The following is a 144,179-nucleotide window of genomic DNA, read 5'->3' as shown; positions in this document are numbered from 1 at the left end:
TGCTCAACCATTTGTCCAATAGAAACAAGATTCTTTGTAATATTTGGGACATGAAGTACATCTGCTAAGTACTTTGATTTTCCACTCTTTGTATTTAGGGGTATGTCCCCTACATGAGCAATGGGGTGAGCTGTGTCATCTCATGTCTGCACATAGCCTGACACATCTGGTTTGCGCATATCTCTAAACCACTCTCCACGAGACGTCATGTGATTAGAGGCACCTGAATCCACATACCAAACATCATCTTGGGTGGAATTCTCTGCAGTCATTGTATTCATTACATGCTGCATAACAAACATGCGCTTGCTTTTGCTGTCATCTGCATCTCTGCTAGTAGATGCATAGTTTCCCTGTTCTCTCTTTCCACTTGCTTTTCCCTTTGGACAGTCACGTGACATGTGACCTCTTTCACCACAAGTCTAACATTCTCTGCTATCCACAGTATGTTGCTGCCTGCTTGATCCTGCACCACGACCTCTTTGACTCCCCCTGCCTTGAGACTGGTTTCCCCTGCCACCTGTATTGTTTTGATTTGATTGACCTTCTCGAAATTGGCCCCTGCAACCACTTGGGCCTCGACCACGACCTCTACCTCTACCTCTGTTGGAGTTAGAATAGAAGGCATGATCAGAATTATTTCTGCCATGAGAAGAAGATGTGTCAAAGTTCTTCTCCTCAAGAATAAGCATAGAAATCAAATCTTGGAACACGGGGATGTCGTCTCTTGTATTCATGGAAGACCTGAAATGTACATACTCATCTCCTAGGCCATCCAAGCATGCATGGACAATGTCATCGTCTTCCATTGTGACTTTAATAGATCCAAGAGCCTCAATGATACTCTTGATCTTCAAGGCATAATCATTGATGGAGAGGTTGTTCCTCTTAACCTGATTTAACTCCGACTTTAGTTGAAGCTTCCTGGACTTGGTGTTTACCTCGAACACTCTGCCTAAGTTTTTTCATGTAATGGCGGGGGTTTCAGCATCCTGTAGATAGCCCATCATGCCATCTGTGATGCTTATAGAAATCCAATACATCACTTTGCTTTGGCCTTGTTGCCAGTCCCTCAAGGCTTTTCTTTGTTCTGCTGTAGCATTTGCCTCGGGAATCTCTTGTTCCTTTTCATTGTCTCCTTCTACATAGTCCCAATAACCTTTTCCTTTTAGGAAATTAGTTATTCTGAACTTCCATGCAGGGTAGTTATTTTTCTCAAGCTTCTCAGTAACAATCTGATTGAAACCGTCAGACATCTTGAAGCACTAAGACCAAATAGCTGCAACCTGCAAAAACCTGCAAATCTGCTATCATGGTACCTGTAACGCTTTCTACACTCAACGAGTGTCCACAATCAAGCGTACATACAACCACTGTACTTGTACAATAAATCTCTATGTACTGCACTTTGGAGACCTGTTCAAAAACTTGTACGAAATAAATCTGGTCGTGGATTGCGAACGAAGAGATTGTGATGCTCTTGCTCTCTTATCCTCTCTTGCCTGCACCAGGCTCTAATACCATGTAAAGAATGAGGATGCAAGAGAGATACACAACACAAGCACAAAGCACACAGAGATGGAAAGCTTCTTCTTCTTCTCACAGAAAAGAGAGTACAAAATGACTAAGTACTAAAGCTGAAAAGTAGCACATATGTACATGCGGTCACTAAGTGTGAACTCGCTAGAAGCATACTAGGCTGGCACTATAAGTGTAGTCCACATGTAGAATCACTGGCAGAGATCCTCCATGTCGTTCACCTAACGCGCCATTGAGTAAATGCCGTAAGCGGCCAAGACCCGTAGTGGATGCCAGCTCAAGATGTAGAGCTCGACATCTCAACAACCCTAAGTAATCTCTTGTTAACTAACAATTTGTCTATTGCAGACCCTTTCTCTTTCGCAACACTTGGAATTAACTTTTGAACCTCTCTCTATGGAAACCTCCCTTGTTCTCATATGTATTTGCAGTCTAGATGCTTCTTAAATAATCTATGATTCGGCCTTAGCTACGGATAAAATGTCTTCTATCTTGCACATGCTTTGTTTTAATGATTGGGTCAAGATATTGGCTACCTTGGACAAGGAAGAGATGGAGCACGAAATCGAGACACGTATGGCTAAGAAAGGATTGGAAGATTTTGTATTAATTGTGAAAGCTAACAAGTACAAACATTATGTATGACTGAAAATTATGACACCAAAAAGAGCACCTATTTTTGTAGCCGATTGCTACATTCCTCACCATGATTCCCCCTTTTGTGATTGCATGGATAGAGATCAACCATTTTTTGATTTAGAAGAGAAAATTTCTTATTTCAAAGGCGAAGGTGATGTTATTGTCTTTGGGGATATGAATGCTCGCACAAAAACATTGCAACATGATACTCAACAATTTGATATGCCATATATTTCAGGAGAGTTGGAGGAAGTTCACTCGTATGATCCTACTTTAGTGGCTGAGAAAGAGCCGGATTACTGTAGAAAGTTACTTTTACACATGTGTAATAGCATGGGTATGCTGATTGCCAATGGTGTATCTTTATGGAGTGGAACCAATGGATTTACATGTAGAAAATGTAATGGGGATAGTGTGATTGACTATATGCTACTATCAGAAGCCATCATGTATCACATAAAGAGTTTTATGTTTGGCCAATGGACCCCGAGATTAGAAAATATAATGGGGATAGTGTGATTGAGTATATGCTACTCTCCGAAGCCATCATGTATCACATAAAGAGTTTTATGTTTGGCCAATGGACCCCGGAATTAGACCATCGGACCTTATTTATTGACCTTGCATGTGGAAAAGCAACTAAGCATGATAATCTCAGCCAAAGGAAAGAGAAGTTATCACTATGTATGAATTCCAAACGGGCACCGATGTACATTGAAATAGTTGAGCAAAAGTTATGGATGACAAAGATTCAATATGACGCACCATTGGAAACTAAATGGAAAGCTTTGAAAAAAGTTCTTTGTTCTTGTGCCAAAGAATGCTTTTCCATAAAGCATGTCCATGGTATCAACAAAGATAGATAACAAAAAAGGTGGCTTGATAAAGAATGTCAAGATGCTCGAAAGTCCTTGATAAAGCTTGATGCAACTATGGACAAAGACAACTATCAAAGTCATTTGCATACATACAATGCATTGATTCAAAAGAAGAGAAGGAGATGGGAAGTAAAACAACAAATTTTTCAATTCCAAGAAAAGACACGTACATGTGGAAGATTTTGGAGAAACTTGAGGGGCACTTGACTTTATGCAAGAAGAAGGCATTGAAGAGGTCATCATTTGCAATGTGGTAATCATGCTTTTGTTGTATGCGGATGATGTAGTGATTCTAGCACACACTTTAGAAGATGCACAAAATCTTATGCTTGTCCTTGAAAACTTTTGCTTCCATAGTGGGCTCATTGTGATAGAATTCATAACAAAGGTTATGCTTGTGAAAATCAACCATAAGGAGAAGCCATGCATTGTGTACAACAATGAGACACTTGAAGTTGTTGAGAGCTTTAAGTACCTTGGCCTTGAGGTTCCGGCCAATCACAAATGGCATGAATGTGCTATGTGTCATTTGGACGTGGGAAAGAGAGCATACTATGCATTTGAAAACATGTGTAATGCGGGAAACATCAAGTGTTGGGTTCTCAAGAAATACCTTTTTGACACATTGGTGACACCGTTTCTTCTTTATGGACTTGAAGTGTGGGTGGGAGCATCTCAAAGTCTATTTGGAAAGAGTTTGAGAAAGTCCAAAAGAGTTTCCTTACAAGCTTTCTCCAAATTAAGACACAAACACCATATATGCTCCTACTTCTTGAGTCGGATCTCTTTCAATTGAGGTTATGGGCATGGAAAGGGTTGTGGAGTACATGATAAAGATGCGTTAAAACCCCTCACATCGACTTTCTACAATTGCATGGGAAGCAAGCAAAAAAGGTTCAAAAGACGCATAAAAGCAAGATCTTGAGCACAAGATGGATGAAAGACATAAAGAAGTGGTTTGGGAGATGGGATGCATTACACTTGCTACATGATGGCTCAATTGACTTGCAAGTGAATGAAGCTTTTGTACAACACCAATGTATTACGACTTGGGAGGAATCTAGTGGGTCACGCTTCATACATTACACCACCCATATTGCCCCCAACTACAAAACCATGTTCTTCACAGAAAGGAAAAACCGTACTCGCACTTACATGCTTGAGCCTATCCCCTTGTCAGTGATATGCACTATCGCAGCCATTCAGCTTAGCTCCCACTGCCTTCGATGTGAGACAGGGCGTTGGGGCAATAGAGAAGAGTCAAATCAACTGTGCACTTTATGATCACTACAAGTTCAAGAGTCTAAGTACCACACACTACTAGGGTGCTCAGATTTTGGTCACATCTGGACTTGCTTCCCTCACATTTTTAGCCATGACTTAGGCCTACACACTTTCCTCTCTCAACCACAATATGTGCTTTCCATTGTGACTCTCATCACCACAATTTTGGAGCATCGAGAGCCACTCATCAGCCACACACATATTACATCACATGTAACTGGTCCCGTAGGTCATATTTGACCTTTGAGGATGATAATAAATTCTCTCTCTCTCTCTCTCTCTCTCTCTCTCTCTCTCTCTCACACACACACACACACACACACACACACACACACACACACACACACAGGTCTTGAGTTCAAGACTTGTCAAATGAATCTTTGAAGTCTCTCAAGATTGCTCTTACAACATTAAAACTCTCTTCACATGTGTGTGTGCATGTGAGTAGAAAGAGATAACTTAACTAACCTTTCGAGCATCCAAGTGTAGTAGATTGGTAATCTTGTTTCCCTTTTGAGTGCTAGGTCATGAGTTCAAAACTCGTAGGATAGATCTTTGGGGTCTCTTGAACCCGTTCCCACAACATTATAAATTATCTTCTTCTTCTTCTCCCTCCTCTCTCTCTCTCTCTCTCTCTCTCTCTCTCTCTCTCTCCTCAAAATCTCAATTTTGTCTTGTTTGAGGTCTCTTGGGGTTGTTCCCACAAAATTAAAAATTATCTTCTTCTTTTTCTTCTTCTTCTTCTTCTTCTTCTCTCTCTCTCTCTCTCTCTCTCTCTCTCTCTCTCTCTCTCTCTCCCCCCCCCCTATTAGGTAAAGGCGGTGTGCCTCACCGTGCTTTGCCCGTGGCCGCCGGCCAGTGTCCGGCTGCTCACATTTATCTCCTTATTCTTTATACATACAAAGAATAAGGAGCTCTCACTCACATTCTCACATGGTGCTCACACAATGAGATTTGGGAGCTTCACCCCACATCCTGTGTCTTGCTCTCTGTCTCCATCTCTCTCCTTCTCACTCTCCGCACACGCACCGCATCCGCGCACTCACAATTGGTATCAGAGCTATGGTGACCACGGAGAGCATGACAGCTTTGAGAGCTTCAAGGCGATAGCTCGCTTGCTCTCGACGGTGGAGAGATTAAGAAAGCTTGGAAGCTTTGTGAGAATGCAATGGGAGCTTGTGAGCTCAGTTGAGAGTGATGTATGCTCTTGTGGAATCTCAGAAAGGAGTGTGGAAGATTGTGTGTAAGTGAAGGTGCTGCCCTAAAAACTGTGTGCGCAGCAACACTGTTTTCAGATTCGTTTTTCTCCTTGTAGAATGCAGATCTGAGAATTTTGTTCACGATGCCCATCTGTTTCGACGTGGTCTACAACTTTGCAGAAGAAATCTTTTGCAAGTTCCTCGCCGTTTTTCTGATATTCAGCTCAGACTGACTGTATACAGAAATTGCACGTTTTTGTTTTCGCATACTGTGCGAGTTTGATGCACTTTTGGAAGCACGGCAGGTGCTCGAAGTTAAGTGCATAAATTCTGAGCTGAAGATGCAATTTGAGCTTGTGCAAAGCTTGTGGTTTGAGGGGTTTTTGGTAGATTTGGGCAACGAAGTACGAAGGCGTTTACACACCACCGAAGCGGTCTCTTGAGAGACACGGTTTTTGGAGCACGCAGGTGGAGCTTCTTTCACTGGTTTTCAAAGGATACTTTGGCAGTGATTTTGTGCTTGGATTCATGGTCTTTGCGGATGGTTTGCATATGGTTATGGCGCATGGTTGATGCCCATTATATATGCATTTTGGCGAGCACTTTCAAGTGTCGGTGAGCTCTCTTGAGAGCATTGTTTTCGCATTGATCAAGTTTCCGGATTGCAAATCTTTTGGCACTTGTTTATGCGCGGTCACTCCGTTGATGTACGTTGAGTGCGGATTGCCATTGTATGTGAAAATGTGGAGCCATTTTGGCATTTCTACTCATTGGCATTGAGTAGTGTTATGGTTTATGGTAGAGATTGTACTTGATTTTTTGCTCAGTTTTTAGGGGAAACTCTGCCGAATTCTTCCGAGATTCTCGCCATAGTTTGTGATCGAGTGTTTACTCTCATTTTGACAGGTTTTGTCAGTTTGGACACAGTTTTGTGTTTTTGTATCCACTCTCGCAAGAGTGAGGAGTTGTGTATCCTTCTTTGCTTGAGACAGTGGTTTGCTCTCGGGTGGGAGAGTCTTGTGATCTCGAGCATTGTTTGCCATAGTTTTGGTGTGGAGACGCTTTAGGTTAGAGGCGGTTCTCGTTCACGATCGCGACTGACATGTTGGCACTGCGGCCATGATGGGCATATTAGGCGTCGTTGCTTCACGCGTATGAGGCAACGGAATAGGCAGATGCATGGTGCTACTATGCGGACAGATGCTAGAGAGTATGCATGTGACGGGCATGTCACTTTTGAGTCTAGCTTGCCTTCAGACTATTTTGTGTCTTGGGATAGCACATTGTCTATGTGTTTTCTACTAGACGAGCATGCAGTTTTTCACGTGACGCCACGTCGTGATTTGTTTTGCTCTTTCTCTAGTGGGAGACTTGGTTGTGTGCAGTTTGTTGATGGTTCAACATATGACATAGAGGGTGCTGGAGATGTATGCATGTCCTTGCCTAGCGGTGCATTGCTTACGCTACGAGATGTACGTTATGTACCAGGACTCAGTCAGAGTCTCATTTCAGTGCGTCAGTTATTGCAGAGTAGTGGACATTGTGTACTTCTTGGAGAGCGGTCATTTCAGATGCGTAGGGGATCACTGGTGATAGCCAGAGGTGCTAGGAGTGGACTGGTAAACCCTTTGCATATTTTTGACACACGAGGTGGTGTAGTCTCTGTGTATTTGCAGCCATGTTTGGAGCGAGAGACGAGGCGTGTCTCTTTTGTCATGGAGAGCAGGTTGTGCATTTGTCTTGTGGTGATATTCACACAGACAGTGGTATCTGTGGGAATGCACAGCTTTGTCAGTCATCACTTGAGGTGACATTAGTTGAGCAAGAGACCGATGCATTGTTCTATGATACGTCTGGTACGTTTGAGGGCGACAATGTCCTTCAGACAACTGTGTGTGATTGCAGTGGTGCTGATTTTTCGATTTTGCAGTCATTCTCAACAGACATGCCTTTGCCAGATGATGCTGACATGGTGATCCATAGTCAGGTGGTTCCTGATGAGGATGCATATGGCACTGAGGTTGCTGATAGGGATAGGTTGGCACACATAGTGCATGTTTCGTCAGTTTTCGGGTCTCTCATGTCTGACCTTTTGGTCTCGAGACCTGATCTTGCTTATGCGGTTGGTGCATTTGTAGTGGGAGTTGTCAGTCATGCGATGACTGACACTGGCATTGTGCATTGTGGAGCCATGCAGATTGTCACTCAATACCTGCATCAGGAGTGTCATCGTAGCTCTAGCCGTAGTGGTATGCATGTTGCATCTACACTAGAGCGGTTACAGAGTGAGCCAGTGGGCATAGGTTGAGAGTCGTCTTCTCTCACCTCTTGTATATACTAGTTGTAGGCTAGTCTTCTCGCCACTATCGGCACACAGCCTTTAGTGGGAGAATGTTAGGTAAAGGCGGTGTGCCTCACCGTGCTTTTCCCGTGCCCGTCGGCCAATGTCCGGCTGCCCACATTTATCTCCTTATTCTTTATATATACAAAGAATAAGGAGCTCTCACTCACATTCTCACATGGTGCTCACACAGTGAGATTTGGGAGCTCCACCCCACATCCTGTGTCCTGCTCTCTGTCTCCCTCTCTCTCCTTCTCACTCTCCGCACTCACACCCCCCCCCCCCGAACTCATCAATGCAAGGTTTTCTAGAAGTTTCTTTGAAGTGAAAGGCAATTTTGAAAATCCCTTTTAAATAGGTAGCACCTAAGGGACACCTTTCTACCTTCATATATTTGTGGTAAAAAATGAAGCTTTCCTTCACCAACAAGTACCCCCTAAAATAGTATGCGGGGAGGGTTAGGCTAGTCGGTGCTTGCAAAAAGGAGGAAGAGGGTGCAATGATCCACACAATGGAGTAACAATGTTGAAGATTGATCAAGAGTGTTGCTAAATCCTAGGGGCAAGGTAGCCCTTCCTCCAGCTGTTTCATATTGCGCAAAATGCCACTGCAAGGATTGTGTGATTGATCAAGCTTCAAGTTGATAAGGTACTTCAAGAGAACGCACACCCTTCAAAACCAATGTCTACTCTCACACTAGTTGGTGACTCCTTCAAGTTCAAGGCAACTACCATCTTGTGCACTCTCATTCTTTTCCTAGTTTTGCTGCAATCTCAGATCCAGCTAATTTTAGATGCTAACTCTGCCTTGTAGGCAATGAGAAGGTTGGATGGTTAGGGTATTTCTATTGATTTTGCATTATATCACAATCTTAGCATTAGAAATATAGTTAATTGATCCTCCTTATCCCATGTGACAACTGCCTATAGCCATCCACGTTGGTGTGGATGGCTATAGGTAGTTGCCACGGGGGAGGGGAAGAAGTGCACTTAAGATAACCTGCTCAAACCATCCAAGCAACTTGTGCTCTTAAGGAGTTGAATGAGCACCTGGAGTGTTTCCTCCTACATTTTTGAAGATTGTTCCAAACACTGGTAGGTGTGTGTGTGTGTGTGTTGGAGAGAGAGAGAGAGAGAGAGAGAGAGAGAGAGAGAGAGAGAGAGAGAGAGAGAGAGAGAGAGAGAGAGAGAAATCGGACCAATATTTTCATCGCCTTTACCACTAGTTGTAGCCATCCATGCCGGCATAGATGGCTACATGTAACATTATAAAGTAACTCAGAGTCTCGTTACTATTCAATCACATTAGTGGGATATGGTTTTAAAGGTAATGCACGTGGTCTCAAAAGGGTTGAGATAGATCTTGAGTAGACAATTAAGCATATGAAAAGCTTAATCACGTAGCGCGTTGTTGCTATGGATTAGTGACCTATCCAATTAGACAAGGAAGCGCTAACCACCTCACCTATGCATGATGCTTGATCACATGCCATACTTAAACATTTATATATTAAAACAAAAACAAAATGTGTGTGGGCATATGTGTGACTGATTGAGCCAATCATTGACATTGCCATGTACGTATGTAGTCCGAGTTGTAGCCGTGTCAAAATAAGGTCTCAAGACATGGAAGGATAATTTTAAGTTCTTGAACATACTAAAAAATATGGAGGAAGTCATCATACAATTCAAACACAAAAAGGGGAAGATTCCTCATTCATTTTGGCCTTTGGGAGCCTCTAGATACAAACCAATTCATTTATAGTAGTAACATTATGATTTTATTGGAATCTTGTCTCCACTAAAATCACAAATTCGTTGGGTGAACACTTTTTTGAATAGTTGAACTAATCTCACTAATACCACTCATGCACAGCCATGCTCGGCTCTAAGTATTATTATCAATGCTTATTTCAGTTGTGATGCCAAAAAAGAACTGCTTTTTGGTTTGAAGTGAGTATGTCTGTCAAATGATTTTTTGGTTTGAATTCTTATTGCTTTTAAGTTCATAAGCCTATATACAATGTATTTCATTTTTGTTAAGCAAGGGTGCATGTAATTTCATCCTCTCCATGTCTCTCTCATCATTCTGTGTTCTTTCAAACTATTCTTCCTCTCTCTTGCTCTTTCCTCTCTCTTTAGTCATAACAAATCAACACTAGTGAAGCATGTAGTGAGCTCTCTTGTTCAATGTCCTATCTAGCAGCATTGATCTCTCTCTCTCTCTCTCTCTCTCTCTCTCTCTCTCTCTCTCTCTCTCTCTCTCTCTCTCTCTCTCTCTCTCTCTCTCTCTCTCTCTCTCTGTGTGTGTGTGTGTGTGTGTGTGTGTGTGTGTGTGTGTGTGTGTGAGTCACTCAATTTTTACCTCTCTCAAAAAGATTCGCTCGCCACGTGGTAAAACTCGATTCTGCTAAGCCTAGTTCTTTTTAGCACTGCACATTAGTAATTTTCCTGTATGAAAGCATTTATGATCATGGTATTAGACAAGGTTCTTCATTTTGGACAAAAGTATCCTTGTCGGCCCAATGATACACCACAATGGAGGTATCATCAGATCTTGACCCATTTCATGAGATCTACATTAGCCAAGACATATCCTTTCATGTTTATTTTATTTTCAAAACTCACAAAAGTGAGTGGTGCTATATCAAAGATATAAAAGATTTACAAGACTAGTATGCTCACAATCTAGGCTAGGGCATCCACAAGACCATAGAGATACATGAGACATCACATGGTTCAAAGCACAACCAAAAAACAAAGCTAGACTCAGGTTAGCTCTAACCTATAAGAACAACGTTGATGGCCCAATATCGTTCATCTAGGTCCTTTCTTTTACCAATTGGTACAATCAATTCCCTTCTTTCTTGCACGATCTCCAAGAAACTGACACAAGAGAGACAATTCTCAAAGACACGACAATTCCTAACCTTCTGTACTTGCTTGAAGTAGCAAAATCTAACAATTTGCATGAAAATCACTAACACTTGGCTTTTCATCCCCATCCCTCCAAAGATCAGGTCATTCTTGAAGAACCCTATCTTCTAGGTCTTCTGTACCCATTTGCATGTCTTCCCTGTCAACCCACTTATAGCTTGGCACTCCTTGAACAGGTGAGCGAGGTGCTCACTAGCCATTTTGCAGCCCAAACATCTATGACATCCATTCCCTCTAGCAACGATCTTCACTCCTATCGACAAGCCCCCCCATAGTACTTTCCAAAGAAAGATCTTCATCATGAAATGCCATTGTATCTTCCAAAGATTATTTGTTACCACCACTCACCTAGCCTCCTTCCATTGCTTTCCCTAGAGCTTGTTTAGGGGACATAACCAATCAAGCAAGACCATAAGACAGAGGTATATGTCTTTGGTCTTTGGTTTGCAAATATGCCTATCCTTGGACCACCGCTAGACCTTCCACATATCCTTTGATTTCTATGGTCAGTGGACTTTTTTGGCACATTTATACATTTTCCTTTGTCTTTCACAACATTGTCCCTTTTTTCCACTACAAAGGGATTGTCAACCTTGAGGTATTGAGTCCTCCCTCAATCCATATATCATTTTTCTCGCTAGTCTACTCTTAATATGTCCTACTCTATATCCCATGAAGAAACCATGAATGTTAAAAAATATTTACTATTGGTTCAACCCTTGCAACATGTGGGTGTGGGTGTGTGGATGCAACCCCATAAAACTAGCTGATGCAAAGCATTAAATTGCCAAAAAAAGAAGGATTCACTATGTTGTGTGTTAGACTCATTACGTTCACCTTCTAAATGCTTTCACTCCTGCATATGGATTTTCTCATGTGCACTTTGGCCCTTGGTTGTGGGTTGGCCACTCTTTCACCCTTCTCGTAAGGATTTTAGGCACATCTAGGGTTTGCCCCATATATTTTGCCCATTTTATTATTTATTATCAATTTTGTGGATTTTCTATGCTGGGTATTCTTAGCAGTTTTGCCCGATCTAGAGTTGGCTCACTATATAAGTCTAAGGCCTAGAGAGAGTTGGGAACTCTATGCTCCACGCATCCTACCCCGACCCCCCTTCATAGGGTCGAGCCCCCATGCTTAGTTCCCATAGGGCCTCTGCCCTTGCTACCCTTGGCCTTATATTACTCTCCCCTTCGAGGTGTTTTCGTTGTCAAAAACAAAAGTGTGATATTTTTTCATAAGAAGACTAATATTTTCCCAAGTGGCACCTCCATTAGGTCGACCTTTCCGCTTAACTAATGCTTGGCAACGCACATGATGACGAGTTTGTAAATCATGATAGTATAGGATGCACTCAAGTTCATGCAGTTGGGTTAGAGGTTCAATAAAATCAACCAAAACCTAATGGTCAATTACACTGTCGTCCCTATGCAAGCATTTACATAAATGATTTACATGAAAATTTTGATGAATATGAGAATGCATAGGTAAAGAAAGTTTGTAGACCATATCATCAACTGGCTTGAGTATCTTGAATGGACCACAATACCTATGTGATACCTTAGGTGTAGGCCTAGTTTCAGCCTTTTTGAATGCTCTCAAACACGTAAGAATACATCTTCTCCTTCCATGAAGGTTATTTGTGCCAACATTTCTCATTAGCATATTTCTTGTATCGATCTTGTGCTTGTCAAACATTTTGACGACCAATTTTCAGCACGTCCAAATTGTCTTGAATAAAGTCTTTGACTTGCTAAATTTTCTCCGTAGCCAAGCCCACCAAAACTGGTGATCTAAGTTGAAAATCATACATAAGCATGAAAGGACTAAATCGAGTCGTAACATGCTTGACATGGTTATAATTAAACTCCAAAATAGGGAGATAATCTTCCCAATCGGATTGCTTATTGTTAATGTATGCTCATAGCATATCCTCTAGCACTTGATTAGCTCATTCAGTCTGCCCATCCTTCTCTGGATGATTTGCATTGCAGATATTGAGTTGTGCCCAATCGCTGAAAATAGCCCTCCATAAGTGACTGTTAAACTTGGGAACATGATCAGTCACAATGTTGTTGGGCAATCCATATAATCCATACAAACCTTCCATGAAGAGCTTGGTGAGCTCTAGAGTCTTAATAGTGGAATTGATCGGAATAAACTTACAAAGTTTAGTCAATCGGTCTATAATCACACATATTGACTCATTTTTGGATATGGTAGTTGGTAGACCCATGATGAAATCCAGTAAGATACTCTTACATTTCCATTAGGAATATCCAAAGGAGGATGCGATGGACCTCTTACCTTCAAGCACTCTGGGTTTTTGACTTGAAATTTTTGGCAATGCAAGATATAGTCTTGAACATACGTATGTAAACATGGCCAATGAAACTATCATTTTTGAACTCCCATAGTTCAGTGATGTTTCTTGGTCTACTTGGGGATGATCGTGCACACTAACATCCCTCTTTTGCATTTCTCAGTGCACAAACTCTCCCCTTGTCGAGTAGGTACCCATCGTCTATGGAAAAATTCTTCCATCTATGCAGCTCATCACTTGAAACAGGAGGATTGGGTGTGGAGGAAGTAGACACACTACCAAAATTGGAGTGAGAAGGTTCCCTCTTTTTGAAGTGTCTCCACACCTTGGAGTATGCATCAACATGCTCACATATACCCTTTAGAGATTCCAAATACTCACTTCTAAGTTTTGTGAAGAGAAGAGAGTTGATCTCGGGCATTCGACTAAGAGCATCAACTTACCACATTGTATCGGCCCTTATGATATCAGAGCTTTGTATCATACTCCTAAAGAATCTTAGCCCAACTTGACTTTCAACACTTCAAGTCAGACTATTGTGTAAACTACTTCATACTTTCATGGTGAAACATTATGTCAAATTGAGAACCATACAAATATTGTCACCACATTTCAGAGCGGACACTATTGCATAGAGTTCTTGTTCATAAGCATAATAATTCTGCTATGTAAAATTGATTTTCTTGCTTTCAAAGGCAATTGGTCCATGTTCTTAGAGAAGAACTACCTCAATAGCTTGATTGCTAGTATCTGTTTCGAGTACAAAAAGGTTTCATAGGATCTATAATAGCTAAGATGGGTGTAGTAGCTAAAGCAACCTTAAGTGCATCAAAACTTTGCAATTGAGCTTTGTCCCACTGAAATGCTTTGCACTTGGCTTTCAAATTGTCGGTCATAGGAACAACAATTTGGGCATAGTTTTTAACAAACCTTCAATAAAAACCTCCAAATCCCAATAAAATTTAGAGCTCTTCCAATTTTTTGGACAAGGACAAGTTCGGATGGCATCCAATTTGAAATGATCTATATGTAGTCCAATAGCAAAGATTACATGCCCTAAATAGTGAATTCTTCTTTCAAAAAATCACACTTGATTTCCCTAGCATAGAATTTATGTTGATGTAGCATATCAAATACCTGCTTCAAATGTTTCAAGTGCTCTTCTTCAAATTCATTATACAGGTATGTTACCATATACATGTGGTAGTGATGTGTGTGAACACACTAGGACCGCCGGGGCATTTTTTTCCTCTTTAGGAGGTTTTTTCCCCCGTGGATTGTATATACGTCCATCACTCTACGGCTATCAATCTTTCCATTGCACACTAAGTAATACACCCTCTATTGTGTGCCTTGATCTTCCTTCATCTTCTCCAAGCTCTGTGTGTTTTCTTGCAACCCTAATTCTAACAATTGGTGTCAGAGCAGGTCACGTCCTCCCGAGCTTAGTCGCCAGCGTCGCCAGAACACCCCTGATTGTTTTCTCAGATATCAACGAGCTTTGGCGAGCGTCAGCAAGTCGTCAAAAATTTTGGGCTCAGATTTTTGATTCGGGCTCATTTCGGCCTCCATTTCCACTACAGGCAGGACTGCACATGCTATTTCATCATTTTGTGTAGAATTTTTGTCAATGCCATTTTCTGCATAACAGGTCCCTTATAGTCTTCTACGGTCTGTGCTATATAGCACGTGTTGATCTCGCTTGGTTTCTCCTCTTTTTGGGTAGTTTCCACATCAGGTGCAACATTTACCATGGCTAACAACAACACAGATGTGTTCAAGAGGTTTGCTGCTGAGGAAAGATTGGATGGGGACAATTATCCTATGTGAGCTTACATGATGCAACATGTTCTTGTGTCAAAGGGCGTCTAGAATATTGTGGAGGGCATTGATGTACGTCCTGGTTCTGAGGATGTAGGCGATCTTGAGGATGTTGTAGGTCTTGCTGCAAGGATTGCTACTGTTAGAGTTGTTTTTCCTACAATAGAACAAGCTCGTTGAGATGTAAAGGATGGGTAGGCTCATGCGTTGATTGTGTTATCAATGAAGCACACCATTACTCCTCACATTCATTCAGTGAAATGTGCAAAACAGGATTGGGATATTCTCGTTGGTCCTTATACAATCCGCAATGAGGCAAAAATTGCATTGCTGCGTAAAGAGCTGTAGTCGAAGATTATGCATGAGGAAAATGATGTGGACACTTTCCTTGCTGGTGTCAAGGATATCAATGAGCAATTTATTTTTGTAGGTGAAGTCATTTTAGACAGTTCCCTTGTGTAGATTGTTCTTGATGCCTTGCCAGACTCTTACTAGACTTTTGCTAGCACTTGGAGACTCATGACCCAAGGAAATCCTGAAGTTGTCAAGTTTGATGCATTGTGCACATTGCTGTTGCAAGATTCACTTTCAAAAAAAAACAAGACTAGACAGCGTGCAATTGAACAGGCTTTTATTGCTGCTCAAAGAAAGGGTGGTAACAACAATGCAGCCACTTCTTATGGTTCTTCTACGAGTGGAAAATCACATGTTCCTAATGCTTCGACTGGCAGCAATTTATATGGAAATTCTGGTGATAAGGGCAAAAAGAAGATGCCTTGCCATTATTGTAAAGCTAATGATCACTTGATCAAGCAGTGTCCTAAGTTGAAGGCCAAAGAGTCTAAGAAGAAAGAGGGTGGTTCCACTGCAATGCTGGTTCCACTACAACTGTAGCCATTGTTGAGTCTTCAGTGAAAGGAGACTATGATGCTGATGTTGATGCATAGTGGGCTTTTAGTGCAGAGTGCACTTACAATCCTGCTGTCCATGATGCATGCATATGAGTTGCTGCAGATTCACATGTGTGGTATTTCAACAGGTGGTGCTACAAAGCACATTACCTCACATCATGAATTGTTCACCTCTCTCGAGTCTGTCCCTCATGGGAATTCAGTCACTTGTGCCAACAATGCCTCTTATCTAGTTCAGAGAGTTGGAAAGATTGTGCTTATTGCTGCAAATGGCAGTTCTTTCACACTTGTTGATGCACTTTATGTACATGGGATCAAGAAGAATCTTTTGTTTGTATCTGCACTTGCCACTCTTGGGCTTGTAGCCAAGTTTGTGGATGATAGATGTATAGTCCATGATTTCAGTTTTGGTGATGAAATTGTTGCATCTGGCATATTAAGTCGTGGGTTGTATAAGATCACTTTGTATGACAAGTGTGGGTAGAATTTTGCAAATGCAATTGTGGATTCTAAGGCTATTCCAGATGCAAAACTTTGGCATGCACGTTTTGGTCATCTGAATTTTGCGAGTTTGCTGCGTTTACAGAAATTTGATATCGTTGCTTCTTTGCCGACTCTTGAAGCACCTGTCAAACATGTTTGTGAAGGTTGTATTTTGGGTAAAATGCTGCGTTCTAAATTTCCAAAGGATAATTCAGTTAGACCACATGCAGGTTGCAGCTTGTGCATAGTGATGTTTGTGGGTCCATGCAAACTTTATCCTTCAGAAATTAATTTTACTTCGTGACTTTCATTGATGATTACTCCAGGCATGCATGGGTATTTTCGCTTAAAGCAAAGTCCGAAGTTGTAATGTGCTTCAAACAATTTATGGTTATAACTGAAAATGTCTCAAAATGTACTATGGGCACCCTCCGTTCTGATCGAGGGGGGGAGTATATGTCTCATGAATTTAATGCATTTTTGGCTCGTCGTGGGATAAAATACCAATGTACATTGCCTTACACGCCTCAACAAAATGGTTTTGTTGAGAGGAAAAACGTGTCACTTACAGAAAAGGCACACTGTATGGTCAAAAGTCAAGCTTTTCCACATTCTTTTTGGCTTGAGGCCATCATGTCTACCACTTATGTACTAAACAGGTGTCCTACAAAAGCCTTGTAGTCTATTACTCCATATCACGCATGGCATGATAGAAAGCCTTCTATTGAACACATGCGTGTTTTTGGCTGTTTTGCATATGCTTTGGTGCCACAAACATAGTGCAAAAAATTGGATGATAAGGTTGTCAAATGTATTTTTGGTTGTTATAGTGCTGAAAGCAGAGATTAGTTGTATCATCCCCAAACAAGCGTATCTTGGTCTCACGGGATGTGTTTGTGGAAGATTTTGTTCAGCCCTTGATGTCATGTACTAGAGACAGTAATGTCAGCTCAGAGGACATTTATGACACTTTGTTGCCTCTTTTCAGTGATACACAGTTCGCATGTAAATTTCAATGAGGAAAATGTACAGCCTATGGGGGTTTTCTGGAAATGTTAGAGATCCGCCTATTACTGATGCAGATCTACATGATGTACTTGATGAGGAAAGGGCTAAAAATGAGCAGGCTAGAGGTATAGCTAAATGGCTGGTGCATACTTTGCATGACAATAAATTGAATGCACCTTTGTCTAGTCACACTCGTTCAGTCTCTTGCCATGCATCTTATGCATTAGATTGTTATGCTTTTGTTGTGTCTAGCTTACATGATGTTGAGGAACCCTGTCTTTTGATGAAGCACAAAATTCAAAAAATTGGATGGCTGCCATGCAATCAGAATATGATGCACTTATAGAAAATGACACATGGACTTTATGTGATTTTCCTCCTGTCAAAAAGGTCATTGGTACAAAGTGGATTTACAAGTTGAAATGCAAGCCCAATAGTGAGATTGATCGCTATAAGGCTCAACTTCTTGCAAAGAGTTATGCACAACAAAAAGGCATAGATTATGAAGAGACTTTTGCTCCCACTTGTCGTATGACTACTGTGCGTTTTCTATGTGCATTGGTAGCTCATTTTGGTTGGGATGTACATCAATCAAACATTGTTACTGCTTTCTTGAATGGTGATAGATTTGAGGAAGTTTATGTAACGCAGCCTCGCGGTTTTGTCAAGAAAGGACAAGGGGATAAGGTGTGCAAATGTAACAAAGCTTTGTATGCGTTGAAGAACCTCGTGCTTGGTATGAGAAGGCTGACACTCATTTGGTCAAACGAGTCTTAGTCCAACAGAAAGCACATTGTATGTACAGTGTGAGGGTGATGTACTTATCATTATGGTTCTTTATGTAGATGATTTGCTGATCAGTAGACCAAATGAGAGACATATTGTTGAATTTAAGGTTGATTTGAATGCTACTTTCAAGATGAAAGATTTGGGGATGTTGCATCGTTACATGGGTATACAATTTAAGCAGTGTGATGGTGGTATTGCCTTTTGTCAGAAAAGTTACATAGAAACATTGCTATGTAAGTTTGGACTTGAGGATTGCAAACCTATTGCCACTCCCATGGAAACAGGTTTGAAATTGAGTCTTCATGATGCTGGTGATCCTGCAGATGTCACTCTTTACCAAACTACTGTTGGATGCCTCATTTATTTATGCAACACAAGGCCGGATATTAAGTTTGTAGTCTCACGGGTTAGCAGATTTATGCATAGCCCAGGGTCTAAGCATTGGCAGGCTATCAAGAGGATTTTTTGCTACTTGAGTGGCACTTTACATCTTGGCTTGGTTTATCCCAAGGGGGGATCATTTCCGCCAGACTTTCATGCTTTTTTGGACTCAAATTGGGCTGGTTGTTTTGACACGCGAATGTCCACAAGTGGTTTTTGTTTCATGCTTGGCAAATCATGTATATCATGGTTGAACAAGAAGCAACCTACTGTGGCCACTTTGAGTTGTGAGGCTGAGTACAGGGCTGCCTTCACAGCACTACCAACACTATCTACACTAACAGCCTGAGCGCATTGGTAGTTGCGAGGAACCTAGTTTTTCATGCTCGCAAAAAGCACATTGAGGTGCATTACCACTATGTCAGGGAGAGGCTCTCAGCAGGAGAGATCAACTTGGCTTATGTGCCAACACAGGACAACCTTGTAGATCTTTTCACAAAGGCATTGTCTCGTGAGAAGTTTGAAGCTTTCTGCAAAGCTTTGGGCTTACTCCCCTTTGTCGACTGATCATCTTCTCAGGGCATGTCACTTCCCTTTACTCATGCCAGCTCTCATTCACCGCACCACTCCAGGGGGGATTTGTTACCATATACATGTGGTAGTGATGTGTGTGAACACACTAGGACCGCCGGGGCATTTTCCCCTCTTTAGGAGCTTTTTCCCCCCGTGAATTGTATATACGCCCATCACTATAGGGCTATCAATCTTTCCATCACACACTAAGTAATACACTCTCTATTGTGTGCCTTGAGCTTCCTTCGTCTTCTTCAAGCTGTGTGCATTTCCATGCAACCCTAATTCAAACAAGTTAAATTTCATCAAGAAAAACGATGACAAACTTGCTCATGTATGGTTTCAAAACATTGTCCATTAGTGTCATGAAATTATGGTTTCAAAACATTGTCCATTAGTGTCATGAAATTATCTAGCACATTGGGTGAGCCAAAAGGTATAACCAAAAACTCATAATGTCCAAATGTTTTTTGAAAAGAAGGTTTAAGTACATCAACAATCCAAATTTTTACTTGGTGATACCCTAATGAAAAATCTATTTGGGTAAAAATAAGGGCATGGGTGATCTTGTCAAACAACTCATCCACTTGTGGTAACAAATACTTATTTTTAATGGTAACCGTGTTCAACCCATGGTAATCAATGCACATACACAAACTACCATCCTTTTTCTTCACTAGCAAATTAGGAGATGCCCATGGTGAAGAACTATGCTAAATAAACCCTCTCCTTAGTTAGTCAACAAGCCGATGTTCCACCTCAATAGCCTAAAAATGACTCATTCTATAGGGAAATTTACAGATGGACTTACTATCTGCAACCACATCTATATTGTGTTGCACATAACACGTCAGTGGTAACCCAATAGGTAAATCTTTAGGTAATACGTATTTGTATTCCATTAAAAGTTACTCTAATTGATTAGCAACATTTTCTTGTTGTGGTGATGGAGAAGTAACAAGAGAAGAGAAGAAGAAGCATGCAATTTTAAGATTGAGACCAGGGGCCATTTATCATAGCTACCTTGTAGCGGTGGGAACCAGGGGAGTGTGCCAGATTGAGACATTTCACCAACTTGTAGTTAATGAAATTGTGAGAGGCACCGTCATCTACCCGAATTCTCACCTTGTGAACTTTGATAGACCCATGCATTCTCACAAGCTCATGTGGTCCAAAAGTAGGGTTCCATGTAAAGGCTATAATACAACAATCGTGCACCATTTTGGTATGTGTTACTTCCACCTTGGAATAGCAAAAAGAGGATTTGAGGGGAAGCAATTGCACCATGTGCACTACTTTCTCCTTGCCTAGTCGATAGATTTCCCCTTGGGACAATTCTTTTGCCATGTTCACTTCTCAAGATATTAAAACATAATTTATCCTTCTTTATTTTTCAAAATTCTCACTTGACAGATGGTCCCAAGGCCCCTTGGGCTTTTTGCACGATGTTACCATATACATGTGGTAGTGATATGTGTGAACACACTTAGGACCGTCGGGGCATTTTTTCCCTCACTAGGAGGTTTTCCCCCCCTGTGCATTGTATATACGCCCATCATTCTAGGGCTATCTATCTTTCCATTGCATGCTTAGTTATACACTCTCTATTGTGTGCCTTGAGCTTCCTTTGTCTTCTCCAAGGTGTGTGTGTTTTCTAGCAACCCTAATTCCAACAATTGGTATTAGAGCAGGTTGCATCCTCCTGGGCTTAGTCGCCAGCAGCTCCAGCACACGCCAGCTCACTTTCTTCGATTTTTATGAGATTTTGCGAGCGTTCATCGGTCAAAAAAATTTCAGGGGAACTCATACAGCTCAGTCTGCTCAAATTTTTTATTCGGGCTCATTTCGGCCTCCATTTCCACTACAGGCATTACTACGCAAGCTATTTCGTCATTTTGTGCATAATTTTTGTTAGTGCGATTTTTTGCAGGTCCCTTCTAGTCTTCTACGGTTTGTGCTATATAGCACGTGTTGTTCTCGCTTCATTTCTCCTCTTTCTGGACAGTTTTCACATCAGGTGCAGCATTTACCATGGCTGACAACAACACAATGTGTTCAAAATGTTTGCTGCTAAGGACAGATTGGATGGGGACAATTACCCTATGTATGCTTATATGATGCAACATGTTCATGTGTCAAAGGGCATCTGGAATATTGTGTAGGGCATTGATGTAAGTCCTGGTTCTAAGGATGCACATGATCTTGAGGATGTTGCAGTTCTTGCTGCAAGGATTGCTGCCGTTAGAGTTGTTTTTCCTATAGCTGAGCAAGCTCGTTGGGATGGAAAAGATGTGCCGGATCATGTATTGATTTTTTTGTCTATGAAGCACAATATTACTCCCCACATCCACTCAACAAAATTTGCAAAACAAGCTTCGGATATTCTAGCTAGTCTTTATGCAAGTCGCAATGAGGCTAAAATTGCATTGCTACATAAAGAGCTGGAATCGAAGATTATGCATGAGGAAGATGACATGGACACTTTCCTTGTTGGTGTCAAGGATATCAATGAGAAACGTATTTTTGTAGGTGAAGTCATTTTATATAGTTCCCTTGTGCAGACTGTTCTTGATGCCTTGCCAGACTCTTACCAAACTTTTGCTAGTACTTGGAGACTCATGACCCAAGGAGATCCTGAAGTTGTCAAGTTTGATGCATTGTGCACATTGTTGTTGCAAGATTCACTTTCCAAGAAAACAAGACTAGAAAGTGTGCAGTTGAACATGCTTTTATTGTTGCAAGGTAACAACAATGCAACCACTTCCTATGGTTCTTTTGCAACAAGTGGAAACTCAGGTGTTCCTAATGCTGCGGCTGGCAGCAATTCGTATGCAAATTTTGGTGACAAGGGAAAAAAGAAGATGCGTTTCCATTATTGTAAAGCTAATGATCACTTTATCAAGAAATGTCCTAAGTTGAAGGCCAAAGAGACTAAGAAGAAAGAGGGTGATTCCACTGTAAATGCTGGTTCCACTACATATGCAGCCATTGTTGAGTCTTTTGTGAAAGGAGACTATGATGCTGACGTTGATGTATAATGGGCTTTTAGTGCAGAGTGCACTTACAATCTTGTTGTCCATGATGCATGCATATGAGTTACTGCAGATTCACATGTGTGGTATTTCAACAGTGGTGCTACAAAGCACATTACCTCACATCATGAATTGTTCACCTCTCTCGAGTCTGTCCCTCATGGGAATTCAGTCATTGTGCCAACAATTCCTCTTATTCGGTTCAGGGAGTTGGAAAGATTGTGCTTTTTGCTGCAAATGGCAGTTCTTTCACACTTGTTAATGCACTTTGTGTACCTGGGATCAAGAAGAATCTTTTTGTCTGTATCTGCACTTGCTAGACTTGGACTTGCTAGACTTGGACTTGTAGTCAAATTTGTGGATGATGGATGTATAGTACACGATCTAAATTTCGGTGATGAGATTGTTGCATCTGGCATTTCATGCCGTGGGCTCTATAAGCTCACTTTGTATGACAAGTGTGGGCAAATGCAGTTGTGAATTCACAGGCTATTTCAGATGCAAAACTATGGCATGCACGTTTTGGTCATCTGAATTTGTGTGAGTTTGCTACGTTTGTAAAAATTTGATATGGTTACTTCTTTTCCGCCTCTTGAAGCACCTGTCAAACATGTTTGTGAAGACTGTATTTTGGGTAAGATGCACCATTCTAAGTTTCCAAAGGATGGTTTAGTTAGAGCCACATGCATGTTGCAGCTTGTGCAGAGTGATGTTTGTGGGCCCATGCAAACTCCGTCCTTGGGCAATTACCTTTACTTTGTGACTTTATTGTTGATTACTCAAGGCATGCATGGGTGTATCCGCTTAAGGCAAAGTCCAAAGTGTTTATGTGCTTCAAACAATTTCTAGCTATGGCTGAAAATGTCTCAAAATGTATTACGGGCACCCTTCGTTCCCATCGAGAGGGGGAGTATATGTCTCATGAATTTAATGCATTTCTGGCTGGTCATGGGATAAAACACCAATGTATAGTGCCTTATACGCCTCAGCAAAATGGTGTTACTGAGAGGAAAAACAGGTCACTTACGAAAATGGCACGATGTATGGTCAAAATTCAAGCTTTGCTGCATTAGTTTTGGCTTGAGGCCATCATGTGTGCCACTTATGTACTTAACAGGTGTCCTATGAAAACTTTGCAATTTATTACTCCATATGAAGCATGGCATGATAGAAAGCCTTCTATTGAGCACATGCATGTTTTTGGTTGTTTGGCATATGCTTTGATGCCACAAACACAATCCAAAAAATTGGATAATAAGGCTATCAAATGTATTTTTGTTGGTTGTAGTGCTGAAAGCAAAGGTAACAGGTTGTATCATCCGCATATTCTAGTTTCACAGGATGTAGTGTTTGTGGAAGATTCTGTTCAGCCCTTGCTGTCATGTACTAGAGACAGTAATGTAAGCTCACAAGACATTTATGACACTTTGTTGCCTCTTTTCAGTGGTGGAAGTTTGATTGCAAATTCCAATGAGGCAAATGTACAGCCTATGGGGGTTTCTAAAAATATTACAGATCAGCCTATAATTGATGCAGATGTACATGATGTACTTGATGAGAAAAGGGCTGAAAATGAGCAGGCTAGAGGTATGCCAAAATGGCTGGTGCATACATTGCATGACAGTAAATTGAATGCACCTTTGTCTAGTCGCACTCGTTGAGGCTCTCACCATGCATCTTATGCAGCAACTTGTTATGCTTTGGCTGTGTCTAGCTTACATGATGTTGAGGAACCTCTGTCTTTTGATTAAGGACAGAATTCAAAAAATTGGATGGTTGCCATGCAATCAGAATATGATGCACTTATAGAAAATGGCACATGGACTTTATGTGATTTGCCTCCTGGAAAAAAGGCCATTGGTACAAAATGGGTTTACAAGTTGAAACGCAAGCCGGATGGTGAGATTAATCGCGATAAGGCTCAACTTGTTGCAAAGGTTTATGCACAACAAAAAGGCATAGATTATGAGGAGACTTTTTCTCCCACTTGTTGTATGACTACTGTGTGTTTTTTATGTGCATTGGCAGCTCATTTTGGTTGGGATGTACATCAATCAGACATTGTTACTATTTTCTTGAATAGTGACATATTTGAGGAAGTTTATGCAATGCAGCCTCGCGGTTTTGTCAAGAAATGACAAGAGGATAAGGTGTGAAAATGTAACAAATCTTTGTCTGGGTTGAAGCAATCTCCTTGTGCTTGGTATGAGAAGTCTCACACTCATTTGGTCAAACGAGGCTTTTGTAATAGTCCAACAGAAAGCACATTGTATGTAAAGCGTGAGGGTGATGTACTTCTCACTGTGGTTCTTTATGTAGTTGATTTTTTTATAATTGGACCAAATGAGAGACATATTGTTGAATTTAAGGTTGATTTGAATGCTACTTTCAAGATAAAAGATTTGGGGTTGTTGCATCATTACTTGGGTATACATTTTAAGCAATGTGATGGTGGTATTGCCTTGTGTCAGAAAAGGTACATATAGACATTGCTATGTAAGTTTGGACTTGAGGATTGCAAACCTATTGCCACTCCCATGGAAACAAGTTTGAAATTGAGTCTTTATGATGCCAGTGATCCTGTAGATGTCACTCTTTACCAAACTGCTGTTAGATGCCTCATTTGTGTATGCAACACGAGGCCGGATATACAGTTTGCAGTCTCACAAGTCAGCAGATTTATGCATAGCCCAGGGTCTAAGCATCGGTAGGCTATCAAGAGGATTTTCTGCTACTTGAGTGGCACTTTACATCTTGGCTTGTTTTATCCCAAGGGGGGATCATTGCCGCCATACTTACATGCCTTTTCGGATTCATATTGGGCTGGTTGTTTTGACACGCAAGTGTCCACAAGTGGTTTTTTGTTTCATGATTGGCATTTCATGTATATCATGGTTAAGCAAGAAGCAACCTACTGTGGCCACTTCTAGTTGTGAGGCTGAGTACAGGGCAGTCTTCACAGCTACGGTTAAGTGTGTATGACTCATACGCCTTATGGATAATTTGGGTGTTGGACTGGACACTGCCAGCACTATCTACACTGACAGTCAGAGCGCATTGGCAGTTGCGAGGAACCCAGTTTTTCATGCTCGCACAAAGCACATTGAGGTGCATTACCACTATGTCAGGGAGAGGCTCTCAGCAGGAGAGATCAATTTGGCTTATGTGCCAACACATGACAACCTTGCAAATCTTTTCACACATGTGAGAAATTCGAAGCTTTCCACAAAGCTTTGGGCTTACTCCCCTTTGTGGACTGATCATGTCCTCAAAGCATGGCACTTCCCTTTACTCATGTGCCAGCTCTCGTTCACCACATCACTCCAGGGGGGATTTGTTACCATATACATGTGGTAGTAATGTGTGTGAACACACTTAGGACAACCGTGGTATTTTTCCCCGTGCATTGTATATACACCCATTGTTCTATCTGTCTTTCCATTGCACACTTGGTAATACACTCTGTTTTGTGTGCCTTCAGCTTCCTTGTCTTCTCCAAGATGTGTATGTCGTGCAACTACCATATACATGTGGTAGTGATGTGTGTGAACACACTTAGGACCGTCGGGGCATTTTTTCCCTCACTAGGAGGTTTTTTCCCCATGCATTGTATATACGACCATCAGTCTAGGGCTATCTATCTTTTCATTGCACACTAAGTAATACACTCTCTAATGTGTGCCTTGAGCTTCATTTGTCTTCTCCAAGCTGTGTGTGTTTTCCTGCAACCCTAATTCCAAGAGACGCATTAGATGAGGCTACCACAATTTTCTTCTTATTATGACTCTGAGATTGACACTCATTTGAAGTGTCAAGCATGTGTATGATATGCAATTTTTTCCATCTAGAGCATCATTGATATGACCCTGCACTATAGCTTCCTGAAGTGTTTTGGGATCCTCAATTTTAACGTGCTTTTCAAGCTTAGGATTATACCCATAGATGAACCCTTGCACTTGTTGGAAGGTGCGAACTTGAGGAAAACATCTCTATAATGTGAGATATAGGCTCAAGAAATGTCTTATGTTGATGCGTAGAACTCTACCTTACTGCTTGTTGTTTTTTGAGGCCAAATGCGATCTTCTCTCTCTCTCTCTCTCTCTCTCTCTCTCTCTCATAGCACTTTCCCCCCTAGAGCCTTGAGCTTTTTCTTCTTCCACTTGGTGGCTCCTTCAATCTTGACATCTGTGAAAGCTCTCTCGTTAGGAAATTTATGGACTTTGCATAGGCCTTGTAAGGTTTTGGAATTAGAGGCTAAATGGTAGTCATTAAGGGAGAAGGGGGAGAAAAAGAATGAGTATCTATACTTTACTAGGTTCTTAGCTTAAGAAAGATGTAAAAGTAGAGGCCTTTAGGATGTCACTCTTTCATTAGCTTTTCAACTTTTGAAGGGTGGCTTTTAATTAACCCTTGCCATATCATCGCTTGTGGATCAAAGTGACTTTTTGGAAAAAAAATCAGCACGAGTTGTTTTCTCTCTTGAAAGGCTTTTTGTAAGAGAGAAAACAAAGCTAGTTTACCCATCAACCATCGACCAATTAAAAAAAAAAGGATCCAGTTAGAATTTCCCTCCCCAAAAAGTTATCACGAATGCCTATGCACTTTGGATTTCTATCCCAAAAGTACACCTAGTAACATCAAAATCTACCTTGAACCCTCTCAAATCAATCCACCTAATCACGTCAACTTTGAACTCCACCATCATCCACTTAATAAACATCAATGCATGAGCTTAGCAACATCACTACCGTCATTTTGTTGCCTCCTTGATGCTCATCCACAAATGGTGTCTTTTTCCGTTTGCCACCAGAGTTTGCTTCTACTAAGAGGAATGCCAATGGCACAATCACTTCATCAAAAGAACATTGTGATATAAGTCAAACCAATCTGGACCTTTGGATAGAGGGTTGTTTGTATCCCGTCGATCCAATAATTTTAATGTTGCCTCCTTTCTCTAATCTTTCCATATTCTTACAATATATGGGGAGGGGTGATCACAGACTTTTGGGGTATTGCCTCGGTATTGCAACCAAGCATTTGTGTCACAGTAAAAGCACTAATTTGGTGGGTCTCATACAAGGACACCAAGCCATCTAAGCATTTGGTGACTCTCGAGGGACGTCTTCATCAATCATTTTGATAAAGCTCTAGGAAGCAAAAAATGTGATGGGAATGATTTCAACCATCAAAAAGCTGGAGGACACCATCTCCCACATGGAGAATATGATGATAGGTGCTAGGAAGTACAAGCAAGATCTTTTTTCCATCGAGACTCTTACACCTAAAGGTGGTGCTCGGAGATGGGAGTGTTGTCCATAAAGTCTTATTTTGTGTTTCAAAAGGTTTATCTATCATATTTTATTAGTGTTGATTTGGTTTTTTATTGCTTTGAGAACTTTATACAACAAGCATACAAAAGTGAAATTATTGGTGATCGAGTGAATTTATTTCATAGTTGCTTGACCAAGGAAGACATCTTGTCTATTCTTAACACATCAACCACCAATGTCTTGAGGAAGGTGGTACATAAAAAGGTGTCACAAAATTTTTCCTATTTGATAACTCCATGTGAGTTGTCATGACATTGGTATTAGTACTAGAGGATATCAAGGGATACATTTGTTTGTTAAAAGATGCCTTGCAATGAGATAGTTTGTAACAATGAAGGTTTGTATTCTCAATTACTTCCCAAAGTGGTTGATATATGTAGTTTTTTAATTTAAATTGTAAGGTTTTGTACTTTTGTAGTGCTTGGAGGGAGACTGAGTTTTATGCTTAAGCAAGATGAAGCTCATATTTTCAAAGGGTGTCACAAATGAGTAAAACACTCATTTCATAGTGCTTGGAGGGAGATTGAGTTTTATGCTTAAGCCAAATGAAGTTCAAATTGTCAAAGGGTATCAACTAGAGCAAATGAGCAAAATGCTCATGAACGAGGCCATGTACTATGCAAAGCTTACCATCTAAGGTAGATACACATAACTTTACATTTAGTGTATCAAAGAAGGATATTTGGTGGTTAAGTGCATTTGAGATTCCTCAAGAAACACATGATGTCTTGGCGTGGGTCTTTGAAAGAACATCGTGGATCAAGAATGTCATTAAAGCATAGATAGCACACAAAAGGTTGGAAATGCACGAATGAGGGGAATTTTTGAAGTTGAATGACATTTAGGTGGAGACTTGAAAACCATAAAGTGTATATGTTAGGGTGCAAGCAAGGTGCAAACACCCTCTTGCCTTGTTGATTCTGTACTAAAAAATATAAATTCAATCAAAATGCCAAAGGTAGTGCAAAGTAAAACACTAGACCACCCACATTTGAGAAAGACTTAACCACAGTTGACTAGCAAGGTCAAAGCTTACTTGTTTTCAATGCTTGCAAAATCGGATTGATTCGCAAAAGATAGGTCTTGGAATCTCATTATTACATTCCTCCTACACAATGTACACTTTTGTATGCTTCATACATTCATTCGCGTATTTGAGCATTTGCTTATGCTATATATTGAGTAGTCTTTCAATGAAACCTATTGAGAGTTCAATAGAATCATTGAGGGAGATGGAAGGATTAGTGAAATCTATTGGTTGGTAAAAGAGACACATCTCTTTATTAGTGGAGAATAGTGGAGACAACACTTGAGAGTTGGTTCAAAAAAATTTGGGATGTGATTTTTTGGAATCCGATGAGAAGATCCCAAAAAGATTAACTCTCTCTCTCTCTCTCTCTCTCTCTCTCTCTCTCTCAGATGTGTTTGTATGTGGATGTGTTTGTGTGTGGATGTGTGTGTGTGCTAAAAAAAAGAGAGGAAAATGGTATAACCTTTTTATCACCCAAGTGTGGTAGATTGGTTACACCATTTCCCTCTTGAATAACGTGTTTAGATCTTTAACGTCTCTTATGACAGTTCCCTACGACGTTAAAATTCTCTTCTCTTTTCTTCTTCTTCTTCTTCTTCTTCTTCTCTCTCTCTCTCTTCTTCTCAGGTGTGTGTGGGTCTCCTTCCTGAGAAATTATGTCTCTTTGAAACATGACCTAATGTTGTTGAATCGTCATGAAACTCAAAGAGGTAACCTCTAAACAGATGTGTTTGTATGTGGATGTGTTTGTGTGTGGATGTGTGTGTGTGCTAAAAAAAAGAGAGGAAAATGGTATAACCTTTTTATCACCCAAGTGTGGTAGATTGGTTACACCATTTCCCTCTTGAATAACGTGTTTAGATCTTTAACGTCTCTTATGACAGTTCCCTACGACGTTAAAATTCTCTTCTCTTTTCTTCTTCTTCTTCTTCTTCTCCTCTCTCTCTCTCTCTCTCTCTTCTTCTCAGGTGTGTGTGGGTCTCCTTCCTGAGAAATTATGTCTCTTTGAAACATGACCTAATGTTGTTGAATCGTCATGAAACTCAAAGAGGTAACCTCTAAACACCTAGAGGACACTACCTTAAGTCTCTAATTCAATTTACTCCCTGCAAACACTTGGTGCGGAGAACGCGTATGAAGATAGACCAAAAATTATAGGTCACCCATTCTCAACATACTTAGGCCTAAAGTGTAGTTTAACTCGTCCTGACCGCAATGATAGAAAGCAATCACAAAATGGATATACAGTTAGAGAGAAAAATCACTTTGAAGCTCGTCAAAGATCTCTTCGCGAAGAGACCGTAATCGTGAAAGCTTGGCGTTGAAGTGTAGCTCTCATCGTTGCTACGCGATGGTGCAGTTGCCTTCACAATGTAGCAACCGTAGTGCATGTAGAGAGTAGAAGAAGACCTCACTCACTCTCTCACACAACATACACAGTCACAAAATGCTTAGCTGAGCTCAAAAGATGATTAATTCAAAAGTTCTTCTTAGGGTTACAAAAATTGGCTTATGTACCTCAGCCTTGGAGGTACTAACTGATATTACCTCTTGCTTTCTACCATGGGTTCAGCTGATCCACATATTTAATGAGTTACAATCAGGAAACTCGATTGAGCCCAAAAACAATTACAATAGAGTTTGTCAAATTAAATAATACAAAAATAGAGTAGCTTTTCCGTGTTCACCTGTCAACACCGAAGTAGAAGCGGAATCTCAACAAGTAGAAGAGATTCAAAAGGTGACGATGCACCCACCATAGGAAGTTCAAATAGAAGCTGGACCAAGTATCCAGCCAACCACAGAGGAACCACTGGAGGAAATTGAAAAAGATAAAGATGAAAAAAGGAAGAAGCCTCCACGTCTAAAACAAAGGTCTTTGAAGAGATCAACGAGTACACGCAATACACACATCAAATATTAGAAAAGCTGAAGAGTGAAGTGTACCGTCGACAAAAGCACATCCAACTTGCGGAGATTAATCATTAACTACTGGAAGAAAGAATACAAGTTGCAGACTCGGTCCTAGAGGAGTACAAGGCTTGGTATGAGACACCACAGGTAGAGACAAGAAGGCTCCATGAGGCCAACACAAAGCACCAAGCGGACCTCTATGAAATGACAAGGCTAGTGGAGCAGTTGACAGCTACAAGGAGAAGGTCAAGAAAAGATGATCAAAGATTTAGATTCAACCATTCTTGATACCAACACACATGCACAATGGTTGCAAATGAAACTGGACATTGCCAACATGCAAGTGGCATAGATAGAGGCTACACTGAAAGATCAAGGTGAGCTGCTAGACAGGCTAAAAGCAAACCCCACCGTGAGCACCCTTCAAGGATCCGACCTTGCCTACCAAGCGATGGAAAACCAGTATAAAGATTTAGAAACAAAATTGAAGCTAGAGCGGATGCAAATTAGGGCACTCTCCCTTAGCTTGAGGAGTATCAAAAGAAAATAGCAAAGCTCCAGGGTGAGTTAGACGTAGCAAAACTGCAATCCAAAGAGAAAACACATGCTTCTAAAGAAGCTACAAAAAAACTAGTAGGGCCAGAGATGGAAGCTCTTCAGTTCTTACAAAGCATAGACCCAGTAGAAACATCTGGCACTGTCCCAGAGGAAGACACAATAGATCCAATGCCTGAAGGGCCCCTAGACAACGTCACTGCAGAAGTAGAAAAATAATTAAAGATTCAAATAGCTCAAGAAGCGGCGAATACATGGAAAGAATCCATAGAATGGGAAGAGAGAATCCTGTATTCAACTAATGTAGCTCAACTCACATCTCAATAGATAATAGCTACATGGCATCAACAATCTCTCCCATATCCACTCATCAAGTATGAAGTCTTCAAAGTGAAAGAGCGACTAGGCAAGGACCAAGCTGATGATGCTACGGATCCACACCCATCGTGGAGAAAGACCTAGCTCAAGAGGCACCAAGGTATACTATTATGTATACTCAAGCCCCACTAGAGATCCGCAAGGATCGAACTTTTTGTCCAATGCCTAGAGTCCGAAGCTGGGGAAGCCATCATCGGATTCTCACAAAACATCCAACTTGGATTAACTACCCCAAGCTCACTCCACCTAAAGGTCAACCAAACAAAGATTATATGCTAAATGCATTTAGACGTTCCACCATGCAGAACAAAGTGATGCACCATGGATGGCAACCAAGGCTTATGCTACAACCTTTCCAGCCAACCAAGTGATGAAGTTCTCTATGGACTCTTTGCAAGAATCATGTTTCTACAATCGTACTATATGCAGACTTTTGGGGAAGCTTTCTACACTGGATTCTTCACTTTTTGCTCCCACATTTTTGGCCTAGTGGTAGATAATCTGCGAGCCCGATTTGTGGCATACACTACCATGGAGCTCATCCACCCTATCGACATGCAGTTTTTGACAAAAGCGGATATGAAGCTGCACAACACTTATTATGAAGCCATCAAAGCACTAAAGAGATGACAAAAATCCTAAAAGCCGGATCACTACCCACTTCGTTGAAGCTGTGTACAATAGAACAATTATGATGTCATCCCCAAATGTGATAAATATAAAAGCATGCATTTCACTATTGTTGTGCTTGGTTGCAAATTTTGGATTTTAATCAATTGTGTGTGTGTGTGTGTGTGTGTGTGTGTGAGAGAGAGAGAGAGAGAGAGAGAGAGAGAGAGAGAGAGAGAGAGGAAATTTTCCCCTTCTATGTGAAGTACCTATTCACCTTGAGGTGAAGTCACCCTTTACGATAGATCACGCCTTTTGCTTTGGTTTGTTTTGAAGCCACATTGAAGTTCACTTTGTACCTTGGTGTTTGTTGAAAAGTTTAGTCTCTGCCTCTGTAGGACCGCCTCTTTTCTCCTTTGCATTGCTCGAGATTCCTTTGAGGTTCCTTCGAGTAGTGTGATTGGCGTGTTGCTTGACACAATTAGAGGTCCTTCAAACTTCCCTTCAGTTGAGTTGAGTGCTCCTCCCTTCCAAAATTCCAAGTGCCTTTTGGCCAACTGCCCCTTGTGGCACTACCCCAAATTTGAGCAACACACCTAGTATCTAGGGGACGAGATGCTATGCACACACCTAAGATTGGTAATGGAGTTAAAGGCTCTAAGCTCGCCCAGTTGATACAATTAGGGTCTCAAATTGAAGCTCTTTGTAGGAAGTATGCAAGAGATTGATTGCTCGCATGAATAATACTCAATTGAACCAAGTTAACTCAATCAATGTGCTCTTTAAGAGCTCCTTCCACACATATGTCATGAAAATGTTAGCTTTTTGGGTTGAGAGCAATGGAGAGGGAGCTCATGCAAGAAAAATTAACATCAATGCAACGCATAATGAGGTAAATTATTATTCGATTAATCGGGGGAGAGAGAGGTTTCTCAACAAATCTAGCATAGAGAGATTGCCTGTCACTAATGCAAACTGAACATGTCATAATAATCAATATCTAATTCTCCTAAATGATTTTCTCATATTAAACTGATCATTTAATGTGGGGAAGTGCCAAGGGAGAAAAAGCTAGAATATTGGTTAAGTTAGCAGACCGGCCACAGTAGGGATCCAAAGGAGGGAAAATAGGGATCCAAAGGGGGGGCCATCTGCAAAAGAGCCATGTGAAACAACGGGCTAAAAAGACCCTAAGGTTCAGCCCATTAAGACTTCCAAAATGCTAAGGTTCCAAAATTCAAAGGTTGTGTCCAAAGGTCAACCTTAGGGAAAATTGGATGCTTAGTGTGTGCCCAAAAAGTCTTTCTACATCCCTACATGGGAGGGGGCGAGCCCCAAAGCTAGGGGATGAGAGAGAAAGTCACACACACACACACAGGCTCCCTTTACACAAAGGGAATGAGGGACACATGTCAGCTCCCTAGGCCAGATGCCCACAAGGTATGCCCAATTCCTATTGGAAGACCCTTGAAGTGGACCAATGAGAATTAGGCTAGAGTAAATCTAGTTTAATTAATTTAAAAACATTTAATAAAAGAAACCAATAAGAATTAAGTGTCCTAGAAGACTATTGGGCAGTCTCCCAAGGGGTCCAATGAGCATTCAGGAGCCCCATGACTTGCCTGATTCCTATTGGCCAGGAGGCAAAGGGGTCCAATGAGAGTTTAGTTTAATTATTTAATTATCTAAAGCTCTCACAAAATGGGAAAGGGGGACACATGTCAGAAGGCTATCACTTATGCTGCTTAATCCCTATTGGCTTGACCTGGGGAGGTCCAATGAGGCAAAAGCCAGACTAACTTAGCAGCTAGGGCTCGCCCAAGAGAGAGAGGGGGCTGATTTTTGCTTGGCATTGACACTCACACTCTCACACTTGACCATGTGTGAAGGGAAAATACTCTATCTCCTCCCAAGCTTTAATGGAGAGCTCATCACCTACTCCAAGCTTGTGAGATAGAAGCCTACATCAACACTCTCTTGGCATGTGGATGCAAATCCAACCAAGAGCCAAGCTTCAATGCATGCTCATCTTCTCTACCAAGCTAATTACTAAGCTAAGCTATGCTAATATGAGTGATTATGTGAGGAGATGTACTTCTTTCTCGTAAGATACTTCTTTTTCCTCTCAATCTACTCTCATACCCTGCTAGCTCTCACCATCTTCGAAGGTGTGTGAGGTCTTGGGTCTGAGAACGGGGATAATTCAAGTTGTGTTTGATTAAGTGTTTTGCTTGGTGTATGAAGCTTCCATCTTCATTGCACTAGCTAGTCTTGAAGGAACACAAAGAATTGTATTGTACAATGTCTCTCTTGATGGGAGAAACCATAATACAAAGCCTTTTGGAGGGGGGACCGGCTCCATGCAAATCCGGTCCTCAACTGTTGTCAATAGCTTAATTGCTCTCTCTTTTGAAAGTATTGTCGATGCTATCTAACTAGGTGTTATGCTTTTTGTTGCTCTCTCCACCCAAGCACTCTTGTAATTCTCATTAGGAATCTATTCTAATGAAATGCCCACTATGTTCATGCTAATTTCCGCTACAAATAAGATTTTAGGCCATTAAATGTTACATTGGTATCAGAGCTCAAGGTTTCTCTTTTCTTGCTCAAGAAGGGAGGTCCTCAAGTTAGCTACAAATGGTTGGTATTATTAATTGCCTGTGAGTAAGTAGAATAGGGATTTTTCAGCCTTTCAGTGCGCCTGCCTTTGTGCAGTTAACGGGGCATCACCGTCGAGAGCTATGGTCTTAATAGTGGTGTCCTACGGGGCTTGCCTACGGCTTAACCACTATTGAGCTATTAGAAGCTTGACAGGAGCCGGTGCTGTTTTGGTGTCGAAAGACCCTCTCTTCTATTCCTTGCAATTAATGGTATTCGAGCCGCGGGTACAGTAGCTTGAGTGCTTTTTCTAAAGGGGTAAAGAGGAGTAGCAACTAGGGCTTGAAGTGCCAAAGTACACCTAAAAAGTTTACACCTAAAAGTTGTTAGAATGGCTGACAATATTAAAGAGAGTGAAATTAATGTTGATAACTTTGATTTTGCTCATGAGCAAGCTACTAATGATGCTTCAATGCTTGTTAATTATCTTGTTTCTAGGCTTCAACAAGCCATGGGCAATCCATCTCTCCAAAGTGAAGTGCAACGGCAGCTCCGTGCTCACGGGATTCTCCAAGTTCATCACCATGACGAGAGAACACCTAGGAAGCCTCCTTGTGAGACTACCAAAAGAGGTCTCTCTCCGATTCGGGAAGAAGAAGAGAATCCATATGAAGGGCTCAAGAACTTACTTCTTGATGATGCATCTCCTTCCCAAAGGAGAACTCAAGAGCCTCCACCGAAGGAACGAGAAAGAAGCGAGTCTCCCGCCACCTCGGCGGAGATGGCTCCACGAAGACGGCGGGCTAAACGCTCTCCATCACCACCAAAGCGGAGAAGACCCTCACACTCTTCTCCACGCCATAATTCAAAGAGGGATGATAAAAAGCAAGAGAAGAAAAAGGCGAGAAAGAGGACACCCTCTTCTCCATCTTCTTCATCCTCTTCCTCTTATGAAAGCTATGGTGAAGACGACAAAGATCAAGACAAGAAAAAGGCGAGAAAGAGGTCACCCTCTTCTCCACCTTCTTCAAATTCTTCATCTTCTGAAGAAAGTGATGGTGCAACTTTTGAACCATCAAAAAGAAGAGGCCATAGGAAATCCTATGCCGCATGGAAGAGGTCGTCCAAGCTGAAGAAATTCAAAGAGGGAGGGAAGAGCATCTCTTTCCTTACCTATGATGGCACCTTCGGTGCTACAGACAAAGTTTTGGCCTTTATCCAGCAATTCGATGCGGCGTTTGGAGATGAGGGCTTCACGGAGTCCTCTAAGCTACGCCATGTAGCTATGCACTTTCAAAAGTCCGCCAGACAATGGTGGTCTAGCCTACGAGCCAACGGTGAAGCTCCACGAACATGGAAGGCTTTAAGAGCTTCCATTATGAAGCAGTTTTTGGCCACCGATGCCAAAGACAAAGTACTCACCGAATGGCGAAGCTTAAAGCTCTCTCCCAATGAATCCATCCACAAATATGTAGACAAGTTTTGGGACCTACAACTCAAAGCCACTGTCTTCAAAAAGTTGGATTTTGGAGAGCAAAAGCAACAATTTTGTGCGGGCTTAACCGAAGAAATGGCGGAGTATGTCAACTCCCAAAGGCCACGTACCATATCGGCGGTAATACACCATACTATGGTGGCCTCGCGAATCAATTTCCAAACGGGGGGTAAAAGAAATAATAAGCCCCCGGAAAACAAAGGTACCAATGAGCCTAAGGGGAAGGACAATGTCCAAAAGTCTCCTAAGGGCAATTCCAACAAAGCTAAAGAGAAGGGAGTTTACAAAGGAAAGAATAAACTCTCTCCTGAAGAGCTTGAGCGTTATCGTAAAGATAACCGGTGTTTCAAGTGCGGCGAACAAGGGCATGCGTACTGCGCTTGTCCCCAAAAGAACAACCGCCAAGATCCTCCTAGAGGTTCTTTGGTTGAAATCCAAGAGGAGGAGATTCACCAAACTCACCACAAAGGATCTCCTCTATGCCATGCTTGGGGAAAGGTAAGAGAACATGATGCTTTTATTCTCTTTGACCCTGGTTCTACTCACAATTTCATATCAATGGAGTTAGCCACCAAGCTAGGCATACAATCCTACGAGATGGGAGATATCCTACCCGCAGACAGTGCCTTCAAGGGGCAAGAAGCTTCAGTCATTCCCTTAATCGGGAAATTGAGGCTTCATGTCCAAGGCTATGTGGACAAAGAGGATTTCTTTATCTCTCCTCTCAAGCATGAGGATGTAATCCTAGGGGCACCATGGTTTGACCGTCTGGCTGCCCATGTTAAATTTCCTGAAAGGAGAATCTCCTTTAAGTTCAGGGAAAAGGACATGTATATAGATGCTAGGGAGATGGGTAACACCATCCCCATTGTACATACACCAGCTTTCAACAAGTCAATAAAGAGCTCTATTTCCGTGTACATGATTTTTGTTAAAGATTCTCAAAATGAACCTAATGCTTTAGCAAAAGAAAATAAAAGCAACCAAAAGGAATTAGAGTTATCCAATTTTCTCAAGGGGTTTCAAGATGTCTTTATTGACGACATCCCTTCTGAGCTACCTCCTAAACGAGGTAATGACGACCATGCAATTGAACTTCTTCCAGGAAGTTCACCGCCTAACAAACCTCCTTATAGAGTTTCTCAAGCTCAACAAGAGGAGATTATGCGGCAAGTGCATGAGTTAATTGAGAAGGGCATGGTTAGGCCTAGCTCATCTCCATTTTGCTCACCTGTGCTATTAGTGCAAAAGAAAGACGGCACATATCGTATGTGTGTCGACTATAGAGCACTAAATAGGATCACTATCAAGAATAGGTTTCCCGTTCCACAGGTAGAAGACCTATTTGATAAGCTACAAGGATCGACCTACTTCAGTAGGATTGACCTAAAAAGTGGCTATCATCAAATAAGGATAGTTGATCAAGACATTGTAAAGACCGCATTTCGTACTACATTTGGTCTTTACGAATACATTGTCATGCCTTTTGGCTTGACTAATGCACCAGCCACATTTAACCGCTTGATGGAGAAGCTGTTCAGACCTCATCGAACCTTCACTGGAGTGTTCTTTGATGATATTATCATCTACTCTAATTCATTAGAGGAACACAAGCAACACCTCCAGGTAATATTTCAAGTTTTAAGAGAGAATAAACTTTATGTTAATCGAAAGAAAAGTGAATTTTTCTTGCAAGAGATTCAATATTTAGGTCACATTATCTCTCAAGATGGAATCCAAATGGATCCATCCAAGTTAGAGGTAATAAAAGGATGGCCTAAACCAAGGAATCTTCATGAATAAGAAGCTTTATAGGTATGTGTGCATACTATAGACGCTTCATAGAAAAGTTCTCACAAATTGCGGGACCATTACATGACCTAACAAAGAAAAATGTTAGGTATACGTGGTCTGCTAAGGAGAACAATGCTTTCGAAAAGCTTAAAGAAAAGCTTATCTCTCAACCTGTGCTTACACTACCGGATCTCTCAAAACCATTTGAGGTCCAATGTGATGCTTGTGGTGATTGCCTTGGGGCTGTTTTGCTCCAAGAAGGGCACGCCATAGGCTATGAGAGTCGAAGGCTCGACCCTGTTGAGCAAGCTTTAGGCATATATGAAAAAGAACTCCTTGCAGTTCTACATGCCTTAGACTCATGGAAGCACTATTTATTGGGGACTCCTTTCATTCTGCGAACGGATCACCAAAGTCTTAAGTACTTCATGACGCAGACCAAGCTCTCCGACAAACAAATGAGGTGGGCAAATTTCCTTTCGCAATTTCATTTTCATATTGCTCACATTGCTGGCAAGCATAATCAAGTAGCCGATGCACTCTCAAGACGACCGAGAGTGAATGCGGTTTCCATAGCAACTCACAATGATCTATCTTCAATGATAGATGAGTATGCTATTGATCCCGATTTTAGAGATGTGATTTCAGCCCTTGCATTAGGGAAGAAAGAAGAACCATTTACTTTACAAGATGGTTATCTTCTCTATGGCAATAGACTATGCGTTACTAACTCACTACGTGAGAAAGTAATGTATGAATCTCATGCTCCCCCATATGCGGGGCATAGAGGGATTCAGTCTACCCTAAAGGGAATTGAAACATATTTCTATTGGCCTACCATGAAAGTGAACATACATGAGTATGTTTCCAAATGTGTGGTATGTCAAAAGACAAAATTTGATAGAGGGAAGCAACTTGGATTGCTTCAACCCTTGCCAATCCCTAATTCACCGTGGGAGAGCATATCCATGGATTTTATCTTTGGATTGCCTAAGTCTATCCATGGGAATACGGGAATATGGACGATAGTAGACAGGTTCAGTAAACAAGCTCATTTTATACCTGTCAAAAAGACTATCAAAGCCCATCAAATGGCAACCCTCTTCATTTCACAAATTTTCAAGTACCATGGCTTGCCAATGTCCATAGTGTCGGATAGAGATCCTAGAATGACCAGTAATTTCTGGAAGGGTCTCTTTGAGAATTTAGGAACAAGGCTAAACTTCTCTTCGGCCTATCATCCACAAACTGATGGCCAAAGTGAAATAGCTAACCTAACTATTCTTGATCTACTAAAAGCCTATGTAACGGAAGTAGATCAAAGATCCCAATGGGAGAAGTACTTACCCTTAGTAGAGTATGCTTACAATAACACTGTACATACTTCTACAGGAAAAGCACCTTTCGAGGTAATTGAGGGAAGATCAAAAAGTCCCTTGCTACTTAAGGTACATGGGAAGATCTTCGCTGCAGATGAGTATAGCCGAGACCTACAAGAATCTTTCCAAAAGATTAAGGATGCTATCTCTATCTCACAGCAAAGGCAAAAGGCTGCTGCTGACAAGCACAGAAGAGCCCAAGCCTTTAAAGAAAACGATTGGGTCTTGTTAAAATTTCCCAAGGCTCGATTAAGGCACACGACGGGCAAGAATCCTACGGGCCACCAAAAGTACTATGCTAAACTAGCAAAAAGGTACTATGGTCCCTTCCAGATTCTTAGGCCAATCAATGAGATGGCCTATCAACTTAAGTTGCCCAATCATTGGCTCATACACAATGCTTTTCATGTGAGCCTCTTAAAGCCTTACAAAGGAGAGCCACCTCAAGAACCAACTATTGAAGACCCACCGGAGATCGAGGACCACGAGGAGGTGCTGCAGCCCGAGTCCATTCTCCGACATGAAGACAAGGTATTAAGAGGCGGTAAGACTATCCGACGATATCTTATTAAGTTTAAGAATTATCCTTTTGAAGATGCTAGATGGATGCAAGGCATACAATTAAAGGATAACCTAAACCTTGTCAATGCTTACAATGCTTCCCAAGAGTAAGCAAATGTACAAAATGTTAAAAATGAACAAAAAATTTTGTCTTATAAGACTCTCTTTTTCTTTATTTGTGCACAAAAATGAAGTAGTATGCATGCTTAGATCAAGTTTGCGGAGACGACGTCTCCCGAACACCAAGTAGAGCTTGTCACTCTACTATGGAAGACTGATAGGACTAATGTGCAGACATGCTTGCGGCAGCCTCAGGCTCTCAAGCGCCAAATGGACTAGTCATCCATTATGGAATGATGTCGTAGGGTAACATAGGGATCCTCTACCCGCTAAGAAAAGGACTCATGCATATGCTTTATCTTCTCTACACCATAGTCGAGGACGACTATGATTTCAAGAGAGAGGTAATGTCATAATAATCAATATCTAATTCTCCTAAATGATTTTCTCATATTAAACTGATCATTTAATGTGGGGAAGTGCCAAGGGAGAAAAAGCTAGAATATTGGTTAAGTTAGCAGACCGGCCACAGTAGGGATCCAAAGGAGGGAAAATAGGGATCCAAAGGGGGGGCCATCTGCAAAAGAGCCATGTGAAACAACGGGCTAAAAAGACCCTAAGGTTCAGCCCATTAAGACTTCCAAAATGCTAAGGTTCCAAAATTCAAAGGTTGTGTCCAAAGGTCAACCTTAGGGAAAATTGGATGCTTAGTGTGTGCCCAAAAAGTCTTTCTACATCCCTACATGGGAGGGGGCGAGCCCCAAAGCTAGGGGATGAGAGAGAAAGCCACACACACACACACAGGCTCCCTTTACACAAAGGGAATGGGGGACACATGTCAGCTCCCTAGGCCAGATGCCCACAAGGTATGCCCAATTCCTATTGGAAGACCCTTGAAGTGGACCAATGAGAATTAGGCTAGAGTAAATCTAGTTTAATTAATTTAAAAACATTTAATAAAAGAAACCAATAAGAATTAAGTGTCCTAGAAGACTATTGGGCAGTCTCCCAAGGGGTCCAATGAGCATTCAGGAGCCCCATGACTTGCCTGATTCCTATTGGCCAGGAGGCAAAGGGGTCCAATGAGAGTTTAGTTTAATTATTTAATTATCTGAAGCTCTCACAAAAGGGGAAAGGGGGACACATGTCAGAAGGCTATCACTTATGCTGCTTAATCTCTATTGGCTTGACCTGGGGAGGTCCAATGAGGCAAAAGCCAGACTAACTTAGCAGCTAGGGCTCGCCCAAGAGAGAGAGGGGGCTGATTTTTGCTTGGCATTGACACTCACACTCTCACACTTGACCATGTGTGAAGGGAAAATACTCTATCTCCTCCCAAGCTTTAATGGAGAGCTCATCACCTACTCCAAGCTTGTGAGATAGAAGCCTACATCAACACTCTCTTGGCATGTGGATGCAAATCCAACCAAGAGCCAAGCTTCAATGCATGCTCATCTTCTCTACCAAGCTAATTACTAAGCTAAGCTATGCTAATATGAGTGATTATGTGAGGAGATGTACTTCTTTCTCGTAAGATACTTCTTTTTCCTCTCAATCTACTCTCATACCCTGCTAGCTCTCACCATCTTCGAAGGTGTGCGAGGTCTTGGGTCTGAGAACGGGGATAATTCAAGTTGTGTTTGATTAAGTGTTTTGCTTGGTGTATGAAGCTTCCATCTTCATTGCACTAGCTAGTTTTGAAGGAACACAAAGAATTGTATTGTACAATGTCTCTCTTGATGGGAGAAACCATAATACAAAGCCTTTTGGAGGGGGGACCGGCTCCATGCAAATCCGGTCCTCAACTGTTGTCAATAGCTTAATTGCTCTCTCTTTTGAAAGTATTGTCGATGCTATCTAACTAGGTGTTATGCTTTTTGTTGCTCTCTCCACCCAAGCACTCTTGTAATTCTCATTAGGAATCTATTCTAATGAAATGCCCACTATGTTCATGCTAATTTCCGCTACAAATAAGATTTTAGGCCATTAAATGTTACAGAACACCTAAAGCTCTTCCTAATCAATCTCACCCAACTAGAGAGGGTAGTGCCCTTTTGGGTTTACCAAGAATATTCCCACGCATAGCTAGATCAAAACTTGGTTATAGAGAGATGCAACTAACTAAGAGAGATACTAATGGATCTTAATGATGATTAAGAGATGTTTATCATCCTTAATGGCTCTATACCATTTGTAGAAATTAAGTAGAATAAAATAAAGAACCATTCATGGTAATGACATGTTAATTGCACAATAGAATTGGAGTAGAGTGTAGACACAAAAATGATTACTAGATTGCTATTAAAGTGAGCAGAAAGAGGTTCACTATATAGAGTAAGCATCTCATTTGGCATCATACATGACATCATAGGAGCTTCAAACGAGCCCAAATCCACTTGTGAACTTGTGGGTGCTCTTTTAGGCCACTTTAGGGACCTTTTAACTAAGTCTAAATGAGTCCACAACCTTTAAAAATGGCCTCATGTGTACCTACACGTCTTTTCCACATGTTACCACATGGTTCCATGCCACCTAGGCATCCAATAGACAAGTAGGATAAAGCCCATAAACCTAGCACTTACAACAACACTAGCAAGCACATTAAAGCACCTCATTCATGGTAGCAACAATTATATATGTTATCAACACTAACAATATATATCTAGATTGTGCATGGGAAATCTCAATTCACATTGTCATAAAGTTTTATGCATTGTTCTTTCTATGTTTCTAGAGTGTGAGGCTTCCATGCACATAACAAACTTGGATCCAAAATCCTGGTTTGTTTGTTCTTTCTATTTTACAATTACTTGAGAGCATTGACAGACAATTTTATATGAAAGTAAGGCGAGAAAAAAAAGACGTGATATCGAAACATTTTTGTTTAGACAAGTATGTGCCCACAATTTAAAAAAAAATCAAGTATTAACGAGAATCTGCCAAGATGCTTGCAAAACTAAAAGAAAGGGAAGGGACGATGTACGAGCCAGGGACGAAGATGTGCAGAATGGGTAGGTTGCAAACATCGGCCTGCAAAGGTGGTGAGTGTGAGGCAAGGTTCCGTGAGGCTGAGCAGTATACATGGGTGAAAACAAGCAGATGAAAATGTCAGCATGTCTACAACATAGGAGAAGAGACATGGGTTTACTTTTTCTATATTGAAATTGTGAGAGCTCCATCAACGACGATAGTGTGATTAGATGGTTAGCACTTAGACTTCTGCCCAAGCTACCAAAGTTTGAATCATGTTGTACCATGATGACTTTTTAGTTGATTTGAGGTGTTAGATTTGGGAATCTTCGAAGAGAAGAGGTTGGGAATCAGAGGAATCGGGGTAATTATTGAAGAAAATTTGGAAGCCACCACTCTAGTAGTAGGGGGGTACCAGCTGGCGTAAAATCGGAAAATCTCTCATTAGGAGAGAATATCCATTTCTCACTGGATTAGATCATAGAGAAGGCATGAGAGCAGGTCGTGCACAGGGGCAGTCACAATTTGTGCAAAGAGGAGGCGCGATAGGGCAGAGGTGTGGCAGAGCAAGAGGTGTAGCATAATTATATAAAATAATGGGTAGTCTTTCGAGTGCACAAGCATGGTTGCCAACAAGGTGAAATACTGCTCGGTGCAAGGTCGAATCCATCCCTCTCCTTTTATGAGGGTGTGAGAGCAATCCCTCTATGATCTATCCTGTGAAGCGAAATCGGTAGGAATCTTCGAATTAATTGAACAATACGAGGTAGCTGCCAGTAGGTGATTCAATTTATTTAAATGAAATTGAGAGTAGAATCAAAGGCGATGCTGTTATTTTTAGTGAAAAGTGCCGCCCGTCGCCAGTTATGAACGTGAGTTCGCGCCGCCGGAAGTCGAGTTCGTGACGGGGGCAGAAGCTGAGTTCGCATGGGTTAGGTTGGCGCCCTGCATGTGGTGATGGTTTTAATGCAGCGCATGGCAGTCGCTAGCCGCAGGAGCTGGCAGTTGGTAGCCAGAGTCCCGCAGGCAATAGCAGCAGGGGTGGCACTGTTGCGCATCAGGACGTACCGTGGACGTGGCAGTTGATAGCGGCAGGAGGTAGTAGGCGTTTGAATTTGTTTACCTGCACACACAGTAGTGTTTCGCCTGCACACACAGTAGGTGATTATTTACCTGCACACACAATGGGTGATTGAATTTATGTAAAGCAAATTAGTAGGAGTATCGTCGCAAGCAGGAAGGCAGTCTTCGTGTACAGTAGGTTTTTAAATTAAACGTTACTGTATTTGCTTGCAGTCACATCAAGGGCAGTTGGAGGTGTTTCGCGTAGAGTTACACGGAAACGAAAGACAACACGTGATTCAAACAGCGGGCAGAAATTAGTTGCGACACCGAGAAAGTGGTCTGAAAGGTATAATTTCATGAAGTAGTAAAATTTCATGCTTGGTTTAATTTGTGAAGCGGGGTGTGGTTCGATTGGTTTGTGTTTATGAGGGTCCAATGTTGTAGGTTACCATGGTGAGGATGAAGAAAGCTGCACGTTCGGTTGGCGATAGCGGGGATGCATCTCCCTCTTTGGTCCGTAGGGGTAGACCTAGGAAGACCGAGGAGGAGCTGCTCACAGCTGAGAGTAGGCGTCCGAAGAGGCGTTTCGAGCTAAGCATCACTATCTCTGTTGGGGGGGCGGACGTAGACACTGGCTTGCTTCCTGTGCTGAAAGAATTCCTAGAGAAAGAGACTATTGCTGGAATGTGTTCCATCGAGTGTGGCGGAACGGTATTCCACTTGCACTTCCAAATGGTCGTGCGTATTATGTCCACATCTATTATAGCGGTCAACAAAAAGGTGAAAGCATACTTGGGATGGGATAGAGAATCGCCTATAGGAGCCACTGTTCTTTGCAGGGCACTAAAGCAAAAGAACATGCACACGTTTCAAGGAATGATTGGTTACTGCTTAAAAGACATAGGTAAAGATCATTTTGAGAATGTTGGCCACAACATATCTCCTGATGACATTAATAAAGGGATTGAGCTTTACACGCTTCATGGGGCAGACGACCTAAAAAATAAAGTCTGCTTGACAAACACCAATGTGTTTGATAGGGCTTTCATGTATTGGAAATATAGTTTGAATCACCCTTTTGGTCATGACTTCCTCGGTACTTTGCACCGCATGATTAAGAGCGGTAAGTACTATCCATCGTCCAGCTGGATTACACCTTACCAAGGGCGTGGAATGGAGCAACGTAAAATTGCTGCTGTATGGAAGTGCATGGCATTTTCGAGTACAGTGACGTACAACGACATACTCGACATTTTTGTACTCCAAGGTGCCACTCACCCGCGTCTGGATTGGTTCCTGAACAGATGACAAAACACTGAAAGGTATTCCATTAACTGCTATTATTTGGTGACGGCCTAATTATTTGGTGCTATTATTTCTCTTTATGAACCACAGGGAGCAAGGGGAAAATACGGCAACGAAGGAAGTGGTAAACATATCTGATAGCGACGACGACGACGACGACATTGACGCTGTCATTGGAAGTGACTTCATTCCCCCGCTGAAGAGAACTAAAACTTATTGCATGCTAGGTATGTTGCTAGAATTTTCTTCTGTTGCATTTGCTCTGTTTGTCGATGACTTCTTATTTTATATGTTGGCTCTCGTAGGTGCGCGACATGGAGTCAACGGAGCCTGCTGTGGAAGCTGAGGGAACGCAAACGGATCATAGTGAACATGATAATTTAGACGACGTATTATTCCAAAGACTAGAGGATGTACTTATGCAAATCTGGCGACAGCTCCGTGGTGCCAATGCAGACGACAATGACACTCTCTGTGCTTGCATAGTCAATTGCACACAGAGTGTCAAAGACATGCTGCAGGATGTGCAACTTAATGCTGCTGATGTTCAGGTTGCAGAAATGCAACAGCAAATAAACGCTTTGTCAAGGGAAATAGTTTCTTTCAAGTCACAACTGAATAGGTTGAATGCAATAGTTGTCAAGCTAGGAAACATAGCATCTAGAAATTTTCGTTTGTAACAGTTGCAATAGATTTTATAGCAATGGGACATTCGTAATTACGTTTTTTACCTATATTTTCACACTTAACAAGAAGTTATTGTAATTGTTGTGGTTATAAATTTTAAACAAAAATGCAGTGTTCATGTCGTTTTGTTTCAAGAAATTAAAATCACCTCGCAAATCGTTCGTATGGGTTGTTTTCTACTCTTTCTTAAAAATTAATGCAATTTTCTATGGTCTGCTGCTTGGATTAAAGATGAGAATCTTGGAAGATTTGAATTTCTTTTACGCGGAGCGAGTAGTTCGTGTAGGAAACGAACTACTGGAGCGAGACCTCGTGAACAGATTATCCAAACTGCAATTTATTTTACAATGTAAATTAAGACCCAAAAACCGCCAGGTACAATTTACAAATTACAGGCTTTCTATGAACGCTGGTTCGACGAAGGCTACTTACTACCTACTACTTGGTGGACGGGGAGAAGTCTTTTGGATTGTTCATGACGACGCCCAGCTGACCCCGTGAGGCTGGGTCGTGCCAGCCTTAGTTGAATCACTCCCTCGCTAACCTGCTGCTCCAGCTACTTCCTGAATTTAATGGCATGAGAGCTGGAAACGAGTGTTTGCTGAGCGCAAGAGAGCGTATATCTTTGTTGAAGGACTGTGCGTGGTAAGAAACCCTTCCCATCGGAAAGGACATGAAACGTGCAGAATGATCGAGTTATGGCAGCGGGAGCTGCACTCTTGCGTATTCCTCCTTTACTGTACCGTTGCAATCCAGACACGGACGTCCCCTTCCCTAAATGGCGCAAGCCAGGTTTCTACTTGAAGAGAAAGCCCGGTGGAACTATTTCTTGCCAGACAAAGAAGGAAGGGATTGATGGGCTGAATGCATCAGTTGATAAGCATGAAAGTTTATCTGGGAGTTCAAGAAGCGATCATGGAAATGATGATGAGTACAATGTGAACTGCCACGTTGAGGTTATCTCTTGGAGAGAGCGCCGCATCACAGCCAGCATTGTTATTGCTGCCAGTATTAAGCGGGTATGGCAGGTACTAACAAATTATGAACGGCTCAGCGAATTCATACCCAACTTGATTCGTAGGTAATGTCTCTTGTATTGGGCAGCATGTTTATGGTTGAAGGTTTTTCTAATTTCAAACAAGGTAAGGATGATGGCAAGCATGAAATGGGTTTGAAACAACTTTGTTTCACGGGCTATACTATGATAGTTTGTTTGCGGGGTACATGTCCTCTATGGGCTTGTGTGTGCGCGCGCGCATAGGCTCATTGTTTAAAGGTGTTAAGAGTTTATCACCTCCTAAATAGAGTAAACATCTTGGTTGCTCCTAGGGGCGGAACGTAAAGGGTTGCAGTGAGGTAGATTTCTTATTATTGGCCATGTTTGGCCAAGTGTGTGTTGGCTTAGTGTGTAGGTGCCTTGGGGTGTTCACATTTAAGACTTTTATTGAGAGAGAGAGAGAGAGAGAGAGAGAGAGAGAGAGAGAGGTGATGAAATGAGGTGATTATATCAAACGACTTCAAAAGGCCAAAATGACCTATGAGATGAAACTGATACAATCCTGGTGGTTCTAATACAATGTTTGGGTACAAAATAGTCAGTGGGTTGGAAGACTTTCACGTCATATTTGATATACTCGTTTAAACCAAAGAGGAAAGCCTTCTTGCGATCCTCGTCTGATTGAACAATTGCCGACTTACATAATTGAACACCTATCTGCAAAATACGGTTAGAAAAAGACATAACGGGAGTACCATTTTTCTTGAGACCTCGCCAATCCTCTTTCAACCGATCAACGTACTGCGGTGGCATAAAACAAGCCTTGAGCTTGTCTTGGAAGTCGATCCAACTGAAAGACAGTGGCTCGCCATCCGTGGCACGATCAAGATGCTCGGCCATCTGTGCCTCTTGCCAGACCTAATACCAATTAATGGCATCACCCGACAAATACATGGCAGCAATCAAAACTTTACTGTTACTGTTCTTCTTGTTAGTCGCAAAGTAAGCATTAAATTGATGCAACCAAGAATGAATTATAGAAGCATCCATCTTACCATCATACTTGATGAAAGTCAACTTCTTAGTGACTGGATTGTTGGAGTTGTCGTCTCTACTTGTGCTACCTGATGACTCACCGGCGTCCTTGAGTGGCTAGTTCTTCGAGGAGAATACTTGTAGGACCAACTCTTTCATGCGTTGGTCTTGCTGTGCCTCGCGCTCTAACTCCATAGGTGCTCTCTTTTCTTCAGCCGCTATGCATTGAGCTTCGCGTGCTTGCTCACGCTCTAGCTCCATAGATAGTGTGTTTTCTTCAGCCGCTTCACGTGCTTGCTCACGCTCTAGCTCCATAGCTTTCCTCTTTTCTTTAGCGGCTATGTGTTGAGCTTCGCATGCTTGCTCATGCTCTAGCTCCATAGCTGTCCTCTTTTCTTCACCTTCACTTTCCACGGTGGCGTGCAAAGCCTCTTGTTGTAGCATCTGGTGGTTAACCCTTATCCTGGAAGATCGTAAACCCCAAGATTGGACTGCTTTCAAGGAGTTCTACGCACAGTTCCTTCCTCCAGACTATGAGGAAGAGGTAAAGAAAGAATGGGATCGACTTTCACAGTTGGAGAACGAAACTGTTCCACGCTATGTGGATAGGTTTTGGGACGTTCTCTTGAAAGTCACTCCATTCAAGAAGATTGACGATTCGGAAAAGATGCGCAAGTTTGAAGCAGGATTGCAGGAAGCCTTGCAAAAGGCTATGAAGCTTTACCCTCGAGGTAACTTGCAGATACTTATGGAATCAGTCCACATAGCTGATGGAATACATGACAAGGGTACTCCCAGGAAGATGGAGCAAAGCACTTACCATGCCAAGCAGAAGGCTCTCCATGGGCAGTCCACCTCTACTTCTTCTTCGCAAAAGAAGAAAAGAACCGCCTCCGAAGCAGAAGCAAAGCCAAATCAGCCCAAGAAAGGGAGATATCTCTCTCCTGCTGAGTTGCGAACTTACATTAGTGAAGGAAGATGCTTCAAGTGTGGACAAGTTGGTCATATGAAGGGTGACTGTCCTACCAAACCTCCACAACCACCCTCTTCCAATGCAGTCCCAGATGTACAGGGAAATACAACCAAGGATGGAAAAGAAAGAGCTCTTCTTAAAGCATTGGGTAGCATCAACAACCAACGGGCTCTTATTTTGTTTGACCCTGGCAATACAGACAACTTCATCTCTACCAAGCTAGCTGATGACCTGAACTTGCAGCCCAATCGTTTTGGAGTTTCTATTCAAGCACAATCTGCTTTCAAAGGGCAGAACTTAAACTCTACTCCAATCCTAGGGAAGTTGAATCTAAAGGTTGACGACTACAAGGATCAAGAGTCTTTCTTACTAGCTTCACTTGAAGGATGCAATGTTATCTTGGGAATGCCTTGGCACTACAAGATGCATCCCATTCCTGACTATGTTCAGAAAACCTTATCCTTTGCTCATAAAGGAAAGGAGTATCTTGTACTTGCAGATGCAGGTGATTGGCGTATTCCTATCGCCAATCACATTGCCATCAAGAAAGAAATGAAAAAGTGTGTTTCAGCGTACTTGATTTTTGCAAGAGAGAGAGATGTGTCTGTTTCACAACTTTCTTCCTCTTTAGAGCAAAAAAGACTTAAGTTATTAGAAAGTTATCAAGATTGTTTTGCAGATGAACTTCCAAATGAACTCCCACCTTCGCGACCTGAGGATCATACAATTGATTTGATCCCAGGAAGTTCTCCTCCAAATCAGCCCCCTTATCGAGTTAGTCTAATGCAGCAAGAGGAAATTCTCAAGCAGGTTAACGAACTTTTGGAGAAGGGCTTAATAAGGCCTAGTACTTCTCCATATTGTTCACCTGTCTTGCTAGTACAGAAAAAGGATGGCACATTCCGCATGTGCATAGACTATAGATCTCTAAACAAGATCACAGTCAAGAATCGATTTCCAATCCCTCGGATTGACGACATTCTTGACAAGTTACAAGGAGCAAGTGTCTTTAGTCGTATAGACTTGAAGAGCGGTTATCATCAAATCCGCATAGCTCCTCAGGATGTGCATAAGACTTCATTTAGAACAACCTTCGGGTTGTATGAATTCTTAGTGATGCCTTTTGGACTCACTAATGCACCAGCCACATTCAACAGAATGATGGATAGAATCTTCCACTCATATAGAAGCTTCATAGGCGTTTTCTTTGATGACTTCTTAATCTTCTCAGAGACGGAAGACGAACACTATAAGCATCTCGCCTTAGTATTTGAAGAATTACGCAAACACAAATTATTTGTGAATGCTAAGAAGAGTGAGTTCTTTCTAAAAGAAATCCACTATTTGGGCCATATAGTATCTCACAATCAGGTGAGAATGGACCCTGATAAGATTCAAGTAGTTGTAGAATGGCCTACGCCAACTACAGTACATGATGTACGAAGTTTCCTTGGCCTCTGTTCCTATTATCGACGTTTCATTCGAGCTTTTGCCGCGATAGTAGGTCCTCTCCATGACCTGACAAAGAAGCGGATTCCATTCCATTGGGGGTCTGGATAAAAACAAGCTTTCGAAAAGCTTAAGTATCTACTCAGTCACGGACCTGTTCTCACCGGCCCTGATCTTCGCAAACCTTTCGAGGTATACTGCGATGCATCTGGAGATTGTGTAGGAGCAGTTTTGAACCAAGAGGGTCACGCCATAGCCTACGAAAGTCGGTGCCTTAAAGATGCAGAGTTGCATGTCTCCATATATGAGAAAGAGCTAATGGCAGTAATTCATGCTCTTTCCATTTGGAAACACTATCTATTAGGAGCTGATTTTATTATCAAGACAGATCATCAAAGTCTTCGCTACTTTCTCACACAGAGAAAGTTATCAGAAAAGCAGATGAGATGGGCCAACTTTCTTTCAATGTTCCATTTTTAGATTTTACATACTTCTGGAACGAAGAATGCAGTTGCAGATGCTCTCTCCAGGCGTCCAAAGATCAATGCACTAACAACAATTTATCATGAGGAACTAGAATCTCTCAGCGAGATGTATCTTCAAGATCCAGACTTCGCCACAATTTGGGCAAATCTTCAAGCTGGTCACTCAAGGCCACCTTATTCCATTAGGGATAATACGCTCTATCGTCAACAAGCAATATGCATAGCTCAGCCCTTACGACAGAAGGTGATGGATGAAGCACATAATTCTCCTTATGCCGGGCATCGGGGAATTGCTTCCACCATCTAGTGCCCTCGAAAGGTATTTCTTTTGGCCAACACTCCTTGTGGACATTGAAAAACATGTACGTGAGTGTTTAGTCTGCCAAAAAGTAAAATATGATAGACATAAAGTTTATGGCAAGCTTCAGCCGCTCCCTGTGCCTAACACGCCATGGGAAAGTATTGCCATGGATTTTATTACGGATCTTCCTAGATCCAAGAATGGAAATGATGCAATCTGGACTATAGTAGACAGATTCAGAAAGCAAGCACATTTTCTTCCAATAAAGAAGACGATCAAAGCTGAGCACATGGCTAGAATATTTCTAGCTCAGATTTTTAAACACCATGGATTGCCAAAGACTATTGTCAGCTATAGAGATCCTCGCATGACTAGTCTATTTTGGCAGGCATTGTTCGAATACTTGGGAACTAAGCTTGATTTTTCATCAGCTTATCATCCTCAAACAGATGGTCAAAGCGAAATCGCTAATGCCACTATTTTAGATCTCCTCAAGTGCTATGTTTCCGAACGACAATCCGAATGGGAACATTACTTACCAATAGTTGAGTTTGCGTATAATAATACCATACATTCCTCAACTGGTAAAGCTCCCTTCGAAATTATTTATGGGAAGCCACTCTTACTTCCTATTATGGTGACCAAAGAAAACATCTTCGCTGCATATGAATTTGTGCGCAATATTGATATTGCCCATCAACAAGTAAAGCAAGCGATTCTTCGTACTCAAGAGCAACAGAAGAGAAAAGCAGACAAGCACAAAAGGAATCTCAATCTTGAAAAAGGACAATATGTCCTGCTCCGGTTTGAGAAAGCTAGATTGAAAAAGAGGGTCGGCAAAGGGAAAGTTGTCAAATTTTCCCACAGATTTTACGGTCCTTTCAAAATTACAGATAAAGTCAATGACGTGACTTTCAGATTGGATTTGCCTTCTAACTGGTGCATCCATAATGCTTTTCATGTCAGTCTCCTCCGACCGTATGTTGGACCTCCTCCAGTGGCGCCAGTACAAGAAGATCCTCTAGAAATCGAAGAGAATGAGGAAATCCTTCAACCTGAACAGATAATACACCACTTGGAGAGACAACTGAAGTCGGGGAGTCTACATCGAAAGTATTTAGTCAAGTTCAAGAATTACACTCCTTTAGATGCAAAGTGGATGACTGAGTCCGATCTTAAGGACTACCCAGACATCTTGCACAGTTATGTTGACGCTCTACAGTTGAGGTCAACTGTTTAGAACCAAGAGGGATGTAACTAAGTCAGACTTTGTAAATAATTAATTTATTTACGAGAAAATAATTATCTAATTAGTTGTGTGCACATCAGAATAGATCTGGCAGTTTTTGGGGCCTCAGGTGCGCCCAAGTTTGGGCCAGAGCACCTCAGGGAGACCCTAGCAGAAAAATACCCTGAAGCCCTAGTGATTGGGAAATCGAGTCTTCAATAAAGGGGTAGATAGTAGCCTCAGATTTCAGGCTCAGAAAATTACGCACGCTAGTGCAAGCACAAGAATGAGATGGGGTCCTTAGTCTATTAACCCTAAGGCTTGATTATTTTACGGCCTTAGGATAAGTTAGTTAAAAGTATTCTTAAATGATTTGCGCTGGACCAAATGGCCGGACAAGTGCGAACAGGTAATGCCAGAGCATTGCTGGCACAACAATGCGCTAGGGAGCAGCCAACGTTTTCATTTGTTGCATCTATGTGTGCAGTTGTGCACTTAATTGCACATTTCATTAACTAGCATAAGATTTTTAAAGTCAAAAGTTGAATGGTTTTTAAATTTTAAAGTAAGTGTGCCACTTGGCACACTTTCCCATGCAATCTCTCTCTCTCTCTCTCTCTCTCTCTCTCTCTCTCTCTCTCTCTCTCTCTCACTGCCTCTTCATGCTAGCGCCCCCTCTTCTGGGAGGCTATAAGAGAGCAGCCCCTCCCCCTTGCCAGGTTGGCAGTGCACTCCCCCCCCCCCCCCCAAGTTGACCATCCTCTACGCAGTGAAGCTCTCCATTGAAGCTTGAGAGCAACACCTTGTGGTGTATGTGGAGCCTCTGAGCATCCATCACCTAGAACAAGGCCTCTCATGGTTGCTTGCAGCTTTGGGAGAAGTTTCATCGCGTAAAGTAGTAGAAAACTCTCTTTCTCCCTTGTCTAACTGCTGCAAATTCCCTGTTTCAGCCCCTAATCACTTGAATTAGGGTGAATTTCAGCAAAGTCTTAATAGAATCTCATTCCCCACTACCTACTCTATACATACACCAAGTTTAGAGCATTTCCATTGCGAAAAGGACCTCCATTTTGCCATTGGAACGCACTCAGGTAACAATTTCTGGTTATGTGCAGAAAATTACAGCAAGCGTGTGTGTGTGTTTTGCATGTTTCTGTGGTTGGTTAATAGCAAGAATGATTACGTCCAAAGTGGCACAATTAGCGGAAGATAGACCCTCATTCGTGAGAGCTTCCTGTGAGTTTTGTGGAAGGTAGACTCTCCCCTACGAGAGCTTCCCAAAATCTCGCAGAAGAGGATAGATCCTCTCAGTAGTCAGAGAGCAGTTCTTCTACTCTCTCAGTCAGAAGCAGAAAAAGGCCAAGAAAGAATAGAGGACGGGCTTTCGCCCCGTTCCCGTGCTTGTAAAGATTCTCCCTTAGTAATAAAGATATTCTCTTTATGGGGGGGGACCAGCCCATCTTCTGGTCCCCAATGAAGTGTTAAGCTTTCTCTCTCTCTCTAATTCTCTTGAGTATTTGAAGTGCAATTAAACGTCAGTTTACGCTTCCGTATTTTTGTGACACATAAAATGAGCCTTTAGCTTGTCTTGGAAGTCGGCCCAACTATAAGAGAAAAGTGCACCATCCGCGACATGCTCAAGATGCTCAGCCAACTGTGCCTCTTGCCAGGCTTGATTCCAATTAATGACATCACTTGACAGATACATGGCGGCTGTCAAAACTTTACTGTTACTGTTCTTCTTGTTAGTCACAAAGTAAGCATTAAATTGATGCAACCAAGGGTTAATCACAGAAGCATCCATCTTACCATCATACTTACTGAAAGTCAACTTCTTAGTGACGGAATTGTTGGAGTCGTCGTCTCTACCTGTTCTACGTGATGACTCGCCGGCCTCCTTGAGTAGGTTCCTCTTTGAGGATAGCACTTGTAGGACCAAGTCTTGAATGCGTTGGTCTCGTAGCGCCTCACGCTCTAGCTCCATAGTTGTCCTCTTTTCGTCAGCCGCTATGCGTTGAGCTTCGCGTGCCTGCTCACGCTCTAGCTCCATAGCTGCCCTCTTTTCTTCAGCTGCTATGCGTTGAGCTTCGCGTGCTTGCTCACGCTCTAGCTCCGTAGCTACCCTCCGTTTTTAACGTTCCCTTTTCACGGCGGCATGCTAGTCTCTTGTTGTAGCATCATCTCTATCATAGACTTTACCAAAGCCTCCATAGAATTTGGTGTAATCCGTGGGATAAATGGAGATGGAGGAGGATCTGGAAACGGTTATCCTGGTGTAGGGACTTCTTCTTCTCCAATCCCACATCCACCCTTCTGGTGATGACCATGCATGAGTACTTGGGTACTTGGGGTTACTTGGGGTACTTGGGTTCTTGGTGTACTTGGGTACTTGGGGTTCGTGGGAGTACTTGCTGTTCTTGGGTACTTGGGTTCGTGGTACTTGGTACCGCTTGCAATCTCCGTTTCGGAAGGCTTTTATCTTACCCAAGCTCAACTCCTTCCTGTGGGGGTGCATCCCTTGGCGGCCTTGCGCTCACACCAAAGTTGCTTCTTTCCACCTTAAGTCGATTGGCATGCTGCAATGTGCAAGGTCCGCTCTCAATGAGTGGAAAAGAGGAACGATCGGAGGCTGGAAAAGCCCTTCTTTCCTAGGTTACCTGTCACTCTTCAAAAGCACAGATTAGAGATCGACATACCCAAGTGGTCTTGGGTTACGTACAATCTCAAACAAGCGATTTTTTTTTGTGTGGTTCTTTATGGTTTGATTGCCCTTAAGACAGAGCGATGAAGACGGGAGCGCGCCCGATGTGCGATGGGGTCCCAACCACCCTCAAGGGCCCCCATTTGCCTTGTTGTGTTGCCATAGAAAGTACTTGCTTTGATTACTTGCACAAATGCTGATACAATGGCTAAATGCTAAATACTGATGCTTGCAAACGCCAGGGCTGATCTGATGCGAAATTCTATGCTGAATTGATGCAAAAATGCTGGGGATCTTCAACTTGACGAGGCTATGAGCTGCTTTGTTGATTCCGATGTCCAGGGTGCTTACGACGACGATGAAGATGGGCTGAAATCTGGAAACGTTGTGTGATCTGATGGCTGAAATCTGGAAAGGTTGATGTAACTGGTTGATCTGGCAATGGAAACTCTAGGTCCTGAGGTGCTGTGGGCGGTGGATGCCCCTACTGGTATTGGGTTCCGATATCCTAAAAATTGAAATCTGGAAAGGCAGATGTGACTTGTTGGATCTGGCAATGGAAATGCTAGGTGCTGAGGTGCTGTGGGCGGTGGATGCCCCTGCGGGTATTGGGTTCTGATATCCTAAAAACTGAAGGCCAAGTGACTCTTTTATGAGTGTTTTTTGCCATTCTCTCTTATAAATGTCATGTCAAAGTCACTTATTAATGAATGACTTAAGTGATTGTTTATATGTCTATATGCTTAAGTGAGGGTATGTAACTATGACCTATCTGATCATGCATGTCCTTCTAAAGATTGAAACAAGTTAAATTTAAGTGTCACAAGACAGGCACCACGTGCCAATAGAAAAGAATAGACTGAACAGACTTTTAGCACTTCAATAACAACTGAACTGAAAGAGAGAGAGACGACACACGACACGGAGTGGTGGAATTCCACCCCAGAGAGTATTGGCCCCAAACCTTGGCACCCCTTTCGGTATTTCTTTATATTGCATCATCACAGTACAAGCCGGTAATCACGCTCTACACCTTCTCCAGGAAGCATGCCCAAGAATGAGCCCATGGCCTTATATTTAAAGGCCCTAGGCCCAAAAGCAGTTTACATGAAAAGCCTTCGAACTCAAAAGCATCTGGTCCAAAAGCGATGCCCAAAAGTTGCCAGCGTATATCATGGAAATCCGTACAGTTGCCACGTCAGCAACGCAAATCACGAAAATTCGTACAGACTGCCATGTCAGCACTATCGTGAAATGCGGAAATCCGTACAGTACTGCCACGTTAGCATTCAACGCAAAATCCGGGCTGTGTGCTTTATTTATGTGCCGTTATGTCACTTGGGCCCCATCGGACGAGGTCCCATAAGTTGGTAGGACTTCTTCTTCTTCTGTTGTTGCTTGCTCTTCTTAGGGTTTAGGCCCCTCGATTGTGATTTGAAGGTTGGCTCTATTCTTCACTGACTTGACACGTCAACAGTTTGTGACATCCCCCCTTCTTGAAAGAAAGTAATCGTCCGCAATTACAGCATATCTGAAAGAAATTTTCAAGGGTCGTTCCGAGGGACAATCAGTTTGCTCCTTTTTTATTAAGGAGTTGGCTTCTCCTTTCGGCTCTTTTGATCAAGGAGTTGGCTTCTGCTTTCGTCCAGATCGGAACTCTTGATATTCCGGCATAGTAAAATTAGCCATCACACCACAGATCGCACTGATCTTCCATGGGTGTCTTGATGCACTAAAATTACATACCCAAGCAATCTCATCCAATTAGGAATAGTCAGTGGTTGGCACATCACAATGCAACACAAATGCTCACATATGCATGTTACAAGATATAGAAACATAAAGTCGCCGATGAACACTCCTCCCGTATAACCTAACAAGGTCCGGGCCGGGAGATATTCAACGATTCCCTCATCACTCCTCCGGCATAACCTAAAAAGGTATGGGCCGGGAGATATAGTGGCCTTTTACAACCAAACGCCCCCCAAACGGCACCTTGCATCGTTTAGAGGTGCTTAGAGTAACCACTACTAAGACTTATTAATATTCCTCCCGCATAACCATCCAGGTCCGGGCCGGGAGTAACAACAACAATATTTTTCAAGCATACAACTAAACGCTCCCTAGACATCCCATCTGCGTCGTTTGGAGGTTTTCTAGCATACAATGAAATGCTCCCCAGACATCCCGTCTGCGTCGTTCCGAGGTTCAAACAATACCAAAACAACATTTCTTACTACTCCACTCGGGAGTAAAATCACCAATCAATGAAACCAGTATTAAAACCAGAGTCGAACATTTCAAATCGGCACCAAGACAGGTTTAAGACAGATAGCATCCATTTCAAACAAATTTCAAACAGGATCACCAAACAGGTTCTCAAACAGATTCTTAAACAAAATTCAAACTTAAGAAAAGCAATCACGACATCAGTTGAGCTCGAAAAATCGATTGACTTTCCATCCTGAAACCTGCACCAGAAATTAGATTTAGGTTCCTTCCATGAGGTCGTAGCCGACCACATCATGATGTATAAGCTCTTGAACAGACTGTCACGTGACACATCCAATGCTATGTGTCCGTGGACAAGCTACAGCATGACCAGGGTTCAGTTGAGTCAAGTCAGTCTAGAATAGGAAGTTATCTGGCACTTTTGTGAGTTTGTTCGCAGACCGTGCATGTCGAGACACTTAGATTAGATGCATATCCTCTGGTTGCACACAGCATGACCATCAGATTTCCATAAGAACCCACTTTTACAGTGCATAGACCTATTTTCCCTATTTTTGACATTTTTCACTTATTATTTTTAAGTGACTTTTGTTGGAAAGTAGGTAGGGCAATTTTGCTAAGCAAGTATATCAAGAAACCTAGCGCTAGCACTTTCTGGCAGAAGAGGCAACAGGAACCAAGGTTCAATAGGCAACTTCTCGGCAGAACCCCATCAGAAGACCTAGCGTTTGCAAATTGCAACACCTAGCGTTTTTGCATCAGATCAGCCAGCATTTTTGCATTGCAACAACCTGGCGACAGAACCACAGTAGATCAGCCCAGCGTCAGCCGATTCCCACCGCAGGAAGACATTCAGCCCTAGTGTTTTTGCATCAGCCTGAGACCATCAGCGTTTTGCAGATCTTCGTGACAAGACCTCGGTTAGCATCAGCGTTTTCAGTTTTCAGCAGTCAATACCCGCTGTAGAACCCCCGAACCTCGCAGATCTCACCTTCCCGCAGCAGATCCTTGCCGCACGGTCAGATCCGGCGAAGTTTACAGTTTCAGCCCAGAAAACGCAGATTTCAGTATCTGCGTTTTCAGTGCATTGTCGTCGCATCGTCGTCATCGACATCGTCACCGACATAGAGTCAGAATTCAGCAGATAAAGATTTGCAGATTTCAGCCCTTAGCATTTTCAGATTTCAGCCCGTCGCGTCGTCGTCCTCATCGTTGGCATGTCCAAGCATTGTAGAGATTTGTGCAATCAATAGTAGACCGCTCTCGCCGCAGAGAGTGGGGCCTTTGGAGGAGGGTTTGATAACATTCTGGTGTCGTATTCTTCTCTCTCTATCTCTCAGTCTCATGCACCTTCATTCACAGTGTTCACCACTTTGTTTGTGTCCATTGCACTCTCTCACTAATGGAACGGAAGGCTCTCCCTTCCGTAAGTAAAAGGAACCTTGAGCACAGCTCGGAGCACTCATCTTGAGCAAAGTTCAACATTCACTTCTGCTGCACCTTACACAAACAATGTTCTTGTGGCGGTGATGGTAGTCCCAGACATAGCAATCACACCGGACCTCCGAGGTTATCAGCAAGAGATACCTGTTGAGATATGTCTAGAAATTTCAAGTTATAATCTGCTAGGGTTTCCATGGCAAGCATTTCAGGATACCCCACTCTGCCAGAAGTTGCACTTCAAAGGAAGATGTCAGAAACCATACAACTTTGGGCAAAATTTTTCCTGAAAGCTTGCCAAGTCCTTGGAGTGTGCTGCTTGGTAGCTATAGACTTTCACCACTACATGGCACTGCCTCTGAGAAAAACAGCAGCTCGAATAAATCTTGGATCCTTCTCTTGTAAGTGACCTTTATGGCTTATGCCCTGTAAGACATGAGCGATGAAGATGGGAGCGCGCCCGATACGTGATGAAGGGTGGGAGTGGCTAATAAGTCCGCGGTCGGAAGTCTGCGGTAGGGATATGAAGATACTTCAAATAAAATTCCAGTAGACTTTAGAAGCGCCGGTTTGCTCTGTCTGCTCTTTGGTGGGACCGGTATGCTTTCAGAAAAGCACATGCCTAATGTCTGATACGACTGTCACAAGACGGGCACCACGTGTCAATAGAAAAAACAAATTGAACAGACTTTTAGCACTTCAATAACTACTGAACTGAAAGAGAGAGAGACGACACACGACATGGAGTGGCGGAATTCCACCCCAGAGAGTATTGGCCCCAAACCTTGGCGCCCCTTTCGGTATTTCTTTATATTGCATCATCACAATACAAGCCGGTACTTCACGCTCTGCACCTTCTCCAGGAAGCATGCCCGAGAATGAGCCCATGGCCTCATATTTAAAGGCCCTAAGCCCAAAAGCAGTTTACATGAAAAGCCTTCAAACTCAGGTGGGTCCTGCTTTATTTATATGCCTTTATGTCACTTGGGCCCCATCGGACGGGGTCCCATAAGTTGGTAGGACTTCTTCTTCTTTTGCTGTTGCTTGCTCTTCTTAGGGTTTAGGCCCCTTGGCTGTGATCTGAAGGTTGGCTTTGTTCTTCACTGACTTGACACGTCAGCAGTTAGTGACATTAAGAGCCACAGTTTACTAGATATTTAGACACGTCAACCCTATCTTTGCATCTTCTCTGGATTATCCACACGACTTGCCTCTTATTTCTCTTCATGAACCTCATCTTCTATGTCATTTTTGTTCTTTAACATGTCTAAATGTTTTATCTTTGACAATAGTTCTCATCTTTTCAGGTAGCAAAAGCTAGTTTCCTTTGCCACCCTCTTAAGAGAAACAGAGGGAAATGCAATGTGGTGCCATTTCCTTGTGTTTCCGAAATTTTTGGAGGTGTTTCTCCGTTTAGGCGTTTCCCACATCGCCTAGTACTATGCTGTATACATGTACAGCCAAGTACTATGCTGTATACATGTACAGCCAAGTCATCAATTGGTAACTCTCTCAGACACGTCCTCTAGAAGAGGGCAGCCTTGCTATCCCTTACTCTTGCGTTGTGCAAGGCTGTATATATTCGACGTACAGATCTGTACCGTTTGTTAACAGTACGGTATGGGGATCCGTTTTTTTTAAGACACGGCTCTGTTAAGTCTATCCTTTGTAATAGGTAAGTTAGAACTTAAAAGACTGCTGTCTGACAGGTGATATCTTTCTTGTTCTGGTTGATTTGTTTCTTATTTTGTTGAGTAAATTTGGAACTAGAACTAGTATAAAACACATGTGTGAGTCTCTGCAAGGCCCTGTTGAGTCTCTCAGCACTGCTTTGCTTGAGCTATAACTTTGTTCAATTGAAAGACTTGTTGACTTTATTTTTTCTTTTAATTTCAGTGAGATAATTCCTTGTCCTTTCCCTGGAAGGCTATGGTTATTACAACAAGGAATGCAGAGGATGATGTACTGGAACATCGAAGCACATGTTATATTGGATTTGAAAGAGTTCCCATTGGTGGTAAAGTCAATTCATTCAAAATCAAGCTAGCTGATTGCTATTTTTTGAAGTTAAAAGGAAATGGACAAGTTCCAATCAGAGCTTAGATAGTGTGATGAACTTTTAGAGTTAATTGACCTTTGATGCACGAGTGTTTGAGATATTATTGCGTATCTCATCAAATAAGGTTAGGGATCTCTATGCATTGTCCGCCAACCTCAAACTGGGTGTGTGCCATAGCACAGTTTGACGTGTCAAATGTTTTCTTACTGTTACTAATATGATACTGCACAGGGTGAGCTTCATTTCTCAATGGTCGATGGAGATTTCATGCGGTATGATGGCAAATGGTGCTTGCAGACTGGTCCAAGGTACTGCTTTTAAATACTTCATATTGGTTTTGTAAGAACTTTTTGCTTTTGAAAAGAAAGGTGAAACAGTGCTAAAAACTTCCTTTACAGCAAAAACAGTAAGCTTCCATGCTCTGATGATCATGTGAGCGAAGGGGCGGCAGAAAATGGACACCAGAAGAGAGACACTGTATTGTCTGAAAACAGAAACAGGAGGTGTTGAGTTGAAAAGTGGGGCTGCTAGAAATGTGTCTGGACGCCAAGCGTTGGTGGAGGAGAGATCTATTGCTGCCCAGTCAGAAAACACTGCTGGGAAAGGTCGAGGAGCCCTAGAATATTGGCTGTAGAAAAACACAGAGGGCCTAACATAAGACACCCCCTTATCTGGGTATCAAACAAAGCTAGCCTGAGAGTTATGATGCCAATATAGGTCTAGTCTAGCATGAGCACAACACCCCCGAAATACAGAAATGGGCTCCTAGTGGGTAGATCTGGCGGGCAGCATGCTTAGATGTTCAAGTTGCTGTTTCTGTTTCTTGTTGCTCGGCGGCCAATTGTTTTGCTCCACGGTTTTCACTTTGTTGACACAAAGACACATCTCTTGTACTGCGAAGGCCATTGTAGCTACTTTGAATCCCGTCTATGTATGTGTTGAAATAACTTTGATTCGCAGGCGTCACTCATGTCTGCTACATTATGAAGTCAATGTAGTCCCCAAGGTTATTTTCCCAACAGCCTTTGTTGAAAGCATCATCAAGGCAGATCTTCCCAAAAATTTGTGTGCCATAGCCAAGCGTGCTGAAGCTAAGCTCGATTTGAAATTGTCAAACATATCAAGGAAGGATGTTTTGTTGCAGGCTGTTCAGACCAACTCCGAGGTACCTTTTCAGTTTTTACACTATTGATGCTTTTGATTGTATACTGTTTTCCAATCATGTTGAGAAGCAAAACACTTGAATATTTGCTTTCTTTGTTGCAGGCAGACACACGCAGAATGGTCAATGCGGGAGTGGCAGGCTCACAGTGGAGTGGGTTTGGAAGGACTTGTAAACTAGGCAGTCCTTGCCTGGTTGACGAGATTCATTTTCGGCGCTTGGATGATTTACTCGTGAGTTCTATTCATCTCTTTATCCAAATTTCTTATGATTGAATCAAGGTGGTGTTTGTATGTGGAGGCTATTGCAGGAGAAAGGCGTTGTGCATCGACAAGTAGTTGCTTCAATCACTGTGAAGGCCTCTTCCAAAGATGTTTGGAGTGTTCTAACAGCGTATGAAGCTTTGCCTGAGTAAGTCTTTCAATCTTGTGGTTATTGCCTAGTTATGCTTTGAGTTGGCGGGCCACGACTTGAAGTTTTGATGCGTGTGGAAAGTCATTGCTATGTCTAGAGGACTGGATTCTTTGTCATATTATGAGTGCGAGTTTGCTGGTCATCTTCTGCTTCTGAGTCACCCCTCTTGAGGCAGTTTTCTTGGGGCCATACATTTCTGAAGGTGCTGCTGCTATGCGAGGCTCCACTGCAGTTTGTTAGAGCTGTTTTGATTACAGCCCGCCCTTAAACAAGTAGTGCTACTCTCTTGTGACATCACTAGGGATAATTCAAAGACTGTTTGGTGACTTGCTGTCCGTTTTTTTGGCAGTTGTAATTGTTTTATTTGGACCTCCATAAGCAAGGGAGCCGCTTGTATGGAGCAGGGAGACCACCTCCTCAAAGGCTGATTCTCCAATTGCTTTGTAGAGGCATGTCTTTGCGACGTAGTGAAAAGATGTCTGAGCTTCTGGGGGACAAGACATTGATGCTTCTTTCTACACCCCCCCACAAATGTCCAATGCCTATTATCGAAGAATGAAAAGAAGGGGTGTGTGTGTATGTGTGTGTGTGCATGTCCTTGAGATCTTGAATGCTTTAGAAAGATAGTCCTTCAAGATAAAGCTAAAGAACAGAGTTGTATATCATGCAATCGGAGCTTGAAAAGGGATGATTGGGAGAGACTATACTCCAAAAATTGCAATGTGTGAAATGCTGAGGGATAAAGTAAGTGTCAAGGGGACGTTGGAAAGGAGAAATGCAAGTCCGAATAGGGGCTGAATTGGCCCAAATACAAACTGAATTGGAGGTGCTTTAATTCGTACTGATAACTGAAGTAAAGAAATACAAATAGAACTGAAGAAGCACATTCTTGCTGGGAAGGAAAAGATGACTGTGGAACCGCAAAATGAATTAATTGCATTTGAAGCAAAGTGGAGTCACACTGTGAAGGGCAAGGCACAGCTTTGCTGCTCAAAATGAAATGAAGTAGTTGAAGTCAAATGAAGAGAAAAGGATCAAGATTTTGGTGAGGTAAGCAAACTAAGGTAGAGGTTGAGGACAATTTAAAATGTATTAAGGTGGCGAAGTGGAATAAGTGTGCTACAATAAATCTTGAGAGGAGGCTCTGTCTTGTCGCCTATGGATTTGGGAGGGCCTTCAATGATCGGAGGGCCTTCAATGATCACAATTAGTCCGACACTGTGTGTATTGGTCCCTATATTCTACCTAGAGTCATGACCCCATCCCTCACCAGCTTTGTGGTCTGCTGCATCGACTTTGACAAGAAGATATCCCATGCTATCCTCTCATAGTGTTGGTCATGCATATGGGGTCTCAGGATCCGTAGGGGGATCTTGTATTGCATGTGATTCCATGCTTTCCTTTCACCATGTTGGTCATGCATATTGGTTCTGTGCACACTCTGGAGTCTGCGCCCTTTAGCAGGCTCCTCCAAGGCAGCGGAGGAACGTTTCTGCGCGTTCCTTAAGATGGTACTTTCATACTTCAATAATCTTCAGCATGGAAATGGCCACATCACTTAGCATTTCGCAACCCCTCAGTGGTTCATCTTACACTCCTCACACATGCCCCCTTGATGTATGGTTCCTACACTCCGGATTTTCTTAGAGCCCTATACTTCCTCTAGGTGACCGGCTCACGTGAGCATCCCTCAAGGTCTGTGTACACAATACAGTGTCTTTTTTCCTCTTAAAAAGAAACTTGGAGGTAATAAATGGCACCCTTGGAGAGGAAGCTAAGAAACTTACTCGTGCATCCATGTATGAGTCTCTCTCTCTCTCTCTCTCTCTCTCTCTCTCTCTCTCTCTCTCTTTAAGAAAGAGGCTGATTTCGTTTACTTGAAAAATCCCTCAGAAATGCACCAAATGGTGCTGATTCTAAGGACAAGTACATCACTGATTACAAAGCAGGCTCAAAGGCGACATTATGGGCACCTTAATTTGTTCTTGGCCTATTCTTTTACTTGTGATTTACTTTTTGAATCTCTTAGCTTGTTTTTTTGTTTCCTAAGCTCCTCACATGTTTGAATGCAGATTTGTTCCTAACCTGGTGAACAGCGTGGTGATTTCAAGGGAGGGAAAGAGAGTACGACTTATGCAGGTCTCTCTCTCTCTCTCTCTCTCTCTCTTTCCACAAAAAAACAATTGTAGCACCCAAGTGATGGTCGCAACTTGTTGGTTTTATGCTTAATTTCGGCCTTTTGAAGACCTTAATAGTACATGTCCTTTCGTTTCAACTCTCTCTCTCTCTCTCTCTCTCTCTCTCTCTCTCTCTCTCTCTCTCTCTCTGGTACTAGTCACACATGGTTGTAACCTTTTGGTCTTATAGGTCATTTTGGCCTTTTGAAGATGCTAATATAACATTTCATTTCATCTCTCTCTCTCTCTCTCTAACTCACTCACTTATTTCCTTGCAACTCACGAGCGCTCTCTCTTTGCAACTCTCTCTCTCTCTCTCTCTCTCTCTCTCTCTCTCTCTCTCTCTCAAGATCTCATTACAAACCCGCAAGGTATTGCATTGCTCAGTATGATGACATCCTTACAACTAATCGCTGTCAATGGAACAAGTAAGTTTGAAAAATTGGGAGAATGCACATGCTACACGGCCAACAAAGGCATGAGTGTTATTGATTATGTATTGATTGCATATGAGGCATCCCATATTGTAAGTAATTTTACAATTGGGAAGAGGTCACCCAATTCGGACCACACCCCAATCCATGTATGGCTACAAGTTCCCACTCAAAAAGCACAAAAACAGCCCCATTCCCGATCATGGACATACAAAATGCAAGTGGACAAGAAAAGAATGTATGCAGAACATCTAGACAATGCACTTGCTCATGTACCCATGCCATCACACATTGAATAAACATGGCCAATTTTCAAACAAGCTCTATGTGATGCCGTGGAACAAACAATGGGAAAAACGCATCGGCGAGGAAATCATGTTAAAGAGCTACCGCATAACCCATGGTTTGATGAAGAGTGCAAGTATGTCAAAAAACAATTGCGGGCACTGTCAACGACGAACACGGAATGGGAAACTCTATCAAAAGACTACACAAATCTCAAGAGGCGGAAAAGAAGAAACTATGAGCTACGCACGGAGACACAAGCCATAGCCAACTTCAAGAAAAATCCCAAAAAGGAATGGCTGAAAATAAAAGGACGGAGACATGACATTATGGGGGACATAAGCTCAGATGACATGTACATGTATGTGGAACAACTATATGTGCATAATAATGCGGAAGAAATGCCACACATGCGAACCGATCTCCATGCCCAAGATCACTTTGATTCCGAAACGGTTAGAAAAGGCATACAGAAACTTGCAAATGGGAAAGCTCCGGACATACTACACTTGAACTCAGAAATGCTTAAATGGTCAGGTATGAGAGCCAGAGAGTGGATACATAGAATGCTAAACCAAGCCATTGTTCAAGGGCTACCTGAGGATTGGCAAAAGAACTGGATCAAAGCACTTTACAAAAAAGGGGATGTAAATCAGTCTACCAACTACCGTACCATTATGGTAGGATCTTGCATGGCAAAGCTTTTGGGAAGCATCTTAGAACAAAGCATAAGCACATGGGCAGAGACAAATGGAAAACGAGCAAAGGAACAAGCAGGTTTTCGACCAAAACATAGCACCATTGATCACCTTGTTTCACTCAGGGTATTAATGGAAGAGAGTCGGCTAAAGGGAAAAACATTATACTGTTGCTTTGTAGATTTCACTAAAGCCTTTGACACGGTCCCGAGAATGGGTATATGGAAAAGGATGGAATGCATAAAAGTACCGATGCATCTCAGGAGTGCGGTAGCACGTCTCTATGACAGAGTCATATGTCAACTAAAAACGCACGAAGGGCTGTCCAAAGCTTTCTCGAGCAACATGGGGGTCAAACAAGGATGCCCTCTCTCCCCTACTCTTTTTGGATTGTGCATTGATCAAATAGAAAGCTTCCTCCCTCAACTAGAAGGGGATGAACCAGCCATCGGGATGCTTACACTTCTCATGCTCATCTATGCAGACGATGTGGCTCTTTTCGCCCATGACATTACAGCTCTACAGAAATTGGTCGATGCGTTACATGCTTTTTGTGAAAATGTGGGTCTATCAATCAATGTAGACAAAACAAAGTTCATGATTGTAAAGACTCGTAAGATGGATATCCACGCCCCCCTCATGTATCAAGGGAAACAAATTGAGAAAGTCGACAGTTTCAAGTACTTGGGGATTGACATCCCGTGCAACTATGCTTGGGGACAATGCGCACATAATAGAATTAACATTGGCCATGCCAAGTACTATCAATTTGAAAACATGTGCACACAAAGGAGCATAAAAAGATGGGAGATAAAAGCGACCATTTTTGAGACATGCGTAGTGCAAGCCATCCTCTACGGAGTGGAAATCTGGGGAGCAAGCATTTCAGCCCACACATGGAATGAAATTGAAAGAATTCAGAAAAAGTTTCTATATCGACACATGGGGGTCAAAAAGACGACACCATACTCCGTGCTACTCTTGGAGACGGGCAAGAGACCACTAGAAATGAAAGCATTGCAAAAAATGTACACGTATATCATGAAGGTCAAAGCGATGCCTACTACTCGAATCCCCCGCATTGCATGGGAAACGGGATGTGCGCCGCAAAAGACAAAAAAAAGCAAATTTCTGTCATCGAGCCTCATACAGGACATTAAGAAATGGTTCGCTAAATGGAATGTAGAGACATATGTGGACATGCTTATTGAGGAGGGCAAGGAGGGAGAACACATGCTGAATTTTGAAATTGCATTACTAAATAGCCTCCACACCAAGTGGAAGACAACACAACACCGCTCGAAATTTGAATACTATTGCAAGCATGCCAACACAAAGTATTGGGAAGGCTATAGCACAAACCCAATGGAAGCCCAGGCCCACATACGAACACCCATGCCCCACATGGCACGAAGAGCCATCTCTTTGATGCGCACAAGGTCACATATGCTCAAAATAGAAACAGAGGGCTGGCTGAAAATTGATGCTTCTAAATGGATATGCACATCATGTACAATGCAAGCTCCCGAAGATGAAGCACATGTGACATTAGAATGCCCAGAATACGCTCACATCCGGGCTAATTTTCAACCACTTCTAAGCGGTTGCTCTACCTTTGCGGACCTATTATCCAAGACAGACCCCTCCCCTATAACTCTCGAAACATACCTCACCCGCATACTTGAGCATCAAAAGACACTCATAGGAACACAAAAAGAGAATAACACACACCACACCATACACCCCCGTGAGGGGAGACTATGTATCACTTTGAGGTCCCATGGGTCATTTCTGGCCCCCCGCGGACGTTAATACCAAATCAAATCAAATCTCTCTCTACTTGCTGTTGTTGCTATGCTGCTCGCGCGCACGCCCTGCTCGCTACCCGCGCTGTGCTGCCGCCTGGCTTGCGCACTGGCCCCCCCCCCCCCCCCCCCCCCCCCGCCTCTGCCCCTCGCTGCTTGAGCTGCACCATCGCGCCCGCCCTGCCCTGCACCCGCGCGCCCGTCGCCCTACCCCCCCCCGCTGCCCTGCCCTGCTCGCGTGCGCCACCCCCGTGGCACCCTGCTGTGCACCCCCCCCGCGCCCGCTGCCCTAGCCCTCCCCTCTCCTACGCGTAGTATGTCTCCCCCCCCTACCTCCCCCCCGTTTTTACTTTCACGCGTAGGACATCCATCCTCTACACGTAAGGAGTAATTCTTTTTTTTTTTTTTTGGCCCGCCCCCCTACCCCCCACTCTATCTACCATACTTCCCCCCCCCCCCCCCCCCCCTCTCTCTCTCTCTCTCTCTCTCTCTCTCCAACCTATAGGTACCGCTTTCCCCCCGGGCCGTACCGCCTCGCGCTCCACCACTCGTCGAGACCGTCGCTAGTGGGGGTGCACACGTGCATCTAGTGACTTCCTTGCGGATGACTCTCCCACACGCCCAACTGCCGCGCCCGCTGCTAGGGTGGGTGCACACGCGCATCTAACCCCCTTGCGGACGGCGATCAAGCATGAGGAAGACGAACGATAAAGCCGACCCCCTAAGGGATGCCATTCGAAAATGCAAAGAGGAAATGACGGAGACCATCACCAAGATGAACCGCAATCTCTGGGGCACAATAAACATTCTCGAAGGACGTGTGCTGATCCAAGAGAGCAAGATAAGCACGCTGGAAGACCGAGTGACGACCGAAGAGGAAGAGATCACGTCACTCAAGAAAGAACTCGACGAAGCCCGATCAAGAAACAGACTGGAAGAGGGCGAACTACAACCCTCAGTAATTGAAGAAATCAACACGATCAAGGAACAAGTACGGGCCATCAAAGAGGGAGAAGAACAGCACAAAGAAATGACGACTTCTTGGGTGGATGTTCTTACCAAAACCCAACAGAAGGCGGACGAAGCCGAGAAATGGATCAAGGTGGCCAAGAAAGGAAAAGACAAGGAGATAACGCCCACGTCCATACCCAACAACATCATTAACCAGACACTAGAGGAGGAGCAGAGGAGAAGGGTGCGCGCTTTACATGTGAGAATTTGCGGTCTTAAAGACAAAGGCAATGTGGACGAAGAAGTAAAGAACTTACAGCCTTGATGGGGATTCATGAGCCGACACACACAAGGGCATGGAGAGTGGGCAACATAAAGAAAAATGGAGGCAGTGGAGAAACCTCAAAAGAAAGAGCACTCATCCTCCGTTTTCCCTCCATGGAAGCAAAGAAGTCATTCTTGAAGAAAAGACCAACTCTTAAAGAGACTGGCATCTTTCTTGGGGACGATCTCACCCTCTCGCAGATCGCTCATATGCAGGAAGTAATGCCGGAGATTAGAGAGGCAAGGGGAAAAGGCAAGATCGCTTTTTATCGAGACGGAAAAGTGGTAATGCTTGAGCGACGCTCCACATGACGGTGCGAGACTTATGGGACCACACTCAAAGTAGCTGCCTGGAACTGCAATGGATCTATGCGTCTTGATGTGGGTGCTTTTGAGGATAGCTTTACTGGAAGACACATCATCTTCTACTCTGAGACACACCAAACCCCTGGGCAATCCATGCCTCACATCAGTGGATATAGGTGGGAGACAGCCTACAGACAGGAGACACGCTCAGAGCACAGAGGGCGGGGCTCGGGAGGAGTGGCAGTGTTATTTAGAGAGGATCTACAGCCACTGATACATATAGCCCGCAGGGACGAGCAGGCTAGGTACATGTGGGTGAGACTGAAAGCAGAGACAGGCAGATACCTCTATCTAGCTATTTGTTACTTTCCCCCGAGTACATCAGTTTATGCACCACCCTGAGGACAGTCCCCTTTCTCTATTTTGGATGATGACATATGGGAGTTTTCTAGGGATGGTGACATTATCATCCTCGGGGACTTCAATGCTAGGACTGCTCATCACCAGGCAGTGTTTTATGATACTTCAGAGGAGATGCTAAGAGAGATAGATGTGGCAGAGACGGGCCTTTCCAGACTATCACACGATATAGAATATACTGAGTATGGGCGACACCCGATAGACATGGGCACTGCACATGGATTGGCCATCTTGAACGGCCTACAAAGATTTCCTGCTGCTGCGGGAGGTTTTACATGCTTCCCACACAGACATGGAGCCAGCACTGTGGACTATGTCATGGCACAACCGAATCTCATCTCTAGTATCCAGGATCTCACAGTTGGGCCCAGACCGGTCGGGGTGGCGGTGGATCATGCTCTGGTGTCAATGACCATCTCCTTCCATTTCAGTGTAGCACACAGGCCACGAGTAGCAGCCCCTACTCGCTACACATTCACAAGGGAGACGGACTCTGTATACATGGACGGAATCTACAGACGCCTATGCACTGAGGACCCGGGGCGACCTCTGGAGGAGCTAACTACTATACTGACACAGACACTACATGAGGGAGCAGCTGAAGCATACCCACACACCCAGCCTGAGCAGAGCCGCCGATTTGGGAGCATGCCTCAGAACAGCTGGTACGATGAGGAGTGCCGTCAGACTTCAGAGGGAGGTGCTGTTGGGGGATGTCAGTCACAGATGGACTTCTGACGCCAGGTGCGGCGGAAGAAGAGGGCTTTTTTGGCTAGACTCGAGCAGGATCTATATCAGCTATTCTTGAGTCAAGACTCGCGTGAGGCGTGGCGGCTCTTTCATGAGCAGTCCCCCCCCCCCCGCTATTTCCTCCATAGAGACCTGGGGTCAGTACGCATCATCTTTGTACACAGTACCTGGACAGTCGCCCCTCCCCAACCCCCCCGACCCATGCCCACATACATGTGTCTTTTTCACTGCTGAGATGGTGAAGAAAGCCATTGACAGGATGAAGACTGGGAGAGCATATGATCATGAGGGCCTAGTAGCTGAGCATTTCATGCATGCCAAAGACCTACTAGCAGAGCTTCTAGCAGTTATGTTTAACCGTACCATGTGTGAGGGCCTACCGGACACTTGGAGCCTATCTACAATCGTACCTATCTTCAAATCAGGAGACCCCATGGAGCTTGGGAATTATCGCACTATTATGATTGGGCACACACTGGCACGGTTGTATGCATCCATTCTTGAGCAACAGCTGAGTAGATGGGCAGAGAGAGAAGGAATACGTGCAACTGGAAAGGCAGGATTCAGGAGAGGCTTCTCTACTCTTGACGATATCCTAACACTCAGGGGCATCATCGAGGAAGGCAGATCTCATGGGAGACGGATCTATTGTAGCTTTGTGGACTTCCGCAAAGCTTTCGACACGGTACCCAGAGCTAGACTGATGCGCAGATTATAGGAAATGGGAGTACCCACAGAATTCATTTGGGGGATCATGCCATTGTACAGATCAGTAGTAGGGCATGTACGCACCCCGGAGGGACTTTCTACAATGGTTCACTCCACTATTGGGGTGAAGCAGGGCTGCCCGCTCTCTCCCACTCTTTTCGGTATGTATGTGGATGAGATTTCTGACTACATTCACAGCGAAGGGGATAAAGGTGCTCAGTTGGCAGGGACATGGATTCCACTTTTGTTATATGCTGGTGACATAGTGTTGATCTCCGAATCCCCAGAGGGAATGCAACGTCAATTGGATGCTCTGCATACGTTTGCCCACGAAAGTGGTTTGTCTGTTAACCTGGGTAAAACCAAGGTTATGGTGTTTAATACCACCCCACAGTGGATCAGGAGGTCAGCACCTACACTCACATACGGCCAGGAGACTGTGGAGTACACAGACGCTTACACTTACCTTGGAGTGGTTTTTAGCGGACCTACATTCTCACTCAGAAGAGCAGCAGAAACCAGACTTACTAGAGCCCACGCAGCATTGGGTAGATTGGAGAGGATGTGTTCGGAGGTTCAGTTTTAGGAGCCCCGGACGAAGCTCTGGCTCCCTGACACCTTGGTGGCTTCAGCATTGCTCTATGGAACCGAGATATGGGGACCTTCACTGGATCACCACGGGAGGGGGGGTCTCTCAGACGGATGGGGAGCATGGAGAAATCTCTCGTCTCTATTATCTCGCGGCTCATTAGAGCCAAGGCATCAGTACCACAGGCCATTATCCGAGCAGAGCTAGCAGCCCCCCCACTTGTGGTGGAGGCGCTCACCAGATCAGTCTCCTTCATAAACCGCACATGGGAACTTCCTAGAGACAGATATGCTCGCATAGCACTTGAATCCTCTCGACAGTTAGCCATACAAGGAGATACAACATGCTGGTATGGGGAGATGACATCATGGTTTCAGGCACATGGGTTCAGCATAGACCGGCTGCCACCATTCCATTACTCATTGGATGCACCATCTCTCACCCTTACACAGTCAGAGATCACCAAGCTCAGATGCCAAGACCTGACCCAGCTAGACACCTGAAGGACATGGATACAACCAGCACAGGAATTGGGCACGAAGATGGCTTTTTACAAAGACCACCTTCTCCAGCTTACGGAAGATGGTTTTGTGGCGAGACCCAGATACATGGATACCCACGTGTCTCATGGGATACGATGTGCTATTGGCCAGTTACTCACATCTTCTCACCAGTTGCGGATTGAGACTGGGAGATACAGCGGAGTACCAGCAGAGGACAGGACATGCCCCTTGTGTAACATGGAACCTGAGACAAAGCTACACTATACATGTCGCTGCCCCATCTACTACGAGATACGAGGCCGCTTCCATTGCTTGTTCAGAGAAGGTTTTGGACCACTCTCAAGAGTCATGGGATACGAAGATCAGAGATGTCTGGGTTTGTTCTTGCTCGAGCTGCGCAGACACAGAGATAGCCTGATGAATGGCGAGGCTAGCCAGTCTCAAAGACGGATCACAAATTCTTCAGAGCAGACACGGGACAGCCGCAAGAGCCACTCCCACAGCAGAGCTCCCCCTCGTCTCATACCAGAGGCACACTGATTGACCGAGCGATTGAACTGGGGAAATCCAGGTGCCCGCGACTGCGAAGAACTACACAGCATCGACGGAGGCTACGACAGAAAATTCGGAGCACGCTGGGCAGGCATGCACGACGCCCGGTCAGACTACTAACCATGGAGGAAATTGATGAGATTCGCCAATGACCGATGCTAGATCTCTTGTGATTCAGCTATCCCAACAAGCCACCCATTTTTTGCTTAGTCTTTTGCTTGGTTTACATCGATCAACTTAGGACCCCATAGTATATATCTTTGTTTTGTAATGTTGTTAGGTTATTTTGTTACTCTGACTTTGTATCAGATCCACCACTTTGTAACTTTCGGGTCTCATAGGTCATTATGGCCTTTTGAAGACGTTAATATAACATTTCATTTCATTTCATTTCTCTCCCTGGCGAGCTGCTGAGTGCGAGGCCTCTCTCTGTGGCGGGCTGAGCGCGAGGGTCTCTCTGCAGCGAGGAGGACAGCTCTCTCTCTGGCGGGCTGCTGAGCGCGAGGCTGAAGGGGTCCCTTCATACAGCAGCGAACCCTAGCAGACACGACCTACTCACAGCCAGCTGTGCAGCCAGCGCACGTCGAGCTCACAGCCCACTGGCTAGGAATTGCTGCAAGCACCACGTGGGTAGTTCGCGCGTCACACTTCGTGCAGCGTGGGATGCTTCAGCGGGATGCTGTGCAGGCTGTTGTCTGAGCACGAGCAGGTTTGCCATGCTCTCTCTCTCTGGTGCGTGACTTGCTTTAGTCCCTTCATCGCGTTGAACTCCAGGTACTCTCTCTCTCTCTCTCCTCTCTCTCTCTGTGTGCGTGAGGTGCTTCAGCCCCTGCAGCAGATCTGTCGTGGGCAGCAGTTCAGCCCCTTGCGTATCCAGCTCCACTAGACACAGCAGTGGCACCCGCGTTGGGCATTGGCGCAGGGCCTCTTTGCGAATACAGTTTTGGATGTGCAAGTCGCGCTCAGTAGGGGTGACAGGTGTAGGTGACAACAGCAACCTTTGGAACTTTGGCTGAACTGGTCGAGCGACCGTAGTGGGCTGTGGATGTAAAGATACCCGCATCGGGTTGTGGGGTTTTGGTTTCTCCGCCTGGACTCAGCTGAGCCAGAGCGTCGAGTTGTTTTCGAGGTCGTGGCTGATTTCTCGAGTGGGTCTTTAGCCCATACTTTGTATGCCAGTAGAAGGGTGAGCCCCTTGAGCTCCGAACCCTTGTTATCTTGTATTGTGAGCTGTGTTGGGCTCGTCGAGTTGAGGAGGACATACCCTCGCTCACATATCCTTGTTTTGGAGTGGTTTCTAGTGTGCCGGCCACTATAGACCCGGACATCATACGCGACATCATTCGTGTAGGATTCAGTGGGAAATTCTGTGTGCGAAATGGTAAGTGAGCCCGATACATCTCTTGAACGACAAAACATGGAAGCAATCTCCCCTGCAAAGGACCTTGCACAGGACACGGAAGCCGTCAATGTCTCACCTGTTTACAAGTCGCGAGCAAAGGCAACCTTCATGCTCACGAACAAGCGGATGGCGCAGATGGAGAGGGAAATAAAGGAGTGGAAAACAGAGATGGAAGGATGGTGGAAGGAGAAGGCCAACCTCCTTCAAATGGTCTTCAATGAAGGCGCACAATGGAAGAAGGAGAAAGAGAGCCTTAACGCAGAAATACAGACACTCAAAGAAGAAGTCTCAGCCCTCGAACAGGAGAACCCCAACGCCGAGATACGGACACTCAAAAAAGAAGTCTCAGCCCTTAAACAGGAGCTTGCTGATGGAGTAAGCAGTGGACTAGAGGAAGGCAAATTTCAGCCCTCGGTAATAGATGAAATCAAGGAAATCAAGGAACAGGTAAGGACGATCACAGAGGAAGAGAAACTGAGTGTGGCAAAGACATCTTCATGGGCGGAGATGATAAGAAGGGCACAGAAAAAGGCGGACGAGGCCGAAAAATGGATTGAGGTCGCCAAGAAAGGGAAAGGTCAAGAAACTCCTTGTACACCGACGCTTATCAACATGACCCTCGAAGAGGAACAAAGAAGGCGGATGCGAGCACTGCATGTGAGAGTGGTCCGTCTCAAGGACATAAACAATGTGGAGAAAGAGGTCACAAGCCTTACATCCATGATGGGGATGGAGAAGCCTTTGCACACAAAGGCATGGAGGGTAGGTAAGAAAAGTGATGGCACGGGAGAGTCTTCAAAGGGGAGAGCTCTCATACTACGCTTCCCCTCGTTGGAAGAGAAGAAGGAATTCTTGAGGAAGAGGCCTACTCTCAAAAAGATAGGTATTTTCCTCGGTGATGACCTGACTCTCTCACAGCTCGCACATATGAGAGAGGTAATGCCAGAGATTACAGTGGCAAGGGAGAAGGGAAAGATAGCCTTCTACAGAGATGGACGGGTGGTGATTTTAGAGCGGCGCACTGCATGACAGTGCGAGACCTATGGGACCACACTGAAGATGGCTACGTGGAATTGTAATGGGTCTATGAGGTTGGACGTGGGTACATTTGAGGACAATTTCAAAGACAAGGATATTGTATTCCTCTCAGAGACTCATCAGGCCCCTGGACAGGTGATGCCACATGTGGTGGGATACAGATGGGAGACAGCTCACAGGACAAATGCGAGATCTGAGCATGGGAGTAGAGGTTCGGGAGGAGTAGCAGCACTATTCAGAGAGGAACTACAACCATTACTGCATATTGTACGAAGAGATGATCATAGTAGATATATGCGGGTGAGACTGAGAGCTGACACTGGTTGATTCCTATATATTGCCATATGTTACTTTCCTCCCAATACATCAGTGTATGCTGCATCCAGAGGGCAGTCGCCTTTCTCTATACTAGATGATGACATATGGGAGTTTTCTAGGGATGGTGATATCATTCTCCTAGGGGATTTCAATGCCCGAACGGGCAACTCGCAGATAGTCTTCTATGACACTTCAGATGAGATGCTTAGAGAGCTGGATGTGGGTGAGTTGGGACTTGACAGATGCTCAGATGACAGAGAGCAGACGGAGTATGGAAGATACCTCATGGAAATGACGACTACACATGGATTAGCCATACTTAATGGTTTACAGCGATTTCCTGGAGCAGCCGGTTTCACATGCTTTCCACACAGACATGGGGCTAGTACAGTGGATTATGTTTACACAACCGAGCTTTGTCCCTTGCATTCAAGATTTCACAGTGGGAGCCAGGCCAGTGGGCATAGCTGTAGATCATGCTCTCTTGACACTGTCCGTTAAATTTCAGTTAGTACAACCGAGACATCAGGAGGTAGGTCACACACCCGCTATACATTTACACCAGAGACTGATTTCGTTTATACAGAGGAGATCTGGGACCGTCTATTGGAAGGCACAACTGACACAAATGGTACAGGCCTCTCAGTGGATGAGTGCACCACTCTATTGACTGAGACACTGCATGGGGCTGCATCAATGGCATACCCACACACTCAGCCGGGGAAGAGACGACATTTTGGGAGCATGCCCCAGAATAGTTGGTATGATGAGGAGTGCAGAGAGATCAGAGCCCAGCTTCAGAGGATCTTCTTTTAGGAGTCATCACTTACAGACAGTCTCAGATTGCTTTCCAACGCCTTGTGCGACGGAAGAAGCGAGCTTACCTAGCTCAGATGGAGCGAGACTTATATCAGATGTTCTTGAGTAGGGACTCAGGAGAGGCATGGCAACTCTTCCATGAGCACTCCCCTCCCCCAGTGATTACTTCACCTGATGTGTGGGGCCAATATGCGACATCATTATTTACGGTTCTTGGACAGGAACCCCTTCCAGACCCTACCAAGCCTTGCCCAGCTATGAGCACTTTCTTTACATCTGAGATGGTACAAAGGGCCATCGACAGGATGAGGACCGGGAAGGCATATGATCATGACAGTCTAGTAGCGGAGCACTTTATACATGCCAGGGATATGCTGATGGAGGTTCTCGCAGTGTTGTTCAATCGTGCCATGTGTGAGGGGTTACGTGAGACTTGGAGGTTGTCTAATATTGTGCCCATCCTCAAGGCTGGTGAGCCTACAGAGCCTGGGAACTACCGCATTATTATGGTTGGACACACATTGGCACGGTTGTATGCATCTATTCTGGAGCAACACTTGAGTAATTGGGCAGAGGGCGAGGGTGTACGAGCAAAAGGTCAGGCCTGCTTCAGGAGGGGTTTCTCCACTCTTGATCATATCCTGACACTCAGGGCCATCATTGAGGAGGGCAGAGCACATGGGAGACGGATCTATTGTAGCTTTGTGGATTTTCGCAAAGCATTTGACATGGTACCAAGAGCTCGATTGATGCGCAGATTATAGGAGATGGGGGTGCCCATAGAGGTGATTTGGGGGATTATGGCTTTGTACAGATCAGTGATAGGACATGTACGCACTCCGGAAGGGGTATCTGATTTAGTTCACTCTACTATTGGAGTGAAACAGGGCTGCCCATTGTCTCCTACTCTATTTGGTATGTATGTTGATGAGGTGTCTGATTACATTGACAGAGTGGGTGACAGGGGTGCCCAGCTGGCAGGGACGCGGATCCCATTGTTGCTATATGCTGATGATATTGTGCTGATATCTGACCCACCAGAAGGTATGCAACGACATTTGGATGCACTACGCAGTTTTGCAGAGGATAGTGGATTGTGTGTAAACCTAGGTAGGTTATGGTGTTTAACACCACACCGCAATGGGTCAGGAGATTAGTACCTACTTTCAAATACGGTAAGGAGATTGTGGAGTATACAGATGCATACACTTACCTGGGGGTAGTCTTTACTGGGCCGAGATTTTCTTTGAGAAGAGCGGCAGAGACTAGACTAACTAGAGCTGGTGCGGCTCTGGGAGGAATGGAGAGGATGTGTTCGCAGGTTCAGTTCCAGTAACCTAGGACAAAGTCATGGCTCTTTGATACTTTGGTTGCCTCTACTATGTTATATGGGGTGCAGGTTTGGGGACCTTCTGTAGGCTAGGATGGTTGGAGGCGTATGGAGAAGCCCCTGGTATCTATGATCTCTCGGCTGATTAGAGCCAAGGCTTCCGTACCGCATGATATCATTCGAGCGGAATTAGCTGCCCCCCCTATGGAGATTGAGGCGCTTACCAGACCAATCTCCTTTGTACACAGTCTGTGGAATACTACCAGAGACAGATATGCCAGGGTGGCTCTAGAGTCCTCTAGACAATTAGGTCTTAATGGGGATACATCATGCTGGTATGTATAGATGGCATCATGGTTTTAGACACATGGTTTCACCATGGATAGATTGCCTCCTTTTCAATACTCTCTACAGGCACCCTTGAGGTCTCTGACGCGTGTACAGATTAATAGACTCATTCGTTAGGATTTGATCCAGCTGGACACGAGGAGGACATGGATAGAGCCGATACAGGAGTTGGGCACAAAGATGGATTTCTATAGAGAGCATCTTCTCCACCTCATGGGGGATGGGTTTGTGATTCGACCCAGCTATATGGACACGCATATTTCTCATGGTTTGCGTTGTGCCATTGGTCAGATACGCACGTCCTCACATCAGCTCGAGATTGAGACTGGAAGATTCAGAGGGACACCAGCAGATAGAAGGATATGCTGGTTATGCCATCTAGAGCCAAAGACAGAGGTACATTACATATGTCATTGCACAGTGTACTATGAGATACGAGGCCGTTTTCATTGTCTATTCAGAGAAGGTTTTGGGCCTCTATCTAGGGTCATGAGTTATGAGGATGTCTTGGGCTGTATCTACTTGAGTTACACAGGCATAGAGAAACTTTACTGAGGAGAGCTGAAGAGAGACAACCCCAGAGACAGATCACAGATTTCTTTACGCTAGATATTGTACACCCAGAAGAACAGATAGAGGAGCAGCCAACTGTGGAGAGGCTGCCCGCACTATTGGCATTCTCATAGACCGAGCATTGGAGCTAGGGAGATCTAGACGACCCCGATGGAGAAGAGGAGCTACACAGTTTCGAAGGAGGCTACAGCAAAGGATTCGAGCCATACTTTTTCGTCGTCCAGAGTGTAGATGAAGATGGATCCTATGAAGATGGATCTCTACTTCCCTCCCATATTGTCTACACACTGTACTGCTTAGTTCACACATTTCACGCCTTTCACCTTTCACACCTATCAGCTTAGTTTAGGATTCCGCAGTATTCATATTTTGTTATCCTAGTTTAATTTATTTTGTTAATCTGACTTTGTATCAGATACACCGCATTTAACTTTTTGGTCTCATAGGTCACTTTGGCCTTTTGAAGACGTTAATATAACATTTCATTTCATTTCATTTCTCTCTCTCTCTCTCTCTCTCTCTCTCTCTCTTACCACATCGACTTTCTTGACGATAGTGGTGGTGGAGAGAGCCATCCCGCTTGGACGCTCCACAGGTTTTACAGGAATGTAGAGTGAGCAGCTCGCTCCATTCATTGCACTACTCTTCAATAGAGCACTTGGAGAGGGACTATCAAGAGAGTAAAATATGCATACCATTGTGTCTATTGGAAAGTCTGGGGACACTCTCTAATGTCAACTGTAGGACCATCATGATTGCCCATACCTTGGCCAAGCTCTATGAAGTAGTGCTGGAGGTAGAGTCAGGACAGGCTGGTTCCAGACAATCCTTCTATACTATTTATTACATCTTCACCTACGATGCCTGATTGATCAGGCAAGCGCATCATCATTTTGTGAAAGCCTTCCATTGGTTTCCCATCTTCTTCCTACCTCTCTTTCCAATGTCTAGGAAAGCAGGAGCAGAGCTTCCTAGTATGAGCTCATAGGATTTGTAGGTATTTCTTTCCATAATCATAAGATACTTGATGTTCACCCATAAATTAAGACAAAGCTCATTATTCATGACTACTAGCGGTAAACATGGAAAATACCGAATATTAGTAACCATGTTGAAAATCTATGATATGGTTTTGGGTGTTTGCTATGATAGTTTCCTTGTGCTATAGTTGAGTGCAAGCTAATTGTTTATTCTTTGATACCCCCCTCAAGTGCAAGTTTAGAAGCACATAGCTGACTGCTTATTCTTCAATACCCCCCCTCAATTGCAGGACTAGGCATGCAAACACCAAGATTCTTCTTCAGGATATGAATCTTCTCAAAGCTGAGAGGTTTGGTAAAGATATCAACATGTTGTTCGTGTGTGAAGCAATCGATAAGATTAAGTTTTCCTACAAGAACCTTCTCCCTAGTGAGTTGCCAATGATTCTCCATATGTTTGTTTCTAGCATGTAAAATTGGGTTGCTTGCAACATAAATGCTAGGGAGGTTGTCACAAGATATCTCTAAAGCGCTTGAGAAGTTGCCAATGATTCTCCATATGTTTGGTTCTAGCATGTAAAATTGGGTTGCTTGCAACATAAATGCTAGGGAGGTTGTCACAAGATATCTCTGAGAGGGTTGGTAAAGATATCAACATGTTGTTCGTGTGTGAAGCAATGGATAAGATTAAGTTTTCCTACAAGAACCTTCTCCCTAGTGAGTTGCCAATGATTCTCCATATGTTTGGTTCTAGCATGTAAAATTGGGTTGCTTGCAACATAAATGCTAGGGAGGTTGTCACAAGATATCTCTAAAGCGCTTGAGAAGTCAGAACCAATGTATTCGAGCATTCTTCTTAGCAATGTTACCTCACATGTAACATTGGCTGCTTCTCAATATCCAGCTTTTGAGGAAAGTACAATTGTGGTTTGCTTCTTGCTAGACTAGTTGATGATGCCACTTCCAATGAGCAATAATAACCTGATGTAGACCTTCTATTGTTATGTGCAGTGGAAGTGATTTATGGTGATAACTCAGGATGAGTGCTTAACGCGTACACAAGGTTTCTTTTACTTCACGAGAGAGATGTGCGAGAGAGAGAGAGAGAGAGAGAGAGAGAGAGAGAGAGAGAGAGAGAGAGAGAGAGAGAGAGAGAGAGATGGGGTCCCAAACCCCCCTCCAAGGGCCACCCTCTCTATTGCTAGAGAGGTATTTGCTTTAGATTGATCAAATGCTGACACAATGATCCTAGATGCTTAGATGCTGATGGGATTTGGCTATGGATGCTTGGATCTGCGAGGCTAAGGGCTGAAAATGCAAAAGGCTAGTGGATGTTGTACGGGATTTGCAAACTGACGAGGCTATGGGCTTATCTACTATTGCCGATGTCGAGGGTGCTGATGATTGGCAACGATGAAGATGGGCTGAAAACTGAAAATACTGGCTGATCTGGTGAATTGGGGCTCAATCTAGAAACACTAGCTGAATATGTTGCTGAAGGATTGGGAATTGCTAACGTTAGGGCTGATCTGGCATCGCGGTCTAATGATGGCAAAAACGCCAAAGATGCTAGGGCATGGTGCTGCTTGTGCTTGTTTTGCGGGTATTGGACTTATGCTTGAAGTGACTAGGGTCACTTATATATATGAAAATAAAGCTGGGTCAGGCAATGCCAATACAAAACCCACGACTTCTAATAACTGGGTTAAATGTCACTTATTTATAAGTAAATAAACCTACTAATAAGAGATGCTTCGTATGTAGTTATTACCTAGGCTTGGTTGTAATGCTTTTGTATAGGAACACTTCCCAGTGCCTACACATAGAAAACATTGGCTGTACTCTTGTGCAATCAGAGGGTACACTGCGTACATGCTCACAAGGGTACACAACACTATCTAGGGTGTCCTAAACCCTAGAAGTTTGAGTCATAGCTTGTCCACATGCACATAGGGTTAGATGTGCTCTTGAAATCACTCCCTTTCAAGGTGAGGTACTAGTACTGAGCTTCATGCCTTTGTGGTAGTCCACCAACAACTACAACGGATCTATGAAGAAATCTTCGTTGGCCCACTTGCTGCGTTGGTGCTACGATACTTGTAACTTAAAAAAGGAATGCATTGCTTGCTTCTTTGAGCTGCACCGAAAGCGAGAGAGAGAGAGAGAGAGAGAGAGAGAGAGAGAGAGAGAGAGAGAGAGAGAGAGAGAGAGAGTTTTCTTTTCAATTAACTTGTGGATCAAACTCAAGAAACCACTTCATGCCAAAAATCATATCGCATCAAGAGAGAGGAGAAACAACAAACTTAAGACGAAAACCTACATCTTGAATTGAGATTGTTACTCTAGGACATTCATGGATAATTGAGGAGTGCATGCAAGGAGCAAATCCAAAGACCACAATGGGATCCACTGGAATAGCTTCTATAGGTGCGCTCTTCACAAGAGAATCACTAATCACATCATGCATACTGCGAGGATAACAATGCGCTGACCATTCACATGAATGTAACACTTCATGAGAGACTCATCTAGATGATCATTGAAAACTTGGGGTACATTAGTTTGCTCATTTATGACACTAATAGAAGATGTGGGTTTTGTGGGTTCTTTCTTAGGACAATCTCAATGTGGCGTTGGGGAGGAGGAATGGAGAACTCACCCGGAACACACACAAATGCTCCCTATGCACATTCCAATACACATATTCTGCAAGACCATAGCTGAGCACACACACCCAATGCTTCGGTTTTCCACTACACAACACCCCCCAGCCTCTCTCTCTCTCTCTCTCTCTCTCTCTCTCTCTCTCTCTATTTGGTATGCATGTAGATGAGGTTTCTGACTACATTGAGAGAGATGGTGATAGAGGTGCACAGCTGGCAGGGACATGGATTCCACTATTGTTATATACTGATGATATTGTTTTGATCTCTGACTCTCCGGAGGGGATGCAACGTCACCTGGATGCTTTGCATAGGTTTGCCCAAGAAAGTGGTTTGTCCGTCAACCTTGGTAAGACCAAGGTCATGATATTAATACCACCCCACAGTGGATCAGGAGGTCAGCGCCTGCCTTCACATACGGCCAGGAGAAGGTGGAGTATACAGATGCTTACACTTACCTTAGAGTGGTTTTTAGTGGGCCACATTTTCATTGAGGAGGGCAGCAGAGACTAGATTGACCAGAGCCCATGCAGCATTGGGTAAATTGGAAAGGAGGTGTTTACAGGTTCAGTTTCAAGAGCCTCGGATGAAGCTTTGGCTCTTTGACACTTTGGTGGCTTTTGTATTGCTCTATGGAGCTGAGATTTGGGGACCCTCACTGGACCATCACGGGAGGATAGGCCGCAGTGATGGATGGGGGGACATGGAGAAGCCTCTGGTCTCTATGATCTTGCGGCTCATTAGGGCCAAGGCTTCAGTACCACGTGCTATTATACGAGCAGAGCTAGCTGCCTCCCCACTGGTGGTTGAGGCGCTCACTAGATCTGTCTCCTTCATACACCGCATGTGGGAACTTCCCAGAGACAGATATGCATGCCTTGCACTTGAGTCCTCTCGACAGTTAGCCATGCAGGGAGATACAACATGCTCGTATGGGGAGATGACGTCATGGTTTCAGGCGCATGGGTTCAGCATAGACAGATTGCCTCCTTTCGAGTACTCACTGGATGCGCCCTCTCTCACTCTTACACAGTCCAAGATCACCAGGCTCATTCACCAGAACTTGACTCAGCTAGACACCAAGAGGACATGGATACAGCCAGTACAGGAGCTAGGCACGAAGATGGCTTTCTACAGAGAGCATCTCCTCTAGCTTACGGAGGATGGTTTTGTGACGAGGCCCAGATAGATGGACACTCACCTGTCTCATGGGATACGATGTGCTATTGGCCAGATACGCACATCTTCACACCAGCTGCGGATCGAGACTGGGAGATACAACGGAGTATCAGCAGAGGCCAGGACATGCCCCCTGTGTGACATCGAGCCTGAGACAGAGTTGCACTATACATGCCACTGCCCCGTCTACTATGAGATACGAGGCCGCTTCCATTGCTTGTTCAATGAGAGCTTTGGACCATTCTCTAGAGTCATGCGGTACGAGGATCAGAGATGCCTGGGTTTGTTTTTGCTCGAGCTGCGCAGACACAGAGAGAACCTGATGAGAGGAGAGACTAGCCAGTCTCAGAGACAGATCACAGACTTCTTTAGAGCTGCCATTGGACACCTGGAGGAGTTACTACCACAGCAGAGCTCGTCGATTTACACCAGAGGCATACTGATCGACCGAGCGACTGAGCTGGGGAGATCCAGACGCCCACGATTGCGGAGGACTACACAGCATCGACAGAGGCTGCATCAGAGGATCCGGGTCACTTTGGCTCGACATGCACGACGCCCGATTAGACTACTACCATGGAGGAGATTGATGAGATTCGCCAGCGACCGATGCTGGATCTCCTGTGTTCTAGCTATCCCAGCTAGCTGTTTTAGCTGTTTAGTCCACACCCAACAATCTAGGATTCCATAGTATTTTATTTTGTCATTTTGTCATCTTGTTACTCTGACTTTGTATCAGATCCACCACATTGTAACTTTCAGGTCTCATAGGTCACTTTGGCCTTTTGAAGACGTTAATATAACATTTCATTTCATTTCATCTCTCTCTCTCTCTCTCTCTCTCTCTCTCTCTCTCTCTCTCTCTCTCTCTCTCTCTCTCTCTCTCTCTCTCTCTCTCTCTCTCTCTCTCTCTCTGCCCTGCTGTCCCTCGTGGAGCCCTCCCCTGCCCCTCGCGCTCCCTGCACCTCCTCCCGGCTGCCCCTTTGCCGCCTGCACGCTGCCGCGCTGGTCCTCTGCTGCGCCCTGCTCCCCCCCTCCTCTGCCGCGCCTCCCCTCGCGCTGCATTCGCAACCCCGCCCCCCTCCCCCTCGCTCCACCTGCACAGCCCCGCCATTAGCTGCTCCCCTGCTCCCCCGCTGCCCGCGTAAAGTACCCCCCTCTCCCTATACCCTCTACGCGTAGGATGTCCCCCCTTCCTCTACGCGTAGGATGCCCTCCCCCCCCCCCCCCCCCCTCTTTTTTTAAGCGTAGCATGTCCGCCCCCTTCTCCTACGCGTAAGAAGTCGTTTAAAAAAAAAAAAAAAAAAACCCCGCCCCCGCCCCCACCACTTTTTAAATTTCGGGCCCCATAGGTCATTATGGCCTTTTAAGGACTTTAGTATAACATTTCATTTCATTTCTACCCCCCTCCCCCCCCCCCCTCCTTCACTTTTGTTTTCGAGGCGCGCGCGCGCGCGCGCGCGCACACACACACACACACACACACACACACACACACACACACACACACACACACACACACAGAGTTGAACATATTGAGGGCACCGGGCCACACCGCCTTGCGCTCCGTCGCTCGTCGCGATCACCGCCAGTGTGGGTGCACACGTACATCCAGTGCCGCGCCCGCTGCTAGAGTGGGTGCACACGTGCATCTAACCCCCTTGCGGACGGCGATCAAACATGAGGAAGACGAACGAAAAAGCCGACCCCCTAGAGGATGCCATTCGAAAATGCAAAGAGGAAATGATAGAGACCATCACCAAGATGAACCGCAATCTCTGGGGCACAATAAACATTCTCGAAGGACGTGTGTTGATCCAAGAGAGCAAGATAAGCACGCTGGAAGACCGAGTGATGACCCAAGAGGAAGAGATCACGTCACTCAAGAAAGAACTCGCCGAAGCCCGATCAAGAAACACACTGGAAGAGGGTGAACTGCAACCCTCAGTAATTGAAGAAATCAACACGATCAAGGAACAAGTACGGGCCATCAAAGAGGGAGAAGAACAGCACAAAGAAATGATGACTTCTTGGGTGGATGTTCTTACCAAAACCCAACAGAAGGCCGAAGAAGCCGAGAAATGGATCAAGGTGGCCAAGAAAGGAAAAGACAAGGAGATAACGCCCACGTCCACACCCAACATCATTAACCAAACACTAGAGGAGGAGCAGAGGAGAAGGGTGCGCGCTTTACATGTGAGAATTTGCGGTCTTAAAGACAAAGGCAATGTGGACGAAGAAGTAAAAGAACTCACAGCCTTGATGGGGATTCATGAGCCGACACACACAAGGGCATGGAGAGTGGGCAACATAAAGAAAAATGGAGGCAGTGGAGAAACCTCAAAAGAAAGAGCACTCATCCTCCGTTTTCCCTCCAAGGAAGCAAAGAAGTCATTCTTGAAGAAAAGACCAACTCTTAAAGAGACTGGCATCTTTCTTGGGGACGATCTCACCCTCTCGCAAATCGCTCATATGTAGGAAGTAATGCCGGAGATTAGAGAGGCAAGGGGAAAAGGCAAGATCGCTTTTTACCGAGACGGAAAAGTGGTAATTCTTGAGCGACGCTCCACATGACGGTGCGAGACTTATGGGACCGCACTCAAAGTAGCTGCCTGGAATTGCAATGGATCTATGCGTCTTGATGTGGGTGCTTTTGAGGATAGCTTTACTGGAAGAGACATCATCTTCTACTCTGAGACACAACAGGCCCCTGGGCAATCCATGCCTCACATCAGTGGATATAGGTGGGAGACAGCCTACAGACAGGAAACACGCTCAGAGCACAGAGGGCGGGGCTCGGGAGGAGTGGCAGTGTTATTTAGAGAGGATCTGCAGCCCCATTGATACATATAGCCCGTAGGGACGAGCAGGCTAGGTACATGTGGGTGAGACTGAAAGCAGAGACAGGCAGATACCTCTATCTAGCTATTTGTTACTTTCCCCCGAGTACATCAGTGTCTGCACCTCCCAAGGGACAGTCCCCTTTCTCTATTTTGGATAATGACATATGGGAGTACGAGATTTCCTACTGCGAGAGGCTTTACATGCTTCCCACACAGACATGGAGCCAGCACGGTGGACTATATCATGGCACAACCGAATCTCATCTCTAGTATCGAGGATCTCACAGTTGGGCCCAGACCGGTCGGGGTGGCGGTGGATCATGCTCTGGTGTCAATGACCATCTCCTTCCATTTCAGTGCAGCACACAAGCCACGAGTAGTAGTCCGTACTCGCTACACATTCACAAGGGAGACGGACTCTGTATACATGGACGGAATCTATAGACGCCTATGCACTGAGGACCCGGGGCGACCTCTGGAGGAGCTAACTACTATACTGACACAGACATTACATGAGGCAGCAGCTGAAGCATACCCACACACCCAGCATGAGCAGAGCCGCCGATTTGGGAGCATGCCTCAGAACAGCGGGTACGATGAGGAGTGCCGCCAGACTAGAGCCAGACTTCAGAGGGAGGTGCTGTTGGGGGACGTCACTCAGAGACAGTCACAGATGGACTTCCGACGCCTGGTGCGGCGGAAGAAGAGGGCTTTTTTGGCTAGACTCGAGCAGGATCTATATCAGCTATTCTTGAGTCAAGACTCGAGCAGGATCTATATCAGCTATTCTTGAGTCAAGACTCGCGTGAGGCGTGGCGGCTCTTTCATGAGCAGTCCCCCCCCCCTGCTATTTCCTCCACAGAGACCTGGGGTCAGTACGCATCATCTTTGTACACAGTACCTGGACAGCCGCCCCTCCCCAACCCCCCCGACCCATGCCCACATACATGTGTCTTTTTCACTGCTGAGATGGTGAAGAAAGCCATTGACAGGATGAAGACTGGGAGAGCATATGATCATGAGGGCCTAGTAGCTGAGCATTTCATGCATGCCAAAGACCTACTAGCAGAGCTTCTAGCAGTTATGTTTAACCGTGCCATGTGTGAGGGCCTACCGGACACTTGGAGCCTATCTACAATCGTACCTATCTTCAAATCAGGAGACCCCATGGAGCTTGGGAATTATCGCACTATTATGATTGGGCACACACTGGCACGGTTGTATGCATCCATTCTTGAGCAATAGCTGAGTAGATGGGCAGAGAGGGAAGGAATACGTGCAACTGGGCAGGCAGGATTCAGGAGAGGCTTCTCTACTCTTGACCATATCCTAACACTCAGGTCCATCATCGAGGAAGGCAGATCTCATGGGAGACGGATCTATTGTAGCTTTGTGGACTTCCGCAAAGCTTTCGACACGGTACCCAGAGCTAGACTAATGCGCAAATTACAGGAAATGGGAGTACCCACAGAACTCATTTGGGGGATCATGGCATTGTACAGATCAGTAGTAGGGCATGTACGCACCCGGGAGGGACACTCTACACCGGTTCACTCCACTATTGGGGTGAAGCAAGGCTGCCCGCTCGCTCCCACTCTTTTCGGTATGTATGTGGATGAGATTTCTGACTACATTGACAGCGATGGGGATATAGGTGCTGAGTTGGCAGGGACATGGATTCCACTTTTGTTATATGCTTATGGCATAGTGTTGATCTCCGAATCCCCAGAGGGAATGCAACGTCAATTGGATGCTCTGCATACGTTTGCCCACTAAAGTGGTTTGTCTGTCAACCTGGGTAAAACCAAGGTTATGGTGTTTAATACCACCCCACGGTGGATCAGGAGGTCAGCACCTACACTCACATACGGCCAGGAGACTGTGGAGTACACAGACGCTTACACTTACCTTGGAGTGGTTTTTAGTGGACCTACATTCTCACTCAGAAGAGCAGCAGAAACCAGACTTACTAGAGCCCACGCAGCATTGGGTAGATTGGAGAGGATGTGTTCGCAGGTTCAGTTTCAGGAGCCCCAGACGAAGCTCTGGCTCTATGACACCTTGGTGGCTTCAGCATTGCTCTATGGAACCGAGATATGGGGACCTTCACTGGATCACCACGGGAGGACGGGTCGCTCAGACGGATGGGGGAACATGGAGAAACCTCTCGTCTCTATGATCTCGCGGCTCATTAGAGCCAAGGCATCAGTACCACGGGCCATTATCCGAGTAGAGCTAGCGGCCCCCCCACTTGTGGTGGAGGCTCTCACCAGATCAGTCTCCTTCATAAATCGCACATGGGCACTTCCTAGAGACAGATATGCTCGCATAGCACTTGAAGCCTCTCGACTGTTAGCCATACAAGGAGATACAACATGCTGGTATGGGGAGATGACATCATGGTTTCAGGCACATGGGTTCATCATAGACCGTCTGGCACCATTCCATTACTCATTGGATGCACCATCTCTCACCCTGACACAGTCAGAGATCACCAAGCTCATACGCCAAGGCCTGACCCAGCTAGACACCAGAAAGACATGGATACAACCAGCACAGGAATTGGGCACGAAGATGGCTTTTTACAAAGACCACCTTCTCCAGCTTATGAAAGATGGTTTTGTGGCGAGACCCAGATACATGGATACCCACTTGTCTCATGGGATACGATGTGCTATTGGCCAGTTACGCACATCTTCTCACCAGTTGCGGATTGAGACGGGGAGATACAGCGGAGTACCAGTAGAGGACAGGACATGCCCCTTGTGTAACATGGAACCTGAGACAGAGCTACACTATACATGTCGTTGCCCCGTCTACTACGAGATACGAGGTCGCTTCCATTGCTTGTTTAGAGAAGGTTTTGGACCACTCTCAAGAGTTATGGGATACGAAGATCAGAGATGTCTGGGTTTGTTCTTGCTTGAGCTGCGCAGACACAGAGATAGCCTGATGAATGGCGAGGCTAGCCAGTCTCAAAGACGGATCACAGACTTCTTCAGAGCAGACACGGGACAGCCGCAAGAGCCACTCCCACAGCAGAGCTCTCCCTCGTCTCATACCAGAGGCACACTGATTGACCGAGCGATTGAACTGGGGAAATCGAGGTGCCCGCGACTGCGAAGAACTACACAGCATCGACGGAGGCTACGACAGAAAATTCGGAGCACGCTGGGCAGGCATGCACGACGCCCGGTCAGACTACTAACCATGGAGGAAATTGATGAGATTCGCCAACGACCGATGCTAGATCTCTTGTGATTCAGCTATCCCAACAAGCCGCCCATTTTTTGCTTGGTCTTTTGCTTGGCTCACATCGATCAACTTAGGACCCCATAGTATATATCTTTGTTTTGGACTGTTGTTAGGTTTTTTTGTTACTCTGACTTTGTATCAGATCCACCACTTTGTAACTTTCGGGTCTCATAGGTCATTATGGCCTTTTGAAGACGTTAATATAACATTTCATTTCATTTCATTTCTTTCTTTGCACACACCAACAGCCGGGAAGAGTCTCAAGTTTCAACCGACACCACAAGCACAAGAGAATAACAGAAATGAAGAAGGGGAAGGGAAAATCCTTACCGAGAAGCAATAGGAATGGCTTGATTGAGCTCAAAAAACTTGTAGAGTGCCTTTTCTTACAAAAAAACAGTTTGCAACCCCTCCTCTTCAAGCAGTCCCTAAAGCCCCCTGCATGGATCCGCAAGACGTCCACAGGACGTCCACAAAAACAGGTTTTTTACTTTTTTAGTATATTTCTTTCGACCACACAAATGTCTCACTTTTTTTAAAGCAATTCTTGCATGTGCACCACCACGCTCTAGCTCCTCTTCATTAGCCGTGTTCAATCGATATGGAAACTTACAAGTTGTGCTTCGTCCACTAGGTCGATGACATGATCCTCAGGCCGCTTGGGAGGGACTGTAGGGGGAAGATCATCCTGAAGAAACAAGTGCTCAAACTTCGCAAACAACTCATTATACCTGTTAGGAATACCCAAGTTCCTTGATGTGGGGTTGACATAGATGACCGTCGCTTGGGCTCATCGACGTAACTCTCTTTTGGCCTCAAGGTTGCATTCGTATGTACGTACGGAGCCGATCAGTACGGTACAACCGTACAGTACGATATCGTACGTACCATACGGTACCGTATGATCAACTTTCAAAAAATTGGGGAAAACTAGCGTACGGATTTGGCGAGCCCCTTTTGTGTGGTCTAGGCTTTATTGAAGTGTGTGCCAATGCTTAAAACTTTGGGGCAAATTCCAAGGCACGTGTACGATTTCCAGAGAGAAAATTTGTGCAGAGACCTTCAGAGATAGTCAGACAGGGGCGTGCGTATGGTCAACTTTTAAAAAATTGGGGAAAATCAGCGTATATATTTTGGGCGGACAGATTTGGTGAGCCCCTTTTGTGTGGTCTAGGCTTTATTGAAGTGTGTGCCAATGCTTAAAACTTTGGGGCAAATTCCAAGGCACGTGTACGATTTCCAGAGAGAATTTGTGCAGAGACCTTCAGAGACAGTCACATAGAGGCATGCTCTCTTGCGACGATTCATCTTCGGCATCTGACATAGACTTTTGAGGCTATAGGCATGTCACCTATGTGCATGCTTTGGAGAGCAGCAAACTTGTATTGTGTTTCACTGTTTTGATTCAATTTGTATGGCATATACAATGCCAGCTTATGGTTGATGCCATAGGCATTATGCTTGTAGTTGTACTTGGTTTTATGATTTATCATTGAGGCTTGGGTCATTTGGGTTTTATGTCTAATATGTTCATTTTTAGCATTGTAATGTTAATTTGTTTATGAGTATAAATTTTGAAAGATCTATGAACTTACTTCAATTTAATATGGTTTTTTAACAAATGGTACGTACCTATTACGTATCGGTTCAGTACGGAAGTACATTTCGTATGTATCTAAACCATGTCGTACACTACGTATCTGTCCACCTTGTTTGGCCTGGACATGAGAGATGAGAGGGAGAGAGGGAATACCACTCTCACCCATTGAGGACAGGTTGCGACACATTATCATTGATAAGAAGCTTAAACTTCTGTTAGAGTTCACGCATCTCTATGGATTCGTCCAGTCGGTCCCAGTTTCTCCTGGGGACAAGTGCCAGGGAGTGAGGGCTGTTTTGTGGCTATGCTGCTGGCCAGTGTGAGGTATGTTTCACATGTCGGGTTATGTCTAGCCATGTTTAGCCTTGGTTCCATGGCCTTGCAGGCTCCTGGTGCCCTATATATTTTTCCCCTAGTGTCCCATAAGCATTTGATGCCCTTCCCTATTTTTCCCACACTTTCTCCCTTTATTTCCCATTTATGGGATTTATGCCAGGTCGTGGAGGGTCATGTCTGGGTCCAGCAGGCTGAGGCAGCCCCTATATAGGCAGGGGAGGAGGGGAGCCTATGTGTATGTAGTTCAGCCCCAGTCAGGGGCGCCCTCTCATGGGCACCCCAGAGGGCAGCATGAGGAGACCACCAGCAGGCAGCCCTAGCGTTTTTCCACCAGCATGCCTAGCGTTTTTCATCAACTTGACCAACGTTTTCCCTGGCAGCCCCCAGCGTTTTTGGTGGGCAGCCATGGGGATGTTTGCAGATGATGGCACGCTTCTTCTGGAGGCGATCTCTTGCTAGGACAGACATTTGTTATCAGCATCGAGAGCCTTTCCCAGATCTCTCTCTCTCTCTCTCTCTCTCTCTCTCTCTCTCTCTCTCTCTCACAAGGGAACATCCACTGTTAGAATGCACACTACTCATGCTCTCTCTCTCTCTCTCTCTCTCTCTCTCTCTCTCTCTCTCTCTCTCTCTCTCTCTCTCAAGGGAACATCCATGCAGTAGCTGCTCCCTGCAAAGCCACCATTACCTTGCGCGCTGGCTGCCCCTCGCTCGCGGTGACATCACCAGAGCCCAGACCATCGCTTCAGAAACCCCTCTGTTTCGCGTTTGTGCCCTACGCTTGCTGGCCTGTATAGCACTCTTGCTCATGCAGCGCCTGCTCAGTGCTTCCAAGAGTGTGAAGTTCTTAACCCAGCCTGCGTGCTGTTCTGAATCCAGCCTGCGCACTGTTTACTGCAGCATGCTATTACCCAACCCCTCCACACCTATGTAGCCCAGCGCGCGACCTGTTCGCACACAAGCCCTCTCCTTCTACGCGTAGAAGGACTTCCTACGCGTAGCAAGTCCCCGGCACCCCTCCTTTACCTACGCGTAGAAGGACTTCCCATCTCCTACGTTAAAGTTTAAAGGTTTTTAAGCTTTGAAATAAACTTTTAAAGTTTAAAGGTTTTTAAGCTTTAAAATAAACTTTTAAGTTTGCCTTATTCTCAGTCCCTCACACTAGTACCCTACCCCACATTTGTGGGGCGGGTTCGATGGATCCGCCTACCGAAGGGGAAGGGCTGGGTGTAGATAGCTACACCACCCCAAAAAAACGACGGCTACTCTCAAACGGAGAAACAGAGATACTGTACTATCACCAGGATCCTTACGAGTTGGGAAAACCTCCAGGATACATGATGAGCTACTGATGGAGAAGGTCCAGGTGATGCTCAAATCAGAGCTAAACTATACGAGGGATGACACTAGGAAGGAAATGCACGCGAACGCTGAGAGCTACAGGAACTCCATGTATGGAGACATGATGAGAGAACTAAGGAGAGAGATCCGGGGGGTACAGAATGAGGAAATTCAGATTGTGAAAACGGAATTACGAAACCTAATCAAGGCCGAAGTAAATGTAACAGAATGCGTTTTGCAAAAGAAACTCGATGAGGCAGTCGCAAGTTTTGAAGCATGGAGAACAAATATGGAAAAGCACATGGGGGAAAAAGATGCAATAATCGAGGAGCTAAAACGAGAACTTGCGGCTTGCAAATCTGCAACTAAGCTGCAACTAAGGAGAAGGGAGACGACCAACCTTCGGTGCTGAAGGAGCTCGAGGACATGAAGGACCAGATGAAGCTCTACGGGAAGGAGATGAACAGAAATCGAAAACGGCATCTTCATGGGCGGAACGTCTTGTTAAGACACAAGAAAAGGTTGATGAAGCAGAGAAATGGATTGAGGATGCGAAGAAAGGGAAGGCCTTGATGCCTGAGACCACACCTACCTCCACCATTATCAATATGACCATTGAGGAAGAGCAGAAAAGGAAGAATCGGGCTCTACATGTGCGGGTCATAGGAGTCAAAGACAAAGAGAATGTAGATGAAGAAGTGAGGGAATTGCTACAATGCATGGGCATCACAGAGCCTACTCACACAAGTGCATGGAGAGTGGGCAAGAAAGGAATTGACGAGAAGGGAAACGTAAAGGATAGGGCACTTATTCTCCGCTTCCCGAATATAGAAATAAGGAAAGAATTTCTAAAGAAGAGGCCAACTCTTAAGAAAACCGGTATTTTCCTGGGAGATGACCTTACATTGGCACAAGTGGCACACATGCAAGAGTTGATGCTAGAGATCAGGGCAGCAAGAGAAAAGGGGAAAATCGCCTTTTATAGAGGAGGGAAAGTAGTGGTTTTGGAAAAGCGCTCATCATGACGGTGCGAGACCTATGGGGCGACGCTCCTAATAGCGGCGTGGAATTGTAATGGATCATATAGGCTAGATGTAGGTGCCTTTGAAGACAACTTTAGGGACAAAGACATAGTTTTCTACTCAGAGACACACTAGATACCGGGATAGCTTATGCCACATGTGAAGGGGTATTTATGGGAAACAGCTGGTCGACCAGACAAGAGATCTCTGTGAGGTAGCTAGGGTTCAGGAGGAGTAGCAGTCTTATTTAAAGAGGAGCTGAAACCACTACTACAGATTATCAGGGTGAGAATGAGAGCTGAGATAGGTAGATTTCTATATATCGCTATATGCTACTTCCCTCCAAGTACATCAGTCTACTCCTCACCTCAAGGACAATCCCCTTTCTCCATATTGAATTATGACATATGGGAGTTCTCTAGAGATGGAGACATCGTTCTCTTAGGAGACTTTAATGCCAGAACGGCCAACTCTCAAGCAGTATTCTATGATACTTCTGAGGAAATGCTCAGAGAAGTGGATTTATCACAGAGGGGGCTTACTAGAACCTCACAGGATAAAGAACACACTGAATATGGGAGACATCTCATGGAGATGGCAACTATACATGGTTTGGCCATACTTAATGGTCTAGAGAATTTCCCTTTATCTGGGGGATTCACATGCTTCCTGCACAGGCATGGGGCCAGTACAATGGATTATGTCATGACTTCACCAAGCTTTATTTCTAGTATCGAGGACTTTAAGGTGGGACCCAGACCGGTTGGGATTGCAGTGGATCATGCTCTCTTGACCTTATCAATCTCCTTCCAATACAATGCCTCTCAAATACAAAGGAAGAAGACAGACACAAGATATACTTTCACGCCAGAGATTGATTCAGTCTATGTGGAAAAGATCTATAATAGGATGTGGGCAGCCGAGCCAGTATATACTGTAGAGGAGATTACTTCTCAGCTAACAGAGATACTACATGGAGCAGCACAAGAGGCATACCCACATACTCAGCCTGATCAGAAGAGAGGATCTGGGAACATGCCTCAAAACAGTTGGTACGACGAGGAATGCAGAGAGACGAGAACCCAGGTCCAGAAAGAGATTACACTTGGGATCATCACATATAAGTAGTCTCGGATTGCTCTTCGTCGTATAGTACGTCGCAAGAAAAGGGCATTTTTAGCCAAATTGGGGAAGGATTTGTATCAGCTCTTCTTGAGTCAGGACTCACATGAGGCCTTGCGTTTATTTCACGAGCACTCATCGCTTCCAACAATTACTTCTCCTGAGATTTGGGGTCAATATGTAACGGTATCTGGACAGCCTCCATTACCAGATCCGCTAGAGCCATGCCCTGCTACTAGTACTTTCTTTACTACGGAAATGGTGGAAAAAGCCATTGATAAGATGAAGACAAGAAGAGCATATGATCATGAGGGTTTAGTAGTAGAACATCTGATCCATGCAAGGGATCTACTTTCAGAAGTCCTTGCTCGTCTGTTTAATCGGGCCATGTGTGAAGGATTACCTGAATCTTGGAAATTATCTACTATTGTACCTATTTTCAAGTCAGGGGATCCTATGATACCCGGGAACTACGGTACCATTATGGTGGGTCACACATTGACCCGATCGTACGCATCCATTCTGGAACAAAAATTGAGTAGATGGGCAGAGAATGAGGGCATAAGGGCAACAGGACAAGCTGGATCAAGGAGGGTTTATTCCACTTTAGATCATATTCTTACGCTCAGAGCCATTATTGAGGAAGGAAGAGCAAGCGGGAGAAGGATGTATTGTTGCTTTGTGGATTTTCGGAAAGCTTTTGATACAGTACCAAGGGCTAGATTGATGCGCAGAATGCAAGAGTTAGGAGTCCCCAAAGAGATTATCTGGGGGATCATGGCCTTATACGGGTCAGTAACTGGTTCTGTACGTACTCCAGAAGGGGATTCTGACATTGTTCATTCCACCGTTGGAGTAAAGCAGGGATGCCCACTGTCCCCTACTTTATTTGGTATGTATATAGATGAGGTATCAGATTACATTGATAGAGAGGGTGACAGAGGTGCTCAACTTGCAGGGTCATGGATCCCTTTGTTGCTGTATGTAGATGATATTGTATTGATAGCAGAATCACCAGATGGAATGCAGAGGCAGTTAGATGCATTACATAAATTCGCGGAGGACAGTGGACTGTCGGTAAATTTGGGTAAAACCAAAGTTATGGTGTTTAACACCACACCGCAGTGGGTTAGGAGATCGGCACCTACATTTGCATATGGCTAGGATACAGTAGAGTACACGGATGCATACACATACCTTGGTGTGGTATTTACAGGACCGAAGTTTACTCTTAAGAAAGCAGCGGATGCTAGATTGTCCAGAGCCTCTGTGGCCTTGGGAGGGTTGGAGAGGATGTGTTCACAAGTGCAGTTTCAGGAACCACGAACAAAACTTTGGCTCTTTGATACTGTGGTGGCTTTTGCTATGCTTTATGGGGTCGAGATTTGGGGACCATCTGTGGATTAGGATAATTGGAAGTCAATGGAGAGACCTTTGGTATCTATGATTTCCCGAATGATTAGAGCCAAGGCCTCCGTACCACACGCGATTACCCGAGCGGAACTAGCTGCCCCTCCGATAGAAATTGAAGCTCTTACCAGATCAGTGTCCTTTATACATGGTTTATGGGATACAAATAATTGCCGATATACTAGACTGGCCCTCGAATCCTCTCGACAATTAGCAATGAAAGGAGATACATCATGCTGGTATGCGCAACTGTCCTCGTGGTTTCAGAGACACGGGCTCAGTATGGAAAGATTACCCCCCTTCCAATACTCTCTTGAGGCTCCATCACTGGCAATCACACGAACGGAGATTAATAAAATCATCGGCCAGGATCTTATACAATTGGACACTAAGAGGACATGGCCGACTACAAAGAAAACTTCCTACAGCTATCTGAAGATGGTTTTGTGATTCGCCCGAGCTACATGGATACCCACCTGTCTCATGGTTTGAGATGTGCTATTGGTCAGATTCCTACATCCTCACACCAGTTGGAAATTGAATTTGGCAGATTTAGGGGAATCCCACTTGAGAGCATAATTTGCAAGTTTTGCGGAATGGAGCCGGAGACAGAATTACACTACATATGTCATTGCACCGTATACTATGAGATACGTGGGCGTTTCCATTGCCTATTTAAAGAAGGCTTTGGACCTCTAGATAGAGTCATGCAATACCAAGATCAAAGGTGCTTAGGCCTGTACCTACATTGGCACAGGGATAATCCAGTAGGTACTTAGGCCTGTACCTACTGGAACTACATCGGCACAGGGATAATCTAATGAGAAGACAAAGAGCACTACAGCCTCAGAGGCAGATCACAGATTTCTTCGGATCGAGAGAAGCAGGAATGGAAGGAGAAGCAAGAGGCCAGCAGCGAGCACAAAGGAGTACCCACATTCATACCAAAGGCACCCTCATTGATAGGGCGATTGAGCTTAGGAAATCGAGACGACCACGACCGAGATGTAGAAGCACACTTCACCGGAGGAGACTACAACAAAGGATTAGAAGATTCTAGCCAGACACCCAGAATGCTCCTAAGAAGTTTATCTAATACTTTGTATTTAGTTTTTCGCATTTATCTACAAGGTGAGCTTCTTGAAGTCAAAAGTGGGTGACTTGAAGAAGGGGAATTTCAGTTCCATGATGGAGGAGCTGAACACAATTAAAGAACAATGCGGGTCATCAAGGAGGAGGAGGAAAAGAAGTCATCTTGGGTCGAGGTCATCACCAAGACACAAAAGAAAGTGGAGGCGGCTGAGAAATGTGATCAAGGTTCGAAAATAGGGAAAGGTAAAGAGACATCTTCTACACCTGCCATTATTAACATGACCCTCGAAGAAGAGCAAAAAAAGCGGTTACTTTCTTACATGTGAGGGTAACCGGCCTCAAGGATGTCAATAATGTTGAAAAAGAGGTCACAAGCCTCATGTCCATGATGGGAATGGAGAAGCCTTTACACACAAAGGCATGGAGGGTGGCAAGAGAAGTGAAGGCCCGGCAGAGTCCTCAAAGCAAAGAGCACTCATACTACGTTTCCCCTCCTTGGAGAAGGAGTTCTTGAAGAAGAGGCCAACCCTCAAGAAGACATGTATTTTTCTCGGTGATGATCTCACTCTCTTGCAACTAGCTTGCATGAGAGAGGTGATGCTAGAGATTACAACAATGGAGAAGGGAAAGACTGCCTTGATTGCCTTCTACAAAGATGGTCGGGTGGTGATTGTAGAGCGACGCTCTACATGACGGTGTGAGACCTATGGGACCATACTGAAGATGGCAGCCTGGAATTGTAATGGATCTTATAGGTTGGATGTGGGCGCCTTCGAGGATAGCTTTCGAGACAGGGACATTATATTTTTCTCAGAGACTCATTAGGCCCCTGGACAGATGATGCCATATGTGACAGGATATAGATGAGAGACAGCTTGCCGATCTGACACGATCTAAGCATGGGAGCAAAGGATCGGGGGGAGTAGAAGTATTATTCAGAGAGGAGCTACAGCCACTTCTACACATTGTACGAAGAGACGATCATGCTAGATACATGTGGGTGAGGTTGAGACCCGACACAGGCTGATTTTTATACATTGCCATATGCTACTTTCCCCCCCGTACATCAGCTTGCGCTAGGCCTAGAGGTCAGTCACCTTTCTCAATCCTAGACAATGACATATGGGAGTTTTCCAAGGATGGTGACATCATCCTCCTAGGGGACTTCAATGCCTGGACGGGCAATGCTCAAACAGTCTTCTATGACACTTCAGAGGAGATGCGTAGAGAACTGGATGTAGGAGATTTGGGGCTTGATAGACATTCACGAGATAGAGAGGAGACAGAGTATGAGAGACATCTCACGGAGATGGAAACTACACATGGTCTGGCGATACTTAATGGCCTACAACGTTTCCCTAGAGCGGCTGGTTTCACATGCTTTCCACACAGGAATGGCCCCAGCACAGTGGACTATGTCATGGCACATCCGAGCTTCATTCCTTGCATTCAAGATTTCACAATAGGACCAAGACGAGTGGGTGTAGCAGTGGATCATGCTCTCTTGACACTTTCCGTCTTTTTTCAGTACAATACAGCCCAGGTGTTAGGAGGGAGGACACATACCCACTATACATTTACACTAGAGACGGACCATGTTTATACAGAGGAGATCTATAGTCGTCTATGTACGGCAGCCAAGCCAGGACTCTCAGTGGAGGAGATCACCACTTTACTGACTGAGACATTGCATGATGCAGTAGCAGAGGCATACCCACACACACAACCTAATCAGAGACACCGTTCTGGGACCATGCCTCAAAACAGTTGGTATGACGAGGAGTGTAGATAGACGAGAGCACAGCTTCAAAGAGATCTTCTCGTAGGGATCATCAATTACAGACAGTCTCGGATAGCCTTCAGGTGCCTTGTGCGACGGAAGAAGCGAGCATTCCTGAATCCTAGCTCAAATGGAACGAGACTTATACTAGTTGTTCTTGAGTAGAGACTCAGGAGAGGCATGGCGTTTCTTTCATGAGCACTCCCTTCCCACAGTGATTACTTCTTCTGATGTGTGGGGTCAGTATGCAACATCCTTATATACGGTCCCTGGACAGACACCCCTTTTAGATCCTCCGAGCCATGCCCATCTATGAGTACCTTCTTTACCACTGAGATGGTAAAGACGCCCATTGACAGGATGAGGACCAGGAGGGCATATGATCATGATGGTCTAGTAGTACAGAACTTTATACATGCTAGAGATATACTGGCAGAGGTTCTTGCAGTTCTCTTCAATCGTGTCATGTGTGAGTGTCTACCTTGAGACTTGGAGACTGTCTACTATTGTGCCTATCTTCCAGGCAGGTGATCCTACGGAGCCTGGAAACTACCGTACTATTATGATTGGACACACATTGGCATGGTTGTATGCATCTATCCTTGAGCAGCAGTTGAGCAGATGGGCAGAGAGTGAAGGCATACGAGCAGCTGCTTTGATGCCGCCGCCCATTATAGCGGCCCACATTGTTTTGATGCAACTTCCCTACTACCAAGCAAGACCAGAAGCCCGCCACTTCCGAAGATAAAACCAAGACTCCTCGCTCTTGAGAAAATGTACTCCATCTCTATTACTTGCAAAACATACTCCAAAATGAAAAAGACACTCTCACCGTAATATGCTACGGAGAGTGTTGTCGTGTGCCCAGAGTGGCAGCTCTTAAGAACACACTCAAGCACACATTGGTTTTCGAGAGGCCAAACTGACACATCAAGCATCCACGTGACTGCCACTGACAATCAACATCTCGCACACGAAAACCTGTGAGAAAAAAACTCACAAGCTTTTCATCACTGGTTGGCATGTGCCCCCCTTGCCCTCCTCACTCGCTAGTAGCATCCCATACCACCCTATACGAGAGTTGGGAGAGCCTGTTAGGCTTGGCCATCATGGCCCCATGAGCTCTAGCGGTTTTGTGTACGTTGCCATGTTGTACGAGCATACGAGCAGGATTTGTCTTTGATACCAATGTTAATCCCTACCCAGATCCATCCTACACACAACATGACACAAGTCAAACTCACACGTAGACACACGCAGTGAGCGGACATCAGGCTCACCTCCGAGCCTTAGAGCCAATATGGCTCACCCCCGAGCTTAGGAGCCTGTAGCCAACGAGCTAGCCTCTACCACAAGGGCTTGTGTCCCATACCACCAAGCCCACACTAGTCCGGGTGTGCGGGTAGGGCTGCCAAGGGCCTAGAGTCCAAGTGTAGTGATCACACCCTGATGTCGCACAAATGAGACTCAAGTCCTATTTATAGGACTTCATAACCAAAGGGCCAAGTTCACACTGGCCGGACGTATTGCAGGCGCCCATCTTGATGTTTGGGGACGTAACAGGTGAAGTGCCAGTGGATAGGGAGCCACACAAGCAACCATAAGTGGAAGAGACGGAAGAGATACTCATTCCCAAACAGGTCGTGGCTCACAAGGAAAGGAAAGTGAAAGGTAAATGGTATTTGATCTAGTTCAAGAATTATTCGGCTCTTGATGCCAAGTGGATGGAGGAGGACTTTGTAGATACTTGAGCTTTACCTTGAGGCTTTTGGTCTAGCACCAACTATTCCAAGAGCTACCGATGAATCAGCAGGTTGAATTTGGTGCGATGCAGACTGCACAAGAGGGGAGTTACTCCGTTCCTTTGTCACAAGTTGCCTCAATGGAATAAAGTCACTGATTTCTTTTGAGATTTGAAGGATACTGACAAGCTGGCAATATTCTGTTGAATGACTTTATGTAAAAAGTACTATAAAATGGGAATTTTTAAAATGAATTTGTTACATGTGCTCTCTCATGTATGTATTGTGTTTAGTAGATGAAATGACTGCATCATTTTGTCTTAGTCACCTGAGGGGTGATGTGGATGTGATAGTAACGAGATTTAGTAGATCAAGACATTCGTGGAAAGATCAGTGCGGTATGGATGTGATTGCCAAAAAAGTTATAATGATCATGATTCTCATCTAAGATCTCGACGGGGATAGTGATGTGAATGTTCAGTGACTGCCGTCTACGTGCAAGTGCTGGATATGTGTGGTCTAGTACGTCGTTTCTTTTAGAGTCATTGTCTATTGAACCAGTTTTTGTCCCATGTCTAGGAGAAGCCTGTGTCACCAGCGTGTGACTACTATCTATCCTTTTTGTTGATTTCTTTCTTATTATCTATTTACTTTCACTTTTTGGAAACACCCCTCGGGAAATCTAACTGCCCTGCATTGCATAGCTAGTGTGGAACTGTCCAGAGGGAGTCCAGGCCTGAGGGCAAGAGAGCACTAAGGTTGGACAAGGACTATGGTTAGCCAAGTGGGGTCATTGACTAGCCAAAGTGGAATCCTTTGCTACAGAGGCTACATTTCAGTTCTGGATGTGGCCGCAGTGTACAAAGAGGGTCGGATGACCTAGAAAGATATAATGGCAGCATCTCCTAAAATTTAGGGAACTGCTATTTTGGGACCTGAAAATGTCTTCGCGTCATTACGTGCAGTTTGACATGGGGATCATTTTGTTACTCTGTGGCCAAGTCAACAGAGGCTGCAGGTGAGAGATTTTTAGACCCGAGGGTCTAAAGCGGGAAAATGCACAAATGAGTGACACTTGGCACTCTGAGGCCAGTTTACTACTTATAGAGAAGGCAAAAACGTGATTTATAGCTGGGAGGCTCATTTTGCAAGTCTCTGTCACAGGTTAAGAGCTATGGAGTGCTTGCTTTCCCTCTTATGCACAGTGCGGTGCCAGGAGTGATGCCCTGCACGCTACGCACTGCCCTCTCTCTCCCCTTTGGCAGTATGTTATGCCCCTCTAGTGGGCTTTTCATTTGACCAATGTACAGTTGTGTGGGTTCATGCGCGATTGCCGAGGCAAGAGCCTCTTGCACAGGTACTGGATTAGCTAGCGGCTAATCCCCCCGCAGGTACAGGTGAATTCGGAGAGGTTTCACGCCAGAAATCTCGTCCGATTCAAAGGGCAAGTAGCCCTACAGGTGCGGGAGCTCGAGGACTTGCTAGGGATGCGACCGGCACGCGAAACGGAGCCCGAAACAGTGAATTACAGCCTGCTGTGTATTTTTGCAGGTTTAGGGTTTTGGCCCTAAACGGACCCTAATACCCCCAGGAGGTTCGGGGACGCAAGGGGACCGCTGTACAGGTGATCTGGCGCATTTTCAGGGCTGAAAACAGAGAATTCAGCGTGCTGCAGATTCTCGCCAAGTTTTGCAATGTGCCCGTATGCGTCGGGAAAGTCGATCAATGCGTGGGAATATTGATTGTGAAGGGTTCTAGTACAGTTATGCTACCGAAATCGAGCTGGAACAGTGGAAATTCAGCCGAGTTTGTGCGGGGCAGCTTGTAGGAACCACAGCGTTTATTCCCTCTTTTGAACAATAAAGAAATACCGAAAGGGGCGCCTAAGTTAGGGGCCAATCTGGTGTCCGTCTACTCATACAGGTGCAATCTAGCAGCCTGTATCCCTCTCCCCTTTGTTGTGTCTTGAAAGTACTGGTAAAATAGACGACTAATAATGGGTGAAAACTAAATCAAGGTTTAAAGTAAAGTCTACCGCCCTTTTTGGATTGAACAGGCCGGTTACATGGTTCCATCGACGGGATTAAATCACTTTTTCCCATAGAAGTGAGCCTTGGTCAGTTTTGGGCTTGAAGACACAGGGATCATAGACCAGACACAGGGAATTGCAATTATGGCTGATAGACCAGATGATGTGACTGAAGAGGTTTCCTCTTCACAGGGTCAACAGACACATGAAGTGGGTGAGTCCTCAAGACCACCACAGACGGATGATGATATATTCAGGACCCAGTTGGCTACTGCTGTGGCTATGTTCACACAAGTAATGCAGAATCCAAGGTTTTTAGCCTTTCTGCAACCTCCTGTTCCGTCTCAGCAAGTTGGGTCACTGGATCATATTCAAAAGCCTGTTAAGGCTCGAGCACAGGTGATTCATACCGCACAGTCAATGGAAACACCTATACACTTGACGGAGAACATGCAGTCTCCACAACCTGTGCCTAAGGTGCAAGAACAGGTGGCTGAGATGCCAGTTTTTCAAGCTGTACCAATTCAGCCCGCCACCTTTCAGCAGCCTATAGCTGGTTCTAATGGGCAGGGAAGCAACCTACAGGCTATGCAACAGGTCTTCCCACCATCTTCAGTACACCCTGGCTATTTTGGAGGTGGATCCGTATTCCAAAGCATGGCTGGTCATGCACCTGGAAATCAATTTTATACGCCAGGAACAGTGTTTGGGGGTGCTCAAACGATGATGCCTAACCCCATGTACAGTGTCATGGGTATGCAACCAGGGTTTCAGAGCACTCAGGGCCAATTTGGGATGCCACAAGCAAATTTTGGTATGGCTGGAATTACAAATCAGCAGCCAAATATGGCATTTCCAGGTCAAGTTAATAGCGGCCAAGGAACACAGATGAACCCTAATAGTGTTCCCATGTTTCAGTCACTTCCATATGACAATCTAACGCCGCTGGAGAGGCCAACTCCGTACAAAGAAGGTGGCAAAGGTGTGACTTTCACGACCTTTACAGGGTTTGATGACAGGAAGAAGGCTCTCTCATTCCTCGAGCAGTTTGACAAGGCCTATGCAGGGGGAAACTTTACAGAGGCTTCAAAGGTCCGCAAGGCAGCCACTTTCTTGACAGGGAATGCGGGACAATGGTGGACAACTTTATTGCTTCAAGGGCAAGCTCCGTCCACATGGATTTACTTCAAGCAGATTTTTGCAGCAGCATGGTTATCTGATGATTTCGAAGCAGATGTCATGACAAAATGGCACCAGCTAAATGCTGCCACTTGCAGAAATCTGGATGATTACAATCGGAAGTTTTGGAAAGCTCTACTTCCAGTAACTTCCTATAGGTTTGTGCCATTGACAGAACAGATTGAAAAATACTGTTGTGGCCTACCTAAAGGATTGAGAAAGTACTGTACGAAGACAAAAGTCACTACTTTGACGCAGCTCATCGAGGTAGCAAACACTGGCAATGGTTTGCTCAAGGGAGAAGATTGTGAATTTAACACTGGCGTCAAGGCAGGATCAGGCAAGAAAAATTCAGCCAAGAAGCACGTTCCCAATGAGGCTCCTAAAGGGACTCAGGAGTCGGCCAACACAGGGAAAGACAAAGCTACGGCTGAATCAGAAAAAGGACCAGCAAAGAAATGGAAAAGACGTTTTCCTCGCAAGTCAGAAGAGCAAAAGAAGGTCCTGAGGACAGAGAACAAATGCTTTATATGTGAGCAGCCTGGCCACATCGCTTACAACTGTCCTACAAAGAAAAGGCCAGCTGATTCTGAAGACAAGGAAGACAAGAAAGGAAAGAAGCCCATGGCTGGTCTAGTGCCAGATATGGTGGGCGACAAGCCAAATTCAGATGCAAGTGAGCTTTGCAGAGCATGGGGAAAGGTTAGGGATCAAACAGTGCTTATCTTCTTTGATCCAGGTGCCAAAGCCAACTTTATTTCCCCAGAATTGGCTTCAAAGTTGGGAATCAGACCTGAAGAGATGGGGTATACAGCAGAGGCAGGTTTGGCATGTCCTGGCCATACAGAGGCTGTGACACCCATCATCGGAAAGTTGCGTCTACATATCCAGTCCTATGTAGATGCTGAAGAATTTTACATCATGCCACTGGACGGATGTGATGTGTTGTTAGGTATTCCTTGGTTGTTTCGTGTACAGGGAATCATGGATGCCTACAACAAAAAGATCACTGTACAGAGCAGGGGAAAGACTCACATTCTGGATGTAAAGCTTAAAGGGGAGTCTATTCCTACTGTATCAGCTTCTGCTATTACTTCTGTAATGAAAAAGCATCTTTCTGCGTACTTGGTTTTTGCACGTGAAGTGTCAGATTGTGATGAATCAAATTTATCTGTGCTAGATAAAGAAAGGTCAATGTTTTTACAACAGTATAGTGACTGTTTTTCCGATTCATTACCGTCTCAATTACCGCCAGAGAGACCCGAGGACCATGCGATAGATTTGGTGCCAGGCAGTAGCCCACCAAATAAGCCTCCATACAGGGTTAGTGCGGCTCAGCAGAAAGAGATAATGGGCCAAGTACAGGAGTTGTTAGAAAAAGGGCTGATTCAGCCCAGTTCATCTCCATTCTGTTCTCCAGTGTTGTTGGTGCAGAAAAAGGATGGCTCATGGCGTATGTGCATCGACTACCGTGCACTGAACAAGAATACCATCAAGAATAGGTTCCCTATACCTAGAATTGATGATATTATGGACAAATTAGAAGGAGCAGCTATGTTTAGCAGGATAGATCTAAAGAGTGGGTATCATCAGATCCGCATTAGATCAGAGGATGTGCACAAGACTGCTTTTAGAACAACGTTTGGCCTTTACGAATTTTTAGTGATGCCCTTTGGTCTCACAAATGCTCCTGCTACGTTTAATAGGATGATGGACAGAATTTTCCGTCCACACCAGCAGTTTGTTGGTACATTCTTTGATGACATGATAGTCTACTCAAAGAATGAAGAGGAGCATAGGCATCACTTGGCCATTGTGTTCAAAGAGCTACGCAGTCATAGGTTGCTCATCAATGCAAAGAAAAGTGAATTTTTTCTGGAAGAGATTCACTTTCTGGGACACATTGTCTCAAAGGATGGTGTCAGAATGGATCCTGCAAAAGTTGAAGCGATCAACTCATGGCCAAATTTGAAGACGGTGCATGATGTCCGAAGCTTTTTGGGACTATGCTCCTATTACAGAAGGTTTATTCGAAATTTCGCTGAGATTGCTTCACCTTTACATGCTCTTCAAAAGAAGGCAGTCACCTTTAGATGGACACAAAAAGAGATTTTAGCTTTTAATCTCTTAAAGGAAAAGATGACTTCGGATCCAGTCATTGTGTTGCCAGATCTTAGGAAGTCATTTGTGGTCCAGTGTGATGCCTGCGGTACTAGCATTGGTGCTGTGCTAATGCAAGATGGCAGGGTAGTAGCCTATGAGAGCAGAATTTTGCAAGGGCCAGAGATGACCATGCAGGTCTATGAGAAAGAGTTACTGGCTGTGATTCATGCGCTCTTAAGTTGGAAACACTACCTGCTAGGTGCAGATTTCGTTGTCCAAACGGACCATCAGACCTTGCGATACTTCTTGACACAGACAAAGTTATCTGAAAAGCATATGCGATGGGCAAATATCTTGTCCATGTTCCATTTTCAGATTGTGCATGTGGAAGGCAAGAAGAACGTTGTGGCCGATGCCTTGTCAAGGAAGCCACAAATTTCAGCTGTGTCGATTCCTTATCATCATGAACTTGATGATATGAGAGAACAGTATGCAAATGATGAAGATTTTGCAAGGGTCTTCGAGCAACTAATGGATGGACAACGTCATGAACACTATCTTCTTAAAGACGGGTTCATGATGATGCATGGCAGATTGTGTGTCACAAAGCCATTGCGACGCAAAGTTATGGAAGAGAGTCATGTCCCACTGTATGCAGGGCATCGTGGTATCGATGCTACAGTTAAAGCGGTTGAGACATTCTTCTATTGGCCTACATTGAGAAGGGATGTGGATGCCTTTGTGCGAGAATGCCTAATATGCCAAAAGGTCAAGTTTGACAGGCAAAAGGCACCAGGGTTATTGCAACCACTACCTATTCCAGATAAACCATGGGAAAGTATTGCTATGGATTTTATCTTTGATCTTCCAAGAACGCAGACAGGAAATGATGGTATTTGGACCATTATTTGCAGATTCAGCAAACAGGCTCATTTTATTCCTGTCAGGAAGAAGATAAAGCCAGATCAGATGGCACGCTTGTTTATGAGCAATATTTTCAAGTATCATGGCATGCCACAGTCGATTGTTAGCGACCGTGATCCACGCATGACTAGTTTGTTCTGGAAAGGCTTGTTTGAGAATATGGGTACCACGCTCAAATTCTCTTCGTCATTTCATCCTCAAACAGATGGGCAGTCAGAAGAGGCAAATTCTACTGTCCTAGATCTGCTGAAGTGCTATGTGTCAGAACATAAAGGAAAGTGGGAGCAGTATTTGCCATTGGTGGAGTATGCATACAATAATACAGTGCATTCATCAACTGGCAAGGCACCTTTTGAGATAGTTGAAGGTGGCAAGAAAGTTCCTCCCATACTGCATACAAAGGACAAGATATTTGAAGCAGATAAGTATGTTCAAGACATGGATGAAATGTACAAGAAGGTCAAAGTGGCCTTAGAAAGGACTCAGGCAAAGCAAAAGAAAGCAGCTGATCGTCACCGTCGTGAAGTGGTATATTCACTTGGTGATTGGGTGCTTCTACGGTTTGAAAAGGCAAGGTTAAAGAAGATGAAGGGCAAGGAAAGACTGTTTCCAAAGCTCAGCATGCGTTACTATGGGCCTTTTCAAGTATGCGACATAATCAGTGATGTTGCATATAGGCTGAAATTGCCTGACAGTTGGAAGATTCACAATGCGTTTCATGTGAGTCTTCTCAGACCCTATGTGGGTGATGTGCCAGAAGATATGCCAGCTGAACTTCAGCCGGAAGTCGAGGAACTTGACGAGATCTTGCTCCCTGAACAGATTTTGGCACACAAAGAAAGGAAAGTGAAAGGCAAGGTTGCGAGGCGTTACTTGGTAAAGTTCAGAAACTATCCAACAATGGATGCTAAGTGGATGGAAGAAGGTGAACTTGCAGAGTCACCAACTGTGTTATCACTTTACCTGGAAGCCTTCGATTTGCAACCTACCTTGACCCCTTGAGTTTCAAAGCTACATGGATTGTCAGTGTGACAATGGCTTCTGAAACAAATGATGTACATGGTATTTAAAGTGAGCTCAAATCAAATACCTGTTACATGAATGTTAGAGCTGTACAGATTGTCAGTTTGGCAATTGCTCTTATGGAATGTCCAAAAGTTTGGTTAGTGCTATAGAAGTGAGTATTTCTTGTCAATTTGTCAAGGATACAGTGATTGCTTCTATTAAAGAGTACATGTGTAACTGCATTCTTAAACTGTCGGTTTGGGTATGCTCGAAAGTGTTACGGGATCCAACGTGTACTATAAGACAGTGGCAAAATGTGCAGCTACCATTTTGTCATTGGAAAGTTAGTGACTCAAAGCAATGGCAGAGTGCGAATCTACCACTATGTCATTGGGACAGGGTTCACACGCAGGCAATACATGAGTCGACGAGGTGTTGAATACACCAGGGTTGACAATGAGCATGTATGTGTCGTATATGTGTCGACAGGTGTTGAATACATCAGTGTTGACAGTGAGCATGTACGACATAGATGCAAACGAGGACGTTTGAGATTTCAAGAGGGGGGTATGTCACCAGCGTGTGACTACTATCTATCCTTTTTGTTGATTTCTTTCTTATTATCTATTTACTTTCACTTTTTGGAAACACCCCTCGGGAAATCTAACTGCCCTGCATTGCATAGCTAGTGTGGAACTGTCCAGAGGGAGTCCAGGCCTGAGGGCAAGAGAGCACTAAGGTTGGACAAGGACTATGGTTAGCCAAGTGGGGTCATTGACTAGCCAAAGTGGAATCCTTTGCTACAGAGGCTACATTTCAGTTCTGGATGTGGCCGCAGTGTACAAAGAGGGTCGGATGACCTAGAAAGATATAATGGCAGCATCTCCTAAAATTTAGGGAACTGCTATTTTGGGACCTGAAAATGTCTTCGCGTCATTACGTGCAGTTTGACATGGGGATCATTTTGTTACTCTGTGGCCAAGTCAACAGAGGCTGCAGGTGAGAGATTTTTAGACCCGAGGGTCTAAAGCGGGAAAATGCACAAATGAGTGACACTTGGCACTCTGAGGCCAGTTTACTACTTATAGAGAAGGCAAAAACGTGATTTATAGCTGGGAGGCTCATTTTGCAAGTCTCTGTCACAGGTTAAGAGCTATGGAGTGCTTGCTTTCCCTCTTATGCACAGTGCGGTGCCAGGAGTGATGCCCTGCACGCTACGCACTGCCCTCTCTCTCCCCTTTGGCAGTATGTTATGCCCCTCTAGTGGGCTTTTCATTTGACCAATGTACAGTTGTGTGGGTTCATGCGCGATTGCCGAGGCAAGAGCCTCTTGCACAGGTACTGGATTAGCTAGCGGCTAATCCCCCCGCAGGTACAGGTGAATTCGGAGAGGTTTCACGCCAGAAATCTCGTCCGATTCAAAGGGCAAGTAGCCCTACAGGTGCGGGAGCTCGAGGACTTGCTAGGGATGCGACCGGCACGCGAAACGGAGCCCGAAACAGTGAATTACAGCCTGCTGTGTATTTTTGCAGGTTTAGGGTTTTGGCCCTAAACGGACCCTAATACCCCCAGGAGGTTCGGGGACGCAAGGGGACCGCTGTACAGGTGATCTGGCGCATTTTCAGGGCTGAAAACAGAGAATTCAGCGTGCTGCAGATTCTCGCCAAGTTTTGCAATGTGCCCGTATGCGTCGGGAAAGTCGATCAATGCGTGGGAATATTGATTGTGAAGGGTTCTAGTACAGTTATGCTACCGAAATCGAGCTGGAACAGTGGAAATTCAGCCGAGTTTGTGCGGGGCAGCTTGTAGGAACCACAGCGTTTATTCCCTCTTTTGAACAATAAAGAAATACCGAAAGGGGCGCCTAAGTTAGGGGCCAATCTGGTGTCCGTCTACTCATACAGGTGCAATCTAGCAGCCTGTATCCCTCTCCCCTTTGTTGTGTCTTGAAAGTACTGGTAAAATAGACGACTAATAATGGGTGAAAACTAAATCAAGGTTTAAAGTAAAGTCTACCGCCCTTTTTGGATTGAACAGGCCGGTTTCAGCCTGTGTATTCCTTCTCATAGAGGTTGAATGTGTTGATATTCAGCCGTGAATATGTAGGCCCCTTGCTTAGAGTCACGCCACCGTGTGCGATGTGGCAGTTTGAGCCATTTTTGACCCAAATTGTGTTATTTTTACCATCATGATCTGTGGAAAGCCCAAACAAGTTGGGAAGAATCTTGAAATTTGTGGAAAAATTCCCTCGAACTCAAATTTTATGTTTAACCCTATTTCTCTACTTGTCATGACCTTTAAATACATCATTGACGGTTGTGCACGCCAGCTGCTATTTTTGGACGATGCTCATCCACATTGAAATTTATAGACGAAACAAGTGTGCCATCATGATGCACTTGTTATATATATACTATTAACCCAAAGGAGGCATTTCCTAATGTGAGAAAACATGCAATGATGCCTGGTCCAAGGACTCGTCTTCTTGATAAGGTATGTACACAACTGCAACGGAAGCAACCGCTTTCACACATATGATACTATATACATTGTAGTATTTGCTCCCCTATATCAAAAAGCATAAAACGTCAGGTGAACATTTTTATTTACTTTCCACGACACGACAATGTCTTGTTGCGTTTGAAAGCAAGGAACTTTCTAACGCTAAAATGTGTTATCCAACGCATGAGCAAGAGCTTTATGCAATGGTCCATGCTTTGAATATTTGTACGGCTCTACCTTTGTTGCATGGACTGGTCATCATTCTTTGTGCTATGTTTGTGATTAGGGCAATCTTAGAGCCGGAAGGCTAGCTGGGTTGAACTTATGCAAGAGTTTGACTTTCAGATCCATCACACGAAAGAATCCAACAATCGAGTTATTGATGGACTTAGTTGGATTATATGAGGTTAATGCTTTGTCCATGGCTGAAATTTTCACGATTTCTATCTCTCTTTTTGCGACTCATATACAAGCTTGGGTGATCCAGAGACCCAACTGAGTTGTACAGAAGAGATGAGACATAGACATTTTTCCATTTAAGGTGGACTATTGTTTAGAAATGGAGAAGTCTACGTGCCAAAAATTGATGAGATTCAACAAAGGATTTTCTTTGAATGCCACAATGTTTTTAGCGCTAGGATCGAACGATTTAGAGAACTGTAGCATTGTACAAACGATATTTCTATTGTCCAAAAATGTGCTTTTACATAGAGAGCTATGTGAAGAAGAGCGCCTTAAGAAAGCTAGCCTACTCCATCCATTAGATACCCCTGATGCCAAGTGAGTGTTTTTTAATGGATTTTATAGTTGGTTTACCAAATAATAGTCGTGGCAACGATGCCATTTGGGTTGTGGTTGATAGACTCACCAAAATGGCAAAGTTTGTACCCATGAAATGGACGGTAAAAAGCCATGAGTTGGCAATTTTATTTGTCGATCAGCTTTATAAGCTGTATGGTTTTCCAAAGGATATTGTTAGTGATTGGGAAAGCTAGTTCAGTGGAAGATTTTGGTGGAATGTATTTACTCACTTTCAAGCGAAGTTGAGTATGTCATCCTCTGTGTGAGACAAACTAAAAGGATGTAATCAGATATTGGAAGAGAAAGACAAGTTGAGGGCTTATATCTCTCATAGGCAGTCTGATGGGGAAAGATATCTTTGGAAGTTAAGAGTTTGCCTATCATAGTAACAAGCGTTTCGCAACCGGATCTAACCTAAATTTAGCCCATTTAAGTTGAGGGCTTATAGATGGGGAAAGGTATCTTTGGTAGTTAGAGTTTGCCTATCATAGTAACAAGCGTTTCGCAACCGGATCTAGCCTAAATTTAGCCCATTTAAGCCGATGTATAGATATGAGCCTAAATCCCCTATTGTTGTTGAATTTAGCCCGTTCATGCTGATGTATAGATTCAAGCTCCCCTATTGATGTTGGCTTAGAGAAAGTCAAAGATTGTCAAACTCATGATTTCTCGTATGTGAGGATAGTGTAAGGAAAGCATAGTCACAATGGACGCATTCCGAGACGGGGAACGGGGCTCAAATGGAATTTTAGTGTAAAAAGGAGGACGGGACGGCAAGTGGGGAGGGAAAAGTGGGGATGGGAAGCGAGAAAAAGCGCATCCCCTGTTACTATGAAGGAAAGCTCGTGATTTTGCTGATCAAAAGAGGTCTCCAAGGACTCGAGATGTGGGACAATGGGTCTATGTGAAGGTTCGATGTCACGTGACACATCCAATCCTATGTGACCGTGGACAAGCTACAGCACGACAAGGGTTCAATCAGTCAAGTCAGTCTAGATTTAGGAGTGATCTGGCACTTTTGTGAGTCTATTCGTAGACTGTACATGTCAAGTCACTTAGTATAGATGCATATCCTTTGGTTGCACACAGCATGATCATCAGTATTCCCATCAGAATCCATTAGAATCAGTTAGGGAATTTTCCAATGCATTTAGCCTATTTTTGGCATTTTTCACTTATTAATTTAAGTGACTTTCCAACAAAAGTAGGTAGGGCAATTTTGCTAAGAAAATATATAAGCAAACCCAAGTTAGCACTAAATGGCAGAAGAGGTAGCAGGAGCTCCACGCTCAACAGGCAACTTCTCAGCAGAACCCCCCAGGAGACCTAGCGTTTTTGGAGCAGAAGCCTAAAGCTAGCGTTTTGGGATCAGATCAGCCCTGGCGTGTTGGTGCACAGTAGATCAGCCCCGGCGCCATCGCTACACAGCAGATCAGCCTAGCGTTTTTGCATTTGCAGAACCACGGCGACAGAAAGACCAATTTCAGCCCCTAGCGTTTTTGATTTGCAGATCAACCTCAGCGTTTCTGCAGATCATCGCGACAAAATCAGCCACAAGACCAGCGTTTTCAGTTTTCAGCCTTTAGTACCCGCAGATCAAGTCCCGAACCTCGCAGATCTCACCTTCCCGTAGCAGTTCCTCGCTGCACGGTCAGTTTCCGCAAGGTTTACAGTTTCAGCCCAGAAAACGCAGATTTCAGCATCTGCGTTTTCAGCACGTCGTCGTCGCATCGTCGTCGTCGACATCGTCACCGGCATAGTCCCAAGTTGCATTAGTTTCCATGCACCATCATTGTACCCATTTGTGCAATCATAAGTAGACCACTCTCGCCGACGAGAGTGGGGCCTTCGGAGGAGGGTTTTACAACGTCTTTGGTGTCGTATTCTCTTCTCTCTCTCTATCTCTCAGTCTCATACACTTGCACGTACAATGTCCATTCACTTTGTTTGTGATCATAGCATTCTCTCATTAAGAACGGAAGGCTCTACCTTCCATAAGAACAAAAGGAACCTTGAGCACAATTCGGAGCACTCATCTTGAGCAAAGCGCAAACATTCATTCCGCTGCACCTTACATTTGAAGACTATGTGAATTGGAAAGCATTATAAGCGTGTAGCTAGATTTTGTGGTCCATTCTTGATCACACAAAAAGTAGACCTTGTTGCCTATGAATTGGATCTTCCCTTGGATGATAGTATCGCATCCAGTATTTCATGGCAATTACCTTAAAGAAAAACTATGTGAAGCTGACACTATTGTGCCTATCGAGGAAAATTTTGTAAATGGAAGGGACAGTCTGAAAGGTGCGCTACTTGGGAGATAGTTAGGGCTTTGACAGCTTAATCTCCCCACTTCATTGATGAGGACACAAGCCAATATTAAACAACATATTGAAGACAACACATGAAAAGAAACACAACTTACTTGGTGGACTAAAGAGTGCTTGAAACTTGTATGTACATTGGTTTGTAGCCTCTCTTTTATACTAGGAGTGCTCAGTGATCAGGAGAGCAAGTTCACTCCTGGTATAGAAGAGAAGCTCCAAACCAATGTATGTACAATTTTCAAGCTTGAAGCTCTCTTTAGTCCACCAAGTAAGTTGTGTTTCTTTTCAGGTGTTGTCTTCATTATGTTGTTTAATGTTTATTTCGATCCTCCATAGTTCACATGTGGTATCAGAGATAAGTAGGTAGATTCGGTGCGCACTTGTAAGCTTGTCTGCATATGTGCCATACCAAACTAACTCATGCTACCAATCTCAAGGGAGGCGGGCACCAAGGGAAGGTCTATGTGCAATTTATGTATCCTTTCTTACATTTCTTTCTTAATTAGGGTGAGCTTGTATGGTCATGAGTATTTTTCGTAATTGCTTTAGTGTGGCATTATTTAGTTGGTTCTTTGGATCGTTCCATGTGTTAGCATGCGTTTCTTCAATGCTCTCTCTCTCTCTCTCTCTCTCTCTCTCTCTCTCTCCCCCCCCCCCCCCGGGCATGCGCTTGCACACACATTCATTTTTAGATATGTGCATGCATGCACACAAAACCTAAAAGACAATGCACAAGATTATTTTGCCCATACTCCATTAACTAGATTCTTATGCTTTCTCTGCATTTTAAGAAGAGAATTTTGATTCATCAGGAGGGTTGCAAATGCCTCTTATACATGGTTCTTCATGCTCGGGTAATTCTTGACTTGTGGGAGCAGCCAGAACAAGAGATCTCTTTCAAACAAGTTGAGGGAGACTTTGACTTTTTTCAAGGAAGGTGGACGCTTAATGAACTTGGGGCTCAGCACACGGTGTTGAAATACACAGTAGAGACTAAGATTTGGAAAGACTGCATTCTTGCAGAATCCCTTGTTGAGGAAGTAATTTCCATGATTCAACAGCCTTTTTCCAAAATTAGCCGTGTTCTTGATTGTACCATGTTTTTTAATGTTTATGTTAATGGATTGTTGTATGCAGGTTATATATGAAGACCTTCCTTCAAATCTTTGTGCTATTCGCGACAAGGTGGAGAGTTCAGCAAACAGTTCAAGCTCTGTTTCAATGGAAATTCCTGACCTCATTTCTTTAACTGAGTCAGTGGAGCCAAGCATCTGTGCAAAGCTTAACCTAATTGAAGCTGAAAATTTTGACACTAATTCAAAAAGAGAAGATGATCGAGATGCACTTACTCACAAAGGCTCATCAACTGATTTGTCTAAGAAACGAATGGGTCGTGGTCCTCGCATCCAAGGTTTGAGGGATGATTTTGGTGTGTTAGAACGAGAGATTAGGGATTTCATAGCAGCTTATGGAAGCGAAGGAATAATGCCAAAGAGACAGCTTCTGCGCAAGCATTGGCGCACTGATCTTGAAAAGGCTATCAAAGCTGTTGGTGGATTTAGCACAGTGGCTGCAAGATTGAAGCTTTCTTTGTCTTATGATGAACGAAAACCACGTGGGTATTGGGACGATATACAAAACCTGCGAAATGAGGTGCTATTTCATCCCCTTGGTTCAAAATGTTAATTGCTGTCATTGAATTGTTCTGTCAATAATTGTGCATATTATTTTCCAAGAATCATTGTACTTGGTGCTACAAGCCTCAGAACCTTGTCCTAAGCAAGTGGACTTTCTGTTTGATGCATTCTGTTTTCATTCCAGCCTCCAATATAATGGTCCTCTCTGACTGTCTGTTGCTATGTGTGGTGTGAAGGCATTGATGAGTCTCTAATCTATGGCTTTTACAATCTTGCATATGTATTTGCAATCAATAATCTATGATGACACTAGTAGGAAAGTTTATGACGTTCTTGCAATCCTGTATTCAGAGGCTTATTTGTCCATCTTAAAACAGTTGATAATGGCCAAGATCCTAATTTAAGATTGTGAAAGCTCTTCTACACTCTCTGTTGAATAACCAGTGGGGAAATAAGGATCCAAGATTCAGTCAGATAAAGACCTGACAACACAGAAAGGCATGCCATGCAATCACTATAATGGTGGTTAAGGGTTGTGTAGTTGTTAGACTTTATGTCTATTGAGTGTCAGTGTTTGTGCAAACATGTTGATTGATTTGTCGTGTTCTCTGCATTAAGTGAAATCTTTGTGTGCCTCATCAGGGAATGTTTTTGGTATAAAGTCAGCTGCTTTGGTATGACCTTTTGCTTGCAGCAAGTCAAGTAGTCTTTTGTTTTTTCACATCGTAATCTCTCAAGGTTGGTGAGGGACACTTTCCAGGTAATTGCTGCACAGAAAGAAACAGGATGTGATCCAGATGTTTTACCAAGCCGGCTATCCATAGAGCGCTTAGGTTAGTATTGTATTATGATTCATCAATGCAACAGTTCATGTGTGCACTACTGGTAACTTAAATCACAGTTATCTCTTTTTTTTTTTTTCAAATCTTTTTGTGCTCAGGCAAATTCGGCCTTTCTCGTGCTTACGAGAAATGGGGAGGTGCCTCGGAAACGGCCAGAATTTTGGGTCTAGTGCCAAAAGGATCAAATATGCGAAAGCGTCGTGGCAAGAAGCAATCGGGAAAGGACACGGTGTTAGCTCCTAATGTTAAGCCATACCATATAGGCGTACCACAAGAATCAGTGAAATGGCTCACGTTGGTTGGAGATCTTGCAGAGTCTGATGTTGAAAAGCAAGATTTTGAGGATTCAGAGCCAGATTGGTAGAAGAAAAAGGTTACAACCTGCTCATGCAAGGTAGTGCAACCATAAATGCTGCCTTCTCAAGCTGCTAAAACTCGGTATGTGGTTGCCTGCTTTCATACGAGACGATGATATTGGCATAAATGTACCCATGATTGGTGTACAATGTGATTAAATGGTACGCAATGCGTTTTGGATGGTATTGATATTTATACACCTAGTGTGATGATTGATTGTTTATGTTTGAATGATGCTTGTGCGTATGCTTGTTATGCAGAATTAACATGTGATGATGATGCGGGGGCTTTCCAATCGGCTTGTAGACTACAGATATTGGCTCTGCGACACACTCTCTCATTTGCTTATATTCAGGGTGAGGGTTCCCATGATTCTGGTATGGTTTGTTAGGGCATGGGTGCTCATGTAACAGTGTAGGGTGCTTTTAAAAGGGTAAGAGACCTGCACTGGCCAGTCTTCTGTTGACTGGAGTTATTTTTTCCAATTTTCCAAAATTATGCCTCGACATGTATGAAATCGAACCTTCCTATTCAAATATTACACCTACCCACATCCAGGAAATGAGTGGACAAAGAAATTGCTGTAGCAGCCACTCCTTTTACTCTCCAAGGAATAAAGGTTCCAACAAAGAAAAATTACTTGGAGGAATATTTCCATATTGTTTTCTTGTATTGATGAATCAATGTTGGGATTGAGGACTTTGGATCAACAAACAACCACCTCATACAACCACTAACTGGTTGCATGCCATGGTGATAATGCCACATTACATTTTGTGGAAGCCCAAAAATGTACTAAGACTGTCAGTGTTGTAATGTGAAATTGGCTTACCAATGGGAGCTTGGTTAGGAATTCATTACCTTAATCTCCTCACTCACACACTAACCACTTGCCCAGCAACGTCTTTTCTACTCAGATGAGAGCTGAAATGTTTGCTGAACATACGATCCACAGTGAGGAATGTTGGCATTTGTGCTCACTGTTTGTGGGGTTTGAAGCGTGATTAACTCTCTCCTGAAGGTGTGTGGGAAGAAACCATTTGTGTGAAAAAAGTACGAAAAGAGAAGAATGAACGAGTATGGCAGAGAGCTTCTACAAAGACTCCACTTTGTGTTACACTTTCAATTTTGCATGCGAAATGGCACAAGGCAGGTATCATCTTGAAGACGAGAAGAGGGACGCTAATTCTTACCAGATAAAGACAAAGAGTGTGTTGTCCTTGTTGGGCTGAATGCATTGCATGATAAGCGTGCCGATCCACCCAAAAAGAAAGGGGTAATAATGGCATGGGTGATGCGGATGCCACCAGTTTCAAGTAAAGATTGGACTGCCTTGTCAAAGTTCTCCCTTCACAGTAGTGCTGCGTTTTAGTGAGCGGTGTGATTCATGACCGTGTTCACCAGGTATGTCACGTACTAGTGGATCAGAGCAGCTCAGTGAATTTATCTCCAATCTGATTCGCAAGTAATTATTTCTGTTCGTTTTTCCAACAGGCATTATGTGTTTTCTTATTTACTAATGAGGGTGTAAAGCAAGCTCTGGTTCATAGTGATTGGCAAAGGCCATATACAATGGATTTGTTGGGGAACTTGGCTTTGCTTATTTTATGGCATCTTTTGTCGTTCTGACATAGGTTTTCACATTTATATAAACTTGTATTTTCCCATTAAATGGTATCTCTTGTAGTCTTGCAATAGTCATTTACAGGTAATTGGTTTTGTAAAGATCTCTCTTAAATGTCATGTTTTATGCTTGGATTAGAAACCTATTATGCACCTATGCCTGCCTGGGAATTTTGGAATATAAGGACTGTTTCTTAATCATGGGCGTTGGTGAATTTCTCTAAATAAGTCATGTAAGGAAGGTTTCTTTTTCTTTTCACTGTATTGGAAGTCCCTGGAAGATAAGAGATTTCCCTTTCCAAATACTTGGAAATTACTATAGAGGCACCATGCACCCTTGTAATGTTATTGGTAGCTCTTGATGCGGATGTAATTCAGTCTTCTAAGGTTTAATGTATTGTAATTCCATTTGCGCATTGACTACATTGCAAGTCTAGCCATTAGTATTCTAGATCTCGACAGACTTTTGAGATCACAGTTATTTGTGTATATATCTGAGCTGAAGGGGAGCTTAATAAGAGCTCAAAATCCTGGAGGAGATGACTGAGGTTTAGAAGGTAATGAGCTCTCAACAGTGGCCGTGCCTCAAGGTAAAGTAAAATAACACCCTAAAACCCTAAAATAGGACCTCAACTTGAATTATTGGGAAGAATAAAGTGTGCCACATGGCAAGTGGATGATGGCAAACTTGTTTTCTTCCCCTTTTTCTAATAAGATAAGAAGAACTGATTGCTCATTGGCTTTTGTACATATACGCCACTGTGAGAGAAAGTTGACACTTGTTTTTGGACTAATGTAGAGAGGACAATTGAGTAGTGGGTTACACACACTCAAATCTTCTTATGTAGGCCATTGTTACTTTTCTCCTTGTTCTAGAAGCTTGAGGGTGGGTATACTTTGAAAGTGGGTTTTCTCATTCTCACATGAGCATAAGGTATTGAAATTCTTCCATTTTTCACAATGTTTGTTAGAGATACAAACTTGTGCTTGCAGAATGAGGCAATGTCATGTTAACGTCGTAGGCACAGTCCCAAGAGTCCCTAAAGCCTAGGATGTACATTGAGTGCACTAATGTTAGGCAGTTGGAATATGGTGAAAGTGACATGCTTGGAAGGAGTGCAGCGGCTAGCCTTTCAATTGTGCAAGGCATTTGCATATGGGGATGTATTTGATGAAGAGAATAATGCCTATTTTCAAGGAATTTACTAGGAAAAATAAGGGAATGTCACTTGCATGCCCCTTTTGAAACTCCTATATGCGTAATCATTCTTTGTAAATTGTAGCTTTCTTCCCTTACATAACAACCCCCCCCCCCCCCCCCCCCCCCCCCCCCCCCTCTTCCCCCCGCGCGTGCGCCCACACTCATATGGTAACACCTAGTGAATTCCCCCACATCTATATTGGATTGGAGACATGGAGATGTGGTTGGGAACTAGGTAGAGATAGGAGATTACTATTCAAAGCTAAAGGTTTATTTTAAGAAAAACAATGAATGACAAATGTTGAGAATTAGTCGATGAGGGTGCGATTACAAATCATTTTGTTGATGGCCTCTTGTAAGCTGCTCAAGATATATCTTAGAGTGAGGTATGTATACACTTAAGAGGCATTGCATTTTGAGTACACAACTATGAAGAACTAAGGCCTTCTCATTAATAAACACAAAAGGACAATGTTTGGCATGGTCACGCGAGAGTTACTTCCATAGTTTACATGCAGGTGGAGATCGCATGTAAGCTGCATGGGCAGTGATGAGAGTGCCCATATTGTAGGTGCAAGAGGTGAGGACACAATGACATCGCCATTGCCAAGGGCCATGTAGCTGCAAGCAACACTTTAATAAAAACAAGTTGCAATTGGTTTTGGATAATTGAATGCATCTTTAATCGATACTTTGTGCAACTATGCTGATTGCAGCATAGTTGCCAAAACCCCATGCATAGTTCTACTATGCATCATTACTTTCCTAGCGTGATTGCAACACATGCATAAGTTATTAGAAAAGGTGACTAATAACTATGGCTCATGTGACCGTCCCCTAAGTACAAATGGTGGACTCTTCGATCTCAATGTTACATGTGGGTCTCAATGCTCACAGGTGGCACGCTCCACAACTTGCCACACCTGTTCACCCCACAATCACCTATACATCGCCATAGCTTAACTCCTAAAAATAGCTCCTTTTGTGATGAAGAATAAATTCATAGGCTCATCCAATCAACGATCTGTCTTCCACACATTTTTTTTATAAATTTGCAAAAAATCCTATGACCCAAGTTTTAAAGATATGCCATTAGGTGTGCCACATATGGATTTGTTTGTTGTGAACATCATCCCCAAAAAAAGCCTATCACAACTCACTAGTGTAAAGGGGCTCTACAACAATTTCTCTTTACAAACTCCCCTTATCTTCCCTCTCAAATAAGGAACACACTAATGTGTAGTGGTTTTTAAACACCACACAATAGCAAGTTATGATGGTAAAAGCGAAGTGAATATTGTCTACAAATTCTGTTTTTTAATATTGCAAATGTGATGTTGTGTAACGTAAATTGTGCTCATCAAGAGTTTCAAGTTGTAAGCGCAATTAAATTAGTACATTCTAAGCGAATAGAAAATTGATTAGTGTGTTCATTAGTTTGTCTCAGACAAGCTTATGTAACCATAGGTATAAAAGTCATTTTGAAAGATCTGAACTTACGTACTTGAGAAAAGTAAGGTTGGAGCTTTGCTATGGTCTCTCTCTCTCTCTCCCTCTCTCTCTCTCTCTCTCTTGTTACCCCTAATCTCTTTCCTACATACTAATTATGCTTATGTGTGTGTTGCTTTTTATGATTAAACATGCTTATTTTCTCTTGCTATGCATTCCTTGGTCACTCTTTCCAGACATGTTTGTATATGTGAGCAATTAGAAGTGTGTGCATTGTGCACACTTTAAATGGTTTATTTTGATCCATGCACGCAATTGATTTTGATCCCGTGCGTGCCTACTCTGGGTCAAGGAACTTTGGAGAAAATCTAGGGATACATAAGCAATTTGACAAATTTCAATTTTCATGCTATTATGTTGTCAAAATTTTGGTAAACACATGAGTTGAATTAGTCAAAGTGCCTTAAATTATTTTGTGCTTGACAAATTGTGCTTGAATATGTGTACATGATCATTTTTTATGAACTAAAAGGTTTGGTTTTGATTGCAATTTAAACGTGCATGAGGAGAGTAGATTGGCCTTGAAGGTCAAAAGTGTTGGGGTAAAGTCGACGTGCCTTTTGCCCGGCCCAAATATCCGGTGTCCGGTCACCCACTGACAACATATCCTTATTCACTGTGCATATACATGAATGAGGAGCTCCTCATTTGAGAGTGTTGCCCGAATTGAGCAAGGATTGGGAGAAAGAGTTGGGCACTAAAAAGAGAGACAAAGAATCATATAGAGCAAGCTTTAATCGGCAGTAGTGTGTAGACAATTCATAAGGTAGCGTTGCAAAATTGGGGCAGTTAGGACAACGAACAGTAGATCTTTGAGCCAAGCAAAGCTTGGGAAGCATTGGAATCAAGGGCAACGTTTTTTGAGCATAACAAGTTGGGAGAATTGTATAAGGAGCATGGGCGTTGCAAACATCAGAAAATCGATTGCAAAATTGGGGGCTTCTGTACCGTTGCAAGGACCAGGGGAGAAGGTGTGTGTGTACACACACACACACACACACACACACACACACACACACACACACACACACACACACACACACACACTTTGGTACTATAAATACTGTGGTTCTTTTTTCCTCCTTCTATATAACCTTCTCCCCCCCCCCCTTAGCACTCATTAAAATGGGATACTGACCTACAAAATACCACTTATGAGTTATGGGACTATGCCTCTGCATAACAAAAGTCCCTTCTGGAATATTGAGCGTGAGTGAAACGCCGGGTTCTCATTACATGAGGTAGGCGGCCTGCGCATCCTGGCTATGGATCTCCCCTTCCAATGCTTTCTGTGCATCGCTTGATGACGCTACACAGCAGGGCGGCTTCCCTCTCTCATCGATCACGCTCGGGAACATATAGTCTAGCCTCTATAAATAAGGTGAGGGCGCACCTTGCCTCTCACTTAGCTTGTGTGTTTGTTCTGTTGTTTTGACTAAAGGTGGAGTACTGTTTGCTTCACTAATCGAGCTATGGAGCTCGCTGCTCAAACTACTCAGGTTTTCTTCTAGGACGTTGTACCTCACGCCTGTGTTTGAGAAAAACATCCTTGTGCTTTGATTTTTTATGACTTCTAGTAGCAAAACATTTGGTTGGTACTGCTTTCATTAGCTCTCATAGCATGCCGTAGCATTTAACTGTATACAAACAATCATTTGAGGGGTTCTACTATACTGGTTGGTTTTGACAGTATTCTGCGTGAGTGGTTTTTTTCGATAGAATTTCGCTGTGGCTCTTGAATATTATAGCAAGGCATTTGATTACTGAAAAGCATACCTAATTGGTTGTATTAGAAAGGTTGGGGATTTCTGTCGACTGGTTTTTTTGAAAAAAAACTATGCATCATTTATCTCTTGGGTTCTCTTGGCTTGGCTCAAGCCGCTGTAGGTCTTGACGATTTCCGACCTAACTAAGTTTTTTTTAAAAAAAGGGGGGGCTCTGTTTTAGCCGATACAGGTCTTTGTGCAGGCCTAGCATGAGCCAGACACTACAGTTTTTTTGTGTGTGATGACTAATCACTTGGGATTATAAAGGTAAGTATATAATACAATTTTTTTTTTGCTTTGGCGTGAAGCTAAGGCTGGTGATCTATAACCGCACTCGATATGAATGGAACTTTGGGTTTTTGAAAACTTCTTTTTTATCAAGAAAAAGGGGAGATGAATCTCTGTCCGACATTTGCACGGATACGTCTGGTTTTTTCTCTTTGATGAACTATTGCAACACTTGGACTTCTGCACACTACCTTCCCTCATGATTTCATATGAGGAGAAGGTGTTGGGGTTATCTTAACCCATCTAGCACCCATGACGATGGAAACTTGAAAGTATCTTGGCTAAAACAAGGCTGAACACTACCGAACTGTATGATGCTAAGGACTTAATAAGAAACTTGAAGCTTTGAAGGTAAGTATATGGGGATTACTCTCAGCTTTGGCGTAAAAAATTGACCGTTGGCTCATGACATAAAGTTCCACTCAAAAAAAATGGGGTTTTTCTTATACTCTATTTTGATTGGTAAGTATATGGTTGCTACTATTAGTTTAAGCATAGCTAGCTATGGAGAAATCTTGGGAGGTTGAAGGTAAGTATATGGCTGGTACTCTCAGCCTTGGCATAAATACCATGGCTCGTGAAATGAGGTCCCACTTGGTAAAGATGGAGTTTTTCGATACTCTATTGATTGGTAAGTATATGGTTGCTACTATGGACTCAAGCATAGCTACCGAGCTATGGCTAAACAAGTAAACCTCACTATTCTTTAAAATTTTCTAAAGAAAACTCTTGATATTTGGATTCTTGGTGGACTTCACCACTCAGATTAGAAGGTAGATTGTACCACTGATTTTGGAAGGAAGATGTAAAGACTGCTAAACATACAAATTCTAATAAATGACCTAGCTTGTCTAAAGTAATTAAATTATGTAAGATGGACATGGATATCAACTGATATGGTCCATTGATACTTGTAAAACACATCCAAAGCTAATTGAATTGTTGTCTTGTTTGGATGGATGCAGGTAAGGACTCTATCTTATCTTGGAGGGTTTTCTTTTCTTTGGAAAGCAACCTTACTGTAATGAAATACCCACTGAGGAACGGGGAAGTTCTTTTACTACCAATCTTACTGAAAGAGGATCTCTTTCCTACAATCATTGTACCTAAATAATTCTGATACTGAGTTATTTTTGTACATATCAATTCATTATGCCTTGGCTAGTTGTCTTTTGAATGTAAAAATTCAATTATGTCTTATTAGTTAAGATTTAAACAGCTACACACACACACACACACACACACACACACACACACACACACACACACACACACACACATTGTAGGGGAATGGAGTAGCAGTGTAGCACAAACGCTACAGATACCTGCCTTTCTTTGTGAAATTAAAGAAAGATAAATTTGATTTTTCCAGCCACCCCATGAACAATCCAAAATTTCGGGGCTCATTCCCACAGTGACCAATCGCGCATACAAAACCAAGGCAAAGGTAAGGGGGTGTTTCCCGGCAGCCCTCCACATAGGCTTTCTACCTCTTTCGTCGAGCGTAACTCTTGGCGTCATTGCATAGCGATTTCAGTGACAACCTTTCTCTCTTCGGTCACACATACGGTTCTGACAGACCATTCCAAAGTGGATTTCCCACAAGAGAGTTCGACTCTTGGACGCCATCTACGACCACAGGTGGTTGGTTGTACTATGTGTCTGGTTTTTAATCGATGCGTATTCCAATCGACAAGATGGTGTGTGCGCGATTTCATGTGTTTTCCTCGTAGGTAGAGTGTAGATCTTATGACACACATGGTAGTACTCAAGTAGGACCGTGTAGGTCATTCCAAAGAATGTGTTTTAGCACGATTTTGTGCAATTATGCTATGTATGCACATGCATATATAACTTGATCTAGGTATAGCTTGCAAGTGGCAGATCCATAGGTTTACAGGGTTTTTGGATAGGTGTAGTCGTCCATAGAGCCACTCGTTCAGGAGCGAGCTTCATTGCCAAGGTTTTGGCACTTTATATATTCCATATGTCATTTTGCTACTGAGACACCGAGTGTTTGTTCATGGTTTATGCGATTTTGGTGAGATTTTTGAGATTTTTCTCAAGATTAAAAAAAAAATCTGTTACCATATACATGTGGTAGTGATGTGTGTGAACACACTAGGACCGCCGGCGCATTTTTTCCCTCTTTTAGGAGGTTTTTTCCCCCGAGCATTGTATATACGCCCATCACTCTAGGGCTATCTATATTTCCATTGCACACTAAGTAACACACTCTCTATTGTGTGCCTTGAGCTTCCTTCATCTTCTCCAAGCTGCGTGCGTTTCTCTACAGCCCTAATTCCAACAATTGGTATCAGATCAAGTTGCATCCTCCCGGGCTTAGTCGCCAGCTGCTCCAGTATACGCCTGCTCACTTTCTCCGATTTCAGTGAGCTTTGGTGAGCGTTCGCAGGTCAACAAATACTTCGGGAAAGCTCGTAGAGCTTGGTCTGCTCAGATTTTTTATTTTGGCTCATTTCGGCCTCCGTTTCCACTATAGGCAGTGATGCACATGCTATTTCGTCATTTTGTGCAGAGTTTTTGTTAGTGCCGTTTTCTGCATAGCAGGTGCCTTATAGTCTTCTACGGTTTGTGCTATATAGCACAGGTTGTTCCCGCTCCATTTCTCCTATTTTCGGGCAGTTTTCACATCAGGTGCAGCATTTACCATGGCTGACAACAACAACACAGATGTGTTCAAGATGTTTGCTGCTGAGGACAGGTTGGATGGGGACAACTACCCTATCTGGGCTTATATGATGCAACATGTTCTTGTGTCAAAGGGCGTCTGGAACATTGTGCAGGGCATTGATGTACGCCTGGTTCTGAAGATGTAGGCGATGTTAAGGATGTTGCAGGTCTTGCTGCAAGGATTGCTTTTGTTAGAGTTGTTTTGCCTACGGCAGAACAAGCTCGTTGGGATGTTAAGGATGCGCAGGCTCATGCATTAATTGCGTTGTCTATGAAGCGCACCATTGTTCCTCACATCCGTTCAACAAAATCTGCAAAACAGGCTTGGGATATTTTGGCTGGTCTTTACGCAAGTCGCAATGAGGCTAAAATTGCTTTGTTGCGTAAAGAGTTGGAGTCGAAGATTATGCATCAGGAAGATGATATGGACACTTTCCTTGCTAGTGTCAAGGATATCAATGAGCAACTTATTTCTACAGGAGAAGTCATTTCAGACAGTTCCCTTGTGCAGACTGTTCTTGATGCCTGACCAGATTCTTACCAGACTTTTGCTAGTACTTGGAGACTTATGACCCAAGGAAATCCAGAAGTTGTCAAGTTTGATGCATTATGCACATTGCTGTTGCAAGAGTCACTTTCCATAAAAAACAGGACTAGGCAGCGTGCAGTTGAACATGTTACCATATACATGTGGTAGTGATGTGTGTGAACACACTAGGACCGCCGGGGCATTTTTTCCCTCTTTAGGAGGTTTTTTCCCCCGTGCATTGTATATACGCCCATCACTCTAGGGCTATCAATCTTTCCATTGCACACTAAGTAACACACTCTCTATTGTGTGCCTTGAGCTTCCTTCGTCTTCTCCACGCTGTGTGTGTTTCTCTGCAACCCTAATTCCAACAATTGGTATCAGAGCAGGTCACGTCCTCCCGGGCTTAGTCGCCAGCTGCTCCAGCACACGCCTGCTTACTTTCTCCGATTTCAGTGAGCTTTGGCGAGCGTTCGCAGGTCGACAAATATTTTGGTCAGCTCAAAGAGCTTGGTCTGCTCAGAATTTTGATTTGGGCTCATTTCGGCCTCCGTTTCCACTATAGGCAGTATTGCACAGGCTATTTCGTCATTTTGTGCAGAATTTTTGTCAGTGCCGTTTTCTGCATAACAGGTGCCTTACAGTCTTCTACGGTTTGTGCTATATAGCACAGGTTGTTCCCGCTCCGTTTCTCCTATTTTCGGGCAGTTTTCACATCAGGTGCAGCATTTACCATGGCTGACAACAACAACACAGATGTGTTCAAGATGTTTGCTGCTGAGGACAGGTTGGATGGGGACAACTACCCTATGTGGGCTTATATGATGCAACATGTTCTTGTGTTAAAGGGTGTCTGGAACATTGTGCAGGGCATTGATGTACGTCCTGGTTCTGAGGATGTAGGCGATGTTGAGGATGTTGCAGGTCTTGCTGCAAGGATTGCAACTGTTAGAGTTGTTTTGCCTACGGCAGAACAAGCTCGTTAGGATGTTAAGGATGCGCAGGCTCATGCATTGATTGCGTTGTCTGTGAAGCGAACCATTGTTCCTCACATCCATTCAGCAAAATCAGCAAAACAGGCTTGGGATATTTTAGCAGGTCTTTATGCAAGCCACAATGAGGCTAAAATTGCTTTGCTGCGTAAAGAGCTGGAGTCGAAGATTATGCATGAGGAAGATGATATGGACACTTTCCTTGCTAGTGTCAAGGATATCAATGAGCAACTTATTTCTGCAGGTGAAGTCATTTCAGACAGTTCCCTTGTGCAGACTGTTCTTGATGCCTTACCAGATTCCTACCAGACTTTTGCTAGTACTTGGAGACTGATGACCCAAGGAAATCCAGAAGTTGTCAAGTTTGATGCATTATGCACATTGCTGTTGCAAGAGTCACTGTCATAAAAAAACAGGACTAGACAGCGTGTAGTTGAACAGGCTTTTATTGCTTCTCAAAGAAAGGGTGGTAACAGCAATGCAGCCACTTCTTATGGTTCTGCTGCGAGTGGCAAAAATTATGTTCCTAATGCTTCTGCTGGCAGTACTTCGTCTGGCAATTGTGGTGATAAGGGCAAAAAGAAGATGCATTGCCATTATTGTAAATCCAATGATCACTTGATCAAGTCGTGTCCTAAGTTGAAGGCCAAAGAGGCTAAGAAGAAAGAGGGTGGTTCCAATGCAAATGCTGGTTCCACTACAAATGCAGCCATTGTTGAGTCTTTTGTGAAAGGAGACTGTGTTGCTGATGTTGATGCAGAATGGGCTTTTAGTGCAGAGTGCACTTACAATCCTGTTGTCCATGATGCATGCTTGTCAGTTGCTGCAGATTCACATGTGTGGTATTTCGACAGTGGTGCTACAAAGCACATTACCTCACATCGTGAATTGTTTACCTCTCTCGAGTCTGTCCCTCATGGAAATTCAGTCACTTGTGCCAACAACACCTCTTATCCAGTTCAGGGAGTTGGAAAGATTGTGCTCACTGCTGCTAATGGCAGTTCTTTCACACTTGTTGATGCACTTTATGTACCTGAGATCAAGAAGAATCTCTTGTCTGTATCCGCACTTGCTAGACTTGGACTTGTAGTCAAATTTGTGGATGACAGATGTACAGTTCATGATCTCAGTTTTGGTGATGAAATTGTTGCATCTGGGCTTCTGTGCCGTAGGCTGTATAAGCTCACTTTGTATGACAAGTGTGGACAAAATTTTGCAAATGCTGTTGCAAATTCAAGGGCTATTGCAGATGCAAAACTTTGGCATGCACGTTTTGGTCATCTGAATTTTGCCAGTTTGTTGCGTTTGCAGAAATCTGATATGGTTGCTTCTTTGCCGCCTCTTGAAGCACCTGTCAAACATGTTTGTGAAGGCTGTATTTTGGGTAAGATGCAGCGTTCTAAGTTTCCAAAGGATGGTTCAGTTCGGGCCACATGCAAGTTGCAGCTTGTGCATAGTGATGTTTGTGGGCCCATGCAAACTCTGTCCTTGGGCAATTACCTGTACTTCGTGACTTGCATTGATGATTACTCCAGGCATGCATGGGTATTTCCGCTTAAAGCGAAGTCCGAAGTCTTTATGTGCTTCAAACAATTTCTGGCTATGGCTGAAAATGTCTCGAAATGTACTATGGGCACCCTCCGTTCAGATCGAGGGGGGGAGTATATGTCTCATGAATTTAATGCATTTCTGGCTAGTTGTGGGATAAAACACCAATGTATAGTGACTTATACACCTCATCAAAATGGTGTTGCTGAGAGGAAAAACAGGTCACTGACGGAAATGGCACGATGTATGGTCAAAAGTCAAGCTTTACCGCATTCTTTTTGGCTTGAGGCCATCATGTGTGCCACTTATTTACTTAACAGGTGTCCTAAGAAATCTTTGCAATCTATTACTCCATATGAAGCATGGCATGATAGAAAACCTTCTATTGAGCACATGCGTGTTTTTGGCTATTTGGCATATGCTTTGGTTCCACAAGTGCAGCGTAGAAAATTGGATGATAAGGCTGTCAAATGTATTTTTGTTGTTTATAGTGCTGAAAGAAAAGGTTACAGGTTGTATCATCCGCAAACAAAACATATTCTGGTTTCTCGGGATGTAGTGTTTGTGGAAGATTTTGTTCAGCCCTTGCTGTCATGTACTAGAGACAGTAACGTAAGCTCACAGGACATTTATGACACTTTGTTGCCTCTTTTTAGTGGTGGAAATACGAATGTAAGTTCCAATGAGGCAAATGTACAGCCTATGGGGGTTTCTGAAAATGTTTTAGATCAGCCTATTAGTGATGCAGATGTACATGATGTACTTGATGAGGAAAGGGCTGAAAATGAGCAGGCTAGAGGTATGCCAAAATGGCTAGTGCACACTTTGCGTGACAGTAAATTGGATGCACCTTTGTCTAGTCGTACTCGTTCAGGCTCTCGCCATGCATCTTATGCATCAGATTGTTATGCTTTGGCTGTGTCTAGTTTACATGATGTTGAGGAGCCTCTGTCTATTGATGAAGCACAGAATTTAGAAAATTGGATGGCTGCCATGCAATCAGAATATGATGCACTTATAGAAAATGACACATGGACTTTATTTGATTTGCCTCCTGGCAAAAAGGCCATTGGTACAAAGTGGGTTTACAAGTTGAAACGCAAACCGGATGGTGAGATCGATCGCCATAAGGCTCGACTTCTTGCAAAGGGTTATGCACAGCAAAAAGGCATAGATTATGAAGAGACTTTTGCTCCCACTTGTCGTATGACTACTATGCGTTTTCTATGTGCATTGGCAGCTCATTTTGGTTGGGATGTACATCAATCAGACATTGTTACTGCTTTCTTGAATGGTGACATATTTGAGGAAGTTTATGTAACGCAGCCTCACGGTTTTGTCATAAAAGGACAAGAGGACAAAGTGTGCAAATGTAACAAGGCTTTGTATGGGTTGAAGCAATCTCCTCGTGCTTGGTATGAGAAAGCTGACACTCATTTGGTCAAACAAGGCTTTCGTAACAGTCCAACAGAAAGCACATTGTATGTAAAGCGTGAGGGTGATGTATTTCTCATCGTGGTTCTTTATGTTGATGATTTGTTGATCACTGGACCAAATGAGAGACATATTGCTGAATTTAAGGCTGATTTGAATGCTACTTTCAAGATGAAAGATTTGGGGTTGTTGCATCGTTACTTGGGTATACAATTTAAGCAATGTGATGGTGGTATTGCCTTGTGTCAGAAAAGTTACATAGAGACATTGCTATGTAAGTTTGGACTTGAGGATTGCAAACCTATTGCCACTCCCATGGAAACAGGTTTGAAGTTGAGTCTACATGATGCTGGTGATCCTGCTGATGTCACTCTTTACCAAAATGCTGTTGGCTGCCTCATTTATGTATGCAACACGAGGCCGGATATTCAGTTTGCAGTCTCACAGGTCAGCAGATTTATGCATAGCCCAGGGTCTAAGCATTGGCAGGCTGTCAAGAGGATTTTTCGCTACCTTAGTGGCACTTTACATCTTGGCTTGTTTTATCCCAAGGGGGGATCATTGCCGCCAGACTTACATGCTTTTTCGGACTTAGATTGGGCTGGTTGTTTTGACACGCGAGTGTCCACAAGTGGTTTCTGTTTCATGCTTGGCAGTTCATGTATATCATGGTTGAGCAAGAAGCAACCTACTGTGGCCACTTCGAGTTGTGAGGCTGAGTACAGGGCAGTCTTCACAGCTACGGTTGAGTGTGTATGGCTCAGATGCCTTATGGCTGATTTGGGTGTTGGACAGGACACTGCCAACACTATCTACACTGACAGTCAGAGCGCATTGGCAGTTGCGAGGAACCCAGTTTTTCATGCTCGCACAAAGCACATTGAGGTGCATTACCACTATGTCAGGGAGAAGCTCTCAGCAGGAGAGATCAGCTTTTCTAATGTGCCAACACAGGACAACCTTGCAGATCTTTTCACAAAGGCATTGTCTCGTGAGAAGCTTGAAGCTTTCCGCAAAGCTTTGGGCTTACTCCCCTTTGTGGACTGATCCTGTCCTCAGGGCATGGCACTTCCCTTTACTCATGTGCCAGCTCTCGTTCACCGCATCACTCCAGGGGGGATTTGTTACCATATACATGTGGTAGTGATGTGTGTGAACACACTAGGACCTCCGGGGCATTTTTTTCCTCTTTAGGAGGTTTTTTCCCCCGTGCATTGTATATACGCCCATCACTCTAGGGCTATCAATCTTTCCATTGCACACTAAGTAACATACTCTCTATTGTGTGCCTTGAGCTTCCTTCGTCTTCTCCAAGCTATGTGTGTTTCTCTGCAACCCTAATTCCAACAGAACAGGCTTTTATTGCTTCTCAAAGAAAGAGTGGTAACAGTAATGCAGCCACTTCTTATGGTTCTGCTGCGAGTGGCAAAAATTCTGTTCCTAATGCTTCTGCTGGTAGCAATTCGTTTGGAAATTCTGGTGACAAGGGCAAAAAGAAGATGCGTTGCCATTATTGTAAAGCCAATGATCACTTGATCAAGTCGTGTCCTAAGTTGAAGGCCAAAGAGGCTAAGAAGAAAGAGGGTGGTTCCACTGCAAATGCTGGTTCCACTACAAATGCAGCCATTGTTGAGTCTTCTGTGAGAGGAGACTGTGTTGCTGATGTTGATGCAGAATGGGCTTTTAGCGCAGAGTGCACTTACAATCCCGTTGTCCATGATGCATGCTTGTCAGTTGCTGCAGATTCACATGTGTGGTATTTCGACAGTGGTGCTACAAAGCACATTATCTCACATCATGAATTGTTTACCTCTCTCGAGTCTGTCCCTTATGGGAATTCGATCACTTGTGCCAACAACGCCTCTTATCGAGTTCAGGGAGTTGGAAAGATTGTGCTCACTGCTGCTAATGGCAGCTCCTTCACACTTGTTGATGCACTTTATGTACCTGGGATCAAGAAGAATCTCTTGTCTGTATCCGCACTTGCTAGACTTGGACTTGTAGTCAAATTTGTGGATGACAGATGTACAGTTCATGATCTCAGTTTTGGTGATGAAATTGTTGCATCTGGCCTTTTGTGCCGTGGGCTGTATAAGCTCACTTTGTATGACAAGTGTGGACAAAATTTTGCAAAGGAAGTTGTGGATTCAAAGGCTATTTCAGATGGAAAACTTTGGCATGCACGTTTTGGTCATTTGAATTTTGCCAGTTTGCTGCGTTTGCAGAAATCTGACATGGTTGCTTCTTTGCCACCTCTTGAAGAACCTGTCAAACATGTTTGTGAAGGCTGTATTTTGGGTAAGATGTAGCGTTCTAAGTTTCCAAAGGATGGTTCAGTTCGGGCCACATGTAGGTTGCAGCTTGTGCATAGTGATGTTTGTGGGCCCATGAAAACTCCGTCCTTGGGCAATTACCTGTACTTCGTGACTTTTATTGATGATTACTCCAGGCATGCATGGGTATTTCTGCTTAAAGAAAAGTCCGAAGTTTTTATGTGATTCAAACAATTTCTGGCTATGGCTGAAAATGTCTCAAAATGTACTATGGGCACCCTCCGTTCCGATCGAGGGGGGGAGTATATGTCTCATGAATTTAATGCATTTTTGTCTAGTCGTGGGATAAAACACCAATGTACAGTGCCTTACACACCTCAAAAAAATGGTGTTGCTGAGAGGAAAAACAGATCACTGACGGAAATGGCACGATGTATGGTCAAAAGTCAAGCTTTGCCGCATTCATGTGTGCCACTTATGTACTTAACAGGTGTCCTACAAAAGCTTTGCAGTCTATTACTCCATATGAAGCATGGCATGATAGAAAGCCTTCTATTGAGCACATGCGTGTTTTTGGCTGTTTGGCATATGCTTTGGTGCCACAAGTGCAGCGCAGAAAATTGGATGATAAGACTGTCAAATGTATTTTTGTTGGTTATAGTGCTGAAAGCAAAGGTTACAGGTTGTATCATTCCCAAACAATACGTATTCTAGTTTCTCGGGATGTAGTGTTTGTGGAAGATTCTGTTCAGCCCTTGCTGTCATGTACTAGAGATAGTAATGTAAGATCCCAGGACATTTATGACACTTTGTTGCCTCTTTTCAGTGGTGGAAATACGAATGTAAGTTTGGACTTGAGGATTGCAAACCTATTGCCACTCCCATGGAAACAGGTTTGAAGTTGAGTCTACATGTTGCTGGCGATCTTGCTGATGTCACTCTTTATCAAACTGTTGTTGGCTGCCTCATTTATGTATGCAACGCAAGGCCGGATATTCAATTTGCAGTCTCACAGGTCAGCAGATTTATGCATAGCCCAGGGTCTAAGCATTGGCAGGCTGTCAAGAGGATTTTCCGCTACCTTAGTGGCACTTTACATCTTGGCTTGTTTTATCCCAAGGGGGGATCATTGCCGCCAGACTTACATGCTTTTTCGGACTTAGATTGGGCTGGTTGTTTTGACACGCGAGTGTCCACAAGTGGTTTCTGTTTCATGCTTGGCAGTTCATGTATATCATGGTTGAGCAAGAAGCAACCTACTGTGGCCACTTCGAGTTGTGAGGCTGAGTACAGGGCAGTCTTCACAGCTACGGTTGAGTGTGTATGGCTCAGATGCCTTATGGCTGATTTGGGTGTTGGACAGGACACTGCCAACACTATCTACACTGACAGTCAGAGCGCATTGGCAGTTGCGAGGAACCCAGTTTTTCATGCTCGCACAAAGCACATTGAGGTGCATTACCACTATGTCAGGGAGAAGCTCTCAGCAGGAGAGATCAGCTTGGCTAATGTGCCAACACAGGACAACCTTGCAGATCTTTTCACAAAGGCATTGTCTCGTGAGAAGCTTGAAGCTTTCCGCAAAGCTTTGGGCTTACTCCCCTTTGTGGACTGATCCTGTCCTCAGGGCATGGCACTTCCCTTTACTCATGTGCCAGCTCTCGTTCACCGCATCACTCCAGGGGGGATTTGTTACCATATACATGTGGTAGTGATGTGTGTGAACACACTAGGACCTCCGGGGCATTTTTTTCCTCTTTAGGAGGTTTTTTCCCCCGTGCATTGTATATACGCCCATCACTCTAGGGCTATCAATCTTTCCATTGCACACTAAGTAACATACTCTCTATTGTGTGCCTTGAGCTTCCTTCGTCTTCTCCAAGCTATGTGTGTTTCTCTGCAACCCTAATTCCAACAAAATCTATCATATTTTTTCAAATTCTTGTCATGCTTTGTGTGTATCTGCAGTTTACTCTCTGATGGTTTAGTGGTCAAGTGTGAGTCCCACTTTGACAACGATCGAGTTTTTACTCTCACTTTGATAGGTTTTGTCATTTTGACATGGATTTAGTATTCTTGTATCCACTCTTGCAGGAGTGAGAGTTTCATGTGCTCATGTGGCTATAGATTATCGATACTCACAAGTTCTATAAGTTTTTGGAAAATCTTTTAGATATTACAAGCAGTTTTCTTGTGGGATGCATTTTGAGCACTATTTTTTGTCACTACTTGCATAAAAGATTGTGTGCTTTATGCTCGATTGAGTTGTTTGTTCCAAATTGGGCTCACTTGGTTTAATAATATTGTTTATGCCTATAGATTGTGGAGCTGTTTTATTCATATGCAAGCATTGGTTTTGATGTGATTGATCATGGTTTTCATGATTGTCTAGTGGTCGAGTGATTTCTGCTAGTTTGGCATGGTTTATGATTGAGGTTTTGCTTAGGTTATAGGGGATACTTTGTCATTTTTCTCCCAAGATTTCTCACCATAGCCTTGGTTTCTTGGCATCCATATAACAAACGTGCGACAGTTTAGAGTCGACTATGATGACTTGTAAGAGGCCAAAGTCTCACAATTGTCGATATATGCGATGTTGGCAATGTGGTCACATAGGACACATTATGTGTCGTTGTTTCATACATAAGAGGGAGCAACGAAGATCTATACGTGGTGCAGGTAAGGTTTTGACTCATGCTAGAGTGGTGGCTTCATATGCCAATGCCGATGATCTCACGTTCACCTTTATCGTTGCTCAGGCTTAGATGTCTTCAAGAGGTTGCACTTTTCCTTGTTGGTTGCTAGATGAGGATGCAACTTCCCACGTCACACCACATCGTGAGTGGTTTAACACTTTCTCTAGTGGGATCTTTGGTTGTGTACACTTGATCAATGGTTCAGTATTTGACATTACGGGTGCAAGAGATGTTTGTTTGTTATTACCCAATGGTGCATCCTACGCACTACAACATGTATGCTATGTTCCTCAGTTGAGGCAGAGTTTGATCTCATGAGAAGTTAGCAAATTGTTGGTGTCAGATACTACTCAGAGAATAGTCTTTTTAGATGCATTGTGGATCACTAGTGATTTCCAAGGGAGACTCAGTGGCTTGGTATATCTTTTGCATGTATTTGAGGTACGAGAGGACATAGTCTTGATTTTATTGCTCGCATGCATTCAACGAGAGAGGAGGCATGTCTTCTTTGTGGGTGAGATCCACCATGCTCATGAGATAGAGATCTTAGCTTTACATGAAATGCCTATAGACTCTGTAGAGATAGAGATAGAGTGGAAATGCTCTAGTGAGACACAACAGGTGTTGTTAGAGTCTATGCAAACAAAAGTAGAGCAGCTTTGCTCCCTAGAGACACATGCACAAATGATAGACATGGAGCTCTTTGATATGCTCATGCTGAGGCTGATGGGTTGATGCTAGAACACATAGTTCCATCTATGGATGTGTTAGGGTTCATGCCAACTTGCTGAGCATACATCACATTGACTGTACTAACCTTATCTATTCTTTTGGTCATATGTGTTAGGGTTCATACAAACTGGCCGAGCATACATCACATTGATTTTTCTTACCTTATCTATTCGTTTGATCATATAGAATAATAAGGAGTGGTGAAGTAATTGTGAATCCTCATTGAGAGCTCCACCCACATCGTGCTCGTGCCTGCTCTTCTTCTCCCTCACACTCCACACACACCGTGCACTCTGAAAGTGGTATCATAGCTGAAGTGAAGATGAATGGGTAAGTAGATTATTATGGATCTACCCAATGCCCATCAAGTCATGGCAGTATGCAAAATGCTTAGGAGGTAAACCCTTTGTGAGAAGGTCAGTAGGGTTGTCATGTGTGTGCACCTTGACAAGTTGGATGCACTTATCCTCAAGCATCTCCCAAATGAAATGACACTTGATCCCAATGTTCTTTGTTTTTGCATGAAACAGAAGATTTTGTGCTAGTTGAATAGAACTATGACTACTGTCACAATGCAATATCAAAATCTCAGCATTAAGGCCCAAATCTCTCACTAGACGAGCAAGTCAAATAGATTCTTTGCAAGATTCAGAGGTGGCCACATATTTTGCCTCGGTGGTTGCTTGTGCAATGCAATCTTGAAAATGATATCTTCATAATATTGCACCCCCAGAAAATGTAAAAACATAGCCACTAGTGGGTCATCTATTGTCCACATTCCCTACATAATCAACATTCGTGTATCCTTTTACACACACCTCCTTGTTTCTAAAGCATAAGCATTTGTCCTTTGTACCTCCCAAATATCTCATCACTTCTTTCACTGCCTCCCAAAGATTCTTACCAGGATTAGACATGTATCTGCTAACTACTTCCACTACAAATGCAATGTTTGGACGTGTATCAATCATGACATACATCAAGCTACCAATAGCGGATGCATAAGGTACCTTGGCCATTTCAGCCTTTTTTTCCTTTGATTTAGGACAATCCATTTGGCTAAGTTTTACATATGGAGGTAGCGGGCTATTGGATACCTTCCCCCTCTCCATATTAAAATGTTAAAGTACCTTGGAAATGTATTCAGTGTGAGATAAGTAAAGCATTTTCTTGCTCCTATCTCTGAATAGTCTCATACCAAGAAAGTGATTTTCTTCTCCTAAATCCTTCATATCAAAGTTCTTGTGCAACTTTGATTTCAATGCATCTATCTCGCAAGTAATTTTCCCGGTGTTGATAAGCATGTCGTCTACATACAAGATCAATAACAGAAAGTACCATCAATAACCTTTTTAGTGTAGAGACAATTATCTTTGTCACTCCTTTTGAAACCTTGAGACCTCATAAAAGCATAAAACTTATGATACCATTGATGGGATCCTTGTTTTGTCCCATAGAGATCCTTTCTAAGCTTTTAGACCATCTTTCCTTGGCTTCAATAACATATAAATGAAGATCCCCATGTAAGAATGTCGTTTTGACATCCATTTGGACAAGTTCCATATCCTCAATGGCTACCAATGCAATTACTAAGCAAAGAGTGATCTTCACAATTGGTAAAGAAGTTTCATGAAAATCAACACCTGTTAATTGCTTAAAACACTTGGCAATCAGTCTATCCTTCTAGTTTGGCTTATCATCAATTAAAGTGACCTTCATTTGTAGACCCATCTGCAAGGAAGAACGTTCATGCCCTCATTCAAATGTACCAAGTTGCAAGTGCCATTATTCTTCAAAGAATTCATCTCAGATTGCATAACCAAATGCCACTTAAGCTTATTATTTGTAGACATAGCTTCCTCATAGAATGAAGGCTCACCACAATCTATCAACATCACATTGTCAAGTGATGGAACAAAACATACACGAGGATGAGAAACTCAAGTAGATCTCCTTAACTCGTGCACATTAGGTTGCTCCACTTTTTTTTCTAACACAAGAGGGTTCTCCACATGTTGTGGTTGTTGTTAAAGTACATTACGTACTCTATTATGCACTATCCCATCCTCTTGAATTAGCACACAACAAATCTCAGTAGTAAGTATAGGTTTCTTATGAATCTTTTGCTCATTGAAGTACACATCATAACTTTGAACAATCTTTTTGGCTTCGTGATCCAAAGATGATATCCCATTTTGCCAGACTCGCCATAACCCAAGAATATACATTTACTTGACTTGGGAGCTTGTTACACTTATTCTCAGGAACGTGACATAATGCTTACATACGAAGCTTTTTGTCCACCTTTGTCTTGAACTTGATTACCTTTAGCTTTTCTTTGTTCTCTCTTCCATATAAAACAATCATTTTCTATATGACCAGGCTTATTGCTATAGTAACACTTTTTGTCATGATGAGAACAATATTTTCTTCTTGATATTCCTCTTTCTGTAGATTCATTAAGAGCATTAAGTACAATGGAATCTTTCCCACTATCATTGTTCTTCATGTTCATCTCTTTAGTCAACAAAGAACGAGCAACCTTCTCCATGGTGAGTTCATTCATTGTAAGGCTGCTACTAATTGCCGCATAGAAAGTATCCCAGCTTTATGGCAAAGTGGTCAACAAAAACATAGCTTTTAGGCTATCATAGTTAACAGGAACCTTTTGTGCAATCAACTAGCTAAAAAATCTCATTGAACTTGTTCACATGATCTAACACTAAACTCCCTTCTTTCATGCAATAATCAACAAAATTCTTTAGCCACCAATAAACTTGTGATGCAGCACTAATCTATTCATAAAGATTGGACAAATGATTCCATAATGCATAAGCAACTCCTTCACCATCTTTCAAATTGTAGTACATAGCCTTAGATAATGATAATTGAATCGTAGACCTAGCTAACTCATCTAACTCTTCCCATTCTTTCGTATCCATGTTCTCGGGTTTGACACCTTAAAACTTTATGGTCTTAACCTGCATCTTTTGAACCAAGAAATTCATGGTTGGTTTCTTCCAATAAAAAAATTTGTTTCCATCAAAATTTTCAATGTTAAGCAAAGCACTATCCGAAGAAGAAGAAGCCAATGCCACTAAATGACAAGAATAATCTTTAAAAAAATTTGACACAGTTTCATCTGTAAAATCTCAACCAAAACACCCATAGAGGCTTAAGGGAATGAATGGAAAGATAAAGAGATGTTCAAGCAATCACAGCCATGAAATTCACTGGAAAATTTAGGCAGAATTTTTTAATACAAGGACCAAAATCTCAAATCCCAAATGTCATAAATCAAGAGAATAAGCAGTATTTGCTGGTATCTCAGCAGGAGCTCCAGCGACCTAGTTCACCTTGAACTGGGTAACCCGGCCCCTATTGTTCCGCTTCAAAACACCTCACGCCCAACCCTCACAAAAGGCTAAGCAATGACACGACTGTAGTCAAGTCTCAAAAATGACTATCTTCCAAACCAAGCCTCAAAAATGGCCAAGACTGTTGTACTAGCAAAGGTGGCTCCACAAATGCGAACATAGGTAGTATCCACAAGACCGTGCATCAATGTAATCAACAATGCGCATAAGCAAGCCAAAATCGGAAGATGCACTAAAAACCATAAATTTGCTAATACCCCCCCATATGTTTTCTTCACAAGCCACGCTTTAATTTCTGTTATGTGCTCTCAAAATCCTTGAACAAATTTGCCATGCATTGGACAAATGAAGTATGTGGTAAGCATCCCACTTTCAACAATTATTCACAAAATCATCTGCAACTTCAAGAACACCCTACACCATGTCAGCCGATATCTCTCAAACCATATAGAACTTGCAAAAACTTCCTTCTACAAAGTTGTAGAGAACAAAAAATTGGTCAAAATTATTAGGAATGGGCATGAAATGTGTTGTTTTTAGAGATCAAAACAAATTCGTAAAAATTTGCAGCTGTCCATCCACAACCTACAGACAGTTTATCAAACATACAAAAAAACCGGTGCAAAATTTGGAAAAATGTTGAACTGGAAAGTTGTAGACCAGGATGTTTCTCGTAAGGATGGTGGGAACCAAGCTAAAAATCAAATTTCAACTCATTCATATCTCTGCTATAAAACAAAGCTGGAAAGTAGCTTCATCACCACTCTCCAACACCATGTTGCAATAATGCAAGGCCTTCACTTTGGCTTTGATACCAGTGGTTGATGATGAGAGCGCAATGCAAAAGGGGTACAAGGGCTAAGATATTAGGGTTGAGAAAGAGAGAGAGAGAGAGAGAGAGAGAGAGAGAGAGAGAGAGAGAGAGAGAGAGAGAGAGAGAGAGAGAGAGAGAGAGAGAGAGAGAGAGAGGGAGCTTCTTCTCACACTATGGGTGAGATCCTTATTGTTCTACATTATCAATAACAAAGAATGAGATTAGGGATAATGAGTGCTTAGTATGTGATGGTATTGGCCTAATGGTCTTTATCCCCAACATGGGTAGAAGATTTTGAGCTATGGATGTTGTCAATGCACATGATGATAGATGAGAAGAAGTTGCTGTGACGACACCGCTCTTCTGATGCACGTACAAGGTCTAGCTTGATGTTCTAAAGGATGGCAATTGAAGTACATGGAAGAATTGTGAACTCAATTTTTAAGAAATTTTTAAAAGACATTTTCTCTTGAGGAAGCGAGTACAAAGTTGAAAGCATGAACCTTTCCATGAACATTATTTTGAGCGATTTGAATGGACTCAAATATTAGCAACCATGGATGTTTGTGTCAGTGAGTTCACACCCACCATACTTTCTGATGAAAAAGACCATGATATTATTCCTATTCCAAATGGTAGCCATTGTGCAACTTGATGATCAACAAGTTTTCTTAGACCATAATTATGATGCTATGGATACAAGAGAAAACTCTTAGACCAAAGAGTTTGGCTCTGAAAGAGAGCACATAAGAATGAAGCTATAGCTACAAGGAGGAGATGAAAAATACATTTATTTTTTCAATCAACATTGTAAACAACAAGATACGTATGCAAGTAAAGATTTTTCATTTTTTATAGAGCAGTTTGAAGGTTGTTGGAAACAGTTGGAAGTTGCTACTAGGTTTTGCGGCAACCAATATCTCAAAAACATATTGGATTGTTTTGCATGTGAGGATTAGAGAAAAGATAGAATTTGGTGTGGATAGCTATGCAAATTTGGTCTACATGGCCAAGGTGATGAGCAAAAAAGTAAACTGAAAGTTGGAGATGGGGTTGCCAAAGCCTGTAGATAATGTACCTGTTTTGGTAGCAATGCATTATGTGGGGAAATGAAAGGTGGTTCTAGTTGTTCGTTTGTAAGAAGTGTTGTCAATTATGATTCTTTAAAGTTTCCTATTTGCAATGTGTCCATGTTGATGGAAAACAATCTCATCAATGAGGATGAGTATTTTATTGAAGAGGACCTAGATGCAAAGGGGATAGCAGATGCAAAGTCTGAAGAGAAACATGAAGAGGTAAAAGAGCTTGTTCTCACATAAATTTTACACATGCAAAGGTAGTAGAGTGTATAAAGATTGTAGATGCTAAGGGCTTGGAAGAAAAAGAAGGCAATGTACAAAGCCAAGGTAGTGGGCAAGTCTTTGTGGAGTAGAAGAAAGATGAGGATACAGATACAGAGTCAACCTATGGCGATGGTGATGATGCTACGAGCTCAAACTTCTGGGAGTTGAGACAGAAGGTACTTTGGATGATGAGTTCAAATTCTTTGGTGAGTAAAGAAACTCCAAGAACTCTATGATGGTAAGGTTGGAACCCCTCTTGATATGCCAAAAGATGTGAAGGTCAGCAATGTGAATGAAGAGCGAGTGAAAGCATCCAAACTTGTGAAGGTGGACATGCACGTGATGTGGTATGCGGTACCATGTTGATGGATATGCTTATGAAGGTATCTGTGGAGCAAGTTGTGGTTGTGAAATTGGTGCAGGGATTTTCAAGGAAGGATGAGGCCACATCCATGGATAGCCAAGCTGACACATATCTTGTACATGGGAGTGCAAAGTAAGGGGATTGGGAAACCCTCCCCTATGTTTAGTGGTGCTAATACATAAGAGGAGGAGGTATGGCATGATTTCTTGTACATTGATTGATGAGAATTGAAGAGCACATAAATGAAGATTGCTACCAAGAAGCAATGGTTCAGTCGTATGACTCAATTTGTGTGGATAGTCTTGCCGATGTGGCCACTGAAATTGCCAGATGTATGGAGTGAAGTGTGAAACCCATGTCAGTTAAAGAGCTAATGGATGAAGAATTATAGGTGGAGCAGGTTTGTTTGGTCTTACAAGAAGGGGAAACATAGGCAATGGGTCTAGATCACCTTCCAAAGGAGGTATGTGCTTTATGGTTTGATGGATGTGTTTGTGAGACTAGGTATATAGTGGGCCATATTCCACTTATAGGACTTTTTTGAAGACTTTTCTAGAGTGAAAACCTCTCTATCTTTTGGTTGGGTGGGAGGGATAGATATTAGGGTCCATGTGACATTGTGCAGAGTGATGTCGTGGGTGAAGCAGATATAGGTGTATATTTGGACTGATAAAATGATGTTGCAAAAATCTTGTTTGCATCATTGGTTTGATGCTTGAATAAAGCACTACGGCATGGTGTTACATATGGATGACAATGCCTAGAGTTTTTTGTCTGATCTCAAAGGTGAGGATGGTTGTTTAGAGGGTATATCAGATGGTTGGCCATTTGATTGGGGTGGCATCATTTTGTGATGAAGGGAGTTGGGAAACCAACCTTATAAAGACAGACAAAGATGTGAATAAGACTTGGTAAATTTCAAGTTCCATAACCATGCTTTTGGTTGAGCATGAATTCTCAACTAAGGGCTGGGAAATGATGGTGCAGCCAAAAAAAGCCGATGCTAGAAAAGGTGGAAAGCAAGGTCAAGGGTGCTTACAGGTGTATGTCAAAATGCTAGAGCAAGTGTGAAGACATAGTGCAAACAAAGGAGTCTATGAATTATACGGTTATATAGGCCAAGTGTAGGGATTTGATGCTTGAAAAACAATGTTTTCATGTGAAAATCTTCTTAAACATGCAAGGTAAGCTGGGTAGGTTGAAGCCATCTATCTATTAATAGAGAGAAAAGTGGATGAGAAACTTATTTAGTTGAGGGATATCAAAAATTGCTATCCTATAAATATCTTGTAAAACACATGTTATGTAAAAACAGGCCAAAGAGAGTGCACGAAAAAGCCATTTTAAACATGTTTGCGTCTCATGCAAACATAGGCAGATTCCACATAGATTGGGAGATTTTTAATTTTTTGTGCTCTCCTATTTTTTGAGCATGTAGGTAGAACAAAGGAGGAGAGAGAACTATGAGAGAGCCCTTGTTTTTTTAATACTCTAGCATAACCCATCACTAATTTGGAAAGAAGAAAGATTTTGACTACATCTTCTCTGGTGTCGTCTTCCCCCATCGCCTGTTCGTTTTTTTTTCTCTTGTGCAATGACATCGACGTGTGTATACATGTGTTAGCCCCCTAAGCCAATTTTTGTGTGTGCAAAGAGAGAGAGAGAGAGAGAGAGAGAGAGAGAGAGAGAGAGAGAGAGAGAGAGAGAGAGAGAGAGAGAGAGAGAGAGAGAGAGAGAGAGAGAGAGAGAGAGAGAGAGAGAGAGAGAGAGAGATGATATATTAACGTCTTCAAAAAGGTCATAGTGACCTATAAGACAAAAGTGTTTACAGCTGGTGAATCTGATACAATTTCTATGTAAAAGACTGAGAAATTGAAAAAGTGAAAAAAACGAAACTGAGCTGAGCTAAAGTGAAATGAAACGAAATGAAATGGGATGAAAATGAAATGAAATGAGAGGTTGAGATGTTGGAATCAAGATTCTATCCTATGATATCCAACATCGGTCTTTGGCGAAGTTCATTAATGTCCTCTATAGTGAGTACTCTGATTGGGCCTCTCCCATATCGTGCCAGAATAGTCGGACCCTCTGATGTAACCTCCATTGATGTCTCGATGACCCTCATGATCGTGGGCATCTGGACTTCCCAAGCTCAGTGGCCCTGTTAGCTAGTGTACCCTTGGTATAGGTGGACTTTGAAGTCTGTTGTGATGCTTTCTCATCTAAATGTCACGCTTGTAGTCTGAAAA

General features: G+C 43.6%; 2 protein-coding genes and 1 pseudogene across 6 annotated transcripts; all 3 read left to right on the top strand.

Annotated features, from left to right (window-relative positions):
- The first annotated feature begins 44,328 nt into the window (after positions 1 to 44,328).
- On the top strand, positions 44,329 to 45,178 carry LOC147420085 (uncharacterized; annotated as a pseudogene).
- LOC147420084 (uncharacterized) lies at positions 44,329 to 45,863 on the top strand. Its single transcript, XM_086505137.1, has 3 exons — positions 44,329 to 45,200; positions 45,274 to 45,433; positions 45,489 to 45,863. The coding sequence occupies exons 2-3, from the start codon at positions 45,404 to 45,406 to the stop codon at positions 45,861 to 45,863; spliced, it is 405 nt and encodes a 134-aa protein (XP_086361263.1). The 5' UTR covers positions 44,329 to 45,200; positions 45,274 to 45,403.
- A 405-nt stretch (positions 45,864 to 46,268) lies between these two features.
- Positions 46,269 to 117,619, top strand: LOC147420083 (uncharacterized). Of its 5 annotated transcripts, XM_086504062.1 has the most exons (13): positions 46,269 to 46,951; positions 60,608 to 60,728; positions 61,002 to 61,078; positions 61,731 to 61,935; positions 62,037 to 62,165; positions 62,243 to 62,343; positions 64,419 to 64,485; positions 114,724 to 114,951; positions 115,049 to 115,564; positions 116,309 to 116,381; positions 116,489 to 116,712; positions 116,789 to 116,828; positions 117,008 to 117,619. In XM_086504062.1, the coding sequence occupies exons 1-13, from the start codon at positions 46,569 to 46,571 to the stop codon at positions 117,136 to 117,138; spliced, it is 2,295 nt and encodes a 764-aa protein (XP_086360188.1). In that variant the 5' UTR covers positions 46,269 to 46,568; the 3' UTR covers positions 117,139 to 117,619. The 5 variants fall into 5 exon arrangements, 2 of the variants coding, with proteins under 2 accessions (XP_086360188.1, XP_086360187.1); XR_015186920.1 differs by having other exon boundaries at positions 46,270 to 46,951; positions 116,489 to 116,908; positions 117,008 to 117,146; XR_015186922.1 differs by having other exon boundaries at positions 46,760 to 46,898; positions 116,489 to 116,908; positions 117,008 to 117,146.
- Positions 117,620 to 144,179: the final 26,560 nt, after the last annotated feature.

This window comes from Adiantum capillus-veneris, chromosome 28, assembly GCF_014529385.1.
Source record: "Adiantum capillus-veneris isolate H3 chromosome 28, ASM1452938v2, whole genome shotgun sequence".
NCBI lineage: Eukaryota > Viridiplantae > Streptophyta > Polypodiopsida > Polypodiales > Pteridaceae > Adiantum > Adiantum capillus-veneris.
The sequence above is the reverse complement of the archived record's forward strand: the minus strand, read 5'-3'. Positions and strand labels throughout refer to the sequence as shown.

Coding starts and splice junctions, on each gene's coding strand:
- LOC147420084 (XM_086505137.1), top strand. CDS start 45,404: ATGCTAGGTATGTTGCTAGAATTTTCTTCT. Junction 45,434..45,488: donor TGTTGCTAGAATTTTCTTCT/GTTGCATTTGCT, acceptor TGGCTCTCGTAG/GTGCGCGACATGGAGTCAAC.
- LOC147420083 (XM_086504062.1), top strand. CDS start 46,569: ATGGCAGCGGGAGCTGCACTCTTGCGTATTCCTCCTTTACTGTACCGT. Junction 46,952..60,607: donor ATACCCAACTTGATTCGTAG/GTAATGTCTCTT, acceptor TTTTAATTTCAG/TGAGATAATTCCTTGTCCTT. Junction 116,829..117,007: donor TCTCAAGCTGCTAAAACTCG/GTATGTGGTTGC, acceptor CTTGTTATGCAG/AATTAACATGTGATGATGAT.